Source organism: Castanea sativa, chromosome 5 (assembly GCF_040712315.1).
Source record: "Castanea sativa cultivar Marrone di Chiusa Pesio chromosome 5, ASM4071231v1".
Classification (NCBI taxonomy): Eukaryota; Viridiplantae; Streptophyta; class Magnoliopsida; order Fagales; family Fagaceae; genus Castanea; species Castanea sativa.
In genome coordinates, this window is record NC_134017.1 from 11,016,617 (window position 1) to 11,160,795 (window position 144,179).

Genomic DNA, 144,179 nt, shown 5'->3' on the forward strand with positions numbered 1-144,179 from the left:
TTGAGTACTCTTGTCATCTTTTCATATAGATAATTTAGAACATGATTGTATGTAACATTCATATGAGGTGTTTTTATGAAGTTCTAGAGATCATACTTTCACCAAAATTATCATTTAATATTTATTGTGATTGCTTTCTTCCATCTGTATTGCTTTGGTTCGATATTGGGTGCGCACAAGAGGATAACTAATTGCGAAGGCTATTTGTCAGCAATTTAATAATCAACTAAATAATAAATCAAAATTCATTAATTGAAAATTTTATCTAAATGCCAAAACAAAATCCATTAACTTACTACTAAGACCATTTTCATATGTATTGCTTTGTGTCAAATATTTTAAATAAAGATTTTGACAAATTAGCCTTGAAATTCAAAAATAGATCTAAAGCTTTTAATTGAAGATTTGTTGGATATGAATTAGCGAGAATGATTCCAAATGCAGTGGTTTTGGGGTTAAATAATATCAAAGTCAAAACTCTACTTTTCTTTTACCTTTATAATCAATTATTCATCATCCACAAACACAATAACTGCAACAATCCTAAATCTAAAACCCATCTTTTTTCCATACAAAAAAAATTTGGATGATAACAGTCATCTGTGAGAGAGAAATGGAGGGAGACTGAGGGGAGAGGAGGGAGCTAGGAGAGGGACTGAGAGAGAGAGAGAGAGAGAGAGCCATGGCTCTGTTGCATGATCTGAGTTGGCCCGATGGTGGTGGTGCGAAGGAGACGATGCTATCATCGTTTGTCAAGTCAGCCATCACCCAAACAACCCCAAATCACCTAAACCACCACCCCCATCAAGCCTCGCAACCCACCTCTAACCCAATTGATCCGATTCCACACAGCCCCATACCAAAAACCCATATCAAACCTGATCCACAATCACCTAACAAGCGACAAGCCCAGATCGCCACTGTCATCAAAGCCTCGCATTCGTGAGCAACGACGATCCTCTCTCTCTCTCTCTCTTCTCTGGATGACGATTTTTTTCCTCTTTTTATTTTTTTAATCTTTGTTTTAATTAGTTTCTGCTCTTTCTCTTTTGTTGGGTGAGATGCATGCAACAGTACTCTCTTGTTGTGTGAGCGTAGCTTACCAATGAAAGAAGAGGGCGTTTGCCATTGATTTTCTGAATCTTCTTTTGAGTTTTTTACGCGGTATTTACGTTTTTATATATCTCTGTGATTGTTGAAGGAAATGGATTGTGGATTCTAGTTTTGGCAGATCTGAGACTGATTTTGTGGGAAAATTTTCCCTACGGTTCATTTTTGTTGATACGATTTCAAAATGGAATCGTCCAGTTTGTGCGTTTTTTAAACTGAATTTATTTATTTTTCTATAATTAGAACATCTTGATTGAATTTTTGCTATTGATTTTGTTTTTTGGGATGAGTTTATTAGTATGAAAAAAATTCTTCACATTTGAAAATAATTAATTTAGAAAATTTTAGTTTAAAAAAAAAAAATTCTTATGAGTTTTTTTGGAGTTTTAAATTAAAGTAATGAAAAAAAAAAAAAAAACCCAAAGTTAAAGGACTAATTTGGATGGAGATAGATGGAAATCCTAAGTTGAACAATTTTAGTATTTAGAGGACTGAATTGATCGAAAAAGAAGAAGACAAATTACTTAAATTAATTTTCGTAAAACATAGAAAATGAATTTTGCATTTTAACCTATTTCTTTATATGGTTGCATTAGTTTATTATTTTAGTATTGATTATTTGAATAGTTGCTAGATGTATATGTAGTGTTTTATTGCTCTTACTTGTTTGTTAAGATCAAATAACCAGTTCAAGAATATGAAAAAAATATAATTGAATAATTCTCAATTGTTAAAAAAATTAATAATTTTTTAAATTTGATTAAGTTTATTTTATATAGGATAATTTTTATATTATTAATAATTGTTTTTAAAATTACAGTTTAATTTTTAATTAATTTAATATTGTCCCGCTTAACCTAAAATTACGACCATCACTACAATTGCTACTTTATTCCATCTTTAGAACATCTCCAACAAGCTCTTTAATTATAAGTTAATGAATAATAAGAAGAAAAAAATGGTCTAAACATGTGGTGGACTTTTTTTAATGATAAGTATGGTAAGTTTTGCTTTAAGGAAATTAATTATAAGACAATGAATAATAAGAATAAAAATCACTTAAGATATATTACCATTGAAAAGTATGACTATTGGAAAATTTGAAAATGTTATTATTGGCAATTTAAAAATATAGCCATTAAAAATTTGAAAAATATAACCGTTGGAAATGAATAGAGGAAAGATTAAAAAAAGATAAAAGAAATATTAAAGAAATAATATTTTAATAAAATAGAAAAATGATAATAAGTTTGTTGAAAAATGTATTTGAAAAAGTAGGTAAGTAAAAAGTAAATATAACTGTAACGGTAACTGCTCACTCTCTAGACAATGCAAAAATTTAGATAAACTGCTAGAGATGCTCTTAGCCGCTACTATCGATAATACGTATATCATTGGGTTTTGATGTAGTCATGTACACTAGATCTTCACTTCATATATAAGAAAGGCAAAAACGAGAGCCCACACACCTTATTTGAATGATAAGTGCACATACCTTATATTGCTTTCAAAGTTACATATGGGTTCCAATTGTAAAACTATGGCTTACAATCATATGTTTCTAAAAATGATATATATCAAAGTTACATATGCACTTTTATCATTTTTAGAAACATATTTGATTCTTGATATATATATATTGAGAATGACTTTCCGCATTTTGTTGATAAATTTTAACAATGGATTTTTTTTTTTTTTTTTTTTTTCAGAATCCAATGGTTTTTCAAATATGAGCAAGCTAACACAATTAAATTTAAGAGAAAACAACTTTGACAAGGAAATTTTAAGATCCTTAGGTGCCCTTCCAGTTCTTAAATCTCTGGATCTAAGTTCCAATAATATGTGGCCTCTTTCTCGCAAAGGTACGTGTATATCTGAATTTCCTTCGCAAGAATACCATGAAAATTTTTACACAAACTGATATCTTATAACCAATATTTACCTTTATCAAAATTTACTCTCTTCATGTTAAAAGGCACAAAATGATTCAATGCAATAACTAATCCTTTTGATATATACAAATGATAGTAGTAGTATGCCTTCAATATTCAATGAGCGTTTTAACAGAAATTTTTGTCCATTCCAATATAAAAGTGTTTAGTTCTACTAGATCTTTCTTCTGTACTATTGGTTTCAAGCTTATATATGAAATTTTGAATATCTCTTCACCGGTGATGTAGAACTGGTTTATCTAAGCAACTTGGAGGTCCTTATCTTGCAAAATTGTGGCCTTAATGGAAGCCTACCATTCAAGGGTAAACATTCCAACACCTATTTTTATTGATTTTCCCTCAATTAATCTCCTTAATGGAAGCCATTTTAAATACTTTCTCCTAACATATTGTCATCAATTTTCCTGGTAGATATGGCAAATTTTAGCAATTTGGAGATTTTAGATTTGAGTAGAAATGAATTCACTGGAAGCATTACTCCATATATCGGAGCGTTATCTTCTCTCAAGGCTATATCATTATCTTCTAATAGCCTCAATGGAACTTTAAACACTCCAGGTAAGAATCTACTACGAAATCAGGCATTTACAGTTTTGATTAGGAGTGTGAGAACAATTAAAAGAGAATGGTTAGTAATTTTATATAGATCAATCCTTACTTGCTGCAACTTGGAAGCATAACATTTGACCATCCACTTTTTCTGAATGTAGAAATTATTATACTCCCCTCTTCCCCCCCCCACCCCCCCCCACCCACCAAAAAAAAAAAAAAATCATTTTAATCCCACAAGACCGACTCTACCCTTTGTTAATTCATAATTGAGCCAATTTGCCTAAGGCAGCCGTATAGAATAAGGTCCAATAATTTTGGCCCTATAGTAGTACAATATTATATTTTGTAACAATTTTAAATAAATTATGTCACCTAATTATTATAATTATTATTATTTTGAAAAGTGACAAAGCTTAGCCACTCTTTTTCTATTTCACATCTAAACTTATCTCCTACCTAAAATCAATTATAACAAAAAAATTAGGAGCATTAGACATAATATCAATAATAAATAAATTTTTAACAAAACTTGAATACGATTCTTCTCAAAAGAAAAAATTTGAATACAAAAATTTAATTAGTAATTTTACATCTAAAAAACAATAGTAACCAATTTGAAGTTAAAACTTATAATATAGAAATTTATATAAACAATATTAAATTGATATCGAAATATAAGAGAATATTTGACTTAAAATTGTCTTCTTAAGCTTCAAATCTTATTGAGGCAATAGCGTGATTTCATATATTAATTAGGTTGTGTTGTTGATTCTTTCGGTGGCACAAGTTTAGGATAGACACCACTAATCTTTCATTGCTTTTGATAGAGTTTTGTGCGCTGAAGAAACTTGAAGAGATAGATCTTGCTGGTAATGGCTTTGAAGGGATGCTTCCTCCATGCCTAAAAAATTTGACATCTCTTTCGTTCTTAGATATATCTCACAACCAGTTCAATGGAAACTTGTCTTCGTCTCCAATAGCCAGCCTAACATCCCTTGAGTACATTGATCTGAGTTATAATCTTTTTGAAGGTTTATTCTCATTCAACATATTTGCTAATCACTCCCAGCTTAAGGTGATTCAATTTTTGAGTGATAAAAACAAACTTGATATAGAAACTGAGAATCACAGTTGGGACCCTTTGTTTCAATTAAAGGTCCTAGTACTGTCTAATTTTAATCTCAACAGGCTTACTGGCAACTTTCCTAAGTTTCTCTTGGACCAACATGAATTGGAAGTCGTTGATATCTCTCATAGTAAATTGAATGGAAGCTTCCCCATATGGTTGCTTGAAAACAATACTGGACTACAACTGTTAAATCTTCGAAGTAACTCTTTCACGGGCGAGTTTCATTTGTCAGATCACTACATGAATCTTCGTTGGTTGGATCTCTCAGACAATCACTTTGATGGGAAACTTCAAGAAGATATCGGAAAGAGGATTCCAAAAATAAAACATCTAACTTTATCCCAAAATCAATTTGAAGGTAATCTTCCATCCTCAATAGGTGACATGAGTAATTTGAGGCTTTTGGACTTGTCCTTTAATAATTTTTATGGAGAGGTACCAATGGAATTGGTTGCTAATAGCACCTCCTGTGGAATTTTGAGGTTATCTAATAATAACTTTTGCGGTGAAATTTTCTCGAAGCACTTCAACCTATCCTTGATATCTTTAGAACTGCAAAACAATAATTTCACAGGCACTCTTCCAGCTGTACCCCAAAAGGTAGGGTGGGTCCTAAATATTAGCAACAACCACATGACAGGTACAATTCCTCAATGGATAGTAAATCGTAGTACGTCACCATGGGTTGCTGTTGACTTGAGTAGCAACTCTTTCGAAGGCCAGATTCCATGTGGACTATCTTCATCTGATGTAATAAACCTTTCTCATAACTTGTTTTCAGGATTGTTACCTTCTTGCTTGAATCTACAGGATGTTAGGCACTTACTTTTGCAAGGGAACAAACTCACAGGGTCATTACCAAAAGCTATTCTCAATTCATCATCCCTTGTGACATTGGACATTAGAGATAATCGCTTTATCGGCAGCATCCCTGATGAAATTGATGGACTTCCCAACTTAAAAGTGCTTTCGTTAAGTGGCAATCATTTTAGCGGTGTGATTTCAAAGCAGTTGTGTCGGTTAAAGAGGGTAGACATAATGGATCTTTCCAATAACTCTTTTTCTGGGACAATACCATACTGCTTTCACAACATAACTTTTGGGAAGCTAGCTAGTAGTGATTTTGTCTATACAGGTCCCAGTGGTTTTGGCGTGAGTGGTTTTTCCCTCCCATACAAATCTGTTCTAGATACGACTTTGGAAATTCAAGGGTCATCCTTTGACTTCCTGGGACAAGTTGAGATTGTATTTGTGATGAAATATAGGTCTGACTTGTACAAGGGTCTCATCCTTGATATGGTGTCTGTATTGGATTTGTCATTTAACAAGCTAACGGGTGAAATCCCTCCAACGCTAGGACAACTATCTTCAATTTGTGCAATGAACTTGTCTTACAATCAGTTAACAGGTTCTATTCCAAAATCATTCTCAAATTTGACTCAATTGGAGAGTTTAGATCTTTCTCATAACAATTTGAGTGGAGAAATTCCTTCGGTATTGACCGATCTGACGTTTCTAGAAGCTTTCAACGTGAATCATAACAACTTATCGGGTAAAGTTCCAAACATAAAACAATTTTCAACATTTGAAAAGAGCAGCTATGAAGGAAATCCATTTCTTTGTGGGCCACCACTGGAGAAAAGTTACACCGACATAGATGAATCACCTCCATCACCACAAATACCTTCAAAGGCAAATGATGGAAAATGGTATGAAGTTGATCTTCCAGTCTTCTCTATAATTTTCTCGGTATCATACGTTATTTTCTTTTTGGGTGTGGCTAGTATTCTTTATATTAATCCTCATTGGCGGCAACGATGCTTCAACTTGGTCGAGGATCGTATGTACTGGTGTTATTTTTTTGCTTTAAATACCCTAAAAGGGCTGCCAGGCCGTATGTGTCATTAGATCATTGGACGTACTTAATTTCTATACAATACCTGTGTATGGGTATGTTTGGTTATGAATAATTACTATCATGCTCTATAATGAAACAAGGTGCTCACTTGCAGTGCTTTTTCATTTGTATTGTAATTCTAGTGACTAGCCAATGTCATTTGCGGATCTGTTATAATTTAATTTGAAAATAATTCGTGGAAAGGTATTTACTTTTTATATGGGCCATGTGTAAAATTTATTTTATTATATATAGTATCATTAACAATTAGAAAAATTAGTTACAATTACACTATATTTCATGAGGGGGGCAGACAATGTAAATTGATAAGAATTATATGATTATTTCATTGAATTAATAATTATTTAATTACCAATAGCCTTGTGGCCTAAGGATTGCCTCCTCCAGTGTGGGTTAAATTCCGGGGGTTTGAATCTGTCCACCTTAAGCTTAGCAAAAAATAATTGTTATATAATTATCAGTTATGAATAAAGGTATTCCCAAGTATTTTGTTCCTTGCTAAAGCATTTTGAGACCACAATGGTTTTTTATGTCTAAGGAGAATTCACACCCTTGGAAGCAAACACCACTTGCAGTACTCATCTAAGCAGTTCACCAAATTCTGAATTTTATTCATTTTGGCACTACAAAAAAGCATTTACATCATCAACAAAAAATAATTTCATTACAGCTGGTGCATTGGCAGCAACCTTCACACCTTTTATCGCATTTGAATAGCTTCTCTGTTGATGAGCCTTGCTAGCACCTCACTCCCAATAATGAATAGATATGGTGACAATAGATCTCCCTGCCTCAAACTACTAGATGGATTGAAGCTAACATCGTGGCTTCCATTCAACAATAGAGTTTAACTTACTGTAGATATACATTGAAACACTAGCTGTTGGAAATGCTGGCTAAACCCAAAGGCACCCAAAATAGCTAGAAGGTAGTTCCATTCCATTTTATCGTATGCCTTTTGGAAATCTAGTTTCAACCCCACACATCCTTTTTTTTCTTCTTCTTTGTGCTAAAGCTGTGAACTATTATCGAATTCTCTGTAATACATCTACCAGGAACAAAGGCTACTTGCAGGAAGGGTTTACAAAAAGCTTATTTCTGGTCCCATAGATATCCCAGGACCAAATAAATGATCAAATAAAAGACTCGTTTGTTTATCATTCTAAGTGACAGACCACAATCAATATGCATTATTGTGATGTGGGAAAAGAAACATAAACATAACCATTACAAAATGTGGGAGAAAAAGTCTCACACAGAATGTAATTCTTGCGAAATTTTTTTGCTGACCAGCTAATGCTCTACTACTTGATATGTAAAATCATATACTAGTAATCTATGGCTTTGTCCACGTCTATGATGAGCAATATGTTGAATAGCCTAAACACATTGTAATCCCATTGTAATCCCTAAACAACATTGTAATCCCATTTACAACAATATGTTGAATAGCCTATATGCATTTCTCAGCTTCCAAATGTGGTACACCATAGCACCAAATCTAAGCTTACAAGTTGTAACCTTTAAACTCCTCCCTTTCTGATTGTTTCTGTTGGCATATGCAGCAGAAGTTTTATTGATAAAGTGCAATGGATTACAAGGTTTTTTTGTGATGCAGAGCTGTTGCTCCTGCACAATGCTAGACAGATTTTTTTCTGATCTGCATAAAACAGTACAATAACACTAATTTATACTTAGAAGAGTCTTCTAAACTTCTAGAAACAAATAATTGACCCTTAGTAACACTAACAGTTTATCACCCTGGAATACTAATAGCCACCATCTAGAAATTTCTTTATTAAATTTACAAATTAATTTCTAATACCCCTCTTAATTTGTAATCTTTAAGTGCTTCTTGAACCACTCAATTTTGTCAAATGTAACTGCTTTGGTGAGAACATCTGCTGGCTGATCATTTGTACTGATGAATTCCAGTTGGATTTCTCCTTCACTAACCAAGTCTCGAATAAAATGGTGCCTAAGCTCAATGTGCTTTGTCCTTGCATGGAAAATAGGAGTCTTAGTCATTGTAATGGCTGACATATTGTCACAGCAAATAACAGTAGGTTCTTCAATAATATAGACGCTTCACATGATAACGAGAAGTTTACCATGAAGTCAAGGATTTCAATGAACTGATGGCATAGTTATGGTATTTGATAATAATGATATCCCAAAGGCTAGAGTAGTAAATTATGGTAACTAATGATGGCATAGTTATGATATTTGATTATAATGACATCCCAAATCTAATGGCATAGTTATCAAATTAACTATATAAGACATTTAAGATTTTGTAAAAAGCAAATCTGATAAGACTCTAACAGATTCAATGGAGGGAGGAATGGATTAAGAATTGAAGAAAAGGAAGACAAGAAAGAGAGAAAAGAATAGAGAGGCAAACAATGTGACTTATTATCTGAATGCCCTTTACAATGTCCTCACTTTCCATATAAGCACTACACCCCTAACTAACTAACTAACTGCTTTGACACCCTGGCCTAACCAACTAACAGCCCACAATAGCAGTCCAGCTCAGCTGCACTAATTACCGCCTAACTGAGCAACACACCCACGCACCCTTGTGCAGGCACACACGCACCCACTTGCAAGCACACACGCACAACCTTGCACACACACACGCACACCCCTTGCACAACATACACCCTTACACAATTACATACATTTGTACATTGTACACCCCAAGCCTATCAACAATACAATACCAAGCCTATCAAAATCTTTATAATAAATTATGGTAATCTTCAAGTAAGCTAGAGAATCTTGAAGATTGGAGAAATATATAAGAGCAAGAATACGAAGAGAAAAAAGAAGGAGAAGCAAAAATAGACTGTAGTTAGATTAAATAATTAATCGCGGTTAGAGTAATAGAATCTGAATCCTAACAATGCTAAACAAACTACAACGGTCATTAACGACCATAAGAGACTTTTGAACCCAGCCTGAGAAATTCTCAACCCAAGAAGTTTAAAAGTTAGATCGAAAAAACCCTCAAATCTGATTTAATTTTAGCCATGCACATTTCTACAAATATTTGGTGTGAAAATAGAGCTATAACTTAAAAATAAATATTATTTTAAAAAAGCTACTTTCTCTTAGTGTGAAAAACCCTCTATCAAAAATTTATTAGGGTGTTAAAACACTCAAATCAAATGAGCTACCAAAAACTAAATGGACGCCTATTTTGGTTGGTTGGGGAGTGCAGTGGTACTATGCTAGCGGAAACTAAATGGATTTTGTTTGGTTGGTGAGTAGTAAACAAACATTCAATTTTGTCGGTTGTAATCATTCATGGTACTAACTAATTACAACAAATTGAAGGTTTTCCAACGTTTGGAATAATATGGTTCTCGTCTTTAAAGCTTCAACTGAAGGTTGCTAAGGCTCTTACATGGACCCTTTTACCTATTGGATTGTTTAAGCTTTTTGAATTATATTGTATAGTTCGTTGACATAATGTTATGTTTCATTTATTTTGATAGAAACTACAAATATAGACTTTTACACATAGATTTCTTATAGAAATATCACGATTGGAGTTTAACCTGAGTATTAATTTTGACTTTGAATTTTTGATTCCAACAATCAACACCTTGTACATTAGGTTTGTAACAAATGAAAACATTTGATAGTGTTTTTTGTTAGGCTTTAATTGAAAATACTAATAACAAGTTGGCCCGATTTCTATTTTGTTCTTGTATAATCTAATTTCTTTAAGATCTCAACATATGGGATTTGATGCAGACATTTTACTGATAGGTTTGATTTTCTAGATTGGTTAAATTGCTGGAGGATATCATAGATGGCAGCCGAATACTGATCTTCATGAATACCAAGGAAGGATGTGATCAGGTCACCCAGCAGCTTTGCATGGATGGTTGGCAAGCTCTTTCAATTAATGGAGATAAAAGTCAAGCAGAAAGGGATTGGGTCCTCTCAGAGTTTAAAGTTGGCAGGAGTCCTATTATGACTACAACAGATGTTGCAGCTTGTGGTTTGGGAATGGAGATAAAACTTTAATGCTTGTTCAAAGGCTTGATAGAAGTTCATTTTTAGTACAGGAAATTTTTTTGGTAAACAATAACTAATAGCACTCATCATCATCAATATCAACTCATTTTGGAAAGAAATCATTATCTAGATATTCTTGTTGTCACTATTTTAAGTCTTCTTTTAATTTTATTAGGTTTATAGAGAACTTTTTTAGTATTGATCATGCTTATCATTGATTAAACAGATGCGAGCCTTTCACTCAGCTCTTTGCTGCATATGTTGGAGATCCACCTTTATTTCCTATTTGCACTCATATGTTATATTTTCTATTCTGATGCTGCTACTTGGTCATTTTGAAAAATTCATGTTTTTTAGTTATTGCTTTGCTATATTTAGTGGTTTCTAATCGTCTCTTGAACATCTTTTTTTTTTTTATCTAAGTTGTTGTTATTTGTCATGTGGATTCTGCTTGCATGTCTGTTGAGCCACTTGTTTTTTTTTTTTCTTTTTTTTTCTTTTTTTTTTCTTTTTTTTTTCTTTTTTTGGTGAAAAAGGTAGGATACTTAGATTAGATGTTGATTAATCTGTTACAACAAAATCCAGCCGCATCAGAGGCTAGCAAATTGACCACCACAGGCGGCGGTACAACAAAAATAGCAAAAGAAGAAACTACACTTGAACCCAACCTAGCTAAAGCATCAGCACACTGATTAGCTTCCCGGTACACGTGTTGTATCCGTCTATTAGGAATTTCTCTGTAAAGGCTCCTGCAATCAGACAATAGAGGCTCCATTAACAGATTTGGAGTATCACTATTAATCATTTGTACTACACTTAATGCATCTAGTTCAACAATCAGATTGTTAAGTCTCAGTTCCTTAGCAATGATTAAACCATCTCTAAGCGCCCATAATTCAGCAATAAAACTGTTAGTAGTTCCCAAGGCACGACTGTAGCCTTTAATCCAGTGGCCTGAGTGGTCCCAAATCACCCTTCCTCCACCTGCTCTGCCCGAATTTCCTAATGCAGACCCATCTGAGTTTAATTTAGCCCAACCACTAGGAGGTTTCTGCCAAGAGACAGGAATACAGGTCTTGGAAAGGGGGACTTTGGTCTTTATACCGATGGAGAAAAATTCAGCACTGCTTTGGATGCAATTCCTTTCAAGGTTCTTATTGGCTCTCCCTGTTCTAAACACAAACTCATTCCTGTGGATCCATATCTGCCAAATGCTCATGATGAAAACTATCCTCCACGGAATACCCAAAAACTTTGAACAAATATCAGACTTGCAATTCACTTGCAACCACTCTGCTAGTGGTTTGTTAAAGGAGTCCACAAGGCAGAGGGGAAACTCCAGTTTCTGCCAAAGCTGAGAAGCTGATATGCAACCCCGAAGCAAATGCTCTATGGATTCATTACCAACATTACAAATGGGGCATGCAGGGCTGAGGTTTAAACCCCTTGAACCCAAGACTTCACAGGTGGGAATGCTGTTATTTAGACACAACCAAAGAAAGAATTGGATTTTGGGAGGGCCATCCAATTTCCACACCCACGACACATTGTCAGTCCTCGGGTTCAAAGGATTTGAATCTCTAGCTAGGAGGTAGGCAGACTTAACAGAGAAACTACCATCCTTAGAGAAAGCCCAAGCAAGAGAATCCTTAGTGCTTGGAATATTTGAGAAAGGAGTAGCTTTAATAGTTTCAATGAGGTCACTAGGAAACTCAAAAGATAGATTATGCAGATTCCAACCAAGAGAGTTACTATGACATTGTTGAACTGTCTGCACTTCTTCATCTCTTGCAAGTGGTCCTTGGATGAGACTTCTAAGGGGACCCGTGGGAAGCCAAAAATCTTGCCACATGTTTACATCCTCACCATTACCAATGATCCATTTAAGGCCTCTCACATACACAGGACCACCAACTTTGCAAGCTGCCCAGATTTTTGAGCAAGGCCTAATTCTACCCTTCTCAGTCAGCCTATTGGAGGTTAAATATTTCTTCGATAACATTTGTGCCCAAGGGGAATCAGCTTCATTTGCAACCCTTCAACACAGCTTTGCAAGGAGAGCTTGGTTCCTATACCTCATTTGGAACAAACCCAATCCTCCCCAGTCTTTAGGCATAGTGACAGTGTGCCAATTAACCAAGTGAAGATTCCTTTTTTTCCTCAGTTGACCCCCAAAGGAAGTTCCTAATTAGCTTATCCACTGCGTTGCACACTTTAATAGACAAAGCATGACACTGCATATAATAGTCAGCTATGGGAGAAGCAGCTGACTTAACAAGCACTAGTTTTCCTGCCTTGGACAGCAACTTGGACTGCCAACCAGCCAGCCTATTCTGGATTTTTTCAATCACAAAATTGAAGGCATCACCATTCCTTCCTTGATGTAGGAGAGGGAATCCCAAGTACCTCCCTAAGTTTTGGGTTGCCAACATTCCAAGCTTTCTACAAATAGCATTTTTCTTCCTACCAGCCACATTGGGAGAAAAAAAAATCCATGATTTATTGAGGTTAATTTTTTGACCAGCCATGTTACAAAAATTGTCCAACACCTCCACAGTTGCAGCACAGTTCTTTGAATTTGCCTTTGAAAACAACATTAGATCATCAGCATAGAAAATATGAGAGAAACTTGGACCATTTCTGGATGCCTTGATCTTATCCCATCTTTTTTCCTCACAAAGATCAGAAATATGAGCTCCCAAGAACTCCATACACAACAAAAACAGGTAAGGGGAGATGGGATCCCCTTGCCTAATTCCTCTAGATGGATGGAAGGAGTCCAACTTATTGCCATTAAACAAAATAGCTATTGATGTAGTAGATACACAACTCATTATCAGGTTAACGATATTTGAAGGGAAACCAAAATGCTCCAAAACCATTTTAATGAAACTTCACTCCAATCTGTCATACGCCTTTTCGAGGTCTATTTTTACCACCATGAACCCCTCCCTCCCTCTTCTATTTTTAAGGGAATGTATAAGTTCCTGAGCAATAATGACATTGTCAGAGCCTCTCCTACCAGCTAGGAAGGCAGATTGCAGGGGAGAGATCAGAGAAGGGAGAAGGGGTTTTAATCTGAGGATCAGAATCTTAGTTATAATCTTATAGATGGTGGTACAAAGACTAATGGGTCTATAGTGACTCACCAACTCAGGGCCAATCTGCTTTGGTATAAGGGCTATTAAAGTTTGATTAAGATATTCTGGAATTTTCTGGGTTGTAAAGATTTCCTTCACTTCCCTTCTGACAGAATCTCCCACCAAGAGCCAGAACCTTTGGTAGAAACCAGCATGAAGCCCATCAAAACCAGGTGCTTTAAAAGGTTTCATGGACTTAAGGGCATCCCATATCTCGGCATCAGAAGGGGGTTGGGCTAGAGCAAAGGTTTCATCCTCAGCCAGGGGCACACACCAATCAGCTTCCCAATCTGGGTTTAGAGGGCTAAAAACTTGTTCAGATTGATACAATTTGTGATAAAATTCAACAAAAATCCTCTTCACCTCCCCCACATCATGAACCCACTCCCCATGCACATTTTGAATGCAAGTAATCCTGTTTTTACTCCTTCTCACCATGGTTGAGAGATGAAAGAAAGAAGTGTTACGCTCACCATTAATAATCCAATTTGTCTTGGCCTTCATTGCCCATAGCTCCTCCTCAAGCTGTAGGATATTGTTATACTCATCAGAAAGCTAATTTTGCAAGTTGAGAAGGAAGTTGCAAGATCTGTTGGCCAAAGCTTTCTGAATTCCCCCCAATCTCGCCATAATTCTTTTCTTCTTAGCAAAAACATTTCCAAAGACTTCCCTATTCCAGATTTTTGCTTTATTCACAAAATCAGATGTGGCATCAGCCAGTCTAACCCCTTGTCCCTCCCAAGCATCTCTTACAATGTTCGGAAAATCACTGTGGCTGAGCCATATTGACTGAAATCTGAAAGGCCTATTTTGACGCTCACTCTCAACAGGCTTCAAATTAAGTAACAAGGGGCAATGATTAGAATTTACTCTAGCCAGATGTGTGACATTAGCTTCAACAAAAAAGGCCTTCCAAGCTGGATTGGCCCAACATATGTCCAACCTACATTGAATCAAATCATCTAAACCCCGTTTGTTGGTCCAAGTAAACTTTGGGCTAGAAAACCCAAGGTCTATCATGTGGCAAGTGTCCATACATTCTTGAATTGCTCTGACTCTCCTCTGGCTAATAGAATTTCCACCAGATTTTTCCTCCTCGGTTAAAACTTCATTAAAGTCGCCCATAAGGGCCCAAGGAAGATCATGAATATCAGCCAACATTTTAAGGTTTTCCCAGAGAATGCATCTTTCTTCGAATCTAGGACTAGCATAAATAGCACTAATAAGCCAGCTAAAGTTTTGAGATCTTACCCGGACAATAGCATGAATTTCTTGCTCTGTGGACGCCAGCTCCTCCACTTGCACCAAATCTGAACGCCACAAAAGCCAGATTCCACCAGCAAAGCCAATAGTGTCAGTGACCACCGCACCATCAAAAGGAAGTGTCTCAATAATTTCATCAGCTCTCACTCCACTCAGCCTTGTTTCTGTAATAACCATGACAATGGGATTGTGCCAGTCAACCAAATCCATCACTGTTTTCCTAAAAAGAGGTTTTATAGCACCTCTGCAATTCCAGATTAACACATTCATAATAGGAAATGGGTGTGTAGCGGCATCAAAATGGGACAGAGAGGAGCTATCCTCTGTGTCCCTCCACCTCCATGCTTCCATCAACTCCCTCTTTGCACACACTTGTTTTCATGTCTATGGATATTGCCCTTGAACACTTATTTTCAGCTACAACAACACTTGTGCATGCAGAAATGTATTAAGGACTTAAGGTCATAGGTTCTCTGATCTAAATAAGATTCTGATGTGAGAGGTTATTATCCTACTTCATTTCTTATGACTTGTGATGTGCTTTGGTTTTGGGGCAGATGTGAAGGACGTGAATTATGTGATCAGTTATGACTTCCAGGAGTATATTCACCGCATTGGTTGAACTGGAAGGGTTGGGGCAAAAGGAACTGCATTAACTTTCTTCACAGCTGGAAACACCATATTTGCTAAGGAACTCATCTGCATACTTGAAGAAGCTGGATAGAAGGTTAGTCCTGAATTAGTTGCAGTGGGGCATGGTGCACCTCCTCCCCCTTAGATTAGTTTTGACTAGTTTGAATACTCTTAGGTGGTGTTTATATGCATGAGTGTGTGTACTTGGTTACTGAAATCAATTGTTTCAGTGAATATCAATCAATTAGGTCATGGGGGTTTTTGAGATTGTGGGATTGGTTATGGTGGTGGTCGCACGCTGTATTTTGTGGGAAACATTACATGTATGATTAGAAAATAGGAGTTAAAATGTATTTTCTTCTTTCAACTTTAATTTATGTTGATTTTTTGTTCAATTACGTAGAGGACTAACTATAGTTAGTGGTGGACTATGTAAGATAAAACATTTGTTTATATCATAAAGGTTTTGAGGAAGATGATAAACAATTGTATTTTCATTTTGCTTTGCCCTAAAGTAGTGAAAGTATGTGCAAAATGTTCTTGTCCTCAATTAAATTGGCCAAAATAGAAATTTTTGTGGCTGCTTTTGTCCTTATTTAGTGGGGATAAATACATATTTCTAGTTTTATATGTAGATGACATTTTACTTGCAATTAGTGATTTGAGTTTGCTAAATGAGAGAAAATAGTCTCTCTCAATATTCTAAGATGAAGTTTTTTGGACAACCTTTTTGTGTCATTAGCATTGCCATTTCTAAGATAGATCACAAAGAAAGTTAGGATTGTCTCAAAAGGCCTACATTGAAAGGCTATTATTCATGGGTCTCATTGCACTTTTTGGTACTATTCATGAGCCTCATTGTACTATTTTAGCTAACTAATAGCTTTATTTACAGTACTTTCAGCAAAAACTTTTCAATTTCAACTAATAAGCTATTCCCAAATTGACTCAAATTATAAATATAAAGATGGTTTTATCCGTGGGTGAGATATGAAGGGGTACTCAAATGGCTAATAAGTAGTCTATTCATGAAGAATTAATGGCTCATAAAATACTCACAGAGGGAGTACCATACATTGTAATACATGGAAGTACTTGTTAAGAGTATTATGATTCATGTATTGGATTGTTTATTTGAGTGAGAGCATTTCACAACAAGATGGCATAGGTAATATCTTTATATTAGTATGACTATCACTCATCAAGTTATTTAAATGTCATGTGGGCCAAATGGGAGAATGTAAGATTATCTCTATTAGGAGGCTTATGGTCCGCATAAAATTATCTCTAATTGATTAATTATAATATACATAGATTTATTTTAGAGTGATAGATAAAGACCCATCTTTTTGGAGTGCATTTGTTAACATCACTTAAAATGTCACTTAGTGAATAGATGTTATTTAGTCAATAAACACTTTAAAGTAACTCTCAATTAAACTTTTTGATGGTAACTTTTCGATGGAAGGAATATATATTAAAGAGAACAAACATTAAATTGGAAGAGTCCCTAGTATAGCCTTCAGAAGTCTGTGTTTTCTATCAAAGAGTTTTTAAGGCATTGGCCATAGACTAGAAAAATTCATTCACAAATCATTCTTTTGCAATGTGATTTTCTGTACAAATCATTTGAACAACATGACTAGAGGTATTTTATTTTTCTTCGACTGCTATAGATTTCTTACATCCAATTGATGCTTACAGTCATTGTGTTGGGAGGTGTTGGTCATTCTAATCTTTTTGTTATTTGCTTTAATTGTGGGTAATTATGCAAGATGGGTTTTGATTTTGTGTGATTTTGTAAATTAATTTGAGTGGAATTAATTATGTACCATCTTCCAAGAGAGGATTAGATTTAGCTTCTCATCTCTTCATTTTCAATCTTAATTTTATGTAAAATGTATTAGTAGAATTTTCAACGACTGTCAATCTTTTCAACTAAAAATTCTATACTTTGACTCAGTCATTGAAATGCTTTTTTGAATTCGCCATCATAATGGTTGTGTTCGGCATAGTAGTGAGCTGGGTAATTAGAGTTATGGATTCAAAAATTTATTATTTTGTAATTATAAATTAACTAATTATGTTTTGTTACTTCTATCTTCTTAAAGTAAAAAGAGGAGTAATTTCACTCGATTTTTTTTTTTTGAAAAATTTCAATTAATATTATTAAGTTATAGTTCGGCATAGTGGTCTTTCATAAACAGCACAGTTAAAACTATTTCAAGAGCAGCAACACCCACAGAAACCCAACGAGTTTTCTTCACCATCAGCAATGGAGACTCAGTCTTCAGCTCAGCCACCACCAAAAGAGTCATTTGCTCGGCGTTACAAGTTTCTCTGGCCTATGTTTTTGGCTGTCAACCTTGCTGTTGGAGCCTTGGAGGTCGCATTCTTTTTCTTATTCCTCAGCTTTGTAATTCAGTATTTATCTTAATTTCCTATATGTTTATCTATGCGGGTGTTTATTAGTATACAAAGTGATTAAATTTATAGAATGATGCAATAGGTTTTGAGAGATTTCAGCTTAAAAGAAAGGTTTCGAGTTTACAATTTTCTATTTTATACCGTTTGTAAAATCCAAGACACACCTAAAATTTTTTATTTAATATATATTACTTATAATATATCTTAAATGTCTCTAAATTTACTCATGTATCAATCAAACCAATTAGTCAATACACGGGGTTGCAAATTTATCTTGGTTTTTCTTTTTATTATTCCAATGAATGTTCCATTTCTTTTTGTGGTCACAATATTCTAATTTGATTGGCTAACAAAAATCGATTGCATTATCTTGAAAATTCCAATATGTATTTAAAGAAACACAGAATAAATTTATATAATATTTGATTGCATGATAGATTAGGCCCCAAAATCTAATAGTTTTTTTTTTTTTTCACATGTTAAATTCAATATTTAGGGAAATATTTTTATATTTATAGATGTGAAAGGATTTTAATCTTTGGCGCTTGATCCATTATGATTGTTTTTTATCATCATGCCACACTAATTGGTTTTCAATATAATCGGAAGTCGAATCTTTAGCATCCTCTCTGTTATAATTCTTTTTTATTATCAGGTTAAGATCTTAATTGCTTTTTGGCAAGTTGCCAAAATTTGAATCTTAGATCTCTTTATCCAATACAAAAAGCTTTACATGTTAAGCTAAACGAAGAAACTTTTTTTTTTTTTTTGAGACATTAAAAATACAATCATTATCAAAATTGTTAATTTCTTACCATCATGATTCATGGCTACGATAATTTTCATATAAGTCATCAGACTGATACGAGTAATTCCCCTACAACACGTCAGATAAAATTCGAGCCATTCAGCTAATTTTGTCAGTCAATTCCGCGTGTTTGGAGTAGCAGGACAATAATATAAGTCTTCTATTTCTGTTCTTTTCCTCTTTTTCTTTTTCTTCTTAATTTGTCCCACTATCCACGCACATGATCTTCATTTTTCTCCTCTGTGTTCTATCATCTATGTCAAATGGTTGGTTGGTATGTAAATGTATCATTGTATGATCTTTCAATTTCCTTCTCTCCCTTCACGTCCACATGAATTTTATTTTAAGTGTTAGATACATTGTTGATTAGGGCCACATTAGTTGGCCAATCTATTATTGGCCAAGATTCTCAATATATATATATATATATATATATATATATATATATATATATATATATATATATATATATATATATACACATACACACATTAGAGACAGAGAGTAACTGTTATCGAAATATTTCATTTTTCATTCCGTTAATCGTATTAAAATGAGGTTGGGTATGGAATTCACAATATGGTTAATAAAACACTGTAAATTTTCATAATATTAACACTTAACAATTAATATCACTTATATCTTCCTCTCAAAAAAAAATATCACTTATATCAATAACAAATATATATATATGGATCAAGTCGTGACAGAACCCAAAAGAAATGCCATCCCCATCACCCTGTTCAATATTGGTCAAATTACTTTCGTCATTATCAAGAATAATACCTGCATCATCACTCTTTTCCAAATTTCAATAATAGCTAGTTAAACAAAAGGTGTAACAGGAATTTGACTGAACCTATTAAAACAGAAAAGGATAAGGCTGTGTTTGTTTCCGAAAAAAATATTTTCTAACCACCATAAAATGTTTTCAGGTGATAATAATTTTTGAAAAAAAAAATTATTTTCAAGTATTTAGTTGTGTTCGTGAAAATATTAGGAAAAATAACTTTCTTTACACATACCTTCAATATTTTTCTCTCTACGTTTATTTTTACAAAACGAAATAAAATAAAGGAAAATATATACATAATTCTTTATAGTTTTCCCATAAAACACAAAAACTCTATGAAGTTTTGATTATAATTTATAACGTAACACTTAAACCTATATAGATATATATATTAGTGGCAGAGTTAGGATTTTAACTCAAGGGGCAAGATTAAATGACACCTTGATACTCATTATTATGATCATGTTTCTTTATAAGCTTAATTAACTACATGTATGTGTGTGTGTGTCTATATATATTTCATATAATTCAAATAAAGAAAACAAAAATAATCAAATTATAGTAAATAATAATAATAAAAAATAATCTAAATACATAATGTTGAAATTAAAATAAATTGAGAAAATAAATTAATGTAGGAGTGTTAGGAATATAATAATATACCTATAAAGTTGTACGTATTAATGTTTTAGCGCCTTGAATTCTTTTTAAAAAATTTGTAGAATTAAGCATTCGTTTCTTTATTTGTTTAAGTAGTTAAAATTAAGATTTATAGAAAGAGTATGAAACTGTGAAAAATTAGAAAAAAATATGAGTTGTGTCAAGGACACAATAAAAATTCACAACAATTTCACAACATTCCTCAAATTAGCACATCATCTCATACATGTGGGTCATTAAAAAAATTTAAATCATATATTGTGGTTGACATCCTAAACGAAAAGAACACAAAGTAGATTTTTTAATGCTCTATACACAAAAAGAAGGTGACTTCAATTTTTTCATCATTGACATTTTTTGTCTAAAAAAACGAGTCTGTAGTTTGTAGTTTGTACTATATATATACTATGACCCTGTGAGAAGTAAATAAATTCTATAATAGTGAATTTAACTATTTAAGTAGCCCTCTACGAAAAGACTGAAAACTAGTATGATGATTGTTTTTGTCCTCTTAAAGTAACATGCTTTCTGATATGTGTAGGGAGCAATTTAGTCTTCTAACATCAAACTCTAGTATTATTCTGTGGATGTGTGTTGTGAAAGGATTCTCACGACACTCTCATGAGTTTCCATCTCAGTCGTCCAAGTCAGTCTTTCATTCATATTTGTGAAATGATGCTTTCCCTTAATGCAGGGGAAGTTGGTCACAGCAAGTAGTCCTCTCTAATGCATGACCAAGTCTCCTTCTCCCAAATACACGGCTAGAATAGTCCTTTTTCCTGATGCAGTCAATCCTTCCCTCAAATACACGGCCAGTAAGTCAAGAAAACAATTGAAAGAGAAGCAAACATCATCACCTATTAGTTTTCAAGAGCCTCTTCACTAGTGAATCATACGAGAGAAAATAAAAACAAAAACACAAAAATATCCAACAATCAAGTGTTCGAAAAGCTTTGAACACCTATATTAGCTCAAAAATAAAAAAGTATTCAATAGAAATAGTGCCTTTGCGACTATCACTTGTAAAGTTTTAAATTTGGTTCAAGCGTCTCTTTTTATAAATTGAAATAGAGTATTTTCATACCAAAAATGGTTTGGTTAGCTAAGTAGTAAAGTTTCACAATTGATAGTGTTATATATATATATATATATATATATATATATATATATATATATATATATATATATATATATATATATATATACTGCACCAAAATGGAGGTGAGTGTAACTGGTGTTCATAATGGTCTTTCCAAGCTTGTTGAATCTAATAATATCCCTAAGTTTGAGATGAAGTTTTTTGCTTTCTGGTTCTGTGATAGAGGACATAGTAATCTTATTGAGCCCACAACCTCTCCATGATTGACTTAAACTTTTAGGTCAAGTGGTGTACTTATGATAGTCATCATAATTTTTTTTTTAAATGGATAGTTACAACGGGGAGGAGATTTCAACCATAGATGTCTTGAAAACACCAAAAAGTGCTAACCCATCTTATTTGAACTAATTAGTATTTATCAATACTGAAAATACTCTTGCTAGTAATAATTGACCTACTATGTCAATAAAATATCAAGCTTGTTTGTGTGTGTGTGTGTGTGTGTATAAGAATATGCCAACACTGCACACCTTTGGTGTAATGGTTACTCCATAAGTACAAGTACTTGTGAGATGCTTGTGGGGTGTGGGTGGGGTAAAGGTCGAAGTTCAAGTCTCTAGGAAGAAGCTTTATACACATATTCAAATAATAATAATAATAATAATAATAATAATAATAATAATAATAATAATATGCTGATGTAGTTTATAGGAGCTCTTTTTAGGAAGCAAAATTTTTTTACAACCATTTTAAATTTGTCTACCATCTCACATATGGGTCATTAAAAAAATTTTAATTGCAGATTGTGGTGAACAGGGGTAGGCTAATTTGAAATGTTGTGAAACTGTAGTAATTTTTTATTGGCTCCCTAACTTTATTAACCCCATAATTCTTGAGGTGTTTGAATGAAAATGTTTCCAAAATGTTGCTGATAAAGAGAGAGACTCGTGAAAATGACCACCCCATTCTTTTTAACATATTCCACAAATTTTGCTTTCAATTTCTTTCCATGTTAAACATGGAAAAGTAAGCAATAGTAGGGACAGTTAAGTCAAATCCTATTTCTACTCACTTCAGTTTCGCTGAAAGTGAAATGATTCTTCCCTCTAATGCACGGCCAGTTAGAAAAATGATGATATACATTGGAGTGTCAAGTAATGACTAATTTATAAGGACCGATCAAATATTTCCTCGAACCCATTTGATAAGCAAAGTTCATCCCACACCCAACTATCTGCCAAATGAAATAAGCATTAATCTATCACCACAAAAAGACAGCTATTAAAGAATGAAAGGTAATTGCATGTTCAAGATTTAGCGCTGCTACGTTGTCAATATGATCATCGCTGCCTTTGCCATCCATTTCCTTGTCACTTCATGTTCATGGTCAAAGTTTGAATTGGTCCTCAAAATGCCAATCGAGTATTCATCATGATAGGCTCACCAAGATTGAAATAGCTAAGTAGTTCAAAGTTGGAAGCAACAGCAAAAAGAAAAGAGAAGGGTTGTATCTCTTTGTCCATTCATTCAGTCGGGTTGGTTTATTCGGGCTGATATTTTATCAACAAGAAATCCAATTGGGCCAGCTTTATCAGGTAAATCACTTTTGTGGCCGCAGCTATATTCGTGGAAATGCTTTTAATTACAGGATTTTTTTTAAAATAAAATAAAATAACTTAATTGTAGTCAAGAATCTTGTAATAAAATTTGTGCCACTTTATGATTCAAACGATAACCTTAATTAGAGTTTAAACTAACTTGTAACCCCATGCATATGTATGAGTACACTTAAAAATATACAATAAGATGCATAATATAATTTTTATATATATAATTTAAATAATATTAATAGTCATTTTTATATTTTATTAACTTTTTAAAAAAAAAAATTGTAAGAATATTATCTATATCTATATCTATATATATATAATAGACAAAGCTGAGAGAAAGTTAGTTCCTATATTTAAGGGCGTGTTGACAAATAGGATAACTGCCTATTTAAAATTGAGACACGTATATAGTTTTTAAAAAGTTACAATGCTTGACTTTTAAATTCAGACACTTTAGTAAAAGAATACACTTTAAAAACTGACCCGTATGTGACCTTAAGTTAAAAGACCCGTTCGGTGCAACGTTTCGGGAGAGTCTTATAAAACCCAACCCGCTTATTAAAAAAAAAAAAAGGATAAAAGCCCAAAACAGACATACGCTACAGAAAGAAATAGAGGGAGGCGATGAGTATACGGAGAAAGAAGCAGAGAAAGAGAGAGGCGACGAAATCAAAAAGTTTCAAAAAATGATTTTGTAGGCCCAAAACCTTGGCAAAATGGTAAACAGAGAAGGCACGGAGTGGGGACTGGGGAGAGACAAAATTCTGCCACCATCAGAGAGACAGGACGTGTACCCATAACCGGTAAAGTTATTGTTTTTGTTTTCCTTTTCGTTCTCAAATTTGGGAATTGAATTGAATTTAATTAGGTTTGAATTTCTTGATTAGATTGGTTTAGATTTAGATTTACATATACGATACACAAAACCTATCTTTTTTTTTCATTGTTAAAATTTATGGATTAATTTTTATCTAGATTTGGTTATTTTGGTCGGATTGATGTCAATTTAAGTGTTTGGATTAAATTTGATTTTGATGAAGGAATCTGGGCAAGAACGCTTTAGTTTGGGGTATTCAAGTTAAATTAGGGATTGGGTTTTTATAGTTTTTTCAATAAAAAGAAAACTAACTGCTTGAAAAAACAAACCTACGATACAGAGATAGAGAAGGAGAAAAAAAAAAAAACTTACGACACAGATATAGACCACCGTCCGTTCCCTCACCGGACTTAGACAACCAAAACCACAAGCACATAGAGAAAGAAAATCTGCCACCATCAAATTGTTGGAACCACCACTGGCACATTTTTCTCTTCTTTTTTTTTGTTTTTTGTTTTTTTCAAATTTGGGTACGCAATGTTACTTTTTATTGAGTTTTTTTGTTGTATAAGTTTAGATTTGATTTTGGCTTTCATTTGTTATTGACATTGTTTTGGGTTTTTGAGTTCATGAAATTTTCATTGGGATCAAATAAGTATAGAATTGAATATTACACTGATATTTCTTTTTTCTTTTTCAATCTTATTTTAGGTTTTTTTGTCGGAACCACATACACGCAGAGATATAGTTTGGAAGGTACAAAGAGAGAGGTTGCACACCCATTACTCCCTAATCGGTAAAGTTATTGCTTTTTTCTTTTTTTTTTTTCGTTTTCAAATTTGGGGATTGAATATGATTTAGGTTTGAATTTCTTGATTGGATTGATTTAGATTTGGCTATTCTGCCATGTAGAAAAAATACCCGCTTAAAAAAAACACGTGTAAAACAAATTTGAAACGCCACACTCAAAGAAAATCGATGCATCTATTCGAACCAAAAGAAAAACGATGTATCTGTTGTTGTTTCTGTGATGTATGTCCACAGGCTGTATTTCTACTGCTGCATATTCTGTTTTCTGCAGAACAGGTTCAGGATTTTCTGCATAATCTGTGCTTACAGGGGAGTTGAGTGTAATTTCTGTTGCTATTTCTATGATGTATGTCCATGGGTTGTATTTTTGCTGCTGCATACTCTGCATACTCTGTTTTCTGCAGAACAAGTTCAGGATTTTCTGCATAATTTGTGCTTACAGGGGGGTTGAGAGTAATATCCATTGTTGTTTCTTTGATGTATGTCCATGGGCTGTATTTCTGTTGCTGCATATTTTGTCTTCTACAGAACAGGTTCAGGATTTTCTGCATAATCTGTGCTTACAGGTGGTAATTGTAATATCTGTTGTTGTTTCTGTTTTTGTATTGTATGTCCATGGGCTGTATTTATTTTTTTGCATATTTTGTTTTCTACAGAATAGGTTTTTGTTCCCCTATATTTATGCTTACATGGTTGTTATGTGTTTGTACATGTATTTCCCTTTTATCAAATATTTACTTTAAAGCATATGTATCCAATTACAAAATAATATGGGTATTTTTTGTTCCTTGATTTTGAGCTCCACTAGGGTATTATTTTATTTTATTTTTATGAGTGCCTCTTCTTGCATGTATGGCAGTAGGGAATGATTTTGTAATGAGTCTCCTATCATTTGTCCTCTACATCATACAAACATGTCCGTGTCAATTATCTAAAATCATATTTTACAAGTGATACAAATTCTATTTTCATGTTTTTTAAGGAGGTCATAATTGGATATATTTGTAATTAAAGGAATAAAGTAAACATACTGAAATGATGACCAATTAGAGACGCAGGGAGAAGAGTGGCATTCTAAAATATTGCAAAAATCATTCTCAACTTACATCCTTATTGGTATAGTTTTTTACTCAAATCTATAACCTTGCCTCTAAAAGGCTTCTATTCTTCCTACTAAAATTGATTGATTTTTTTTTTTTAACGATTAATATACATCACAACTAAAAGCAAAATACAACTATTCCGTTATGCTTTGATTGCATCACATGGTAGAAATTCAATAAACAAAACATAAAGCAAAAACTCTAGAAAATACAAGCTGACCTCTCAAATTAGTTGGATTGAACTAAGGGTGTCTATGAAGCAAATCCCTACTCTTTTCACTTGGTAACACAATATGAATATTATATTGTTTGTGGCCAAAATGAGACCTTGATATTTAATATTTTTTGGATACTATAGATGAAATTTTAAGAGTTCATTCTTATTTGTGAATGTTCAGAAAGTAAGACGACTTTAGAATCCAAATGGATCTCCATAGACTTATGGGGGATAAACTTGGTAATAGATGTGTTATCTCATATAAATTGTGTATTCATTTATTTATGTTTTGTATATAGGTGAATATTATGATGAGGAGGTTGCTGGTAGAGCGTATGATCTTGCTAACTTAAATAGACAATCTATATCAGTAGTTAAATGAATAACATATTCAGTTTTATACAAGGTTGAGATTTCTCAATTATATTAAAAAAATTGTAATATTCAGTTTGATTTTTATACATGGTTGAGATTTCTCACAGTTAAACTAGCCTTCATTTGGGTTCTATTCAATATTTTGTTGCTTTAATACAATTGGTAGGCTTCACCCATGGTTTCTTACATTTTTATATTTTTAAATTATAAACATTGTCTGCATTTTCCTTTGGTGTAGTAGGTATTGTCATAAAAAAAAAGGTGAAATTGATAATTTGGTATAAATTAGTGGCACTACATTTTTGGAATCACTCTTATAGTGAGAATGTGATTTTTTTTTTTGGGCTAAGTGAATTCTGTGAGACTATTTACTACTGTAGTTGATGTAATTCATAGGCTATTACTATAGGATTTGAATTTCATGATATTTTAATTATTAATTATTGTTAGTTGAAGACATTGGTACTGCTTCTAGCAACAAGAAAGACAACTATTATCTCTCTTAGACCACCCTGAATTTATTTTGGTCTATTTCAAATTTTGTTGAATGAGCAAGAAAGTTCAAGATTACATTTCATTTTCTCTATCTAAGAGACTAAGACTCCTTGAATTTAGGTTTCTTTCTTGCAATTTTTAAATTTTTTTTTTTTTTTTTTTTTTGTATTATCTAATTATGAAAATTTTAAATTTTCACCTATGGTTTTTCTTTTGTAATAAATAAAAGGATCCCGCACATTATGCGGGTTATAAGCTAGTTAGGTATAAAATGTAAATTGTCTATTTTACCAGATCTATTTTTAAATAAAATAAAATAACTTAATTGTTGTCAAGAATGTTGTAATAAAATTTGTGCCTCTTTATGATTCAAACGGCCTTTTCCATCCATTTCCTTGTCACTTCATGTTCATGGTCACAGTTTGAAATTTAAGTGTTGATTGATTAGGGCCACATTAGTTGGCTAATATATTATTGGCCAACATATTTGGCTGAGACATAGATTTGAATTTATATTCTTAATAAATCAGACGATATATATATATATATATATATATAGTAACTGTTATTAAAATATTTCATTCCATTAATTAAATTGAAATGAGGTCCGATTAGATGAACATTGCGTGTTGTAACTTCTACAAGCCAAACTTTCAAACTAGACTAAAGCAAGATGTATGACATTAACGAAGGATTCTACAAATAATAAATTCTTTTAACCAACCCATTGGAAAAATTGGATATTTTTGTAAAAAAAAAAAAGGATATAAGACAATTACGTGTCAAGAGATTCTCATACCCAGAGACTTAACCAACAGTTTATTATATAAATTATGGATTAAAATATGAAAACCTTAAAACTTTCTCTATTTGAAGGCCCATAGACTTATAACTTTCTCTATATAAAGGCCCATAGACTTATTACTTTTTTGTCTTCAGTACTTACACAGAAGTTGGTTTAGCTAGAAATGAAACTAGGTGTTTCACAATCATATTTGTCAATGGAGTGGCCTTTGGTGAAGTTTTTGCTGTGGGCTTTACTACTTTTTGTTCAAATTCATGAGCACATAGCTTGTATTGAGGATGAGAGAATAGGTCTGCTAGAATTAAAGGCCTTTCTGAAATCCAAAACTAATCATACCGAACTCCTTCTTCCAACATGGGTTAATGACACAAAAAGTGAGTGTTGTAGTTGGGAGCTGGTCAGGTGTAACACCACCACTGGTCATGTGATCAAGCTCACGCTCTCCAGTATAAACCAAGAGCAAAATTTTGAGGATACTTGGTATATAAACATGTCCCTATTTCAGCCTTTCAAGGAGCTAAGAAATCTTGACTTATCAAACAACAAAATTGCTGGTTGGTTAGGAAATGAAGGTATGTGAGCTTTTGCTTCTACCATCACTCACTCACTCACACACACAAACACACACACACACACACACACACACACAAGAACTTTGAGCTATTTATGTCTCGCTTAGGATTATAATAGGGCTAATGGTTACCTATCAGTTTTAGGTTTAATAGGAAAGGCTTGAGATCATGGTAATTAGATTCGATCAAATATCCCAAATAAAAATAAAAATATTGTAGTTGTTCATCTTCTCACAATTTGATTAATTAAATTTATTTTGCAGGAAAGGTCATTTTAATTATTAGATTTAAATTAGATTCAAACTATATTTTTTTAGGATTAATTTGAGGACATCCATCTATTCTAATCTTTATATATGTCAAATATGTATAACCGTAATTAATTTACAAGTATTTTAGAAGGCTCATTATGATGTCTCAGATATTTATGACATGTACAAATTGTTGTTTGCCATATGACAGTATAGGTTTACATTACTTTCATCGGAATTTCTTTTCCAATATGTTGGCAGTTGGCACCCATTATTAGAGAAAGAGATGGTTTCTTTTCCAATGAATTGGCAATGAAACCAATTTTCAAAGTGGTCCATTGGCAAAAAGGTGATATAAAAAAAGGAAAATGCTAACGAATGTCTTAGGGCATTATTTAATAATTTATTTAAAGAAAATTTTTATAGGGAAAGGAAAAAAAGCAATTAATGTTTTGACAGCTTTTTTCATTTCCAAAAAAAATAGTGTTAAAACTTTCTTAAAATAGATTGTTAACCAATGCCCTAAAGGCATTTATTAGCATGACCCAAAAAAAATCAATAAAAATCGTTCACGAGAATTTTTTTATTTCAATCCGCCCACAGAGACAAACCCACGATTTGTGATTATTACAGCATCTACTAAAAAAAAAAAATGCACCAATTACAAAATAAAACTTAAGTATGTTGTGAATTTGAATGTATGATGGGTATTTTTTATTATTATTATTATTATTATTATTATTATTATTATTATTTTAAGAAAACTAGCATTATTCTTTTGATTTAAAGGCAAAGGCAGACCCATTAGTCCTTGATTTCATCAATCAGGCGATCAGCAAAAAATATGTAAAGGCAAAACAAAACAATAACTGCCGGCATGCAATTTTGGTGTTGGCGTGTGAGTGTATTCTCTTATCTCATCCCCTATATATATGTGTATGTGTTTCTAAAAAAAAAAGATATTCAGTGTTGTTGAGTCATCCCACATCGGTAAAGTGTGATATTGAGAAGGGGTTTATCACTTACTCCACGACACTAACTGTCGGCATGTAGTAATTTTAGTGTTGGCGTATGAGTGTATTCCCTTATCTCATCCTTCTTCCCTTATATATATATATATGTGTGTGTTTCTCAACAAAAAAAAAAAAAATCCTTTTTCAGTAAGTCAGAAAAATATTAATCTTTAATTTCATTTTTCTTTAAAAATTGGTACCATAAAAAATATTGTGTTTGTTTGTTCTTTTTTATGGTGACGACAATTATACTCTTTTTGGTTTTACAGTCGCAACATTTTTACTCTCTTTAGCAACTCGACTCTCAATTGTAGCAAATATTCAAGTTATCACTTTATTAAGTTTTGTATAATTTAAATTTCTAAGAGAACACCCTAAAAAAAAAATTACTAAAGCCACCATAAACACTGCAAGTTGTGACTTCTACAAGCCAATCTTTGAAACTAAACTAAAGCAAGACGCGTGACATTAACGAATGATTACACTAATAATAGATTCTTTTCACCAATCCTTTGGAAAAATTGAATCTTTTTGTAGAAAGAAAAATATATAAGCCAATTATAAGTCATCATGACAACTGACATGCAAGTCGGTCTTAAAAATGATATTATTCACTAAATTGAGCGATCAATCCTAAATTCCCTTATACTAATACCACTAAATTGATCCAGTTGGAGAATGTGAAGTAGCTAGAGGAGAAAAACTTGAGATTGAGAGACTTTGAACCTTGTTTATTAAGAAAAATGATATGTCCATAACATTTTTACAACAAATCTTAAGTGGTAGGTTGTTATTGGTTATTATTTTTAGGGCAAAAAAGTAATCTTAGTGTTATGTTTAAATTTGAACCAATAACAACTAACTACCTATGATTTATTATAAAAATATTGTAAAAATGTTGTGGACATAGCATTTCTCATTTATTAATGCATAATGATGTTTATGTTTTTTTTTTCTTTTGAATTTTTTATTTTTGTCGGCACCATTTGGGCCGGGGACGATTTTGAAATTTTGATAAAGATTAATATACATTTTAATAATTAGAGGATCAAAGTGTAAGTTCACTAAAGCTCAAGGAAGTTTTTGTAATTTTTTCTAAACTTTTCTATATAAGACGCTTGACTTGTGGTCAGTTTTCCCGTCTTGGGATCCCACACGACAGAAGATTTTGCTAGAAACAAAAATAGGTGTTTCACAATCATATTTCTCAATGGAGTGGTCTTTAGTGAAGTTATTTCTGTGTGGTTTACTACTTATTGTTCAAATTCATGAGCACATGGCTTGTGTTGAGGAAGAGAGGATGGGTTTGCTAGAATTGAAAGTCTTTTTGAAATCCAATGTTAATCCTACCAACCACCTTTTCTTATCATGGGTTAACAAGACAAGAAGTGAGTGTTGTGGGTGGAGGTGGGTCACATGTAATGCCACCACTAGTCACGTTATCGAGCTCTCGCTCTCCAATTTAATAGAAGAAATTTTTGATATTTTTGTGATATATTTTTTTATATAATTTCATTAGTTTATTATTTAGTATTGATTATTTGAATAATCGCTAGATGTATATGTAGTATTTTATTGCTCTTACTTATTTGTTAAGATCAAACAATACAACTAGTTCAAGAACACAAAACAATATAATTGAATAACTCTCAATTGTTACAAAAAATTAATATTTTTTTATATTATTTGATTAAGTACTGTAATTTATATAAGTTAAATTTTTTTAATAATTGTTTTTAAAATTGCAGTGTAAATTTTTACTTAATTTAATATTGTCTCGCTTATTTTTAAATTAAAAAAAAAAATTGAAAAGCTTTCCCCAGAATTTTCCCCTTAACCAAACACAACATATAAAGAAATAAAACAACTTACAATCAATTAATCATCATCCATAAATACAATAACTACAATAATCCTAAATCTAAACCCATCTTTTTTCCATACACAAAATATTTGGATGATCACAGTCATCTGTGAGAGAGAAATGGAGGGAGAGAGAGAGAGAGAGAGAGCTCCAGGGCTTCGTTGCACGATCTGAGTCGGCCCGATGGTGTTGGTGCGAAGGAGCCGATGCCATCGTCGTTTGTCAAGTCAGCCATCACCCAAACAACCCCAAATCACCTAAACCACCACCCCCATCAAGCCTCGCAACCCACCTCTAACCCAATTGATCCGATTCCACACAGCCCCATACCAAAAACCCATATCAAACCTGATCCACAATCACCTAACAAGCGACAAGCCCAGATCGCCATTGTCATCAAAGCCTCGCATTCGTGAGCAATGACAATCCTCTCTCTCTGTTCTGGATGACGATTTTTTTCCTCTCTCTCTATATATATATATTTTTTAATCTTTGGTTTAATTAGTTTTTGCTCTCTCTTTTGTTGCGTGAGACGCATGCAACAGTACTCTCTTGTTGTGTGAGCGTAGCTTACTAAAGAAAGAAGAGTGGATTTGACATTGATTTTCTGAATCTTGTTTAGAGATTTTTACGCAGTATTTACTTTTTATATATATATCTCTGTGATTATTGAAGGAAACTATCAGGAATCTTATTTGCCATTTTTGGTATGGATGTGGATTCTAGTCTTGGCAGATCTGAGATTGATTTTGTGGATAAATTATTTTCCCTACAGTTCATTTTTGTTGATACGATGTCAAAATGGAATTGTCCTGTTTGTGCGTTTTGTAAGTGCAAAGAACTGAATTTATATATTTTTCTATAATTAGAACATTTTGATTGAATTTTTGCTATTGATTTTGTCTTTTGGGATGAGTTTATTAGTATGAAAAAAAAAAATCTTTTACATTTGAAAAGAGTTCATTTAGAAAATTTTAGTTTTTTTAAAAATATATTTTTTATTAAATTTTTTGGAGTTTTAAATTAAAAAAAAATAAAAAATAAAAAACCAAAGTTAAAGGAGTGATTTGGATGGAGATAGACAGAGATCCTAAGTTGAACAAGTTTAATATTTAGAGGGCTGAATTGAACGAAAAAAAAAAAAAAAAAAAAATAGTTAAATGACTTAAATTAATTTTAGTAAAACATAGAGAAAGAATTTTACATTTTAACCTATTTTTTTATATGGTTGCATTAGTTGATTATTTGAATAGTTGCTGGCTATATATGCAGTATTTTATTGCTCTTACTTGTTTGTTAAGATCAAACAACTAGTTCAAGAATACGAAAACAATACAATTGAATGTCTCTCAATTGTTACAATAGATCAAGAACAAAAAAAAAAAAAAAAGAAAGAAAGACAAAGTTAATTAGAACAACAAAGCCAAGATCAAAACAAAAACAACAGATCAAGAACATAGAAACTAATCTAACTCAATCTCGGTTGCATGCACTCGGCAGTGGGAGGAAGACGAGCGGCAATGAAGAGGCAGCAATGGACAGCGATTTCTCTTATCTTCTATGTGTGTGTGTGTGTGAGACTATGATGAAACCAAAAAGGAAGGGGGTGCCTGTGGACTTTTTTTTATGATAATAATTATGTTAAATTTTTTTAAAGGAAATTAATTAATTTAATGAATAAAAAGAGAAAAAAAAAAAAAAAAAGGAATAGTCTAACTGTGTGGTATGTGGTGGACTCTTTTTAATGATAAGTATGTAAGTTTTTTTTATAAAGTAATTAATTATAAGTTAATGAATAATAAGAAAAAAAAATGGTCTAAACATGTGGTGGACTTTTTTTAGTGATAAGTTTTGTAAGTTTTGTTTCAAGGAAATTAATTATAAGTTAATGAATAATAAGAATAAAAATCCCTTAAGAAATATTACCATTGAGAAATATGACTATTGGAAAATTTAAAATATTTTCTTTGGCAATTTAAAAATATAGCCGTTAGAAATTTGAAAAATATAGTTGTTGAAAATAAATAGAGAAAAGAAAAAGAAAGATTAAAACAAGAATAAAGAAAGATTGGAGAAAGAATAAGAAATAATGATGAAATACTATTTTAATAAGATAGAAAAATGATAATAAGTCTGTTGGAAAGTGTATTTAAAAAAGTAAATAAGTAAAAAAGTAATGTAACTATAACTGTTCACCCTCCAAACAATATAAAAATTTGGAGAAGCTGCTGGAGATGCTCTTAGTAACTACTACCGATAGTACGTATATCATTGGGTTTTGATGTAGTCATGTACACTTGATCTTCACTTCATAAATAAGATAGGCTGAAACAAGAGCCCACACATTGTATTTAAATGATAAGTGCACATACTTTCTTTTGCTTTCAAAGCTACATATGGTTTCCAATAGTAAAACTTCACATATCAACAATGCAGGATGTAGTAATGATCGTACCAGAAATCACATTCGATTCTTGATAGATCATTTATTTATTTATTTATTTTCATATTATGATTATTGTGATAATGAATAACATGTTATGACACTCCTTTGCCATTGTATTCATGGATTTAACAATTGGTTGAATGTGTTTTTTTACAGAATCCAATTGTTTGTCTAAAATGAGCAAGCTGGCACACTTAAATTTAAGCTGGAATAACTTTGATAAGGAAATTTTAAGAATCTTAGGTGCCCTCCCAGTTCTTAAATCTCTTGACCTAAGTAACAATCAAATGGAAGGGCCTCTTCCTAGCCACGGTACGTGCAAATTTAAATTTTCTTCTTCAAGAATACTATGAAAAAGTCTAGAAAAAAAAAAAAAAAAAAAAAAGACTTTATAACCAATTTTACCTTTATTGAGATTTACTTTCTTCATGTTAAAAATCACAAAATGCTTGATATATGTAAATGATTGTGGTAATGTGGCTTCAATATGAAATGTGTTATTCTACTAGATCTTCCATTTTAATAAGATAGAAAAATGATAGTAAGTCTGTCGGAAAGTGTATTTGAAAAAGTAAGTAAGTAAAAGGTAACTATAACTGTTCACCCTCCCACGATACAAAAATTTAAAGAAGCTGCTAGAGATGCTCTTAGCAGCTACTACCAATAATATGCATATCATTAGGCTTTGATGCAGTCATGTACACTTGATCTTCACTTCATAAATAAGAAAGGCAGAAACAAGAGCCCACACATTGTATTTAAATGATAAGTGCACATGCCTTCTTTTGCTTTCAAAGTTACATATGGTTTCCAATAGTAAAACTTCACATATCAACAATGCAAGATGTAGTAATGATCGTACCAGAAATCACATACAATTCTTGATAGATCATTCATTTGTTTATTTATTCATTTTCGTATTATGATTATTGTGATAATGAATACACTCCTATCCCATTGTATTCATGGATTTAACAATTGGTTGAATATGTTTTTTACAGAATCCAATTGTTTGTCTAAAATGAGCAAGCTGGCACACTTAAATTTAAGTGAGAATTACTTTGACAAGGAAATTATAAGATTCTTAGGTGTCCTTCCAGTTCTTAAATCTCTTGACCTAAGTTACAATTACATGGAAGGGCCTCTTTCTAGCCACGGTACGTGCAATTTTAAATTTTCTTCTTCAAGAATACCATGGAAAAGTCTAGAAAAAAAACTGAGTTTTTATAACCAATTTTACCTTTATTGAGATTTACTTTCTTCATGTTAAAAATCACAAAATGCTTGGTATATGTAAATGATTGTGGTAGTGTGGCTTCAATATGAAATGTGTTATTCTACTAGATCTTCCATTTGTACTGTTAGTTTCAATTTGATAAATACATCTCTTTATTAATGATGTAGAATTGGTTAATCTAAACAACTTGGAGGTCCTCATCCTGAAAGGAAGTGGTCTTAATGGAAGCCTACCATTCAAGGGTAAACATTTCATCATCTATTTTAATTGCAAGAATAATTTTCTTGTGATAAGTAAGTTCTTTTAGTATAAGCCAATGAGCCATTTAAAATTTTTTTTCTATTGACACTATCTATCGACAATTCTCTTTGTAGATATGGCAAACTTCAGTAGTTTGAAGGTTTTAGATTTGAGTGCAAATTCTTTCACTGGAAGTATCACTCCATATATTGGAGCACCTTCACTCAAGGCTCTATCATTATCTTCTAATCGACTTAATGGAACTATAGCCATTCGAGGTAAGAATCTACTATGAAATCTAATTTGACAATTTGTTAATCTTCCAAAATTGGATAGGAGTGTAAAAACAAGGGAAAGTGAAAGGTTGATATAGAATAGATCTAATTGGTTGCAACATGAACGCACAAACAATTGATCATTCACTTTTTCAGGAGTCGAAATTAATTATTTTGATCTCGTATACTAATTCACTTGTTTTACTGATTCTTATTTTAGGAGATTTTTAGGATAGACAGAACTAATTAATCATATTGCTTTTGACAGAAATGTGTGCACTGAAGAAACTTGAAGAGTTAGATCTTAGTTTTAATGACTTTGAAGGAAGCCTTCCTGCATGCTTAACCAATTTGACATCTCTAAGGTTGTTAGATATATCTTACAACCGGTTCAGTGGAAACTTGTCTTTGTCTCCTGTAGCCACCTGGACATCCCTTGAGTACATTGATCTGAGTTATAATCTTTTTGAAGGTTTATTCTCCTTCAGCTTATTTGCTAATCACTCCAAGCTTAAGGTGATTCAACTTTTTAGTGACAACAAGAAGCTTGATATCGAAACTGAAAACCCCAATTGGGACCCATCATTTCAATTAAAGGTGCTATTACTGTCTAACTGTAGTCTAAACAATCCCACCGGTAACATTCCTAAGTTTCTCTTCGACCAACATGAATTGGAAGTCATTGATATATCTCACAATAATTTGAATGGAAGCTTCCCCATTTGGTTGCTTGAAAACAATACTAGACTACAAATGTTGAGTCTTCGAAGTAACTCTTTTGCGGGTCAATTTCATTTGCCATCATATCGCTCCATGGATCTTCGTTGGTTGGATGTCTCTGACAATAACCTTGATGGGCAGCTTCAAGAAAATATTGGGAAGATTATTCCGAAATTAGAATATCTAAATCTATCCCGAAATTATTTTGTAGGTGATCTCCCATCCTCAGTTGGTGACATGAGTAATTTGCACAAATTGGATTTGTCCTTCAATAATTTTTCTGGAGAGGTAACAATGGAATTGGTTGCCAATTGCACCGGCTTAGAGATTTTGAGGTTATCTAATAATAACTTTCACGGTGAAATTTTTTCAAAGCGCTTCAACCAATCCTTATTATCTTTGGAATTAAACAATAATTATTTCAGAGGTACTCTTCCAGTGGTACGCCTAAATGTCTTGTTCCTAGATATTAGCAACAATCACATGACAGGTATAATTCCCGTATGGATAGTAAATAACAATACTATACCATTGTGGAATGTTGAGCTTAGTAACAACTTTTTTGAGGGTAAGATTCCATGTGGACAATTTTCAACATTAGACCTTTCTTATAATTTTCTTTCGGGATCGTTACCTTCTTGCTTGAATCTAGAAAATGCGCGGCACCTACTTTTGCAAGGGAACTATCTCACAGGATCACTACCAAAAGCTGTTTTCAACTCACCAAATCTTGTGACATTCGACATTAGAGATAATAGCTTTTCTGGAAACATCCCTAAAGAAATTGGTGGACTTTCTAACCTAAGAGTACTTTTGTTGAGCGGCAACCAGTTTAGTGGTATGATTCCAAAGCAACTCTGTTGGTTAAAGAAGATAGGCATAATGGATCTTTCAAGGAACTTTTTTTCTGGGACAATACCATATTGCTTTTACAACATAACCTTTGGGAAGCTAGCTGCTAGTGAATTTGTCTACGTAATGTACAGTTTTGGTTGGACCCCTGGTTTTTCCCTCCCATATAAATCTCTTCTAAACAAGGATAGTCAAATTGAAGGGACAAGTTTTGGTTTCCATATATCAATTAAGATTAATTTTTTGACGAAATATAGGTCTAACTTGTACCAGGGTCTCATCCTTGATATGATGTCTACATTGGATTTGTCATTCAACAAGTTAACAGGTGAAATCCCACCAGATCTAGGACAGCTATCTTCAATTTTTGCATTGAACTTGTCTCACAATCAAATAAATGGTCCTATTCCAAAAACATTCTCAAATTTGACTCAATTGGAGAGCTTAGACCTTTCTCACAACAATTTGAGTGGAGAAATTCCTTCAGTATTGACTGATCTGACGTTTCTAGCAGTTTTCACTGTGGCTCACAACAACTTATCAGGCAAAGTTCCAGACATGAAAAAACAATTTTCAACATTTGGAGAGAGCAGCTATGAAGGAAATCCATTTCTTTGCGGTGCACCACTAAAGAAAAGCTGCACCGTTATAGATGAATCACCTCCATCACCACAAAAATCTTAAGAGGCAAGTCACGGCAAATGGTATGAAGTTGATCTTCTAGCCTTCTTTACAAGTTTTTTGGTATCTTGTATTATTTTCTTTTTGGGTGTAGTCAGTGTTCTCTATATTAATTCTCATTGGCGGAAACGATGCTTCAACTTGGTTGAGGATTGTATGTACTTGTGTTATTATTTTGCTTTAAATACCCTAAAAGGGCTGACAAACCATATGCGTCATTAGATGTACTCAATTTCTATTGATAAATACCATGTGTTATGAATAATTGCTATCATGCTTTATTATGAAGCAAGGAGCTCATTTGCAGTACTTTTTCATTTGTATTGTAATTCTTGTGACTAGCCAGTTTCATGTGCGAGTCTATTATAATTTCATTTAAAAATCATTTCTGGAAACGTTTTTATATTGGCCTTTTGTAAAATTTATTTGGTTGTATATAACATAATATCATTAAAAATTAGAAAAATTAGTTACGATTATATTAAATGTCATGAGGGAAAAAAAATAAGCAGACAATGTAAAATGATAAGAATTATATGATTATTCCATTGATATACGAAAAATGTGAAAAATGACTTCAATGAATTAATAATTATTTGATTACCAATAGCCTGTGGCCTAAGGATTACCTCCTCCATTGTTGGTTAAATTTCTATGATTTGAATCCGTCCACTTTAACCGTAGCAAAAAAATAATTATTATTTAATTATCATTTAACTTAAGCAAAAATATATCACAATTGGATAGGAGTAAGATCAGATCATAAATTTTCCAGCAAGTTTAAATTATTCTTATTTAAAAAAATAAATGTTTGACTCTATTGTTTTTGAAAAAATTGAAATAAAAAAGGGTGAATTTTCCATACAAATTCTCCAGGGGTCAAGTTAGGTTTTTTAGACCCATTGATTTTAATTATCAACTTCAAATAATTAATCAGTTATGAATTAAAAAGTGGAAAACAATTTCTGTAGGGATGAAGGGTCCAGGAGTGTATATTGCGCCGTGGGCCTTGTTCGAGGACATTTAACAGTCCGAGGACAAGTGGCCTTTAACGAAAAGGTACCAATCGATGAGTTGTGGAAGGATTCTAGCCATAAAGGTTCAGTAAGGTTGTCCAAGGATAAATGTCTCCTTGGCCAAGCAGAACAGAGGCCAGAAGGTTTTATCTAACAGTAGGGGTTACATTCCGGACGATTCTACTGGTAGGGATAAACATCAGGAGGGAATAGCATAGAGGGAAGCTAAGAAATATCTAAGAAAAGGCTGCTATCACTGCATTAAAAGCTCTGCAGCTAACTCTCTGGCCGCATTAATGTGGAGGTGATACTTGAACAATGATATTCAACCTTACAGCTGTTCCCAAAAACTTGAGGAAAAGGTTGATGAGAAAAGGATAAGAGCCAGCGGCTTGATCTACACGTGGAGGTGAAAAATGAGGAATGGGGGAGAATATAAGGAAGAAAGACCCCATTACCAAGAGGAGAAAAAAATCCAGAGAGAAAAATATTGTAGCAATAAGAATTGGACTTGTAATCAAATTCAAAAGAAATATATACAAGAACTATTCTCCTTGGACTATGCTGAGGACGATTTACTTTGAAGAAAACCAGTTTATCTTTGTTTTCTTGTCATCTAGAATCACTATAATTGTTATCCAACTCATTAGAGCCACTCTTTTAGTGTTCTGCTATCTTCTTGATGTTTTGCATAATATTATGTTTGATTCACTGCAAGAGAAAAGAAAATAAGTTATTTTTTTATTTATTTTTAAAATTTAAAAAAAAAATCCTTTTTTTTTTATAAGTAAGAAAGATGTATATTTGGGTGACTTCTTAAGACTATGAATAGACTTTACTTATCAAAAAGAGAAAGAAAGATGTATATTCAAAAAGCTACCTCATGCAAAAAGGGCATAAGGTAGGCCAAAGATTACAGAAAGGAAAAAGAACAAACAAAGAAAAAGCTAATTACAAAGGAGAGAACTAAGGGAGAGAATCGCTAGAGGTGAGTCCAAAAGCCCTAGACTAGTCAAAAATGGAACCACCAAAAGAAGCAAGCAGGTCATTGGAGCTTTCCATGTTTTGTTTCATAAAAAAAAAAAATCCCTTTTCAAAAGTTTTGTTTGTTGACGGGGAGAGAAGAAATAAATTGTGAGGAACACATCATCATTCTCTTCTAGTGCCTCCCCAAAAACTATGCAAGATATGGATAGACGATTATAGTCTGATGTAGTATAGTCCTTTGGTTTTGAGACGAGTTTAGACTCAATATTTTAGATTCTGAGGTTTATGAAGTTGTGGAATTGAAAAATGACAAGAAAAGAAAGTAGCAGAGGTGCTGTCCAGGGGCTGTAAACATACTAGAATGATAGATTGAATTTTTGGGGTTGTCGATGCTCATTGATGATAAGTTGTGCTGACAGTTTTGGCTTGAAAGTGTCTGATTTTGGTTCAGGAAATCAATGGAGAAATTCAAGAATAATGAGATAATTAGGCAGTCTTACCAATTCTTCTAGACTCACCTAGGCATCTTCGTTGAAAACACCAAAAAGTGCTAATTGAGTCACAAGGCTCTTAGCAACTCACCTAGAAGAATTTTAGTGGAGTCTCGTGGTTAAAGGAAATCATAATATGCTGAATTTTATTAATCAAAGTTCTCTCTCGAATTGTTTACAGGGCTACAAAGTTCACTTATTTTGTAATAAAATCTAAACATAACCTAAAAAACATTAAAACTGCTACTAAGACAAGGAAATGACTAAACAAGACTCAAAAAATAACTAGTAAAAGTCTATTTAACAACAATAAAATGAAACTAGACTAATAAGTCATAACTAAGTAACTTCTAACAAAATTGTAAAATTACTAAATTACCTTATAATTAGAATTTTCTGACATGTTGGATCTGTCAGTGTATCATGCTGGCTTTATAAATATTCAAGATTGCCTTCAGCATCATAGTTGTAAAGAAGAAAGATACCAAACTTCATTCTCTCTCTTTTTTTTTGATAGGTAAAAATATATGCATTCAAGAACACTACCTTATGCAAAAAACATAAGGCAGAGAGATAAGTACAAAGGGAAAAGAAAGAGAAAAAATAGAAGAGAGGAAAATAAACTAAGTACACAGGAAAATAAACTAACTACCTTCATTCTCTCTCTCCCTCTCCCTCCCTCCCTTTTCTGTTTAACCATAGAAATATGTGTTTGTGTGTGTGTGTCTGTGTAAGTGCGTTTCTCCTCTTTTGTTTTGTTTTGCTTTTTTTTTTTTTTTTTTTTAATTGTAGTTTTCCTGATAGTATGTGGAGGAAAAGAAGTGCAATAGATTGAAAAACTTACACTTTGATTTTCAATTATGTCTTCAGTTCTATTTCTTGTGACAATGCTATGTTTCTATTCAGGGGCTGGTCTAATTGGTTCTTTTTTATTGTGCTTACAAAAATGGGATGCAATTTTCAGTTGATATCTCATAATACTCTTGTAGGTTTTCGAGAGGATGCTTCAGTTTTATAACGTAAAAGCTTGACGGAGGAAGAAAATCAAATTGATGTTTTCATCATTTCCATTTGTTGGATTACTAAATGTTGCTGTAAGTTGGTTGTGTTGAATTTTAGTATTAAGCTTTATTACATGTAATAACTGAATAATAGAATCTACTCATGAAATATTTTAACTAATTCCTATTTTTTTGTTATATAAAGTAATCTTATAAGTTCCTTCAGATGGTATAAGTTCTACTTAATGTATCTTGTGTCTGTTCGAGTTGAGTGTCCTCATTTTTTAATTGTTTTCTATGTTTTATATTTGCATATACATAGTGACTCACCTCTGCAATCCTTGTGATGCTTCTATAGGAGATCACACAGTCCGATTAAGTTGCTTTTTATATATTGCAGGTATCATCTATCAAATCTGGAATGTGGGACAGCATTTACGATACCTTCCTAGCAATTAGTCAACAGGAATTAACTAACTCACATATGCAAAATCAATCTGACTATGAGATCATAGATGTTGAACCAAGTGTTAAGGATGCACCAGTCATCACTGAGCATAGTGTTGAGCTTACACACAGTGAGTAGTGTTTACTTCTTAAAATAGGCTTTGCTGATAATAGTTCAATTATGGTTTGCCTATTCCCTTACTTCTCTTATCTTGTGTTATCTGTCTTTTTTTTGTCTCCTTTTTCTTTTTGGGTTGGGGGGGGGGGGGATTTCATAATTTTTTTTAATTTACAACTGGAGTGTAAATTGGTTGAAAATTAAACATCCCTCCTTTCTCAACCTATGACTTGGTTATGCATTTTGACATCATCTTGAATTCTAAATCTTGCTGATTTTTTGTAAAATTTTGCTCACTAGACTCTTGTCATAATGCCACGATTGTAATGTGCATGCCTTGAAATTCTAGGGAGATTATGTGGGACTTTGATATTTGTTTTTGGATAAGCGGATTTTGATATTTGTTAATGGAAAAGGTCTATTTTCATTTGTTTAGCTGGTCATACTTTGGTGTGATTTACTTGATAAGTGAATTAGGGAACCGGAAGGGGTAGCACAATCATTTGGGGACCTCACCTTATGAAGTGGTGATCACTAGTTTGAATCACACGCTTTCCTCCTCTGTTGGAGTCCAAAACTTGTATAAGAAAAAAGTTAATTGGGGAAGGTGTCAATATGTTGTGACACTTTTTTGAGTTTCCCGACTTATTATCCCATCAATCCTAATATTTTTTCCTGTAAATTTCTTTACTCTAATTGTGATGTGTAATTACCAATTTGATCTCACAGGTGTATCTGTTGAAGACATTATCGGGAAAGCTGCAATGTATTTTGAGAATGACAACGGAATCCATAGTCGTGGTAAATCAGTTCTAGAAAAGAGAATTACATCTTAAGGGAGCTCTATAATTGTGAGTTTTGGCTAGCAGAGCAATTTTGCGTCAAGACATTTAAGTCACTTGGTTTTGGGGAGTTTTTAATGTTCCTAGGAAAACATGCCTCCCTCCTACCTGATGAAATACACAAGTTCTTAACAGGTGACATATGTGAAAAGTCCCCTTTGGAGGTTTGCATGCTTCAGCATCAATTGTTTGTTTTAGTATCACAAGCTCTCAATGGCTGCGTAGGGGAGAAAAAAATAGCAACCAAGCAAATGATTTCTTCATTGCTTAGGAGGCAATTCCCATTGATCAGTTTCAAAATTTCGGAAAATGGTTCTGTGTCGGACTTCCTAGATATTTTGGGGAAGCATAAGAATAATGTAATTTCTAAAGGAGTCCTATTTTCTATAACATTATTTGAAATGTGTAATGTTGGAGACTCAACAGCCCATAATGGAAGTGAATCATTGGAAACCACGAAGGTGAGAATCGACATCAGCCAGAAAGGAGCCTTGGAATCTCTTACATCCATGGATGCAGTTGAGGCCTTACTTAGGGCACCGCTGATGTCTGATCTAAACACATGGGCACATTGGGACCTGGTATTTGCTCCCTCACTTGGTCCTCTTGTGCCATGGTTGTTGAATGAAGTCAACACGAAAGAATTATTGTGTTTAGTGACAAAAGATGGCAAGGTCATGCGCATTGATCATTTGGCTACTGTGGACTCATTCTTGGAAGCTGCACTTCAAGGATCTCCTTTTCAAACAGCTGTGCAGCTGTTATCTTTGTTCTCATTAGTTGGGGGAGAAAAATATGTTCCCTTGTCCCTTTTAAAATGTCATGCACGTCGTGCATTTGAAGTCATTTTGAAGAATTCCCTTGAGAGTGGAGAAGTAAACGACAATCGGAACTCTCTCGTGCAAGGAAACACTTCATATATGCAGAAAATAGTTGATGAGGCTGATACTCATGCTGGAAGTTTTAGTAGTGAGTTACACAAAAGTTTATGCAATATGAATAAAGAAGTGCCTGTTGTATCAAGATTTTTCCTTGATTGTCTTGGCTATTTACCCACAGAGTTTTGTGGTTTTGCTGCTGATGTTATGCTTTATGGAATGCGATCTGTCATCAAAGATGCTAATTCAGCCATTTTGTGTGAGTGCAACCAAAGGGAAGAGCGTGTCATGCTTCATGAAGTTGGATTGTCTCTTGGTATAGTGGAGTGGATTGATGATTACCATGCATTTTGTTCTGCTGATGCTACTAATTTTTTCCCATTTGGAGCTTCATGCTTGGAAGCTGCTGGACCTGAGAAAAGCATTGGCCTTAAGAATATGCAAGATTTCTCAAGTAAGTCTTCCACTTCCAAAGTAAAATTGGATGTACCTCTTGTGGCAGATGGGCAGATTGAAGAACATACTGGAGTTTGTCAATCAATCAATGGGGCATTAGTTTTTGATGATAGAATTAGCAGTGGTTGCTTGCAACGTTTAGCTGAACTTAATGAAGATAAGAATGCAGCCCTGGTCATTGAATCTATCAGGCGGGACGAATTTGGCCTTGATCCAAGTCTTTCAAACACTGAAATTAGCATGTTGAAGAAGCAGCATGCTCGCCTAGGGAGAGCACTTCATTGTCTCTCACAAGAATTATATTCTCAGGATTCACATTTTCTTCTTGAGCTGGTAAGATCATCTTCTTTGTTTCTCTCATTGAGAGTAGTAGTGTAGTACTTCACATGTGAGTAACGTGATTGATAAATTACTAGTTGTCCCAAAAGCTTAAGCTTTGGAGAGAATCGGTAATATAACATGGTATCAAAGTAGGAGATTTGAGTTCAATCCTTGTCTTAACTCTACCTCCTATTTAAAATGTTAAAAATCCCATGTGTTAGACCTCACTTATTAACTAGGAGTTTAGGCCCACACGTGAAGGGGAGTGTTAGAAATATGGTTAAATGATTAAATTCATCATTTCTTAACAACTTAAGCTTTTGGGACACATGGTAATTTAATAATGGTGAACCAATATAGATTTGTGAAGTTGGTTTTCAATGCATCCTATATTCTGTAAGGATTTTATGTCATTGAAACTTCATAAAATGATATTTGGAGTACAAAACAAACCATCATCCATATTTAGAGTACCAAAAACTATAACTGACATGCTGATGAACTCTAGCTGAAGTGGCACCTCCTCCCTAATTAAGACCAAGGTGGGGGGGGGGGGGGGGGAGTTTGTGGGTTCATGACCCATCACATGTGGAAGTACCAATACAAAAAATTGGTCTCACAAATCAACCATCTAATATCCATCCCAAATAAACTACATTCAATATTATTTAGTTGTGACAATATCTCCGTCATCGACATCACCATTCATGAAAAGAGCAGTCTCTTTTTTTTTAATTTTTTTTTTTTTTTATATATGAAAAGTGATCTTATTAAAGAAAGTAGTAAAATTCAAATAGGGATTGTCCTGGAGCTACTCTTGAAAGAATTAAAATCTTAAAACCAAAAGATCTAAAATATCAAAGAAAGATGTAGCTTGTACGTAGTCTAAAATGGTCACCCAGTCATAAAAAGATTAAAAAAAGAGTACTTAAGTGTTTCTTAACGCTATCAAATGTCCTACTATTCCTCTCTCCTTATTGTTCACGTTACACATAGAGGAATTCCTATTTTTTATACACTTTTGATTACAAAACCTCCCGTGTTAACATTCAAGCAACTGGATCACCTTCTTTGGCATTTTCCATAAGACACCAATAGTAAGAACACAAACAGTCAATATTTTTACCATTGAATAAGGAGTTAAGACTTAAAAAATGATCAGTTGCTTATTTACTGTTGTTTTGTATAGAATACCAGTCAACAAGTAATAGGTTTCTATTATGAATATTGTCTTAAAATCTTTCCTTCTGAGGCACCTAGTTACATCAAATACTATTCCAAGGAAATTTCACAAAAATTCAACCCTTGTAATGTCACATAAGAATCAGATGGACCACTAATTTTCAGAACCCAGCTACACTTCAATATATTCTATGCTCAACAGCTCAACTACACTAGAAGGGAAGTTAGAAGAAAATAAATTTGTATGCATCCATGACTGGTACGAACTAATGTTTGCTCAAATGACCTTTTGATGTTGGACAAATTGGGGGAATTTGTCTACATGTAGTTGTGGTGGGTTAAGGTTTAGTAGGATTTGTGGAAATAGGACCTAGAGTTGTTAAAGACAGGTTTATGGGGTTGTGTTAGGATTTAAATGTGGTTTGATGAGTTATTTGGTGACTATTTGGTAGAAGAAAGTATGTGGACTCCTAATTAGACTAGTAAACTTAACCTAATAAAATACTAACTTGGACCCAAAGAAAATAAAACCTAATATACTTGGGATCTCCTAGAAGATCTAGACCTAACCAAATTACAAAAATACCCTTAAGTCATAGGATTGTAGAAATTATAGATTTGCCCCTGAACATAAAATGGACAAGGTTTTCCTCCAAACCAATTTGAAATGTGAGCGGTTTCTTTCACTGCCACGTATTGGGTTGGAGGAAGTTTCCTATGGTTTGGAGGTCAACCTTTCCATATAAAATTGCCCATAACTAATAAAATAAACCCCCCCCCCCTAAAAAAAACTTTTTTTACCTGAACAAACTCGTATTCACATGTGGAACTAATAATATTATTCTTCAATAGGGAATGGAATTTTATTGGGACTGCACTTCTATTTTAATGAAATTTTTATTTACCTATCAAAAATAAAATTCTTGAATAGGGAATTTCCAAAATATTAGAAAATCCATCTTCCATGGCCGCATCACCTTTAACCTGATACTAACTTGAACAAAGGAGTAAATATTGAACAAAGCCAAGTCCGCTTAGATTTTGCAATGATTGACTCATCAGCAAATTCCAAATGGTAGATCACCGTAACCTCTCCCTCAACCTAAAAGCCAGTTAAATAGCCAACACCAACATTTTTGTGTAACATTATGCTAAAAAGTTCCATAACCAATATGAAGAGGAGAGAAGATGATATATCCCCTTGTCTCAATGCTCTTTGAACCTCCAAAGAATATGGCCTGCCATTTATTAAAAAAAGAAAAGGAAAAAAAAAAAAAAAAAAAGAATTGTGAATCACAAGGCCAAATCCATTTCCTCCACTTTTCACCAAAACCAAACCTGCGCATCAAGTGCATTAGAAAAAAAAATCCTTTTTAATATGGGCTTATGCCTTTTTTTATTTTTTATTTTAAATTGGTTGCACATGCACCTATTGAGTTTTAAACCCTGTGATGACTTCACCTTTTACCTATTCTTGTGGGAGGAGTTAGTGCCATTTGAGTTCGAGCTCAATATCTAAATTAAATCCTCTAGGAACACCGCTTTGAAACCTGCTATCAAGTCATTTGTTCACAACATGCTGAATTATGACTTGGAAAACATATTGAGGTACTTTAGGAAAATTGACCTCCCTACTGAAGCAGCCATAAAATTGGTAAGAGGCTTTCTTTATGCATCTGTCCACCCATCAAATACAAAGCTCGCTTCTTTTTTGCTTCAAGGCCCCTTTCGTAAAAAAACTCTCAATTTGTTCTATTTGGAAGAGTAATTTTCAAAGCAGTGTAACTCAGAGGAGCAAAACCCACAATCATATTATTAGCTGATTTGGTGTAAGAGTTAATATGATATGGGTTTCTATGAAAGTGGAATGGAAAGTCATCAGAATAGAACTTACATCCTAGCAATTTGAATTTTTCAATGCTCTCAGGAACCAACATTGTGAAGCTTGGACTTGCCCCTGAGCTGAATTGGCTCCCAAGTAGGTGATGTGACTTGTTTAGGCTTCTTTCTCTGTTCAGCCTCTTCTTCCATCCTTTGTATCTTTCAAAGATGCTTTGGTGACACTTTAGGACATGGTTTTATCCCTACTTACTAATTTTTTAGCAAATAACCCTTCAAACGACAATAGAATCTTTAAAGTACATTGACAATAACTGCAACTAAAGTTTGTGTTTCCACCCCCTTCACCCAAATTTTCCAATTTAGAGACATAATTCCAAAGAAGAGAACAATGAGCCACTTGCATAAGATGAACTCACTCTCCAAAGGCATTAACCTATAGCAGTATTATCTTATACTTAAATAATTCAGCTAAAATCAACAAAATAACTAATGGGGGAAATCACACCAACCCCCTTCCCTTGAGTATCAGGAAATGACAATTTCCCTACTTCACATTGTATTATGATAATATGGTTGAACCATTGTGACTTCTGGTTGTATGGCTTTTTATTCTCACTTGCTATTCTTTTTACTGTTTTATGATTTTGTAAAAAGCTAAGAGTAACCCAGATGGTTGGCCGTATCTAGTTTATCATCTGACTTAATGTCATCTGTACCATTCTTACTTTATTGTACATCCTGATACAGACTGCAACCCCAATTGTATGGAATCTTTTTTGGTTTGATTTTGAAGATAAATTTCATTAAAGGTAATAGGCACAAAATAGGTTGCTTAGAAGCCTTTTTTTTAATAAACGAAAATATTTATTGTTCATTTTGCTTCAGGTTCAAAAATGCTGATGATAATATTTATCTGGAAAATGTGGAACCAACTCTGACATTCATTCTTCAAGACTCTGGCATTATTGTCCTAAATAATGAGCAAGGCTTTTCAGCTCAAAACATCAGAGCACTTTGTGATGTTGGAAATTCAACAAAGAAAGGATCTAATGCTGGGTATATAGGGAAGAAGGGCATCGGTTTCAAATCGGTCTTCCGGGTATGTTTGGAGAAAACTATTATCACACACACACATATATTTTTGGGACAAGTATTAAGAAATTTATTGAAAAAAATGATAGAGGGCATTGGCCAAGTACTTGGGTTGTCATCATTCTTTGTTTTTTTATTATTTTAAAATTTTCTATTTTTTTCTTCAATTTTAAATGGTTTTATTTATTTTGTGTTTACTTTAGAATATTTTTTTTAAAGAAAGTCATAGAATCGAGAAGCTCAACTTAACTGAACCTAAGGCTTAATCCTGAAAGTATCATGATATCATATGTTTTAAAGTTACAGAAGCTTTGATTTCTTGGCTATTTGTTGCTAAGTGAACCATCTAGACCTCATAGTATTGTTCAATGTTTTCTCAGATAAATCTCTATTTGATTTGGGTGCTTGTATTCTTTTCTTGAAAGTTGCTGTGCTATTTTACTTATAAGTTTTGTTTAAAGATTTCATGCTTTTGAAGGAGTCTTTTCTGGTCAAGCTCCATCAATTCACTGGATTATTACGTTGCTCTGGATTAGAATCCTCTAGAATACCCTAAAGGACCTTATTTCTCCTTTATTTCCCATTTATTTTGTGCATTTTCTTACTGTATGATTCATTTTGTTATTTTGGGATATATACTTGGTTGATCATGATCAATCAAACTGTCGATATTCAAGTATCACAAGCACCACAAAGCTTTATACTGGTTTTTGGATTCTTTAACCCAGGGTTATTAACATTGTTTTTGATACATATATGGGTAAATGGCAAAGTACAACCTTATAGTTTGGGGTTGTTTGGATTTTACACCTTGAAATTTGAGAAACTTGATTTTACACTCCGAAGTTTAGTTCCGTTAGCAAAATCACACCCTCGGTTAATTTTGCAGTTAAGTGACACCTTGTCATGCTGACATGTTTTTTTTTTTTGTTGCCAAATTAGCTCGGAGCCCTTTTTCCCAAAACTCACAACATAAACCAGATTTTAATGAGACACTGTTTCACAGCTAATCTCAAACTTAAAACCCCACAAACAGGCAAAATTTTTCAAATAACTATAAAAATCAAACTATATCATTAGTTAGCCAAAGTTTGAAACAAATTTGGTATCTAACAATTCGAGTCCTTTGAACTCGATTTTGGAATGCTAAATCGAGGGTAATAAACTCGATTTCAAGGTCGTTTGTAGCTGATGTGGACAGGGAGTCCACGTCGGCATAAAACTCGAGTCCAGAGGACTCGAGTTCTGTCAAATAGAAATCGAGTCCTTAGGACTCGATTTCATTTTGTTTCAGAAATTTACGTTCTATTCAGCAACTGAGCGTTGTTCCAAAAACCAACTTGGTGTTCTTCCAAGCCAAGCCCCAAAAACCGAGTGTTGTTTCAGCAACTCTCCACTTCCAAGCCCCAAAAACTCGTGAACTAATCAAATCCAAAACGAATCAAACCCACTCTCCACTCGGTGTTCTTCGATGTTTTGTTCTCTCGGATTTCTTCTTCGGCGTTTTGATCGGATTTACGGGTTTTGATTTCGGGTTTTGATTTCTTCTTCTTCGGCGCATGGGTTTTGATTTCTTCATCTCTGGTTCTTCAGCGTTTTCTTCTTCGGCGATTTACGGGTTTTGATTTCTTCGGCGCATGGGTTTTGATTTCTGGGTTTTGATTTCTTCTTCTTCTTCGACGCATGGGTTTTGATTTCTTCATCTCTGGTTCTTCAACGTTTTCTTCTTCAGCGATGTCTGGGTTTAGGTGATACGAAATCGAGTCCTACGGACTCGATTTCTATTTGACAGAACTCGAGTTCGTAGAACTCGATTTCTATGCCGACGTGGACCAGGTGTCCACATCAGCTCCGAATGAGGTTGAAATCGAGATCTGTGCACTCGATTTAGCATTCCAAAATCGAGTCTAAGGGACTCGATTTGTTATATACCAAATTTGTTTCAAACTTTGGCTAACTAATGATATAGTTTGATTTTTATAGTTATTTGAAAAATTTTGCCCCACAAACACCTCATTCCCAAATCCATTTTTTAAAAATTTTGGCAGCATAGTAATTTTTTTTCACCAAGCGCCCAGCCGCCCCTTTGATCACAGCTAAGTACTATGTTCTCAACTTTACTTTTCTTTCTTCCAATTTTTGTTTTCATTAAAAATATCATCTTTTTAATCCTAACCCATTCCAACCTCCAGATCTTACTTTTTTTTCCCCCCCTATATTCCTCCTATTCATGCTGTCCTTTTCTTCTTTCTTCTTAGTTCAATTTTTTTCCCCTGAATTCTATTGATTTATCGTTTGTTATTTTAATTTCCTTTGATTTTGGGTTTTTTATTATTATTTTTTGTTTTATTTATAATCCTGGGTATCTGCTGGTTGTGTTGAAGATCATAACTTTTTGGTTGTTGAATGCTCCACACTGGTCTGAGTGAGCCATGCCAACTGTTTGACTAATCTGCCTATCTTTTGTCTTTCTAAGAAATGAATTTGTTACTGTCACTTGATTAACAAAAAAAAAAAAAAAAAAAAAACTAATGGATTTGGGAATGTGGTGTTCATGGGGTTTTTCTTTTCTCTCTTTTTGTTGTACTTTTTAATATGCTTTGTGCTCTACTTTGCATTTAGCTGCTTTTATATACATCCTTCTTACTTATCAAATAAGAAAGAAAAAAAATCTGCAGTTAATTTGTGTTATGAGTTTTGGGCAAAATGACTCCGTTTAAGCTAACGGATTTGGGAATGAGGTGTTCATGGGGTTTTGCTTTTCTCTCTTTTTTTGTACTTTTTAACATGCTTTGTGCTCTACTTTGCATTTAGCAGTTTTTATATACATCTTTCTTACTTATCAAAAAAAAATCTGCAATTAATTTGTGTTATGAGTTTTGGGCAAAATGACTCTGTTTAAGGGCTGATTTGGCACCCAAAAAAAAAAAAATATCAACGTGATGAGGTGTGACTTAACACCCAAAATTAACCGAGGGTATGACTTTGCTAACGGAACCAAACTTTGGGGTATAAAATCAAGTTTTTCAAACTTCAGGTGTAAAATCCAAGCAACACCAAACTTCAGAGGTGGACTTTGCAATTTACCTTGCATATAATTTAAACATTGGCTAAAGGTTATGCTTCTCAAACTCCAGGAGTGAATACTAACAATTGCAATAAGTTCAGAAGCCAATTATTAAATCTGGTATATTATGCTTTAGAAGCAGATGGTATAATCTATTGTTGACATTCATCTCCAATATAATCAATCTTTTGTTGACTTTGTTCATCTGTCACATGCATTCATAAGCTTTATTGTGGTTATTGGGCGTTTTACATTGGTTAAAATGTAATTGACAGAATTTAATCTTTTGCTTAAGAATTAGTTTTTTGCTTAGGGTTATGACTTAATATTCCAGGAGTGGACATGAAAAATTGAATGAAGTTTAGAAGAAGATGATTATTGTGGATGTTTAAAGGCTATGTCCCACAAAGAATATAAACATGATTTGAATAATGTTCAGATGTTTTTCATTTTTAGCAAGTGTGTCAAAGTCTGTGTTTAACTCACTCTACTTTTGTTAGACAATTGTAATTGTAGTGAAAAGTGTTATGGTGTGAATCCTGGCATAGAGTTTGAATGTGGTATCCTCACATAGAAACCTGGGTTACTTTCTGACTGAATTTTTTTTTATCAAACTAATGGTTATAAACTATAAATAATCAACATTCATCAATTTGGATGTTCTTTATGCAGGTTACAGATGCTCCAGAGATTCATTCTAATGGGTTTCATGTCAAATTTGATATAAGTGAGGGTCAGATTGGTTTTGTTTTGCCTACAATAGTACTGCCTTGTGATATTGACTTGTTCAGTAGGCTGGCATCTAGTGACACTGATCATTTAGATGATCAGTGCTGGAACACTTGCATTGTACTTCCTTTCAGATCAAGATTTTTGGACAGTACTGTCGTGAACAGCATTATCACCATGTTTTCAGATCTTCACCCATCTTTATTGCTTTTTCTTCACCGGCTTAAGTGCATTAAGTTTAGAAACTTGCTCAATGATTCACTTATTGTGATGAGAAAAGAAATTGTGGGAAATGGCATCATAAGGGTTTCACATGGAAAAGAGAAAATGACATGGTTTGTAGCGTCGAAGAAGTTGTGGACAGATGTCATTCGTCGTGATGTGCAAATGACAGAGATCTCTATAGCATTAACATTGCAGGAATCAATTGACGGGGATTACACTCCACTTCTAGACCAGTGGCCTGTTTTTGCATTTCTTCCTTTAAGGACTTATGGTCTGAAATTTATTCTTCAAGGTGATTTTGTTCTTCCATCATCTAGAGAGGAAGTGGATGGAGATAGTCCCTGGAATCAGTGGTTATTGTCTGAGTTTCCTAGTTTGTTTGTTGATGCTGAGAGATCCTTTTGCGCTCTTCCGTGTTTTAGAGAGAATCCCGGAAAGGCTGTATCTGCTTTCATGAGCTTTGTTCCGCTTGTTGGGGAAGTTCATGGCTTCTTTTCAAGTCTTCCCCGGTTGATTATTTCAAAATTACGTATGACAAACTGCTTACTTCTGGAAGGAGGAAACGACAGATGGGCTCCTCCTTGCAAGGTTCTAAGAGGTTGGAATGAACAGGCTCGCATTCTTCTTCCTGATAGTATGCTTAGTGAGCACCTTGGCCTTGGATTCTTGGATAGAAATATACAAATTTCTGATTCATTAGCAAGGGCACTGGGTATTGAGGAATATGGTCCTAAAATTCTACTACAATTTATACGCTCTCTGAGTCATGTGGAGAATGGCATCAACTCCATAGGCCCGTATTGGTTGTCTTCTTGGCTAAATGCACTTTATACAATGTCATTCCATTCATCTAGACAAACTTTGTTTAATTCTGATGCAGAAATTGATCTGACAGAGAACCTTAAAAAAATACCATTTATTCCTCTTTCAGATGGTACGTACAGTTCAGTGAATGAAGGTACAATCTGGTTACAATCTGATGCTTTAAGCGCAGGGTTTGATGGCAGGCATGGACTTGAAGCTTTCCCAAATTTATTTGCTAAACTTCGAACTGTGAATCCTGCCCTCCTTTCTGCATCAACTGTTGATACTTCATGCTTGGATGTGAGTCTAGTAGGCAATCTGACCAACTTGCTCCATAGAATTGGTGTCCAGTGGTTGTCTGCTCATGAAATTGTGAAGGTGCACATCTTGCCAGCTGTATCTGATGACAGAATCACAAATAGGGACAAGAATTTGATGACAGAGTATGTTTGCTTTGTAATGATCCACCTACAGTCTAGCTGCCCTGATTGTCATGTTGAAAGGGAGTACATAATCTCCCAATTACGAAATAAAGCTTTCATTTTAACAAATCAGGGCTTTCAACGACTTGTTGAGGTGCCAATTCATTTTAGTAAAGAATATGGAAATCCAGTCAATGTGAATATGTTGATTAATGTTGTAGATATGAAATGGCATGAAGTTGACAGCACTTATTTGAGGCATCCAGTTACTGAATCACTCTCATGTGGACTGGAAAAATGGAGGGAATTTTTCCAGGAATTAGGTGTTGTGGATTTTGTGCAAATTAATCAAGTTGATAAGACTGTTTCTGACATATCTCATATCATTTTTAAGGATCTCATGTGGGAAAGAGATCTGATTTCCCCTGAATCAATTGCCAAAGACTGGGAATCTCATGAATTGGTCCACTTAATATCTGTATTGTCCAAAAATTGCATGCAGCAAAGTTGTATATATCTGTTAGAGATTTTTGATACACTATGGGATAGTTGTTTTAGTGACAAAGTGGTGGGTTACTGCAATATTAACTCTGGCGGAGATAGCAAACCCTTCAAGTCCTCTTTTATGAGCAGCATTAGTGATGTCCAGTGGGTAGTATCTGGCATGGATGATGAGCTTCACTATCCCAAAGATTTGTTTTACGATTGTGAAGCAGTACGCTCAATTCTTGGTGCTTCTGCTCCATATGCTGTTCCGAAGGTTCGTATGATACACACCAGATATAATCTTTTGCACTTCTCATCTTTTTTTTTTACTTTGATGTAATCTTTTATCAATTCTGATTCCTTTGTGATGGGAGCATATCTAGTTGTCATTTATATTCTTTACAATTCTCTTCTTTTTATGCATGAAATATTGTGAAAGGTGCAATGTATTTGTTAGCCTTTTGGTTTGGATGAGTATCGTTTATTATGGAGACAGCCTTTGAATTGGTTTAACTATCATGAGTACTTCCACTATGATGTTAAGAACTAGAATGTGATGCAAACATATTGAAGGTTGCTACAATTATCAGAAAGGTCATTCTGCACAATGAGATTGAGAGCCGTATCGAGCAGACAGCTCTTGCTTTAGGAGCATCTCTCTCTCTCTCTCTCTCTCTCTCTCTCTCTCTCTCTCTCTCACACACACACACACACACACAAACATTTGTTTCTTTACGCTTGCTTTGCCAAAGTATTGTACATCGAGTGAGAAAGGGTGTGAAGCTCAATTTGTTACATCAATCAATACAATTTTTTTTTGGGGGTTAATTCTCAGTTTTATGAAAAATATGGAACAGATTAGAAATTTTGTTACGGAAAAGAAGAAAAAAGATGAAAGATTGTTGGAGATCAAGTTTTGGTTAGAAAATAATGTTATATGAAATAAGCTTTCATCACAAAGTTCGCACTTGTATGCAAGAAGAAAGTGAGTTCATCAGGTTGCTCCTGTTCTTTTGTATGCTTGATATTACATTGCAACATTAGCACACTGTTTTAAATGCTGTAACTTGAAACAATATATATATATATATATATATATATATATATATATATATATGCTCCTCCATATAATTCTTTGAATGGTTGGCAAAGCCAAATCCAACTTAAATGATTACCAACTTATAAATAATGTGCATTAGCACTCCTACAAGAAACGGCCTAGCTAACATGTGTCCTATGTTTTCTTCACCTGCTCTGCAGTTCGAGCTTCATACAGTGTTGTGCCCTTGATGAGAAAAACAGGGGCCACCCACTTTCTCTTTTCTGCACCAATCCTTATTTACTACTATATCTTTTTTGGGTGTATAGGTAGAGCGTAACCAATTTGTTTTCCTCTTTTCTTTTTTTTCGGGGGAGGGGGGGGGGATTTTTCTTTAAGAACCTGCTGCATCTCCCTGTATGGTGGGAGGATTTAGCTCACATGGATTTTTATAGTTCTTTACTGAGCTTTTTTTTTTTTTGGAACAGGTACGAAACGGGAAGCTAGTTAGTGATATTGGGTTTAAGGTTAAAGTTACAATGGATGACATTTTGGAAATTCTGAAAGTGTGGAGAAGTTCTCAGAGACCTTTTAAGGCCAGGTATTGCTGCTTCTTATATGCCATTTTAGATCTTTAAAAATGTCATCTGAAAGTAAGATTATTTAATTTAGTAAATGTTCTTTCTTGCTGGCTATAGGAACTAATCTAATGTTTTTTCTCTAGATTTCATGTTATCCACTTGCCATGAACATGTATGTGTAAGTCAGCTCTTGAGTCAATGCTGGATTGAAATTCCTTGCATGGCTATTCTGCGGTTTATATAATTCAGATGATTTCTTGGAAATATATTTGTTGATAATTTAATAGATGAGTTGATTCAAATTAAGGGAATGAGAAAAAAAGGTTGAAAAGACCTAAAATAACATTAATAGAAGTATTAAAGAAGGATATGTCAATTAAGGAGGTGATGGAGAGTATGACTTTGGATAGGGTAGAATGATAAGAAAAAATACATGTGACGTTGATAATTTAATAGATGAGTTGATTCAAATTAAGGTAATGAGAAAAAAAGGTTGAAAAGACCTAAAATAACATTAATAGAAGTATTAAAAAAGGATATGTCAATTAAGGAGGTGATGGAGAGTATGACTTTGGATAGGGTAGAATGATAAGAAAAAATACATGTGACCGACCCTGATTGGTTTGTTGAGGATCTTTATTTGACTCATATAGATTAGTCCCAAACCCAAAATTTTGGGACTAAGACTTGGTTGTTATTATTGACTTATTGCTGTATAATTTGACAGATTTGCATTGAGATGCTTTTCATCTATATTTGCTTTCCAGAACCAGAGGTTTTTGCATGCTTTTGCTCACACCTTCATCTGTTCCTCTTCTTATTCTTTTTTGGATGACTTTCCTTTTTCCTCTTCCTGTTACAAATTACAATGATATCTTATTTACTTATGGAACACTTGCTTTTAATATACGCTTTATACGTGCACTTTTTTGACCTCTTAGCATGCTTGGGTTATATCTATTTTCCATTTATTATTTGTTTAGTTTATACTTTTGAGTCTTTCACTTATAAAAAATACTTCCAAGTCTTTCAACCAACTAAATGGGTCCAACTTTCTTTGCATGCCAGCATATCACAAATGTCAAACTTGTACACATTCATCTGGAAAGAAATGGCTACTTCAAGGCACAAAATCACTGAGGAATTACATTCTGGATCTTGTGTATTTGTTCCCTATGCGTCTGATTCTAGTCCTGAGGATGTGGTACCTGGAATGTTTTTGTCTCCTGAAGAAATATGTTGGCATGATCCAACTGGTTGTCTAGACCAAATTAAGGAAATAAATCCTCAGTGCAGTTTGACAGAAGTGACTCATTGCCCCTTAAAAAAGACACTGAGCAATATATATCCAGGCCTTCGTGACTTTTTCATTGACGGCTGCGGAGTACATGAGACCCCTCCTCTCAGTAGCTACCTACAAATTTTGCTCCAGCTTTCGACTGTTACTTTGCCTTCACAAGCAGCTAATGCAGTAAGTAACCAAATCTGAAACAAAATCACAGTTGCAATTAATGTTTGTTGTGGTGAGACAATTAATGTTTGTTGTGGTGAAACTTAAAGAGTTTCTTTCGTGTCTCAGGTTTTCCAAGTGTTTCTCAAGTGGAGTGATGGTTTGAAATCTGGACTCCTGAGTCCTGAAGATATCATTTACTTGAAAGAGTATCTTATGAAATTAAACTGTGCTGTACTTCCAACTGAATATGATAAGTGGATTTCCCTACACCCTTCCTTTGGCCTTGTGTGCTGGTCTGATAATTTGAAGTTATGGAAACAATTTAAGCATTTCGATAAGATTGAATTTCTGTACTTTGGCAAACTTAGTGAGGATGAAAAACAGATACTACAAACAAAAGTTTCTGTGCTCATGCAAACCATAGGGATTCCTGCTGTCAGATGTAAGATCTCTCTCTCTCTCTCTCTCTCTTCCCCCTCTGTGCGCTCGTGTGTCTAGGCTGTGGTCTAGGGATGTTGCTCTTGAGTTGGCATTGTTTTAACTCCACATGAACTCATCCAATAGGTCTGGCAGTGTATCTAATTATCAATGTGTTTACCTGAATGAAATGGACAGCTAAATATTCCTACTACAAATGATTGGAATTGTAACTTGAGCTGATCCTAAAGAAGCCTCAAACAATTTTATTTATAGCTATTTTAGCACTCAGAATAAACCATAAAGTACTCTGCCTACTTTTAGATGTATTCATGATTCTAATTTTGTATTGTTGTTTCATAGCACATCATAAGCGAGCTTTTATACATATATAGTATAAGGAACTTTATCTTATGTGGTGCACCATGAGATACATGGGTAATCTTTGAACTGTTTCATTTTTGTTCATTTTACTGTGTAGAGCTTGTACTGATCATTTATTGATCACTTTCAAGGTTGGATCTTTCATGCGATGTTATTTGGTCCTAGAAGTTCGTTTACATGTGTTGTTTTGCAAGTATCATGATAAGTTTGTGTGGAGTATGAAATTATTCCTTTCTCTGTTGCATACACTCAAGTTGCTTCTGAATGTGTTCATAGAAAGTTGGGTTTGATTTTGTGTGTTCTTGTAACACCACTTCCACTTGAGATGTAGTTACTGGCATACCTAGCAAAAGAATGAAAAATTGTGGGAAATGGTGAACTATATATAGTGGGTTTCACTCGGAATCGGACAGCTTTCTCTCTCTCCATAAAAGGGATTTCTATTACATGTGGATATAGTACTTTTTTGCATAACAATTCTTTTGAATTATTGACTTGCATCAGACAATGGAATTTCTTTTAAATGCTAGAATTTCTTTTTTAGCTTGAAATAAGCACGACAATTTGTACAGTTGCCTATGAGTTGTTGAGTGGAAATCATTCGCTGTTAGATTTTGTTGATTTAAGCAAAGATGAGCACCATTTTTGTCACCCTTAAGAGAAAAAACAAAATAAAATAAAATAAAACAGGAAATGAGATATATAATGCGATCTTCATCTTCCTTTCCTCATTGTTGCATTAATGTGCAGGTTGTAACTCGTAAAGCAATATATGATGGTCTGGTAGACTCTAGCTTCAACGCTACTTCTGTAGTGTACACCCTGATAAATATGTAAAACTGAAGCAGTCTGGATTTGATCTTTTGAATCGTTTACAAGTTGTTGTTGTTGAAAAGCTTTACTACAGGAATGTCATAAAAAGTTGTGGTGATTCATGTGCATCTAAGAAGCGAATTGAATGTAGCTGCTTACTTCAGGTATGTGATGAAATCCTTTGTTCCATGTCCTCTCTCTTTCTATGGGGGAATGTGCAGATTAGGCATGTGGATGCATGAATATAGTAAGTTAGGCATAGTTTGAAACTATGTAGGAAAATAGCAACTCGAGTTTTTGAAACTCGAGATTTACATAATAAATCGAGTTTCAAAAACTCGCTTTATGCTCGCTTTGGGCTTGCTGAGGTGGAAAAATGCCACCTGGATCTCGAGTTTTATAAACTCGAGTTTTAAGTCTACCTAAACTCGAGTTTTATAAACTCGAGTTTAATTATATATCTTATTTTAAATTATGTAGTTCATACGCATAGAACTCGAGTCTTAGAGACTCGAGTTTTATGCAGTAACTCGAGTCTTATAGACTCGATTTTCTCTGGGCATATTTATTTAAAACTCAGCCCGTGGCATTTAACTCTCTCACATTCTCCACTCTCACTCCTCAACACACAGAGAAAACCTAAAATCTCAGCCTCACTAACTCTCTCACTCACTCACCCTCACTAACTCACTCACCCATAACTCTCTCACACCACTCACTCTCACAAAACCACATTCTCCACTCTCACTACTCTTCCCTCTCAGCAAATTCATATCTAAGGTAAGGGTTTGCATAATTTGATTGTCATTATAGTTGGGTATGTTGTCTATGGGTGTGGGTTAAAGAGTTTTACCATTTATTTTGTATATAGTTAACATAACTTAGTTAATTTATCAATATTGTGAATTATAGAACTTTGTTTTGTTAGTGTTAATTTTTTGAGTATTTATTTGTATAGTTTTTGTTATCAAAATTTTATTCATCATTTTATTTTGATCATGATCTTACAAATTTCTTTGACTTTATTTATCATTAGTTTGGGTATGAAATGGGTAGTGAATGAATGTAATGAATGGGAATGAGTATGTAATTATCAAAATTTTATTCATCATTTCTAGGTTTTTATTTTTATCATGATTTTACAAATTTCTTTGACTTTATTTATCATTGGTTTGGGTATGAAATGGGTAGTGAATGAATGTAGTGAATGGGTATGTAATCATGCTCCTCTACCCACCTAGTTCTTTCAGAACCCTTTTAGGCATTATAGGTCACCACACAATGGAGTAATAGATAATTCCGTCTCTCCATCCACTAGGATTAGAAGGTTTACGTCTTGGCCTTTAGATATTAATGGGCACTCTATAACCTGGCTTGAATATGTTCATTGGTAAGATTGCATTACTTTTTTCCCTCACTTTACGACTATGTGATTTAACTAACATAGGACTTGACTTGAACAGTTCACAATGCCCGATATTCTTATAATCATATACCATGGTGGTCCGCTAAAGAATCCCAATGCCAACAAGGGATTGCCATTTGAGGGGCCGGTATGAAAACCTATTATGCCGAAGTTGATCGTAGGTTGAAAACCCTTGATGAATTGAAGATACTTGTCATGGAAGAGTTGGGTAAGAATCCCGATGCGTACAACATGCAAATTACTTATCGTATGCCAAATGAAATCATGAAGCACCGGATTAATTACAAGTATATGCCGATAGAAAAAGACAAACATGTGAAGATCATGTTTGACAAGTTGGAGAGTATAGTCGAAGTAAGTAATATTGAGTTGTACATACAAGCTGGAGCCGCGTGCAGGATGGCAAGAGGATATCCAACAAACAACTAGAAGCTTACAAGTTGCGCTTCCGGATGCTCAATATGAGTATTCTACACATGTAGAGGATGATGATGTTCATGCCGATGGAGATGATGATGATGATGACGACGACGACTATGTTGATGAGACTACCGCCGTTAACAATGATGATGACGATGATGATGACGACGACGACTATGTTGATGAGACTACCGTCGTTAACAATGATGATGACGATGATGATGATGATGATGATGATGAGGAAGACGACTATGTTGATGAGAATCTTGCCAGTAACGGTGAAGATTTTGCCGATAAAGATGACTATGAAGACATGATTGAGAGAGGGGACTTTCGGGACTTTGGGGACTTTGAGAGGGACATTGATGACGATTAGACATTGGACGGCGGTGAACCCGATGCGTACAATGTTATTAGTGTCCAAAACATTACAAACACAATCCCCGCCTACGCACCTCCCGCGTTGTCATTCTCTCGCAAATACTTTGGAAAATATGGTTGATCCTTCGCATATTGAGATGCCATTTGTGTCTACTTGGAGAGAGGGGATGAATTTGTGCAAAGGGTTGACTTTTGCGAGTAAAGTGGAGGTGAAGCGCGTATTAACAATTTGTGCCCTCAAGGAAAACAAAAACTTTAAGATCACTAGGTCGACGAGGAAAAATTTTTGTGCGAAATGCGTGCATGAGTCGTGCAAGTGGTATGTCTACGCAGCTATGAAGCCCGAGCTCCAAAATCTATGGATGGTCACCGTGTATGTGGGTCCTCACACGTGTTTACCGACCGGGGTGCGAAATGATGGTAGAATGATGAGTTGTAATTTTATTGCAGCAGAAATCCATAACAAGTTACTTCGAGGATCACACCACTCAAATTAAGCATCTCGCATCTCCGATAGAGGCGAAATATAATGGCCATAAGCCTTCTTACTACAAGGTATGGGATGCGAAACAAAAGGCGATTGCGCTTATGTTTGGAGATTGGGAAGAATCTTACCAAAGGCTGCAAAAGTTGCTAATGGCGTATATTGATCGTGACCCGACTACCCAGCTTTGCTATCGTGTCACACCCACCGATGAAGATCACACCGTATTGTTGCATTATGTGTTTTGGTCTTTCGGTCCATGCATATCAGGATTCAAATACCGCAAGCCGGTTATCGCATTGATGGGACCCATCCGTATGGTAAATATCGTGGGAAAGTTGTTGGTCGCAATGGCAACCGATGCTAACAACAAGGTATTCCCTCTCGCCTTTGCCGTTGTGGATTGTGAGTCGTGGTCCAAGTTGGAGGTGGTTTTTACGATGCCTCGTAGAAACGATTGGCCACCTGATACCCGACGACGGCATTTGCATAATTTCCGACCGACATCTCGGTATCAAAAACGCCATTGCAACCGGCCTAGAAGGGATGATGGAAAAGCAAAGGTATTTCATAGATATTGTCTTCGACATGTTGCTAGCAACTTCAACACCCATTTTCGTAACTCGACTCTAAAGTCACGGCGTTGAAAGCGGGATATGCTAGTCGTAGTTAAATTTGCTACCATAATGGACTCCATTAAGCAGGTGGAAATCGAGGCCATTAGGAAGAAGAAGAAGGTGACGGGAGGGATGGTAAGGAAAAGAATCAAGATTATCTTCCATACACATACCTAATGAGAGAGGAGGTGGACATGTGGACCCAGTCATACGATGGTGGGAGACGTTTTGGAGCAATGACAACCAATATATCAGAGTGTTTCAATGGTGTGCTGAAAGGTGCACGGGGCCTTCCTATTGCCGCGTTGGTTGAGTTCACTTGGAGCAAACTTGTTCAATATTTCCACGACCGGCGCAAAGAATACCATTATGAGTTGTCAGAGGGTAAGAAATGGAGTGAATATGCCTTATCCACGTGGGATGGAAATAAGCGTAAATCTGAGAAACACTATCTCAAGCCATTTAGCAATGAAGAGCTGATATTTCAAGTAGTTACCCAACTCAACGTGTCTAGCGCAGGAGGGGGAAACCACAGTTACGAAGTTCGGTTAGGGGAAAAAACATGCAGTTGTGGGAAATGGCAAAATATAGGGATCCCGTGTTCACATGCAATTAGAGTATGTGACTATTTACATATTGATTCGACCACGTATATTCACCCATGTTATGGTTTGAACCATGCCCTTAGCACTTATGAGCATGGATTTGTGGTTCCTAAGTCACAGTCATTATGGAGGGATCCCATGGGGCCAAAGTGGTTGCCTAATCCGGCATTGTTGCGGGCCAAAGGTCGACCGGTGAAGTCACGAATAAGAAATGAGATGGATGGAGTGAGGAATAAGGATCAAGAACCGGGATGGCGGAGGGAGGACGCAGATTTGATAGAGAGTCAACCGAAGCAGACATGTGGACTGTGTCATGCTTCCGGGCATAACCGCAGAAAATGTCCGCAGTCCCGCGGTGCTTCCACAAGCGGCCATGTTCCACACTAGGTAGGTTGGCAAAAATTTATGCATCGGTTAAATAATTGTTGTTCATTCGATGTTTAAAATCAATTGTCTCCTAACGTAAATACTCTACGTTTTTCAGGCATCCTTCCATGGACGACGTTGTATTGGCTCTATGTGAACTTTTTGATTGTTGTTGAATGTACTTGTAATTCTCTATCCAATGTACCTCTATGAAGATTGTGATTTGAGTAGTATGGTTAGAATTGCAAATTAAGCGTGGTTGGACATGTTTAGAATGGTGATATATTGAGAATGACTTTTGTTGTGATTTGAGTGCATTTACATTGTAAAACAATGCCTGAAACAGAGCATTTTCTGCTGGGAAAAAAAAAATTTGCCCAGTAAAAATCGAGTTTTAGACACTCGAGTTCCTTGGGAAAAATATTTGCCCAGTGAAAATCGAGTTTTAGAAACTCGAGTTCCACTGGGCAAAATTTTGTGAAACAGGCATGGCTCTCTCGCCTCTCCCCGAAACAGCATGCCGTTGGGGAAAAAAATTTGCCCAGTGGAACTCGAGTTTCTAAAACTCGATTTTTACGGGGCAAATTTTTTTCCCCAACAAAGATGCTCGTTTCAGTGCAGAGTGCAGAGGCATGCCCTGTTTTAAAAAATTTGCCCAGTGGAACTCGAGTCTCTAAAACTCGAGTTCCTTTGGTTACGACCTCCATTATTACTGGAGTAATAATGGAAAATAAAATCGGTCCATTTGGTCTAATTTGGTCTGATTTGGTCTAATTTGGTCTGATTAATCTATTTTGGTCTAATTTGGTCTTACTTGGTCTGATTTGGTCTTATTTGGTCTTATTTGGTCTAATTTGGTCTTACTTGGTCTGATTTGGTCTGATTTGGTCTTATTTGGTCTGATTTGGTCTGATTCAGTCAATCAAGACATCCTCTACTTTAGCCAAGAGAGAGAAAGAGTCTCTATGATTGAATTCAGGAAAATAATTTCAATACAAGAGATCTGTAATGCAAAGAAGCTTGCGTGTAAATTGCACACTTCCCTCAGTCCCTGTAGCAACCAGGCTACCCCCACAGAAATAAGAAAAAAACAATGTCCATATTTGCATTGTCATTAAGTTTAGATTAGACCATTGAAAGGATTTACAATCTTCACTATTTTAATCGATTAATGATCAGGACATGTGACTTCTTGAGGTAAACAAAATATCACTTAATGGACCATTCTAAGCATTATCATGTGTTTCATGATGACTTACCTCTATAGCTAGGAGCTATTGGGATGCTTCTATGTTTTGGTTTCATTTTTCTCGTTACATACTGGTTTATGATCATATTGGTTTATTATTATTTTTTAAATGTCTAAAATTGAACAGTGGTTCGTGCCTTGATCTTGTCACCAACAAGAGAATTGGCATCTCAGCAGAGAAGGTGATATTGGCAATGGGTAATTTCATAAGTATTAAAGTACATGCATGCATTGGACGCAAGAGTGTGGGTGATGATATCGAAAGCTAGAATTAGGCCATCGTGTGGTGTCCGGAACTCCAGCAGAGTTTGTGACATGATCAAAAGGAGAACACCGAAAACTACACACATCAAATTGTTAATTGTTGTAAGTTTATGTTTTGTGATCCCTAACCTTACTCTTTTAACTCTCCTCTCTCTCTCGGATGTGCAAAATGCCTATGAATGTTGCCGATCTAATATAAGTTTTGCCGGCCGTCTTGTGTGTTGATGCATCACGGTTGTGCGGTTTAGACCATAATTTTCACCAAGCACTTATAATTCTTGCAAACACTAATACAAGTACACCTTTCCATAACATACCAACAACGAACAACAGGGAAAAAATGAGCAAGTAGACATCAACAACAACAACAACAACAACACTAATACAAGTAGGTTCACAAAACGTGTAGACATCAACAACAACGTTGAATGTTCGTAGGTAGAAATTTTTGGAAGTCATCATTGCTTGAATCCGAGAAGTCCGAAATGTCACTTTCATCATCTAACGCAAGAATTTCATTAATAGACTTCATGGCTCGCTCTTGCGCCTTCCCCTTTAGATGCTTCCTAGCTTTTTGGACCGCATGAAAACGGTCTAGCCGCCTTTGCATTTGATTGTTCTCTTGTTCAAGGCGAGCAAGTATGTTGGCAGTTCATCTCTAGGTAACTCGGCTGAGCGTGCCTTAGGAACTCGTAACCCGTGCCATCGACAATACACCTCCAACTCACACCACTTCTCGTATAGTGTTTACCATGTAGGATCTGCTACGCTCAACTCAATTGCCCTGGTATCAGTACTTAGTTTAGAAGGTATGCCGACAATCATGTGCCCAACTCTTCAAAGACTCTCGTACGTGTATATTGGCATATTAACGAAATCTCTCTTCTTTCCAACCCATTTCCCTCCATAGTGGTCCGTGTATGTTTGTAGTTGTTGATCTGCCGGAACTTGTGATGATTCTTTTGTTGAAGTAGATTGAATCTTGTTTCTACGTGTTCGAGTTTATGTTGTGGAGTTGGGACTATTAGCTTACTAATCTTAAAAAGTTAGTTGTGTTGGAATTAGAAATGTATTGTGGTACATTTTTAACCTCATTCCAATCGTGTATTCAATAATAAAATTTAATATATTCGTGCTTGTCATGTCAATACAGCCGGAAAACCACTACACGAATTTTTTGTTCAAATGTTCCCAATGTCACAAGGAGATTCTCTTATTCGGGCGTAGTTGCAGCAGTACCGCCATGACTATTCAAATGAACAAGTATTCATGTGAAGAGTATTTAGCATGCTTGTGTTTCATCTGACATTAACTTGACAAGACAATACCGAGTTGTGTTAAATGCATCATAAACTTTTCAGGGGTCTTCTGCATCCTTGAAAACAGTGCATTGCAAAATGATGCAGATCTGTGTATTGACGTGAGTGTGAATGATATGACTAGATAGGGTTCAACAGTGCCGAGCTATTGAGCAGCACATGTAGCACTATGAATATCAGTGTAGCAATGGTGGACAGCTGACCCCCAAATAATTAGACCAAAATATCCAAATCAGACCAAATCAGACCAAATAAGACCAAATCAGACCAAGTAAGACCAAATCAGACCAAATTAGACCAAATAAGACCAAATCAGACCAAATTAGACCAAATCAGACGAAATCAGACCAAGTAAGACCAAATTAGACCAAAATAGATTAATGAGACCAAATTAGACCAAATTATACCAAATGGACCGATTTTATTTTCCATTATAACTCCAGTATAAAGGGAGGTTGTAACCAAAGGAACTCGAGTTTTAGAGACTCGAGTTCCACTGGGCAAACTTTTTGAAACAGGGCATGCCTCTCTGCCTCTCTGCCTGAAACAGAGCATGCTGTTGGGGAAAAAAATTTGCCCAGTAAAAATCGAGTTTTAGAAACTCGAGTTCCACTGGGCAAATTTTTTTCCAAAACAGAATGCTCTGTTTCAGGCAGAGAGGCAGAGAGGCATGCCCTGTTTCAAAAAAATTTCCCCAGTGGAACTCGAGTTTCTAAAACTCGATTTTCACTGGGAATTTTTTTTTTCATCATTTTGCAGTCGCATTATAGGCAACAGATGGAATGGGACACTCTGGTCATGTAGGTAATCAATTGTGCAAATGGATCTTAACAAAACTTTTAAAAACCACCACTTTAGAGTTGTAGTTGCATCGATAATTTTCGAGTTCCAAGAACTTGAAATTGTATATGTCAAATTTCTCTTGTCGTTTGGCAGCGAATATATGAGATAACTTGCAATTACGAACAAATCCTAATATTAGGCAATGTGATTTCTTAATAAAAAAGAGGAAGAGAACAAAAAAATCAATTTGGTTTGGGTTGTTATTTCTGTCAAGTTTGCTAATCAAACATGATGGTTAAAATTTGCTTTTGAATTTTATTGCCTTGTCAATAGACCTTAAATTGTCAAAAATTTATTATTATTCAGACAAGTGATTAACTTCAAAAATTTTAACATCAATATACAACCATGGTCTCCCTTCAAAAAGTTATATGATTTCACCACTGAGCACAAGCTTTAGAAGAAAGAGCATCTTGTTATTAATTTATTGGACAGTTCACAATAAGTTCTGGAATAGAAACTCTTAAGTATTAACATAAATTATTACACTTTAGAAGTTGGCATTGCCAGATTAGCTCCAAGTGCCGCTTGGCAAATCCTTCCATTGCCGAGTGACTCGTTTTGATTTGGGTGAAAAAATTAACACCACTTTGCTCGAAAATTAAATAATAAAAAAATCAATTAAATACAAGTAACCACTACAGTGAAAGAAAAAAAAAATGTAGTTACAGATCAAAGGAAGGAAGATATTTTACCATAGAAATTGAGATCGCCTGCAAAAGATGCCTTACAGCCAGTAAATGAGAAGAACGGCAAAGGAACTGGGATAGGAACATTGATGCCAAATCTGAATTTTCAGCCATTATGTCAAATTCAAATTCGAACTTGAATCCTATTAGATCCAAAACAGCTCCAACCTATTGACAGCCCTAATGTCAACTTATGAGCTTTTACTGAATAAACTTAAACCAATCCACTTAAGCACCTAGCCGAGAGGCTTGAGGCAACAAAAAGGTGCTACCCGATTAAAGCGAAGCGTAAAATTTTATATATATATATATATATATATATATATACACGTAATTATTATACATATAGAACTTAAATCATATATTCCTAATATATTATAATCAAGTGTCTTTTAATTGATTTAGGGCTATTAATTGAAGGTCAGGAAACCAATATGCTCCAAAACTGACAGAAATGCCCCTTAGATGGGGTTTCCCCCTCCTGGGAATCCCCCATTTGTTTCAATTTCTGTTATGGGGTTTAATCTATTTCTGTTTTGGAATCCACATGCAGTTTCAGGTATGCAAATGATGATGGTATAAGTGCTAGTGTGTGCATGATATACATATTGGCCCACTCCACATGTCCAATTGGATCTTCAAAAAGGCAATAAAAGATCAATTTTAGCTCTGCCTACTAAGGAGTCCTATTAAAACCAAGAAATATAGACCTAAACTCATCCAGAATTAAGTGATTTCAACGTTTAAATTGCATTAAATGTCCATTTGCTTTTCCTCAAAACTTTGGGCATTCCATAAAAGACCCAGATATTTTTCCTTCATGGTAAATATGTTGATGGTTCCATCTAAGATTACAGAATTGTGTATTTAAAACAAAAAGTCCATTACTATGGACCGAGTTTAGTCTCCACCAGATGTCAAATGCCCCCAACAACTTCTTCTTCAACAAGTTTATATCTAAGAATGAGGTAGATCATATCAGTTTAGAGGAAAACCTTAAGATAATTTCCATCAAGAGCAATAGCCAGGCTACAATCTGCAATAGCATCAGTAATCTGGCTCGAGGCTTTGTATGCAGCAGCACGATTGCAAAAACAAACAGCTGCAAAAGGACGTGGCGCCACATTGCATGACAAAGCAGGAGTATAATGTTCAACTGCTTCTGCATGCCGTCCTGCCTGAAACGCTTCATTCCCTGCAGCCTGTGATGAGAACAATAGATGAATCAATACAAATATAACTCATTACAAGTTTTTGAATCAATACAAATATAACTCATTACACTGCAAGGATGAATTATCTACGAGGGCTTAAAAATTCTAATTTCTATGCATCTTACTAATTACTACTTGCAAATAAGTCCCCAATTTAACCAAAATTCAAGACACTAAACTTACCTGAGCACAGACCATGGTGAGAGCTTCACACTGAGTAGGATTGACCTTTCCCTGAAACAAAATAGGTTCAGTTAAGTAATGAAATTTGGGTTTTTAGTTAAAAAGGAAATAAATTAAAAGAATTGTGGAATAAGATGGGAGCTTTACAGGCACAACGTGGACCACTGTACAAGAGAAACACAGTGAAAACCTTAAAGAGAACCGTAAATAAAAAATGCAAGTCACACTACGCATACAAACCTTCCTAATAAACGTATGTCATTTGCAATCTTCATCAGAGAAGCAGCAATTGTGTTAAGGGCTCCACTGGTTTCAACAAAAGCATCATGTGCAGCCTGCCAAAAATGAAACATATGAGCATACAGCCCCACTCGGTCTCAAGTAAGACAAGATGAAAAGCAATGAATTGCTCATACAGTAAAACATCCCCACAACAGAAAAGGGATAGAAAATGAACAGACAAAAGCGGAGTTACAGGATTAGAACCTAACCAAAGCTTCAAACTTGTTTTCTGCAGTAACAAATGGTAAGTTTGTTTCCTCAGCTACTGCTGCAGCTATCTTGACATCAAACCTAAATTATAGAAGAAAACTATTGTCATAGTAAACATGAACAGAACAACAGAAGTGGAAAAGCGTTCTTTCTGAATAATATTTAGAGGAAAGAATATAGAATTCATGTTCATTATTGCCAAATCCATGACATGATTTACAGTTTTATCAGAATCATTTTCTGAAACAATAAGGAAAAAGGTGTTACAATGGCAGATAGGAGGAGGGAAAATCATCTACAGAAAGGGCAGAGAAAATTGATAAAACAAAGACAATCAAGCCAGGGGAATGAGAACAAGTAAAGATACTTGTATTTATAGCAATACACGTCACAAAATACCAAAATAAGTAAATTGCTTCAACCTCAAAGCAATAACATACCCTTTCTTTGTGTTCAATCCAGTGCCTACAGCAGTACCACCCTGTGCAAGCTGTTCAATTCCATATTTTACCGGCAATCCTAACTTTCTTTCTTTTTTTTTTTCATTTTTTTAAAATAACATAGGGTACCTTACTAAAGAAGAGCCCTTTGGACTCACCTCTAGCCAGTAAAACCTACCGGCAACTAACCCCACCTGCCAGAACTTGTTATTGGGCAAGCCGGGAGCATTCACCCCTAACAGGCTAAGCAGTTTACGCTCATTCCCAGGAGCATAAGCTGACCCTAACTTCCAGAACCTGTATTCAGCCCATTTCACTTTTCACTTTTCACTATAAGTGGCATTGAAAGGTTAAGCCCATTTCACTTTTCTAATATCATAAATTATAGCCCCAGCCAAATTTGAATCCCCTGATCAAACAAAGCCAATCCGTTAGCTGGATTGGAACCAGAATATGCTCAACCTGCCCATGTGTTCCCAATAGCTCAACACTTATGTAACAGGCCCTTAGTTCCCTTATCATGCAATGCTACAAACTCAAAAATATTTCAGATTAAAGCTCACATTATTTATATATTTCCAGAACCATTTTCACTTCGGTCACATAGAAGTACTAATTTATAATTCTTATAAGAAGTGATTAGTAAAAAGAAAGAGAGAAAAAAAGGTTCAGAACCTCAAACAAAGGGAGAGAATTTCCAAAACTGATTTATTTGTTATGCCAAGAGGGCCCTAGACTGCGAAAGGGACTGATAACAAATACAGTTTTCAAAAGAAAAAATTATACAAGGATTGAAACAACATAAGACCATAGGCGACACATGATCCTAGAAGCTTAAACCTCGCAGAATATGCATTAAAGTGAATTGCAGAACAAATTTCCCAGCTAATCTGAAAAGAGAGTGTTCAAATAAGCACAATGTCCATGGCGATAATGCTGATTTAATGTTTAATATAGTAAGTTCCCATGTAGCATTTCAGAAGTATCATATTAAAATAATAAAGAAGAAAAAAAGGAGTATGGCAAAGGAGATAAGCACATCTTTAGATAGCACTTACAACCTTATTTTCCCTCATTTCACTATTCAAACAATATTACAATTTGTAATGGGAAACTTTGTCTCAACTCTGCATGAAAACTCAAAAATGTAGTACCTAAATTGACACATGCAATTGTTACACATGCAATTGTCATCAGTCAAGTGAAGATGATGGCCACAATATATGGAGCATACAAGATAAGCAGTAGGAATCTGCAAGGAGGAAATGGGGTGTACCTGCACTTTGCACTGAACCAGAGATTCTCTTCCACTGTCAAGTTTCCATGTACAATATCATGTTGTGGCACAAAACCAATGATTTTCTTATATGAGTGGATTGAATCGTTCACCTCTGATTTTCTTTGCAGCATCTTTTGCTGATCTCCACCTCTGACGTGCTTTTGTTGTCTCCCTTGCACTTCTGGCCGTCGCTTCTCCGGATTTGGCTAGTCTCCTTTCCCTAGCGGTTAGAACTTGGTCGAACAGCTTGTAAAGGATGAGTAGCAGAGTACTTAAAGCAGCCTGCAAAAGCAATTGAATTACATCAGTCACTACTAACAAATTTTCTTTTATTTTTGGCCTGATGTTAACCATGGGTTAATGGGGGGAGGCAGGAGCACACTTCTTATTATGTAACACAGAATCAAAATCTGCCGATTCTATAGAAAGTCAATAAAATGCAAATTGAAACCGAGAATTTTCTCGAGTTTCGGGATATTAGCATTAAGACTTGCATAGTTTGCTTCAAGAATAATTGAAGATGCTGAGAGATGGAGCCAGGCAAGATCATTTATCAAGTTTATGGTTCAGAAGTAAAGGGAGCAACTTACTAACAACATTATTCCATATGCTTGAATATTTTGGTTTGCAGTGTTTGGATTACAAGAAATCAACTTAGAGCAGCCTGCAAGGTGGTTGGTAAATAGTTAAATGCACTTCATACCCAGAAGAACAGTGAAATTGAACTCCAAAAATATACAGGCATAGGAACATTGAAACTAGCAAACATATAAATTTTGAAAATTAATTGTATACAAAACAATATATTACACAAAGGCATGTAGACATTGCTACATATTATGTGAAACTTTTTCAGAAATTTAGTTGAAAGGGGGAGGGGGTGGGGGAAAGGAAAAAAACTTACTTCTCTCAGATGTAGAACCCATCCCGCAAAGAATGTCTACAGTTCCACGGAAAAAATGACAGCATTAGGAAATAATCACAGAGGCAAGAAAGACAATTATAGAAAGATAGAAGTTCTATTTGCTTCAGCTCACATTCCCCCAAAAGTAGATCATGCTCTAATAGCTCCAAATAAAATAAATACATGCATTAAGATACGAAGGCTTCTATGTCCACAACAATGAAAGCACTCTTTCACTCTTACATATCAAGTTAAAACACTATTCAAATAAAGTACAAGGTTGCGACAAGCAAAACATTAGAGAAGGTTGCTAAGTGACCAATAATGAGAAAATTTTTTATACCCACTAGTGCAAGTCCGTTCCGCTGGTGGTACTTGGACAATATGATCCAAATTGAACAGAATAACTCACCGCTACTACCAACAACAGCCCAAATATTTGCTCCTCCACAAGTATGGTTTGGATTCCCTAGAGGTAATTGGTATAGATATCTCAGAAACATATAACATCTTCATATTTTCTGTATGCACATAAACCATGCCATAAATGAAGTGATGTTTAGGACTGGAAGTGGAACTTACGGTTGACATACACCAGTAGTTTTGTTGAGAGTTGCAAGGGGACAATAGGAACCTAATGGGCAAGCTTCAAGACCATGATATCAAATGCCAACAATCAGAACAAACATCAGAGGCATCTTTTAATTTAGGAAAAAAAAGTATACATATATGAGTACTACTTGATTCCTAGGAGAGATCAAGAACATTTTACACTTCAAGGAGGGAAATGGTTGACCTTATTAACTTGGTATCCCAACTGTTACATTAATATGTGGCCTCCTAGTTTAATAACTTGGTATCACAAATTTATTATGGCAATTGATGTCTACAAGCCAATTGACAATTTAAGTGTTCTCAATTAGAAGTTCGTCCAGGTTTTTATAGAAAGAAAGCAGATACAGGATTCTCAAATACTTACGTATCATGCAGGTAATACCATGAGGGCAGAAGAAACCCTCACAACAAGCCTGACAGTTGAGTGTTCTTGCGGGGATGACCTTTGAATCATTTAAGTTAACCTTCTGATTTGAGCCAACACTACAAGCCCATCCCGGCTCATGCCTTCTACCCATGAGGTTAAATTACAGTTCTTATTAGGTTTCAAGTAATTGGTACTCCCGCATCTTTCAAAGAAACTATTGAAGTAAAACTTCAATTCTGCTGCCGAACACAAGCGACGTGTAATGTCACCTCGTAGGAGATTGAAAACCACCATGAATAGATGAAGCTATAGAGATTTTAACCTAAAAAAAATTTCAAGTAGATTGAGAAAAGTCGCAAGGACAAAAAATTCATTGTTGGTCAGATTTATGGAGAAAAAATTTCTAAGACCCTCCTTCTTACAACTTGCCGAAGCAATGCAATATCGGGAGGACGATTGGCGGTACCAGTAGCGGCTTACTAATTGGTAGCTAGAAGAAATTGATGGTGTGTAAATTGACTCGCATTCTTAACATACAGAAATGAATTAGTGTGAACCATGGCAATCTTTTCCTAATAAATAAGTATTCGTTGAAGTGAGAGTGATCCTTGTCAGTAACAAAATGATAGTTATGTTGAACTCAATGTGCCATACAATTACTGTATTTTCACAAGAAAAGAAAATAAAATATACATCTATCTAGCCACCCAATAATCAGGCATGAATGACCACTAAATCATTACTCTTTCACAGTTTTTACATTGGTTCACTAACAACATGCAGCTCCTGGCTGATTGTTGAACATCTCAATTGGTTGCCGAAAATACTGAGGTAAAAAAAAAGGATACAAACATCAACAGCACATGATTAATTCACTTGATGAAGCTATCCAAGCATTTGCGGTAGGAAAAGTCTTCTTTACGACCATTAATTCACTTATTCATTACAGGAAAAAAGATCAGATTAGACAATACCTCTGTAACAAACCTCTTTTTCAAGGTTCACCAATTTTGCGTTTTTTAACCCTCGTGTAATGTTTGGGCGGGGGAGGAGGCTGCGGGGCATCATCCTTAGGCTCATCATCGTGCTGCAAAGACATTAGATTCATACAATCAATATTTGGTGTAATGATAAGATAAAATGAATTGCAAAATAGGCCTATACATCATAATTACTGGTATCGTACCATAGAGCTGCCTTTGTGTCCTATTTTGTGTCCACCTGTCCCACAAGTGGGAGCTCTTCTAGCACGTTGTGGTCTACCTCGTGAGGGTGAAGGCTGATGAGGGGGATGCTCGTCCGGTACATCAGTATCTGGCTGTAGAGTGTCAACTGGAGGTCCTAGAGGGTCAGATGAGGATGAGGTAGGTGGGTAATGATGCTCTATGTATAGGCCAGGAGTGGGGCTCATTGTCATGGGTTCAGTACGGGGTGGGTCAATGGGGAAAGTGGGTGCACTGGAGCTGGTGGATGGGTTTGAGGGTGTCTCGGGGTGCATAGGAGGGGTCAACTGAGAATGAATACCGAGATCGAAACTGGGCTGCGAAGGTGGGGTGGGTGAAGGGACCTCGGGCTGAGGAGCTGCATCTACCATGGGTGGAGGGACCTCGGGCTGGAGAGATGCGTGCGGGATGGGTGCAGGTATTTCAGGACTACTTACAATCCGAGCGGTTGTTGCACACCGACCACGGCCCCTAGCTGCACTTGTGCTTCGGCTTGCTGTAGCAGGCCGACCACGGCCCCTAGCTGTAGTTGTGCTTGGGCTTGCTGTAGCAGGCCCACCACGGCCCCTAGATGCAGTAGCACGGGTCGGTGTACTTACGGGTGCTGCGCTTGTGCTTGGGGTTGCAGTAGCTGCTGATTCAGTCTCATGCCTGTTGTTTGCCTCCCCATTCGCTGCAGGACCACCACCAAGCCCAGCCAGATCATTTAGGACGCGTCGGACATGGTTGTGTGCTCGGCTGCCTACAGGAAGCATCTCCAACAGCGCAAAATGACTTTCAATCTGAAACCGAGAAAGAACCAGTACAATCAGATGAGGCATTTACGTATCAATTGTAGAATGGATAATATAGTACTTAGTAATCTACCCAAATACTCAAGTAAGATATATCTAATTAGAACACATTACCGATATATCTAATTTTGCGCTGTTGCGGTCGACATACTTTCGAGTGACCGGACGGTACCAGCGGTAATAGTCATGATTGCGAGGCATCTCACCAGTCTGAGGAGGTGCATGGCAAAGTCGTTGTTGTCTCATATCCCATGTAAGGATATACGGTCCATGCTCCTCCCTCCAATTCTTTTCCACCTTCCCCCGCAAGTCTATTCTATGCAGTCTTTCATCATACACAACATGGTCGGGCCGCTCTTGCGCCAACCCAAATTGACGAAGGACACGATTTGGGTGGTGCATCTCTACTATGCAAAAACATACAAGTGGCATCCTTGTCGTCCACGTATCCCTCCCTGCAACGCAAAAGTCAGGAAGGTGGCCGAAGTCTGCCTCGTATGGCTGCCACACAATCTACAATAGAAACAAAAAACAATTATCATAACATCAAGGAATGTGAAACAAGGGAGAATACATCGATAAAGGGAAAAACAAAAATTAAAACAAAAGATGTGTTAAAGGATGAAGCAATCATATTCTTAAGGAAAATTAACATAACCAAACAGAATTTTTGTTTCCCATACTTGGTCCGGCTGCATTCTAACTAATTGCTCGCGATAGTGAATGAAGGCCATGCCGGATGGCCTACTCTTCGAGCTTGGCACCCGCACCCACCTATAGTTACGAGCGAATAACATAAGATAAGATAATACCCATGTTATAGTTACTAAGAAGAGTACATTGCAGAACACACACAATATCAGAAAAATACTTACTTAAATGCAAGTGGAGCATTGGGCCATGGGCCATAATCACATCCAGGTGGGGGCTCTATCCTCGGGCACAAGAATGGCAACCTTGCCCATGCCCAATACTGGACCAATGTGCACGCCCCACCAATCTGCGATGCCCCTTTCTCGCTTGCCCGACACAACTCTCTGTGCAACCAGGCCAAGCAACCACTACCCCAACTATACTGTGGTGGATCACGAAGGTCACGCATGAACGCCAAGAACATCAAATGCACCCTATCTCCCGACTTGTCGATGAAAAGCTTATCCCCTAGCAGCGCTAAAATATAACACCGGGCATACTGGTGTATCTGCATCTCCGTTGCGTCATGAGGCAGTGGCGCTGCAATGGCATCAACAAGGCGGCTGATGAGAATTCTTTGCCCCGCCAAAGTTTTGTTGTCATTCGCCGGAATAAAACCAAGCAACTCCATGCACAGATCTCGCCAATCCCCATCCACCACAGCAGTCGGCCCAACCAAGACTTCACCGTCTATAGGAAGTCCGAAAATGACCTCCACATCTTGTAGGGTGATTGACATCTCACCATGTGGAAGATGGAATGTATGCGTCTCTGGCCGCCATCGCTTAACTAGGGCCGATATTAGGCAATGATCTATCTCTCTAGAAGGGGCCCTAAACAATCCTTCCAGCCTTAGCAACTTGATAATGTCAATCACTCGATTATCTCCCATCTGAATGCTTGCCATCTCCTTAGTGCGACCACGACATGTAAGTGGGCCCGGGTCCTGCAAAATCCATAAAAATTATAGCGGTTGTTACAACTACAAATACAACTTTGAAAGAACTTGCTAACTAAAAAACAAAGACAACGTAAAAATTAAAGCGGTTGCTAGAACTAGATATTTCACCTCGCCATTCCAAATGTCCTCTGATCGATGATATCGTTGTCGTGTCAACAATGACTCATCAAGCGGACCAGGGTGCAAGATCTGTGGCTCGTCATCAATCCGAGGCTCCATACTGCAAACATTCAAATACTCAACTGTGAGATCATTAATAGTGTGGGGGCAAAAGAATGTTATTCTACATGCAAGGAAAATCTATTCTGAAGAGCAGCTTATTGGCATTATTTAAAAAAGGATGCTAAAAGAATGGAAAGCAAGAAGAAGTACAGCCTTGATCTTTGATGTTCCTATGTTTACCTATTCATTTCAGTTAAGCTGAGTGGTATTGAGTTTGTACACTAAAGATTCATTGTTGAACACTAATGCAACAGGTGTTCATTGGCAGTTTGACCTTTGAATTTGTAGGAATTTCTAACTCTCGAGGAGATTTATATATTCTATGGGGATGTGGATGAATTAATCAATTTTTGGAGCGCGATGTCTGTTGACTATTAGGTTTAGGGCAAAGAATTTTTTTTTTTTTTTTTTAAATTGACTATAGAGTTATTATTAGATTAATAATTTCTAAGTTTATGCAATATGACAATCTAAGTGGCATAAAATTAAAATTTTATTATAGTCATTAGCTACTTCAATATTTTTCATCAATTATATAACAAATATGACTACTTTAACATAAGACAAAAAGTTAGAAACTGAACTTTTACATTTGAAATATTAGGGAGAAAAAAACATAGTAATTTACCCAATGTACGGCTACTTTAGCATCAATTTCAATAATTATGTAAGGAGTGTCAAATTTATCAACACTTTAGCATCCATTTCAATTATTAGGTCATGAGTGCCTAATTGCAAGGCTTAGTGTAGGAAAGCTAAGCAAGGGCCGAAATTTGTTTCTAGTCAAGGGCCAACTTGTACTTATACGTATAGCAAGGAATAGAAAAAAGCTTCTAAAAATCTTAACTTCGAGTTCTCTGTATTGTGGCTATATTATCTCAGCAAGTTAAACTAATATTGGGTATTTTTCAAGGATGTAGGATGGGCTCAAAGGCCTCTTTCAACATCATCCTAAATCCAAAACCATGATCCCATCCCATTTTAGGCCCACATGATCCAACAACACTAAAGTTGGATTTATAATTTCCCCATTGGTATTACAAAACTAACAACAACTCACGATGACAAAAAGATGATTCTTTGGTATGACTCAATAACCAATTTATCCCCAACCGTTGAATCCAGCGTAGACTATATTGACTTTGTCAAATCTAACAGTTGAATTATGTGTTTCACTAGAGCCATACTTTGTCAAATCTAACAGTTGAATTGTGTACAGATTTTGACAAATAATTTTCATCATAGATCTCATGTATTGAGACAAATATTACTCAATATGCTATGAATTTTAGTTTATAATTCAATTTCTTCAAACACCAGAAAAACTTCTGAAGTATTGCCATATTATTTATTCTGCCTCAATTGAGCAAGTCTGAATTTCAGACCTATAAGTAAAGCTATTAATTTGATATGACAAGCCAAATGCAAGTAGTTGAATAAAAATAGAATGCTATTTTTCCTCTCTCTATATTTCTGTTGTACCTCAGCTAAAAATCCTTAAAAATCAGAAAAACAACACTGAAACTCGAACTCAACTAAAAATCAACACTGAAACAACACAGAAAAACAACACTGAAACAACACTGAACTAAAAATCCTTTCTTTCCTAATTTGTACTGGGTCTCCACTCTCCAACTCAATCAAAATTTGAAAAAGCAAAAAACAAACTAAAACAAAAGCAAAGCAAACGCTTGGGGACCGGTGTGAGAATAGAATGAGGGAAAATTTCTTAGCATTCAAGAGGGAAAATTTGAAAAGGATTTACCTTGGTACAAATACTGTGGAATAAACCGAATCGGAGAAAGACTGAATCTTGAAGGGACTGGTGTGACAGTTCACAATGAGGAGAGTATCCGTTAGAGTGAGAATCAAAGAGAGAGAGTCGAGTGAGAGAAACTGAGTGGGAGTGAGAGTAACTGAGATTTTAGGTTTTAAGTGGGGAAAAACGTGTTTCTGAAGAGTGGTTTAAAAACGATGATTAGATATCGAGTTTTAGAAACTCGAATTTGTCTACATTATCGAGTACTAAAAACTCGATTTTTAGGCGAACACGAGTTTTAGAAACTCGATTTTTCAAGTATACACATGGAAAAATTTGTCCACGTCAGTAAATGAAAAACCCCATAATCGAGTACTAAAAACTCGAGTTTGGTTTTAATCTCGAGTTTTACAAACTCGAGTTGTTAGTTTCCCAATTTCTTCCAAAACCAGCCAACTAACGAAATCTTTAGCACACTAATGTTATTTGGAAAGAGTGTTCCTCTTTCTATCCTCTCCCCCCCCCTCCTAAATGCCCACAACACACACATGAATATGGGTTCGAGGGGGGGTTCTCCAGGGGTTCCATCACTTCTTGTGATGTCTAGGCATTGGGGTTCAAACCCTACCAGTTCCCCCCCCCCCCCCCCTCTACCCTATTTACCTAGAAAGAAATGAAAAATGAAGATAGCATATTAAAAACAAACTTCCAGCAAAACTGATACAAAACCCAGACAGACTATGTTTGCTCTAAGCCTTTAATAATTTTTTCTTTTTAATAGGTAAATTAATATTTTTGAAAAGAGACTACATCGTGAAAAGAAACACAAAGTAGCCTAAAGACTTAAAATGGGTTAATATCTACATATGAGTTGACTCTATGAAGGAGTGAATAGAAATACTATCAGCAAGACATGATACAAAATACCACTCATAAAGAGAACTAATGAAGGATTCTTGTATTTAAAATTGCAGCCACTTTTGGACATTGAGAACTTTGGAACTACTTAAAGCATTAAAAAGGATGAAACCTTGTTAAGGATTATCAGTAATATTTGTGTGATTTGATTTTTTTCACAATAGTTGTTTTTTAATAATTTAAACTGTTCTTGCTTCATATCAATTGACTAAGATGGAATTCTAGATATGAGTTCAATCATATTTTTCTCATGATTTAGGATTTGTCTTAATTAATTGAATGCTTAGTTTATTATTTCTTGATTTTAAAATTTGATATCTCTTGTGATTTGTTTGGCTACGGGTACAATTGATAATTTGATTTTATACCTGAGAAGTGAAGAAGAGCATACTTTAGATATTTAAATAGAATTTTTAAAGATAATATTTTCCATGGTAGCAAGATTGACTTCTAGATTATCATGTAGTGGTTGGAAAAAATTAATGATATGAATTAGCAAGACAGATTCCAAAACCCTAATTCTTTTCTCTAAATTGTTTACATCTCTTTACTGCTTTATATTATATATTTGCTTAGTTTAATTATTTTCTTAGCATATTTAATTTCAAAACATCCAATTTGTATTAAGCTTGATTAGGATTAATTTGGTTAAGATTTAATTAATTTTCCTACGCTCATTCAAGTCCCTGTGGGTTCAACCTTGGTCTTGCTAAACTATATTTCGGTACGGTTCGTGCACTTGCGACTACTTTAAAATTTCACAACACCTTTTATGGTCATGGTATTTAGTTTACTGTGTTAACAATTGTGCAATTGGAGTTAGGGGTGGCAATTCGTGTTCGCGTGTCGGGTTCATGTCTTATCAAGTCATGAGTATTCGACTACATAGGTCAACACTAACCCGACATGTTTATTAAACGGGTCAAGATTCCTCAACCCTAACATGACCCATTTATTAAACGGGTCAATCGTATCGACCTGTTTATCACATTTTATCAAAATGAAAAATAAAAATTAATGAAAAAATAAACAAATAAATATTTTTAATATAAAATTCAGAACTAACGAGTAACTGCATCACAAATAATCATTCAAAATTAAAGCATATCCTAATATTACAAATAATCAATCACAATATGTCAAAGAAAATAAATCACAACAACTAATAAGTTTATATACCTAGAGTTTGAAGGGTATATTAGTAAAATATCATTTAATTAAACGGGCCAGACGAGTCAAACGGGTTCTATGTGTTCAACACTAACCCAACCCATTTATTAAATAGGTTAGTCGTGTCAACCCGAATATGAAACGAACCCATTAAGCTTCAACTTATAACCTTCTAATTTCGTGTCGTGTCGTGTCGGGTTCGCGGGTCGTGTCAAATTTTGCCACCCCTAATTGGAGTCTAATACACTTGGGGGAGTAAACATGAGATTGTAGGGTCAGGTTCTTATTTACTTTTTTCTATTCTTTTTTTTTTTTCTCTCTCTCTCTCTATTTAGATTATATTTTCGATTTTTCAGTTAATTTGTTTTGGATGTACACATTCCTCTTCTACATTGGGGGTTCTAAAGTCAAATATAAAAGAGGAATCATTACCACCAAATGCAATTATGTTTATTTATTTATTTTTATTAAAGATTGTGTTTGTATTTAAGTGCATATTAATTTGATTTGGTGCATTTCATTTATTTCCTTTTCCAGATCTTGGCATCAATACCCCATTTACAATTTGGGTGGAAGAGTGTCCTTTTTTGGCAATCAATGGAAAATGCGGATTTTGCGTTGGGTTAATATATCTTTTAGATTCTCAAAAAACTCAAAGATGTTGTCTTAGGGTTTTGACTTGGGTATCATTTGGTGGGTAGCAAGTATTTGATGAAAGTTGTGAATGGTTGGGTCAGCAATAGGTGGTTTGTAAACATTGCAAATGTATCACAAGTTTGGATGAAGTGGTACTTTATTTAAGCCCAGTGGTGGTACCTTAGCTCATGGTATTTTTTATTAGTTCTTGAGTGTATGAAATGCTTTGTACCCACCTATGTAATGACCTTTTACAAATGATGCAATTGTTTAAGTTTTGCTCAATGAATAAAAAGTCATTTACAGAGCCAAAGCGGTTTGGCAAATATGTTTATGTATTCCACAAAGATTATTGCTTTTTCTTTTCTTTTATATATATATATATATATATATATATATATATATATATATATATATATCAAAGATTATTGCTTTGGATGTGTACATTCCTAATAAGCGATCAAGCATAATATTAATTAACTCACACATGAACATAAGGTTAACTAATTGTTGGTCCCATTCCCATATTGAAATGTTTGGCGGTAATGCAACAATTACATCATATGTTTATGTTATAAACACAAAATTAACATTTTCGAACGGTTGATATAGCAAAAGTGTCATGAGGTTAGCCACAAAAAATGAACACAAAAAAACATTGAAATCATATGTTTGTGTGTGAATGTATTCATTTTTTTGGTGCTAGCCTAGTGACACTCCTAGATGTATCAACCGTTCATAAATGCCTATTATTAGTGGGCATAAACTTCAAATGAAGATGAATAGAAAATTATGACTTAAAAAAAAAAAGAAAAAAAAAAGGTGATTGCTGCCTACCATATTGACTTTTTTTGTGACGGTTTTAAAGGGAGATTTAAATCCTTTATACTTTTGGTGAAAATATGAAGAGATGTCAGTTAAGTTGTATTAGACACATGAACGTTTTAGGCTTTATTGCCATTAAGTTTCAAAAAAAAAAAAAAAAAAACCTTAAAATTGTTCAAGATTGTTCGAGCTCCAAGTTCAAGCTTTATTATGACCTATGATTTATTTATTTTTAGTTCAATTTTTGCTCATTCCCAAATCCTAACTAAGTGTTCTCGCTCTTAACAAATATGCCTTTACACACATTAATATGTTTGAGGATAGATATGTTTTGGGATTAATTGTTAAACTAATACTAGCCTCATCATACGCGTTTCGCGCATGTAATGAGGTTTTTATTTTATTTTATTTAGTGTTATAATTTTTCACTCATTCTAATTTGCGATTTATACTTTTTCCCACAAAAATTGCGCATTTAAAACTAATATAGCTAGAAGTGTCATAAGGTTAACTACAAAAAATGAACAAATTCACACATGAACATATGCATTCCACTATTCAATCCAAGCATGTTTTTCATGTTTTAATAATTGAAATCAATTGTTCTCTTTTTATAATTGTTTTATTAGATTGATGTTTAATTTCTAACTCTTTCATAAGTCTATTCTTGAATCTTCTTATTGTTAGAATAGAATTTTATAATCGCTCTAGTAAAATATAATCTTGTTAGATATTAGTTTTGCCATAGTATTGTCTCTAGGTTATGCGATGTTCTTGAGTTTTTCTAGCAAAGTTATTATTTTCTAAACTAAATCGTTGGAACAATTGATGAATATAATCAACCAAAGAGCATTTTATTAACAAAGCTTATTTCTAAATCTTCCAATTGGATAGTTTATGTGTTTAATTACTTACCCGATTGGGTACTAAATTGGATTGGTAGTAGATGCTTAACAATATTGGTGGACAAACCTTAACGCCCTAGTGATTTTAATTATTGAATTTACCAGAATTTATTTTTCCTAAGTTTCAATCATATTTTTCTACATATTACTAGTGCTTTTGACGTGTTCTTGTTTTCCTTTTCTCAATGGAATGACAACCTTAGCTACACTATAATTTCCGCTACAAAATTCGACGACATCAGAGGATTAATCTGGTTTTTGTTGTATGCAAATCATTTCCTATATTTGATTTCATTTTATGCAAGAGATATAGAATCTTATTGATTTCTTTATCAAACTCTCTCACTATCCTTCTTTGACTTTGCATTCTTCTTTTCTCAAAATTGACCATTAGGTTGATTATTGTCTATTTTTATCCCTTTTTTAGGTGATAAATTTTTTCTTTCATTTTTTTTTTGATGGTTTGTGGTATTTAATTTCATAGAGTTGCCTGGTCGGTTGGAAATTAAGATTTTTTTTTATTGGGTAAAATACTATTTTGGTTCTTAAACTCACCAAAAGTTTGTTTTTCATCCCTAAACTTTAAGAAGTTTATTTTTCGTCTCTAAATTATTGAAAAATTCATATTTCGTCCCTGAACTATTGAAAATGTTTTATTTATGTCCTTAAACTTTACTAAAAGCTTGTTTTTTATCCCTTAACTATTGAAAAAGTTCTTTTTTTATTCTTATTTTTGCTTCTATACTATTCAAAAAACTCTTTACAAAGTTTAGGAATGAAAAAATAACATTTTAAAGTTTAAGAACGAAAAACAAACTTTTAGTAAAGTTTAAGGACCAAAATAATATTTTACTATTTAAAAAAAAAATTTATTTAAGAGCAATAATGATGAATTCTAATAACATATTTGGAAAACTGCTTTTAGTCACTGGACAAGAATAACTGAATAAGAAGACTTTAAAAGCAAGTAAAGAGGACCATATTCATACGGCAACGTTGAATTTTGTTCAACACATTTAATATTTTCTATGTTGGTCATGTTCATTCCTATGAACACTTAAGTGCACGCTTAGGCCTGTTCAATCGAATCTTTTTAAATTACACAAACCACAATCTCTCTTTACTACTTAGTATTGCTTTTTCACTTTCCATGTCTTTTCCGTGGTGACCAATAACATCAGCTGATGATTCTTCTACTAAAGGTCGGTCCACCACGCAATATTTTATTCAATCATGTTCGAAATCATCTATAATTTATTTCTCTGAGTGACCAGATCCATAAGATATGAGTGCTATCAATTATTTTGCTTGACTATTAAACTTGTCTCATAGAATCTTTTTAAATTACACAAACCACAGTCTCTCCTTTCTACTTAGTATTGCTTTATCACTTTCCATGACTTTTCCTTGGTGACCAATAACATCAACTGATGATTCTTCTACTAAAGGTCGGTCCACCATGCAATATTTTATTCAATCACGTTCGAAATCATCTATAATTTATTTCTCTGAGTGACCAGATCCGTAGGATATGAGTGCTATCAATTATTTTGCTTGACTATTAAACTTGTCTCATATTCGGGTGGGAACTAAGGAAGTATTAACTGATGGTCAAGGATACAAGTTAAAATCAAAAGGCGTTGGCTAACTAAAACTTTTGATGGTCATGACTCATGAAACAAAACATGATAGTCATGGCACATTGCTAGTAACACAGCCACTTGCTAGAGAAGAAAATTATCCAACTTGTACAAAAATAAAATTGAATTTGTAAATGGATCCATTCCTATTCCAAATTGTCTTCTCCATAGTTCAATTATTGGACCACAGTTCAATTCGTGATATACATTCTCCACATATTAAAAAAAATATTTAACAAAAAGAAAATGTGCCATTGTCATCAAAATTAATGGATTTGTATCGTATCGATTGGTAAGGTCAAATGATTTCATATCAGTCACCAAACAAGTATGATTATGTCCTTACACCATTTCAAATATTCGCCCTAATTTGTCTTGTATCGTTCATCTCCACGCAGTTTAACAATTCTAGATGGTAAACACAATTTAGGGACCGTTTGGTACGTGATTTTAAGCAACACTTTTCAGTTTTTAAACAACATTATACGTATTTCTACACACTTTTTCACCTACACGTATTTTCAAAAAATACAAATAATGCTATTAGAACAACGTTATCAAACGGCCCCTTAGATTCGTAGAAATTTCATCTCTTGTACTTCTTTTCTTCTTTCTCTCTTTCTTATCAATCAGGTCTCCTTTTATATTTTCTTGATCCCACCGTCCACCCACGTGAACTTTCCTTCTTTTTTTTTTTTTATGTTCTTTGTCAAATGATCCATTGGTGTGCTATATCATTGTATGATCTTTTCAATTTCCTTCATTCTCTCATTATATAAGATATGTAAATTGATGCCAAGAGGTTTATATCTCAACTGACTCCTTTTATTATTTCTAATGGAGATATCTAAGTTTCAAAATCCCTTTCTCCCACTATCGAATTTTTTTTTTAAACAACGGAAATAAATAAATGTATAACTTGTTTTTTTTTTTTTTTTTTTTAGAAACAATGTATGATTGATTAAGGCTGTGGGGACCCAAGGACCAAAGATTGGAAGCACTGCTGTAGCTTTCAGTTGTTCCTCATGAAGAAGCATCCATAGTCCGAGGAGTGAGGTTGCCCGAGGAGAGAATGGGAAGTGACAGAGCGTCCTTGGGGGATATAAGAGGTGAATGTGGGCACCTTAGGGGATAAACAAGATATTTGTGGGAGGTTTCTTGTAAAGTTTCGCCTACTCCTCCACATTAAATGGCTGGCAAAAACTTAATCAGCTACATTAATGAAGAGGTGACTTGAACAGTAGATTCATAACTTAGCAGCTCCTTCCACCACCTTCACAAGAAGTTTAATAGGACAAGCGTCCTAAGGAGATTTAGGAGGATTGAAGATGGAGGGTTAGGATGCAAGAAGCCAAGGAGTATATAAAGGAAAGGAACTCTCAGATAAAGGAGATCTGAAAATAATCAAGGAAATGGATTAGAGCCAGAACAGTAACTGAGAGAAAAAGAATGAACAGTGTATGTAACAACCCAAGAACATTGTCCTTAGGCAAGCTTGTAAAGATCCATCTACACATTTAAATCTAAGACTTTTACCTCCTTCTTCTCTATCTTTGTCCTTGGGCGAAGCCCAACTTGTTTATTCCACTCTCTTTACAAATATTTATTGACTTGGGCCAGGTTTAGGAGCATCAATCTCACTATTCTAAATGGGTTTGAACTACTAAGATTTCGTGCCCTTACAAAGGCTACATGTAATTGGCGAATACATTATCAGCTAACATATTAGGCTATAAATTAGTTTACATTTATTATGGCTCTTAAAGAAATAATTCTGAAATAATATATATGTATCAGTCGTTATTAAAATATTTAATTTTCTTAAATTGAAACAACTTTTGCTATGCTATTCACAATTTTTCTCATTAACATATTAGTCCGTCACAAACATGCTAGATTTGACTGGGTTTGACTAGATCTTGTGCATAAATGGTCCATTTACCCACCCAACCGGTCTAAGTGTCAAGTCATCGGATTTTTATTCTGATCAACCGAGTCGGTCCACGTTTAATAATCTTCTGCTATGGTATTTATAGTTGCAAAATACCTTCATCATTTATTCTTTTGCAAATTCTTTCACTTTGTGCAGAAGTGCATAATGTGTTCTATTGAATCTTTTAAATTACATAAATCACAATCTCTCGTTTCTTCTAGGTGTTGCTTATAACTTTCCCTGTCTTGTCGTGTCTTTTCTTTAGCAATTAAGCCATTATATCTAGATGATGTCTTTGCACAGTCATAACGACGAGTTGATGTGCAAAGTGTTTCCTTCGAGTCTCGGGCCAACTACTTTGAGATGGTTCAATGGGTTGAGGAAGGGCTTGATTCACAATTTTGCTAAGCTGATTTAGGAGTTCGGGGTTCATTTTATGACCTGCAGCCGCTTATCGCAGCCTGTGGATGCACTGTTATCAATAAAGATGGGCACTGGGGAGACTCGTTGCAATTATACTAGCTGGAACTGGAAACTGTACAACGAGATTGGAGGGGGCAATGAAAAAATCATAGCGAGCACATTATGATTGGGGTTGCCCGAGGATTCCGAATTATGAGATTCGTTGACAAGAAGATCTCCCGAGGATATGAGGCAGTTAATGAGGCGTATAGAAGAATATAAAAGATTAGAAGATGATCAGCAGTAGAACAAAGGCAAGGCCTCGATCATAATCCAGCCTCGGTAAGGGGGCTTTCAGTCAAGACCCCGAAAGGATTTGAGGATCTAGGAGCCGGGTGTGAGAGCAGGGGAAGTAAATGTGACGTTTAGGGAGCCGGCACATAGAATTGTTGATCGAATTAAGAACGAGCCCTACTTCTGGCGGCCAATCAAGATCGGGGCTGACCCATCAAGGAGAAATTAGAACTTGTACTATACTTATCATAAGGACAAGGGGCATATCACTGAGCAATGCAGGGTATTAAAAGATCACTTGGAGCAGTTAGTGAGAGCGGGGTACTTAAAAGATTCTTTTGTCGACTCGAGAAATCAGGAGATCGGTCAGGGCACTCGGCCTTGGGGGAATCCCCTCCCACCTCCTTTAGGAGTAATAGAGGTCATCCATGCAGCTTCTAAGGGTACTCTTGTGACTAGAAGGAGAGGGCTACTAACAGTGGTTCCGATAGAAAGTTGTCTAGATGACCAACCCTCCGAGAAGAAGTTGAAGTTTACTTAGGAGCCCATTGCCTTCAATGACGATGACCTAGAAGGAATGATCCACTATTAGTATAGTGAAGAGGGTATTGGTGAACCAGGGAAGTGGTGTCGAAGTGATGTATCTTGGCCTGTACAAAGGGTTGGGATTGAAGAAAGAGGACCTATCTAAATATGACACCCCCTGGTACGGTTTGATGGCCAGATGGTGATCCTGGAGGGGCAGATTTCACTCCCTGTGAACATGGAAGGCAAGAAGGCGATGGTAACCTTCATAGTGGTCAATTCGTTTTCTCTGTATACGGCGACTCTTGGAAGGCCGTGGATTCATGCGATGGGGGCAGTTCCGTCTACCCTACACGTTAAGATCAAATTCCACACTAAGCATGGTATTGCTATAGTAAGGGAAAATCAACAAGTGGCCAGGCAATGCTTGGTGGCCGCTGTTAACCAGGAGATTAAACAAAAGGAACCAGCCGAAGAGGTTCCCTTATAGCAATTACAGGGACCCTAGGGGGAATGTGGGCTAGTTGTACCGAGGACTTAATAAGAGTAAGGATATTGCAGGACGAGGATAGGAGTTTCCAAGTTGAATCCAGTATAAAGGATGAAGATAGGGTGGAGATGCTATTACTGCTTGTACAAAACGTGGATGTATTTTCCTGGAGCCCATAAGAAGTGCCCGGGGTAGATCCTGAGTTTATAGTTTACAAGCTTAACGTAGATCCATTATTCCCTTCCAAGAAGCAGAAACCGAGGAGGTTAGCCAAGGAACACGTAAAGGCAGTTAAGCAAGAGGCTAATAAGTTGAAAGAGGCAGGGGCAATAAAGGAGGTTTTCTTTCTAGATTGGCTCGTGACTACCGTGGTGGTGAGAAAGAAGAGTGGAAAATGGAGGGTTTGTGTAGATTTCATTGATCTGAACCGGGCATACCCCGAAGATCCTTTCCGAATGCTGAAAATCGATCAGTTGGTGGATGCTACGTATAGGCACCAAAGGATGAGTTTCCTAGATGCTTTCCAGGGTTATTATCAAATTTCCCTAGCTACCGAGGATTAGGAAAAGACAGCGTTCATCACACCTGAGGCCAATTACCATTATACCGTGATGCCGTTTGGGCTAAAGAATGCTGGAGCCACATATTAATGGATGATGACGAGGATGTTCAGGGACAAGATTAGGCATACAACAGAGGTATATATTGACGATATGGTGGTTAAAAGAAAACAGGAGAAGGGGCATATTGATGATCTTAAGGAAGTGTTCGAAGTGCTCCGACGGCAAAAGCTGCGCCTCAATGCAGACAAATGTTCTTTTGGAGTAGGGGCTCGCAAATTCCTAAGGTATATGATCACGTGTCGAGGAATAGAGGTCAACCCTAACCAGATTGAAGCTGTAGAGTGCCTCAGGTCGCCAAGTAACCCAAAGGGAGTACAGGTGTTGACCAGCATGTTAGCTGCCCTACATTGGTTCATTTCCAGATTTGTAGACTGGTGCCATCCATTTTGTCAGCAATTGAAAAAGTGGAGGGGTTTCCAGTGGGATGAGCAATGTGAAAGGGCTTTTCGGGATTAAAAGGAATTTTTGGTATGGGTACCTATGTTGTCAGCCCTAGAGCCTAATGAGGATTTGTTCGTATATGTTTCGGTGTCCAAGCATGCCGGGAGTGCCATTTTGCTAAGGGATCAAGGTGTGTAGCAGCCAATATACTATCAGTAAAACATTGGTCAACGCCCAGACGAGATATCTGCCTCTGGAAAAGTTGGTGCTAGCGCTGGTACATGCTACCATCTATGTATTAACCGAGCGTCCCTTGTAGTCGTTGTTGAAGAGATCTGATTTCATAGGCCGAATAGCCAAGTGGGGAACTCAGTTGGGCTCTTTTGACATTAGGTACAGACCAAGGATTTCGGTGAAGGGTCAAGTTCTCACTGATTTCGTTGCTGAGTTTTCCCTAAGAAAGGGGATGGAGATAGTTTTCCATGTGGAGGTGCGACCGTGGAAGGTATTAGTTGACGGTGCATCCAGCACACTGGGGGCTGGGGCTGGAATTGTCATCATCACCCCGAAAGGGATAAAGTTTAAGTATTCTTTTAGATTGGGTATTAGGGCTTCTAATAACGAAGCTAAGTATGAAACCTTACTTGATGGATTGAGAGCTGCCCTGGACATGGGCGCCTGGGATTCTCGACTGGTGGTCAATCAAGTGCAAGGCTGCTTTGAGGCCAAAGATGCACGGATGATGGAGTACTTGCAATTGGTAGAACAGACAATAAACCAGTTTTAGAAGGTGAAGGAGGTTTAGATAACCAGGGGTCAGAATTGACACCTCGACTCTCTTGCAAAGTTGGCATCTTCTTTGACCAATGAGGTACCCTGGCTAATCAAGGTAGAGGTGGTGAAGGAACTGAGCATTAATGCAAGGACAAATGTTTTGACAGTAATGAATCTCAAGCCATGTTGGATGAGTCCAATCATAGACTTCTTCGCTGAAGATCGGCTACTAGCGAATGGGAAGGAGGCAGACAAAGTGCGCCGCATTGTTGCACTGTATTAGTTGTCTGTAGATCACGAGCTATACCGAAGGTCTTTTAGGGGACCTTATTTGTGGTGCCTACCCCCAAGCAAAGTTGGAGAACTCCTGACCGAGCTCCATGAGGGGGTGTGCGGTAGCCACATGGGAGGGTGTATGTTAGCTCACCTGGCAATGACCCAGGGATTTTGATTGCCACAAATGTACAAGGATGTCGTCGAGTATGTTCAGAAATGTGAGCAATGTTAGAAACACGCCTTTTTGATCCATCAGTTGGGAAGGAGTTTGAATCTTATCAGTAGCGCAGTGGGGGTTAAACATCGTGGGTCCGTTCCCTCGAGTTATAAGGAACCGAAGATTTGTTCTTGAAGCCGTGGACTACTTCACTAAGTGGGCAGAGGTCGAGGCTTTAGCTAATATTCTGGAAGTAGATGTTAAGAAGTTTGTGTGGAGAAACATAGTAACAAGATTTGGAGTACTAGAGTCCTTGGTATCTAACAATGGGTTGCAATTTGATAGCAAGGCTTTCTATAAGTTTTGCAGCGATCTCGGTAAACAGGTATTCCACCTCGGCATATCTGTAGAGTAACGGTCATACTGAAGCCATTAATAAGGCGATTGTGAACGGGTTGCAGAAGATACTAGACGACGCTAAGGGCAAGTGGGTGGAGGAATTGCATAACGTTCTGTAGGCATACAATATAACTCCCAGAAGGTCCACGGAAGAGACAACCCTTTTCTATGATGTACGGAGCTGAAGCAATTATACTGGTTGAGGTTAATTTGTGCAGCACACGGGTTTCAGGATTCACCCTTACCAAGAATGATGAGTTCATGGCGAGGCAGCTAGATTTATTAGAAGAATATCGAGAATCAACAACAATTTGGCTAGTAGAATATCAACAGAAACTTGCTCGGTGATACAACAGGGATGTGAAGAAGAGAGAATTTATCGTCAGAGACTTGGTACTACGCAGGGTAGTGGGAAACACACGTGATGTCAATGCGGGAAAGTTGGCCCCCACTTGGGAAGCGCCATATAGAATTACTGCCATTGCTGGGGCAAGAGCATACTACCTGGAAGAATTGGATGAGAAATCACTTCCTCGGCCATGGAATGTTCACAACTTGAAAAAGTTCTACCACTAATAGTTGGTATGCAATCTGTAATCATTGTTTATGCCGTGCGTGTATGATGTTATGCGAAATATGGTCGATGTTTATGTTAGTGAATCCATTCATACTCTTATATGCATCGTAAAAAATTTGGTGGCTATCTAAGAACAGAAGTCTATTCCCGGTTCGATCCTAATCACTGAGTAGGTGGAAACCTTATTCTAAAATTCTCTAAGGATAGAAGCCTGTTTTCGGTTCGATCCTAATCACTGAGCAGGTGGAAACCTTATTCTAAAAATCTCTAAGGACAGAAGCCTATTCCCAGTTCGATCCTAATCATTGAGATGGTAGAAACCTTATTTTAAAAATCTCTAAGGACAGAAGCCTATTCCTAGTTCGATCCTAATCTCCAAATAGGTGGAAACCTTATTCTAAAAATCTCTAAGGACAAAAGCCTGTTCTTGGTTCGATCCTAATCACCGAGCAGGTGTAAACCTTATTATAAAAATCTCTAAGGACAGAAGCCTGCTCCCGATTCGATCCTAATCACCGAGCAGGTAGAAACCTTATTCTAAAAATCTTTAAGGACAGAAGCTTGTTCCCAGTTCGATTCTAATCACCGAGTAGGTGGAAATCTTTTGTTCAATTTCCACTGACAAAAGCCTGTTCCCAGCTTAAACTCTACTCACCAGACAAGTGAAAACCTTTCACCGACCTTTTATAATGATGGAAGCATATAGGTTGAATTCCATCAATTTTATCTAAGATAGATAATCGTTTCCGGTTCTGTCCCGTATGTTAGTCCACTAGCCAAAGCACATGATAGACTATGTTCTACTTCCCGAGTGGGGAAAACAATGTTCATTCTAATTTAACATCATAATTATTGTGAACAGATGAATAACGTATAAGACAGTATAACTCAATCGTAACGCAAAAATTATTTATAAAAGCAATCAAGATAGATGTCCTGGTACCATGTCATAGTAGCTAAGTAAATCAAAATTAAGTTTTAGGCCAATGTTTTGTCGCCATAACTTGGCGACAATGGGCAAAATTTGAATATTATAGAACTAAGATTAAAAATAAAACTAAGCTAAAAACTTTTCATGATTGGGCAGTAGGGTCGGTTTTCGAGCTAGCTTGGTTTGGTTCAACTTCAATAGGTTGAGCGGTACAATGGGTCAAGACTTATGTTTCCCCGACATGCTAAGCACTGGACTCTGGGGGAGGAAGTGGGTCAGTTCGCAGCACAACATCAAAGTCACTGGTCACTTCAAGATCAATTGGCTTTGCATGAGAGTCTATTCTTGCGCCAGCCTCTTCATGCTCGGAGTCTCCTCATCATCTTCGACACTAGATAAATTCTGAGTGGGGGGAGGAGGTTTCGAGAAGGGTATTTGCTTAGGGTTCCTTAGTGAAGAGCCAGCTGGCGCTCCCATAGCCGGAAGGGTAGCCATCCACCCCTCCTCAAACTAGTGCTTCTGAGCTTAATAGACAATTGGCTCCACAGACCCTTCAGCATCCGCAAAACCTACATGGTACCCCTTGTCCTCACAGGCTTTAAGGGCTGCCTTCAGGTTCGCAATCTCATTGACTTGGGCCAAGTTCAAGCTTTCTGTTGCTGCCAGTATAAGTTCAGTCCCGCCCAGTTTTACGTCCATTTCAGTTAGTTTCTACTCCGCTAGTGCCCGAGCCTTCTCAGTTGTCTGAGCTCGTTTCTCGGCATTCATAGCAGCTTTGCCTTTGTCTTTGTAGTGGAAACCGCAACATCCTTTAATGCCTTCTCCCACTCGGCATCCTCAATGGCCTCTTTCAATCGTTCATTAGTAACGTAGGCTAGTTGTGCGGCTTGACCATACCTTGATAGTGAGCATGAAAAGAAAGTACGAATGCATTCATACAAAATAAGAAAACAAAGTAAGATGAAATAGAATAGAATACTGTGTTACTGCAATGGTATGCCACTCCAACCGATTGGCTAATGACTTGTCCCTGCCCGAGAAAAAGTGCACGTCCTCCGGCAGACGAAAACCCTGTGCCAGACTTTAGGCAATTCACCCACCTTTGCCTTTCACCCAGGTTTTGACGCTAGCTGTCACTAGAAAGGGCTTATTATTGAGCCTGAAGGTGGTCTATCACCCTTAGCTGGGAGGGGGATGCCACATTAGACCCGACCTGGGTAGTTGGCCAAGCATCTCTAATAGGCTCCCAGATTGTGATCCCCTTAGATGCCCGGCAAGGCGGGGTCCTCGAAAGGGCATCAGCTGATACCCTGGGTGGTTGTTAGGTGCTGCACTACCTTTTTCGAGAATGGCCAAGAGGAGGGGGAGTTGGGTTTCTCCGTTGGGGTTGTTGTTGTTGCGTTGCTGGAAAAGTACCGGGCAGAAAACAGTTAATCGTCATTGTTCGTCTAACCGACATTTTGTCCTCACCGTGGGCAAGGTCTGCTACTATAGGATCTGCTGACTCGGCCACTGCTTGCTCGGTTGAATGAACTTGGGTTTGAGCTTGAGACTCGTTAATGGGTCTATTGATGTTGCGGTTTTGGGAAACTAACTTGACTGAAGCGTCTCTGAGGGGTACTAATGACTCTGATCTAACAAGATGAGGGCTAAGGTCCCGAGCTTCACCGACTGTTAGACAAGGAGGGAAGAGATTGGTATGTTGTACATCAATGTACGATAGGAGGGGGCTATCCACCAATAAAGTCCTAGGCCAAACCCAGTTAGGGAAGTTTAGATACGCACAATTGGCGCCGTTTGTGGGAATCTCCTACATAGTTGTGGTTTTGTCAAGACTCATATATAAGGAGAATGTCCGGGAGGCAGTCAAGAAGTTATGCTGAGAGTGGCTTCGAAGGATCTTCTTTGGGATTTGGTTGGCGGGAGAGGAGGCAGAAAAGGCACGAAGACAGGGAATGTGAATAAGGGGAAGAGTAGTCTGGTCTTGGAGAGGGGTCGTTTCAAACACATCGGACATTGTTCGATGCCTCGGGGCGAGCTTTTTGATGGAAGGGGTGAAGAACTCGAATGCTTGCGTAGGTTGGTAAGGGATTTGGAGTTAAAAGCAAGAGGTAGGCATCAGAGGAGAGACCGTGAAGAGCGTACAGAGGGGTCGGTTAGTGTAGGAGGTGGCTGTGACTGGGCGTCCTATCAATCCAACTCCCACCGATACCGGGATAGGTCTTGGGAGTATGCGGATTGGGACTCCACCTCCCTAGAGGGGTAATGACCCCGCAACGCCGCCATGGATGCCATGAGCTGAGCACTGCGTAAAACTGCTCGATCACCATTCTTGAGAGATATCGAATGGGCATTGATGCCTAGCAGGTTTGCTAGACCACCATTTAACTCTTAAGAATGCCTACTAAAAGTCCTCTATGCAATATTTTATTGAGTCAAGTTAGAAATATTCTATAAGATTATTCCGCTGCACAATTACCCGTATAATTTATTTAACTGATGCAAATGCTTTTCCGTTGGATATGTTTTAGGCTATAATGTTACTAAATTTCGTAAACTTGTCTAATTTTTTGGTAGGTTGATTATGTCTAAAGGTAAAAACAGAAGGAGAAGGCTAACTTAAACTTTTGATGGTCATGAAACAACAGATGATGAGTTATCAGGTAATTAGGATGTAAATGAAAACATAATTCAAACAGCAAATATTGCTTAATTCGGAGAGTTTGAGACAGCCTATATTTAGGACGTGTTCTTCTTTTTAGTCATAGTGGGTCTCAACTCTCAATCGCCTAATTATTAATGCTCAGGGTGTTTATAGATATGTTAAAGGAAAGCAGAGATTTGAGTATTAAACGGCATCGTTTGATGATGAAAACATGTTATTAAAGCAAACGGTGTCGTCAAATGCTTCAAATTTATAGGCGTGCACATGTACATTAAGAACAGTGTTGCGTGGCTTAAGTGACTCACGAGAAGATCAGATGAGGCTTATAGAAGTTTTGTTAGTATAATTGGTCAAATGTAAAATTAGTGGAGTCTGTAACAAAGCCGTTAGCTCTGGTTTAGGGAGTTAGTGATATTTTTCCTTTTCTTTTAGTCTTGGATTAGTGTATAAATAGAAGAGCTTAATCAATAATCATAATGTAATTTTTTCTCTTTTTCAATAATATAGATCTCAAACTCTATTTAGAGCGAGTGACTCTTCACATGATATAGCTCTGATTTTGCTCATCAATGAATTCCAACATTAATACTATTGCACTTTTGACAAGCAAGCTCTCATCAATGGCAGAGGATGCTTCTAATCCTTCCTTCATAGTGGTGATAGTCCTAGCACATTGCTAGTAACACAACCAATTATTGAAGGGGAATATTATCCAACTTGGACAAAGATATATGATCATGGTATTGCTAGCCAAAAATAAAATAAAATTTGTAACAAGATCCACTCCTATCCAAATTTGTCTTCTCCATGGTTCAAATTCTTGGACCACCACAGTTCAATTCATATAATATACATTCTCCACATACTAAAATCAATATTTATCCAAAAAAAAAAAAAAACTAAATGAAACATGCCATAATCATCAAAATTAATGGATTTGTACCATACCGGTATGTAAGGTCCAATGATTTCATATAAGTCACCAAACTAGTATGATAATGTCCCTTGCAACATTTCAAATATCCACCCTAATTTATCTTGTGGCAGTCATTTTCACGTGTTTTGACAATTCTAGATGGTAAACACAATTTGAATTCATAGAAATTTCGCTTCTTTTACTTCTTTTCTACTTGCTTATCAATCACGTTTCCCTTTATATTTTCTTTGTCCCACCGTCCACTCATATGAACTTTACTTTTTTGTTTATTAATTTATGTTCTTTGTAAGATGATTCATTGGTGTGCACATGTATCGTTGTATGATCGTTTCAATTTCCTTCATTCTCCCATCATTTAAGATATGTAAAATGATGCCAAGAGTTTTATATCTACATAGACACATTTTATTATTTTTAGTAAAGATACCTAACTTTCAAATATCCCTTCTCTTAATTATCAAATTATTTCTAATAACTTTTGCTCATTATTAATAAAAGAAAAAAAATGCTAGAGACAAACTATTTAATTACTCTAAATAAAATGACTATAAAATTTAATCATGTTAACATGAAAAAAATTATTACTTATTATCAATAAGGAACTAAGGATTACAAAGCTCAAAAGAAGTGCCAATCACCCACAATGTCAAGCCGCTTTCATCATTATGCTCAAGAAGAATACCTTAATTATCATTTTCCAAATAAATAAAGCTAATAAAACAATAAGTATAACATAAATTTTTCTGAGTGCGAGCCCATTCAAAACAGAAAATAATAAAATAGAAAGTGCAATTAGTGCTTTATGACTAAACAAAAAGTAGAGCCCACATGTCAAGTTGAAAGATACCAATAAGATTCGGTAGAACCCAATTACACCACGTAGCACATGAGATTCTTTTGCCCAAAGACTTAACCAGAAGTTTACCATATTATATGGATTTAAATAAGAAAGCCTTCTCCTTCTCAAAAAAAAAAAAAAAAAAAAAAAAAAAAAAAAGAAGAAGAAGAAAGAAAGCCTGCTAACTTTCTCTATATAAAGGCTCGTGGACTTGCAACTTTCTTGTCTTAGGTACTAACACAGAAGTTGGTTTACCTAGAAAATTAAAGTAGGAGTTTCACAAAATTTCTCAATGGGGTGGCCTTTAGTTAAATCTTTGCTGTGGTCTTTACTACTCTTTGTTCAAATTCATGAGCACAGAGCTTGTATTGAGGAAGAGAGGATGGGTCTCCTAGAATTGAAAGCCTTTCTAAAATCCCACACAAATTATACCAAGCCCCTTCTTCCGACATGGGTTTATGAGACAAAGGATGGGTGTTGTAGTTGGGAGTGGGTCAACTGTAGCACCAACACTGGTCACGTGATCAATCTCACGCTCTCCAGTATAAACAATTGGCAAGGGACTTGGTTCTTCAACTTGTCCTTGTTGCAGCCTTTCAAGGAGCTAAGAATTCTTGATTTATCTAGCAACGGAATTGCTGGTTGGTTAGGAAATGAAGGTACATGAGCTCTTGCACCTACTATCATACACCCACTCCTAAAACACACACACCACAAAAGAACTCTATGCTTAATAGGAAAGGCTTGGGAACATGGTAAGATTCGATTAAATATCCCTAATCAAATTAAAAATATAATAGTTCGTCATATGCTCTCAATTTGATTAATTAAATTTATTTTAGAGGAATAGTCATTTTAATCATTAGATTAGATATAAGTTCTCTATTCTAAACATTTTTTTTTTTTTTTTGTGGAGTCTCATTTACTCTAAACTTTAAATACAAATATTTAGACTATAAACTTTACATATGTCAAATATGTATAAAGGTAATTTATTTAGAAGTATTTAAGGAGCCTCATTATGATGCGTCAAATTTTTATGACGTATACAAATTGTTGTTTTCCATATAAAAACATAGGTATATATCACTCTAAAAGATAACACATGTTATTGCCGTATGCATCGACTAAGGGACACATAAATGGTTCCGTCTGGCTTCTTAATTTGTTAAAACCAAATAAAAATGTGCAACAGTCCTCGCAAATTCTCTTATTATTTATATTTGATTTCATCCCTTCCTCTCTCGACCCTTTCTATCTCCATCAAACCCAGTTTGCGGTAAGCATTGTTTAGAAATGAAGCATCTTAAATAAACAGCGTTGTAGCGCCAAAAATGTGGGAGTGCTCTGTTTAGATGAGCACTAATTTCATGTATCCAGGACCAGCGGCTGCGAAATACGTGACTCACATATACCCGCTATCGTAATAGATTACAGAATTCCATGTGCATAACTTAACTTGGGGATGTTTGGTCAATTTAAAAACTCAGTGTATTATTTATGTTCTTTTGGTATTGCTTTCCAATGATGCCATGCGTTGACTGAAATTTGTACTAAACTTGATATGAGTTCTCCTCATTCATAGATACAATGATTATGAACCAAAATTTTAAACTAAGGAAATCATTTTTCCTGTCAAAAAATTATTTTGGCTAATTTTGTTAGAGCATGGGAATGGCTATTGTTATATTCGTTAGTTAGGAGATAAAGTTATAAATTTTTGAAGGTTATGACAGATTATTCTTAACTGATAAATTGGTCCTTTAGGAAGTCTCACCATGTTTGAAACAAGCAAAGCCAAGTAATGTATCCGGTGTGAATGCTAAATCTTCATTTGTTCGACAATATGATTAAGCCTAAACTCAAAATGGTCGATAAACACATGCACAGAGGGTAGAGGGATCAGGGAAGCAGATTTTTTAAAAAGTCAGAAGGGCCTAACTCTTTTTTTCTTAATTCTTTTTTATTGAAAACGGTCTAACTTTTTTTTTCCTTTTTTTTGGAGTCAAAACATGTGCGTAAATATTTTAGTTTGTCTTTCGTTATTGAATAATTGCTTTAGTATTTTATTGCTTTTACTTGTGTGTTATGATCAACAAACCAATTCAAGAACACGAAATGACGACAATAAATGCCAATCATTAATAAATTGTATTTTATATGGTTCATTACTTGTTTTTTCTTACAGATAAATGTTCGTAAAATTAGATTGTAAATTGTTACTTATTTTAATACTGTCCTTTTCTTATGCTTTCTCACTAATTGCTACCATTACGGTATTTGCATCAATCAATGCAAAATAGAAAAATGTATCAATTTCAAAAATTTAACTCTCAAAATCATCCTCATTAGTCATGATAAAAATTTGTAAATTTACAAAATCACTACAATAATTGTGTAAATTTACACAAATACTATTCACTTTACATATACTTTATTTATTTATTTATTTTTTTCGTATCTTGAGACCAATAGAAGATAATAGGTGGTAGTTATAGTATGTGAAAAAAATTTTTAAAAAAAATTGATATTTTAATGTAATAAAGTGTAAAATAAATAATGCAATATGAAATTTTTTGAAAAGTAAGTATAAAATAAAAAAATTAGGTCTTTATACTAAAATAGATGAAATTTTTTGTACATAAATATTTTTACCGATACTTTATCTTTTCTTTAACATCTACTACCGAACACCTATAATAACGGTGGACTTTGACGTAGACTTGGTCTTGCTCTTGGCTTCATAAATAAGAAAGGCAAATAGAACTGCCAACAGTTCATATCTATATGATAAAAGTGCATACCTATGGCTTACAATCATAAAACTTCACACCTATCCAAAAACATATATCTATCAATTTTAGAAACATATTTGATTCTTAATATATATATATATATATATATATATATATATATATATATATATATATATATTGAGAATGACTTTCCGCATTTTGTTGATAAATTTTAACAATGTTTTTTTTTTTTTTTTTCAGAATCCAATGGTTTTTCAAATATGAGCAAGCTAACACAATTAAATTTAAGATATAACAACTTTGACAAGGAAATTTTAAGATCCTTAGGTGCCCTTCCTGTTCTTAAATCTTTGGATCTAAGTTTCAATAATATGTGGCCTCTTTTTAGCAAAGGTACGTGTATATCTGAATTTCCATCGCAAGAATACCATGAAAATTTTTACACAAACTGATATCTTATAACCAATATTTACCTTTATCAAAATTTACTCTCTTCATGTTAAAAGGCACAAAATGCTTCAGTGCAATAACTAATCCTTTTGATATATACAAATGATAGTAGTAGTATGCCTTCAATATTCAATGAGCATTTTATCAGAAATTTTTGTCCATTCCAATATAAAAGTGTTTAGTTCTACTAGATCTTTCTTCTGTACTATTGGTTTCAAGCTTATATATGAAATTTTGAATATCTCTTCACCGGTGATGTAGAACTGGTTTATCTAAGCAACTTGGAGGTCCTTATCTTGCAGTATTGTAGCCTTAATGGAAGCCTACCATTCAAGGGTAAACATTCCAACACCTATTTTTATTGATTTTTCCTCAATTAATCTCCTTAATGGAAGCCATTTTAAATACTTGCTCCTAACATATCGTCATCAATTTTCCTGGTAGATATGGCAAATTTTAGCAATTTGGAGATTTTAGATTTGAGTGGAAATGATTTCACTGGAAGCAATACTCCATATATCGGAGCGTTATCTTCTCTCAAGGCTATATCATTATCTTATAATAGACTCAATGGAACTTTAAACACTCCAGGTAAGAATCTACTACGAAATCAGGCATTTACAGTTTTGATTAGGAGTGTGAGAACAATTAAAAGAGATTGGTTAGCAATTTTATATAGATCAATCCTTACTTGCTGCAACTTGGAAGCATAACATTTGACCATCCACTTTTTCTGAATGTAGAAATTATTATACTCCCCTCTTCCCCCCACCCCCCCCCCCCCCACCAAAAAAATAAAAATATCATTTTAATCCCACAAGACCGACTCTACCCTTTGTTAATTCATAATTGAGCCAATTTGCCTAAGGCAACCGTATAGAATAAGGTCCAATAATTTTGGCCCTATAGTAGTACAATATTATATTTTGTATCAATTTTAAATAAATTATGTCACCTAATTATTATTATTTTGAAAAGTGACAAAGCTTAGCCACTCTTTTTCTATTTCACATCTAAACTTATCTCGTACCTAAAATCAATTATAACAAAAAAATTAGGAGCATTAGACATAATATCAATAATAAATAAATTTTTAACAAAACTTGAATACAATTCTTCTCAAAAAAAAAAAAAAAAATTTGAATACAAAAATTTAATTAGTAATTTTACATCTAAAAAATAATAGTAACGAATTTGAAGTCAAAACTTATAATATAGAAATTTATATAAATAATATTAAATTGATATTGAAATATAAGAGAATATTTGACTTAAAATTGTCTTCTTAAGCTTCAAATCTTATTGAGGCAATAGCGTGATTTCATATATTAATTAGGTTGTGTTGTTGATTCTTTCGGTGGCACAAGTTTAGGATAGACACCACTAATCTTTTATTGCTTTTGATAGAGTTTTGTGCGCTGAAGAAACTTGAAGAGATAGATCTTGCTGGTAATGACTTTGAAGGGATGCTTCCTCCATGCCTAAAAAATTTGACATCTCTTTCGTACTTAGATATATCTCACAACCAGTTCAATGGAAACTTGTCTTCGTCTCCAATAGCCAGCCTAACATCCCTTGAGTACATTGATCTGAGTTATAATCTTTTTGAAGGTTTATTCTCATTCAACATATTTGCTAATCACTCCCAGCTTAAGGTGATTCAATTTTTGAGTGATAACAACAAACTTGATATAGAAACTGAGAATCACAGTTGGGACCCTTTGTTTCAATTAAAGGTCCTAGTACTGTCTAATTGTAATCTCAACAGGCTTACTGGAAACTTTCCTAAGTTTCTCTTGGACCAATATGAATTGGAAGTCGTTGATATCTCTCATAGTAAATTGAATGGAAGCTTCCCCATATGGTTGCTTGAAAACAATACTGGACTACAACTGTTAAATCTTCAAAGTAACTCTTTCACAGGCGAGTTTCATTTGTCAGATCACTACATGAATCTTCGTTGGTTGGATCTCTCAGACAATCACTTTGATGGGAAACTTCAAAAAAATATCGGAAAGTGGATTCCAAAATTAGAAACTCTAAATTTATCCCGAAATCAATTTGAAGGTAATCTTCCATCCTCAATAGGTGACATGAGTAATTTGAGGGTTTTGGACTTGTCCTTTAATAATTTTTATGGAGAGGTACCAATGGAATTGGTTGCTAATATCACCTCCTGTAGAATTTTGAGGTTATCTAATAATAACTTTTGCGGTGAAATTTTCTCGAAGCACTTCAACCTATCCTTGTTATCTTTAGAACTGCAAAACAATAATTTCACAGGCACTCTTCCAGCTGTACCCCTAAATGTCTTGCTGGTCCTAAATATTAGCAACAACCACATGACAGGTACAATTCCTCTATGGATAGTAAATCGTAGTACGTCACCACGGGTTGCTGTTGACTTGAGCAGCAACTCTTTCGAAGGCCAGATTCCATGTGGACTATCTTCATCTGATATAATAAACCTTTCTCATAACTTGTTTTCAGGATTGTTACCTTCTTGCTTGAATCTACAGGATGTTAGGCACTTACTTTTGCAAGGGAACAAACTCAGGGGGTCATTACCAAAAGCTATTCTCAATTCATCATCCCTTGTGACATTGGACATTAGAGATAATCGCTTTATCGGCAGCATCCCTGATGAAATTGATGGACTTCCCAACTTAAAAGTGCTTTCGTTAAGTGGCAATCATTTTAGTGGTGTGATTTCAAAGCAGTTGTGTCGGTTAAAGAGGATAGGCATAATGGATCTTTCCAATAACTCTTTTTCTGGGACAATACCATACTGCTTTCACAACATAGCTTTTGGGAAGCTAGCTAGTAGTGATTTTGTCTATACAAAAGCCCCTGATTTTGCGACCTTTGGTTTTTCCCTCCCATTCAAATCTGTTCTAGATACGACTTTGGAAATTCAAGAGTCAGACATTCGCTTCCTGGGACAAGTTGAGATTGTATTTGTGATGAAATATAGGTCTGACTTGTACAAGGGTCTCATCCTTGATATGGTGTCTGCATTGGATTTGTCATTCAACAAGCTAACAGGTGAAATCCCTCTAACGCTAGGACAACTATCTTCAATTCATGCAATGAACTTGTCTTACAATCAGTTAACAGGTCCTATTCCAAAATCATTCTCAAGTTTGACTCAATTGGAGAGTTTAGATCTTTCTCATAACAATTTGAGTGGAGAAATTCCTTCGGTATTGGCCGATCTGTCGTTTCTAGGAGCTTTCAACGTGAATCATAACAACTTATCGGGTAAAATTCCATACATAGGACATCTTACAACATTTGAAAACAGCAGCTATGAAGGAAATCCATTTCTTTATGGTCCACCACTGGAGAAAAGTTGCACCGACATAGATGAATCACCTCCATCACCACAAATACCTTCAAAGGCAAATGATGGAAAATGGTATGAAGTTGATCTTCCAGTCTTCTCTATAATTTTCTCGGTATCATACGTTATTTTCTTTTTGGGTGTGGCTAGTATTCTTTATATTAATCCTCATTGGCGGCAACGATGCTTCAACTTGGTCGAGGATCGTATGTACTGGTGTTATTTTTTTGCTTTAAATACCCTAAAAGGGCTGCCAGGCCGTATGTGTCATTAGATCATTGGATGTACTCAATTTCTATACAATACCTGTGTATGGGTATGTTTGGTTATGAATAATTACTATCATGCTCTATAATGAAACAAGGTGCTCACTTGCAGTACTTTTTCATTTGTATTGTAATTCTTGTGACTAGCCAATGTCATTTGCGGATCTGTTATAATTTAATTTGAAAATAATTCGTGGAGAGGTTTTTACTTTTTATATGGGCCATGTGTAAAATTTATTTTATTATATATAGTATCATTAACAATTAGAAAAACTAGTAAGTTGCCCGTGCGATGCACGGATAATATTGTAATGTTTTATGTAAGATAAGTTTGGAGAATGTTGTACATATATTATACCATAATTGTCATAGAACTTTGTTAGTAATGAGTTCATTATAAAAAGTAACAAAAACTAAACAAAATAATAAAATAAAGATGAAAAAAACCTTAATACACTAAAATGCTAAAACCCTCAATTCATACATTATTGAAATTCATAGAAAAGAAAGCACACACCACATATAGATCATTATACAATCATCATTAAACCAAAACTCAAAAAAAAAAAAAAAAAACATTAACCCAAAACTCAATTTATTGTAGGAAAATAGTCAATATGTATTTTTTTTTTTTAATGAAATATCAAGAGACTTACTCGAGAAAGAAGCTTTGGAGTCTAAAGAATGCGGATTGAATAGTCGTGTTGTTTTTCCTCTGCAAATTCAATTGCCATTGACTAAATCCCCTCCACCCTACCACTGCACACCCTTGGTGTGATGGTCACTCCACAAGTATAAGTGCTTGTGGGGGTATGGGAGGTAAGGACTGGGGTTCAAGTCTCTAAGAGAGAGCTTCACACACATATACACTTAGACTTAGCTAAAGTAAAATTTCTATTTTGTATAAAAATAAAAATAAAAAACCCTCCACCCTAGATGATAACTGCTTGATCCCTATAATCCAATTTGTGATTTACAACATGTTTATCTTTTGTTTATTTTGAAAAGACCAATCTACTAAAGTCATATGCAAAGATTAAACAATCTTGAAAGGACAATGATAATGAGACTTTTACACTAAATAAACAATTATTGATTTCTCAGTTCTAGACTTCAAGCATATTTTGGAAATCGATATACACAATAACACAACCTATAAAAGAAAATAGGAAAACAAAGAATCTCACGATCTTAACCCTACCGATTGTAAGTGAAGAAATGAAATTTTGAAAGTAACAAAAGATAGCTTGAATTCATACATGTCAAGGCCACTTAATGTGCGATGGATAGCCATTGACTACAACAAAAGATCACAAGAGCAATAGGTTTCTTTCATTGGCTTGGTGTTTTAAAAAATTGTGAGTATGGAGGCAAAATTTGAGAGTAGCAATAGTTTAGGAAATTTAACTATTAAAGGTTTTTTTTTAAGAGAAAGAAAGTTTTTTTAAGAGAGAAAGAAAGAGAATGGAGGCATATGGTCAAAGTTGAGAGGGGAAGGCAAAGCGTGAGAGAGTGGTTGGGGAGTCAAAGATTTAGAAAATCCTACATTAATCATTATAACAGAGTATTGATAATGTACATAATGTGAAAACAAAAAGGCAAAAACCAAAACGTCATTTTGAAGGCAAGCTGTGATTAATGCATCTACACAATCATAAAGGCAGAAACTTTTTAAATAACTAACGTAAAAACTTGCCATACCAAAAAAAAAAAAAAAAGACTAACAGGGGAGGGAGACTTTGTTTATGAGATGTTTGTATGTAAATTCATAACCATAAAATAATAAGGATTCTCATAGAATAAAATAAAATAATAATGATTATAATAAATAAAAGATATGGATTTGTGTAATTTAGGCAACAAAAATGCTAGAATATTATCTATCTCGATCTCATTAATTATTAGTATCCCTTTTTATTAAAAAAAAAAAAAAACTGAAACATTTGGTATACTAAAAGACATGAAGAAGAGAGAGAGTTGTGATGTAAACTCAGTCAATTAATGGGAGAGTTGGATGATTGTAGAGAAACTTCATAGGAGGTGCCACTTGGCAAAAGCTTAGACCCTCACACAATGAGGTCTCTGCTTTTATATATATATTAATTAGTTACAATTACATTATATTTCATAAGGGGGGCAGACAATGTAAATTGATAAGAATTATATGATTATTTCATTGAATTAATAATTATTTAATTACCAATAGCCTTGTGGCCTAAGGATTGCCTCCTCCAATGTGGGTTAAATTCTGGGGGTTTGAATCTGTCCACCTTAAGCTTAGCAAAAAATAATTGTTATATAATTATCAGTTATGAATAAAGGTATTCCCAAGTATTTTGTTCCTTGCTAAAGCATTTTGAGACCACAATGGTTTTTTATGTCTAAGGAGTATTCACACCCTTGGAAGCAAACACCACTTGCAGTACTCATCTAAGCATTTCACCAAATTCTGAATTTTATTCATTCTAGCACTACAAAAAAGCATTTACATCATCAACAAAAAATAATTTCATTACAGCTGGTGCATTGGCAGTAACCTTCACACCTTTTATCGCATTTGAATATGCTTCTCTGTTGATGAGCCTTGCTAGCACTTCACTCCCAATAATGAATAGATATGGTGACAATAGATCTCCCTACCTCAAACTACTAGATGGATTGAAGCTAACATCGTGGCTTCCATTCAACAATAGAGTTTAACTTACTGTAGATATACATTGAAACACTAGCTGCTGGAAATGCTGGCTAAACCCAAAGGCACCCAAAATAGCTAGAAGGTAGTTCCATTCCATTTTATCGTATGCCTTTTGGAAATCTAGTTTCAACCCCACACATCCTTTTTTTTCTTTTTCTTTGTGCTAAAGCTGTGAACTATTATCGAATTCTCTGTAATACATCTACCAGGAACAAAGGCTACTTGCAGGAAGGGTTTACAAAAAGCTTATTTCTGGTCCCATAGATATTCCTGGACCAAATGATCAAATAAAAGACTCGTTTGTTTATCATTCTAAGTGACAGACCACAATCAATATGCATTATTGTGATGTGGGAAAAAAAACATAAACATAACCATTACAAAATGTGGGAGAAAAAGTCTCACACAGAATGTAATTCTTGCGAAATTCTTTTACTGACCAGCTAATGCTCTACTACTTGATATGTAAAATCATATACTAGTAATCTATGGCTTTGTCCACGTCTATGATGAGCAATATGTTGAATAGCCTAAACACATTGTAATCCCATTGTAATCCCTAAACAACATTGTAATCCCATTTACAACAATATGTTGAATAGCCTATATGCATTTCTCAGCTTCCAGATGTGGTACACCGTAGCACCAAATCTAAGCTTACAAGTTGTAACCTTTAAACTCCTCCCTTTCTTATTGTTTCTGTTGGCATATGCAGAAGTTTTATTGATAAAGTGCAGTGGATTACAAGGTTTTTTTGTGATGCAGAGCTGTTGCTCCTGCACAATGCTAGACAGATTTTTTCTGATCTGCATAAAACAGTACAATAACACTAATTTATACTTAGAAGAGTCTTCTAAACTTCTAGAAACAAATAATTGACCCTTAGTAACACTAACAGTTTATCACCCTGGAATACTAATAGCCATCATCTAGAAATTTCTTTATTAAAATTACAAATTAATTTCTAATGCCCCTCTTAATTTGTAATCTTTAAGTGCTTCTTGAACCACTCAATTTTGTCTAATGTAAATCGCTTTGGTGAGAACATCCGCCGTCGATCATTGGTACTGATGAATTCCAGTTGGATTTCTCCTTCACTAACCAAGTCTCTAATAAAATGGTGCCTAAGCTCAATGTGCTTTGTCCTTGCATGGAAAATAGTAGTCTTAGTCATTGTAATGGCTGACATATTGTCACAGCAAATAACAGTAGGTTCTTCAATAATATAGACGCTTCACATGATAACGAGAAGTTTACCATGAAGTCAAGGATTTCAATGAACTGATGGCATAGTTATGGTATTTGATAATAATGATATCCCAAAGGCTAGAGTAGTAAATTATGGTAACTAATGATGGCATAGTTATGATATTTGATTATAATGACATCCCAAATCTGATGGCATAGTTATCAAATTAACTATATAAGACATTTAAGATTTTGAAAAAAGCAAATCTGATAAGACTCTAACAGATTCAATGGAGGGAGGAATGGATTAAGAATTGAAGAAAGGAAGAAAAGAAAGAGAGAAAAGAATAGAGAGGCAAACAATGTGACTTCTTATCTGAATGCCCTTTACAATGTCCTCACTTTCCATATAAGCACTACACCCCTAACTAACTAACTAACTGCCTGACACCCTGGCCTAACCAACTAACAGCCCATAATAGCAGCCCAGCTCAGCTGCACTAATTACAGCCTAACTGAGGACACACCCACACACCCTCGTGCAGGCACACCCGCACCCACTTGCAGGCACACACGCACAACCTTGCACACACACACGCACACCCCCTGCACAACACACACCCTTACACAATTACATACATTTGTACATTGTACACCCCAAGCCTATCAACAATACAATACCAAGCCTATCAAAATCTTTATAATAAATTATGGTAATCTTCAAGTAAGCTAGAGAATCTTGAAGATTGGAGAAATATATAAGAGCAAGAATACGAAGAGAAAAAAGAAGGAGAAGCAAAAATAGACTGTAGTTAGATTAAATAATTAATCGCGGTTAGAGTAATAGAATCTGAATCCTAACAATGCTAAACAAACTACAACAGTCATTAACGACCATAAGAGACTTTTGAACCCAGCCTGAGAAATTCTCAACCTAAGAAGTTTAAGTTAGGTCGAAAAAACCCTCAAATCTGATTTAATTTTAGCCATGCACATTTCTACAAATATTTGGTGTGAAAATAGAGCTATAACTTAAAAATATATATTATTTTAAAAAAGCTACTTTCTCTTACTGTGAAAAACCCTCTATCAAAAATTTATTAGGGTGTTAAAACACTCAATTCAAATGAGCTACCAAAAACTAAATGGACGCCTATTTTGGTTGGTTGGGGAGTGCAGTGGTACTATGCTAGTGAAAACTAAATGGATTTTGTTTGGTTGGTGAGTAGTAAACAAACATTCAATTTTGTCGGTTGTAATCATTCATGGTACTAACTAATTACAACAAACTGAAGGGACTAAATCACAATATTGCATGAGAAAAGGGAATAAGGGAGGGGTAAATAGCAAAAATGTGATTGAAAGGAAAAGCCAGAAACTTCGTAGAAATCACCTCCCAAGACTCCCAAAAAGCAAAAGTCAAGAGTAAAAAACAAAAAGAAGGTGACATAGGAATTAAAAAAAGTGGCCTTGCAGGTAGGGGCAAGTTGAGGAACACGACACATGAAAATTGTTCGAAAGATTAGTACTTATCTCATAGAGTGACAGTACACGTGTCATAATACTATTCGATGAGAGTCAATGGGCCCAATGTAGAAAAAGACACACCTATTTTATCTTATTCTTTTCTCCGTCAACCACGTTTCACTTTTAGGGCTGTAATTGAACCAAACCGTTCGTAAATAACTCGAGCTTGACTTGATAAAAAGCTCATTCATGTTTGTTTGTTTATAAGCCAAGCTTGAGCCTTAATTTTGGGCTTGTTTAGTAAACAAGCCGAGCCCAAGCAAAACTATTTGTTCATGAACAAGCTCGTAAGTTATAAGGATCGATACAAAACAAGTCAAGTATAAACTCATTTATAGGCTTGATATATGCTTTCTAAATAAACTCATTATACATATTTTAATAATAAAATGTCTCATATTGGGCCACTACCCTTTACCTTAATTTTCACTTCCCTCTAAAGTGATCAAGCACCACTTTAGAATTTAGTTACCTTTTTAAAAAAATTTATAAGTGGGCGACATATGGTCCTCCCTTATCCATTATCTAATGTAAAGTTATAAAACATGTTAATCCTTTCTCATTCACAATAGTTACAAACAAGTCTTTTTCTAGTTCTTTATCATCTAATGTGGAAGTAAAAATTATATTTTAAACAATTGATGAAGTTATAGACAATAAAGGATAAATGGATGAATTTAATTTTGTAAAGTTGCAATATGAACAATGGCTAATCATAGGTCAGACTAGAAGCATGATAAAATGAGTATGCTATTTTCTTATTTTGTTTACTTGATTTTGGGAGATTGAAGCATTTGATAAGATAATTTTGTTGGATCCCAAGCTCAAAATCTTGATCTGAGCTTGAGTTTGAGCTTGATATTAAGCTCGAGTTTGGCTTGACTAATGAATCAAGTCAAGCCAAGCCAAGCTCAAGTTTTTTGGCTTTCCCACAAGCTTAAGCTCAAGCTCAAACAATATTTTAGACTTGTCTCAAACTTAAGCCAAGCTTGAGCTTTTTAATTTTACCAACGAGCCAAGTTTGAACATGCACTACTCAGCAAAGCTCGGCTCATTTACAGCCCTATTCCCCTTGCTCCTCAGCAGTCAGCATATGAACTTCACTTTTTCTCCTCTGTGTTCAATTTCTTTCTCCCTCCTTTCACGTCCACGTCAATTTTCTTTTAAGTGTTGATTGATTAGGGCCACATTATTTGGCTAATATATTATTGGCCAACATATTTGGTTGGGACATAGATTTGAATTTATATTCTTAATAAATCAGAAGATATATATATATATATATATATATATATATATATATATAGAGAGAGAGAGAGAGAGAGAGAAAGAGAGAGAGAGAGAGAGAGAGAGAGAGAGAGAGAGTAACTGGGGCTGGTTGGTGTTGGTGGTTTAATTTGAGATCATAATGGGAGGTGGATTAAAGGTTTCACCCGGTCAATAGGCCAAGCCTCTAGTGTAGATGATGAGCTCTGGGCCTTGAGAGATGGACTTATGCTATGTGTTAATTTAAATTTATTGGCTGTTGAAATTGAATTTGAAGCTGTCATTATGCTTGGTTGCGTAGTTGGTTGTGATAGAAGTAATTTAAATCATGCCTCCCTTATTATGGATTGCAGGACCCTCATCAACCAAATTCCTTAAGTGAGGATGAAGCATTGCTATCATGAAGCCAACAAATGTGCAGACGCTCTAGCAAGGATGGGGGCCAATTCAAACCAAGATCTTTTGCTATCAGATAGTCTGTCTGTGGACATTTCTATGCTTTTGTTTTATGACACTGCTAGCATGTATTATGAGAGACTCCAGTATCTGTATGTTGACTCTTTCTAGTTTTCTTTAATGATCATCATTTTCTACCCAAAAAAAAAAAATAGAGTAATTGTTATTAAAATATTTCATTCCGTTAAGTAAATTGAAATGAGGTTCAATTAGATGAACATTGCAAATGGACAAGGCCAAGGCTTACGCCGTGGCAGAGTTCCATGTCTCTTAGCCATTTTTTGACGTGTGTCACGTCTTTTATGGCGACGGATTTGAAGATTGCCTGAAACAAGTTGGAGCCGTCTACCCTAATCTGGACTTGTCCAAGATCATCATAGATGACACCGTTCCACCGACTCCGAGGGGAGATGACACTGTCAGTGATGAGACTGACCAGTCTGCCCATACTGTTAAGCAGGAAGTGAGGGACATCGATGCTGAGGTTGTTGTCCAACTTGCCTTGAAGGCTCGGTGGCTCCTGTGGTCCCGTCTGTTGTTAATGGCACATCTACTGAGGATGGTCCGTCTACTATGGATCCGACCACTTTTGTTATTCCTCTGTCTTGACCTCTGCCCTTCTCCTTTTGTATTTAAATCTCCTTTTTACAAGTTTTATGTGTAAGACAATGATGGATACCCTTTTTTTGGCCTTTATGTAAAAACATTTACCTTTAGAGTTTATATCTATTACTTTGTATCCGTCGCTTACACTTGTTTTGTTTGTTTTTTTTTTTCTCATAATTATATACATGCCCCCGTCATATTTGTGCCATTGACATTCCACTTCATTCGTTTGTAGCAATTTTTATGTGTTATACTTGCGTGTAGGGCTAAACATAATCTGAAACCAGGTACCCATCGATATCCATGATCATCCGTCCAGACCGTAGGTAAGACTTTAACATGATTTGAGACCAAGTACCTATTGTTACACTTGGTCATCCGTCCACCCTGCAGGTAAGACTTAACATGATTTGAGACCCGGTACCTGTCGGTATCCTAGGTCGTCTGTCCACCCCGTAGGTAAGACTTTAACATGATTTGAGACCAGGTACCCGTCAATACACTTGGTCGTCCATCCACCCTATACGTAAAACTTAACATGATTTGAGACCTGGTACCTATCGGTATCCTAGGTCGTCCATTCAACTCGTAAGTAGGACTTAACATAATTTGAGACCAGGTACCCGTCGGTATCCTTAGTGCCCCGTAGTAGGACTTAACATAATTTGAGAGGCAATTCAATGAATGGTATATAGCAGGGCAACGTTTTTGATAATCCGTCCAAGTCTTATTAATAATAAAAGAGCTTAAAAGAAACATAATATCCTTAAAATTTCAACATCTTTGACATAAAAAATAAAGGAAAGCAATAAAATAAACCGCATCCAACTACTATTAGTAGTATTTTCTTAGGTGCTCAGTATTCCATGGGTGATGGGGCTTTTGTCCATCGAGCATTTCTAGGTGGTAGGTCCCCTTTCTATGGTAGTTGATGATCATGTAAGGTCCTTCCCAGCTGGGGCCTAACTTGTCCTACGCGGGGTCTTTGGTAGCCGTTGTTACCTTCCTTAGGACCAAGTCCCCGACCTGAAAATGATAAGGCCTAACCTTGGTGTTATGGTACTTTGCCATCAGATCCTAGTAACGAGTCGTCCTCTGTTCTGCCGCTATTCTAACTTCGTCAAGAAGGTCTAATTGTAAGCGCATCCCCTCTTCATTCTTTTCTTCATTATAGTTTGACATTCAATAGTTGGTCAGTCCAACTTCTGCTGGGATGACGACTTCATTCCCGAACGCAAGGCGGAAAGGTGTCTCCCCTCTAGGTGTCTAAGCCATCATCCTATATGCCCATAGGACTCTGGGTAGCTCGTCCGACCATATACCCTTTACCCCCTCAAGCCGAGTCTTAATCATCTTGAGTAGGGATTAGTTTGTAACCTCAACTTGTCCGTTGGCCTGGGGTTGAGCGGGAGAAGAGTAGTAGTTCTTGATCCCTAGCTGTTGGTAGAAGTCCTACGTCATTATCGAATTGCTTTCCATTGTTTGAGACAAAGACACAAGGGATTCCAAAACGGCAAATGATACTTTTCCAGATGAAGTTTCAGATATTTTTCTCTGTGATAGTGGCCAATGGTTCTACCTTGACCCATTTGGTGAAGTAGTCGATCCCTACAACAAGGAACTTGAGCTGTCGTACTGCCACGAGGAAGGGTCCGACTATGTCCAACCCCTATTGGGCGAATGGCTAACAGGCGCTCATTGGTGTAAGCTCCTCCGATGGTTGTCGTATGATGTTACTGAAGCATTGGCATTTGTTGCATGCCTTCATGTAGGACTGGGTGTCCTTTTGCATAGTAGGCCAATAGTATCTGGCTCGTATTAGTTTATGAACCAGTGATCATGCCCTCGAGTGGTTCCCGCACACTCCTTCACATACTTCTCTCATGACATAGTCTGTTTCGGTAGGGGCTAGGCACCTCAGATATGGTCAAGAGAAACCCCTTTTGTAAAGGACATCCCTAATTATCACAAAACGTGACGACTGTGCCTTCAATCTACGGGAAGCGTTGCGGTCTTCTGGTAGTGTCCCATTCCTAAGGTAGGATACGAAATGGCATCGTCTAGTCGGTTCCCAAGAGGATCACATATACTTCTACTTTGTCAATGGCAAAGGAATATTGGACAAAAGATAATACCTGACTAGTGACGTCCTCACACTTTGCGGATGCAGCTTTGGCTAAACAGTTTGCCTGCTCATTCTCTTCCCCTAGGATCTGCACAAACTTGGCTGAGAATCCCTCACTCATCTTTCTTTTGACCATGTTCAAATATTCCTTCATCTGCTCCCTTTTGCCTCGTAGTCGTTGTTGATGTGCCCGACAACAACCTGCGAATCATAATGTATGACCCTTGACACAGCCCCTGCGGCTTTAGCTAAGTCGAGGCTCGAGAGGACCGCTTCGAATTCTGCCTCATTGTTGGTCGTCGAGAATTGGAGGTGAATTGCATATTCTACTGTATCTCCTTCTGGCAACTGCAGCAGGACCCCAGCTCCTCCGGCCCATTGATTAAACGAACCATTTGTCCATATCATCCATGCCATCGGTTCCACCTCTTCGTCTACTTTTGTTGTGAACTCGGCAATGAAATTAGCTAAAGCATGTGCCTTAATTGCAGTTTTGGGCCGATATTGGACGTCGAACTCACTAAATTCTATCGCCCATAGAACTAGTCACCCTACTGCCTCTAGGTTGTTCATCACCTTCCACAGTGGTTTGTTTGTTTGGACCACTATGGTATGCGTTTGGAAGTATGACCTAAGTTTTTGGGCAGCTGTGATTAGTGCAGCCCCCCGAAGTGCTCGACTGGTGTAGTAGATGGGTAACTGCACTTGGTCTTCCTCTCGTATGAAAGCAAAGCTGACGGCAGTTAGGGACACACCTAAGTAGAGGGAGAGCTCTTCACCAGTTTGGATGGACTGAGCAAAGGTGGGGATGCAAGGTATGTCTTTAGTTCTTCAAAAGCCTTCATTAGCACCTTGAAGAATGGCAGACACTTATCCATCACCTTGGAGATGAACCTGTTAAGATCTACAACCTTACCATTCAGGCTTTGCACCTCCTTGACATTTTTTGGAGGAGCCACCTCTATTATTGCTCGAACCTTGTCAATATTAGCATCCACACCACGCTATGATACCATAAAACCCAAGAATTCTCATGATGCCACACCGAGCACACACTTACTAGGGTTGAGCTTTATATCGTAGAGGTGAAGGGTATCAAATGTTTCACGAAGGTTGTCTAAGTGGTTAACTTCCCGTGCGCTTTTTACGAGCATGTCTTCTATGTACACTTCCCGTCCAAGCAAAGACGTCCCAATTATCTTTTAGGAAAAGGGCAACTCTCTACGAACTTAAGGGATAGCCTGCATGCAGATAGGAGTGACTCAGCCTAGGACGTCATCATCCAAGGAGACCTCCTCTAAGTCTTCCGTCGGCTCTACTGCAACCCCCTTCTTTCTTTGATGTTAAAAGCTTGTAGGTGATCATCCATTTCCAGCATGGCAACATAAAATTTGTGGGCAGCCATTTGGTCCCCTCGCGCTTCTCCTATCCCGTATTCCATTGGGAACTTTACTAGCAAATGGTACATGGACATAGCTGCCTTTCATGAATTAAGCATAGGTCGACCAATGATGGTGTTGTAGGCAGAGGAGCAATCAACCACTAGGAAACTGACTTCCTTAGTGAGCTGCTGAGGGTACATCCTAATAGTTACCGGTAAGGTGATGGTCCCTACAAGGAAGACCTTTGTGCTGCCGAAACCTACTAGCAGTGCGTCTGAGGGTAGGAGACGCTCTCTATCAATCCTCATCTGTTGGGTAGTAAAGGATATTTATCGAGCTCTCATTATCTACTAAAACTTGTATGGTATTGAAGTCGACAATTGACAAGCTAATAACCAAGGCATCGTCATAAGGGTGGTGCAGTATTCTAGCATCTTCTTTTGTGAAGCTGATGGTAGGGTTGTTAACCCTGGTTGCTTTAGGAGGCCGTCCAGAAATTTAGACGTTTCCCACCATGCATAAATATATCTTCCTTGCATTTTTAGATGGTCTTGCCATGGTGTTTCCTCCTATGATTACCCTAATCTCTCCAAGTGGGGCTCTGGGTCTTTCCTCGGCTCTTCTGTTAGGTTCGGGGTCCCTTGGTGGGTTTTCTCCACCCCAGACGAACCACTGTAACTTCTCTTGCTTGATGAGGGCTTCGATTTGCTGCTTAAGGTTGTAGCATTTAGAAGTAGCGTGCCCATGGTCTCGGTGGAAACGACAGTATTTGTTCCGGGGTCTTTTATTTGGATCACCCTTCAACTTATCTGGCTAGGTCAATGCCGCGTCGTCTCTTATATGCATGAGTTGTTAATCCAATGGAATATTCAAAGGAGTGAAGTTCGTCACTCACCCTTGCTAAGGCCTTGACCTTTTGTCGTCCCTTCAATAGATCGTTTGGGTTGACTTCCAGCCTTTGTCTAGGTGAAAGTCATCTTGTCTTTCTCTCTTTCTCAGAACGTCCCCCCAGGCTATCATTGCATCTTCGACATTCATGTATTTCGTGGCTTTGTACAGCGTTTCGACCATTGTCTTTGGGTCATTTTTGTAGAGGGAGAAGAGAAACTCACCTGGCCACAACCCACGGGTGAAGGCAGTGATGAGAACTTTGTCGTCAGCTTCGTCAATCAAGAGGGCCTCTTTGTTAAAATGGGTTACGTATGACCTCAAGCTTTCATCTTCCCACTTCATAATGCTCAGTATGGGCGCTAAGGATCTTCTGTGTCTTTGTCCCTAGATGAAGTATGTGACAAAGTGTCCACTCAACTCTTTGAAGGTGGAGACAATGTTCGGGATAAGTTTGCTGAACAATACCCTTGTCGGCCCCCTTAATGTGGTAAGGAACTCCTTGCAGGTGCATGAGGGTTTTGAATGACTCTAGGTGGTCGAGTGGGCCCCTTAATCCATCGTACGCCTCTACCTGTGGCATCTGAAACTTTGTTGGAAGGGGGAAAGAAGTCACCTAGGCGGTGAATGGAGAGTCCGTCCAGTGGACCAACTTGTCCAAATTGGTGGACACCCGTCCCCTCGTGGCATTCATCATCATATCCATCTTCTCCTTCATCATCTGCATATCTTGGGCCATGCGCATCGCACTTGCTTCAATCTCAGAGGGGCAGCTAGTATCCTCCAGACCGTCCCTTCTACTAGGGATGTTGCTTTCTTCCTGGTCTTCCCTCTTTTTTCTGTCCCCCGTTGGTAGGTGACTACCATTCTGCTCGTCAACATCCCGCTTGTTGCGTTGGCCTTGCTCATTCCTTTGGTTTAGCTATTGCTCTAACTCCTAGTTATGTTGGGTGAGTCGCTCTACCACTATAGCTAGGCTTTACACCTGTCTCTCTAGGGCGTTGGAGGGATTCCCTGTTTCCTGGTTGATGGTAGCCATTGAATGCATCTAGATCATGCAACTCTTTTGTCTTAAAAGTGGTGATACGGTTAATCACAATTGTTGTCTCCACAAACGGTGCCAACTGATGAATGGACCAAACAGAAGGCACTAATGTGGTACCAACCAAAAACCCTCTGAACGAACCCTAAGGGGGAACAACATGGTTCCCCTGCTGCCCCTGAAAACAAAAATATTCACAAGCAGCTTCGTTTAGAAAACCTTGCTGGCTTTGCAGGGATCTCAAAGAGAAAACAAACTTGCTCTACTTGTACACCACACCCAAAAAAAAAATGGTTTGTACATCTTCTCTTTCGATGTTGTCATTTTTTGTTGGTTTTTTTTTAATAAAATTTATTTCAAGGATATGAAATTGGCTAATGAATATTGTGGGTTTTGTTCACTGTCCAAATGGGTTTTAAGGGGTTCTATTCGTTTTGGATTTGGTTATTTCAAATGGGTTCTTTTGGGTGTTGAAGATATGTTAGAATCCGGATTTGGGTGTTCAAATATGTAGATTTTGTGTATCATTTTTTTGATCTCTTTGCAAAGCCACCAAGGTTTTCTGATCAAAGCTGCCGATGAATATATTTTATTTTCAAGGGCAGTAGGGGAACGACGTCATTCCCCTTAGCTGCTTTTTTTTTTTTTAATAACAGTTTTGCTTTTTTTAATTACAAAATTGAAACTTAGAAACTGAAATGACAAAACTAAAACTTAGAGGAATGGAGACTCAGTCTTCAGCTCTGCAACCTTAGCCACCACCAAAAGAGTCATTTGCTCGGCGTTACAAGTTTCTCTGGCCTATGCTTTTGGCTGTCAACCTTGCTGTTGGAGGTTCCATTCTTTTTCATATTCATCAGCTTTGTAATTCACTATTTATCTTAATTTCCTATACATTTATGTATGTGGGTGTTTATTAGTATAAAGATTTATTAAATTTATAAAATGATGTAATCGGTTTTGAGAGATTTTAGCTTAAAAGAATGGTTTTTTAAGACTATTGATTGCTTTTCTTGATATTGTTTGTTGATGGGTATTCTGTTGTTAGGATAGGGATTATGGTTTTAGCATCATTTTATGAGGATTTCTTGATACAATCAATCATAGGGGGTAGTTTCTGATTAATGGTTTTGGAGAGAAGTGAATGTGATTAATGGAATTTTGTGTTCCAAGGTTGAGCTTGTGTGGGATTTATGATTCTTTCTAGTTGAGAAATTGTGTGAGAATACTCACACAATTTTCAGTATGAGTATTACTCTAGCCTCTATGGATTAAGATCTTAATTGTTTATGTGACATCTAATTACTAAAGCTCTTGCTCTTTGCTCCTCCTGTGTGCTAAAGAATCTAGAAACGCAATATAGGGCTAATACACTGTTCTATTTTTTTAACAAGTAAATTATATATTTATATATACTATTTGGAAATAAACATTTAATGTCTTGCGTGGGATTTATGATTCTCCTTTTCTTCTCCCCAAGCACAAAGGGGGTTTATAAAAAGCTTATTTCTAGTCCCCAAAACCCTCCCCTCCCAATTGGTTGAAGTAGAGGCAAGATCACTACTTGAATATCACGTGGTTACTTAAACTTTTAGTTTGCTACAGGTTTCGATCCATGCATGTTTATAAAAGGATGCAGATTCCTTCATTTTGCAAATCCTGGAGTTTTTTGTCTATGAAATTTCTTCTTGTTTTGTTAAAATGGTAGTAACTGCAATAGCTCAAGGCATTCTTCATTGTATTAGTAAAGCCTTATGGTTGCCTAATCAGAGTAATGTGTTTGGATATTTATCATTAATCTTATAGCCAATGACCAAGTAAAAGACTTATTTGTCTATCTTTCTAAGTCACAAACCATAATCGCAATCCTTTTCCCTCTAGCATAATCGGTATTGATTATTGTGATGTGGAAAAATACATAAACATAGTCATTACAAAAGGTGGGAGAAAAAGATACACACAAAATGCAATTCTTGCATAATTTTTAACTGGCCAGCTAAAGCTCTACTACTTGATATGATTGAAATCATATACCAGTAATCTTTGGCTTTATCCATGTCTATGATAAGGCAATGAGCAATATGTTGAATAGGCAAAGTATCAATTTCTTTGGGTGTACATGGTATCTTGCATACTGTAACAATAAGTATGTAAGAGTCATTCAAATGGCTCATTAGGAGCTTATAATAATATAGGTGAGTGGCAACATATTCTCTTTGCTCAAACTCACTCACCTGCTTAACTAATCCCTGAACAAATATTGATGGCTTTATAATTAGGCGTAAGGAGGCCCACCACTCATCTCTCTCAGACCCTACAAAAGTGGTATCTTTGTGCACTATGTACAATCTTTTTAATATATAGGACCTACATCTGATGATCATTTTTAATATCTTGTTTGTGTCTTAGTCAGGTTTGAGAAAGAAAAATTGGAGTATACAAGAAGACTTCAGGGGTAGTAAATCTGGTTTCGTTAAATTTACATGGAAGTTGATTGAGTGGTCTGATGAAGGAAATATATTATTTGCATGATATGGTCTTATATAGTTTGAGAGGTATTAATTACTAGCTTTGTGGTCAAACTTTCTCTTTTATCCACTCTCTGTTTTTGTGTAGCTTTTCTATATAAGTTGATAGTTTTTAATATACATATAAGATAGACAACTGTATTTTCATTTTGCTTTGCCCTAAAGTAGTGAAAGAATGCACACAATGTTCTTGTTCTTGTTTAACTTGGTCAAAAAAGAAATTGTTGTTACTGCATTTGTTGATGGAGGCAGTAGTGGTCTTCGTTTAAGGATATAGCAGGCGTGCTATAATGTGGAGCTATTGTCATTCAAGCTTCAGCAAGATGCTAGGACTCTCACATGAAACCTTTTACCTATTGGATCATTTAAGCCTTTTTAATTCTATCTTACATCTTGTTAACATAATATTATGTTTCTTCTATCTTGGCGGAAAATTTTTATTTAATTTTTGATGTTTGGTATGGTGGAAAAGGCAGGCTAGGTCTTTTACATGGGAACTCCCACCAACTGGATCATTTAAGTTTTCTGAATTTTATCTTACAGCCGACATTATATTAAGTACCTTTTTTATGGGTGGAAAACGTTTTCTACATTTTCCAACGTTTGGAATAATATGGTTCTCGTCTTTAAAGCTTCAACTGAAGGTTGCTAAGGCTCTTACATGGACCCTTTTACCTATTAGATTGTTTAAGCTTTTTGAATTATATTGTATAGTTCGTTGACATAATGTTATGTTTCATTTATTTTGATAGAAACTACAAATATAGACTTTTACACATAGATTTCTTATAGAAATATCACAATTGGAGTTTAACCTAAGTATTAATTTTGTCTTTGAATTTTTGATTTCAACAATCAACACCTTGTACATTAGGTTTGTAAGAAATGAAAACATTTGATAGTGTTTTTTTTTAGGCTTTAATTGAAAATACTAATAACAAGTAGGCCCAATTTCTATTTTGTTCTTGTATAGTCTAATTTCTTTAAGATCTCAACATATGGGATTTGATGCAGACATTTTACTGATAGGTTTGATTTTCCAGATTGGTTAAATTGCTGGAGGATATCATTGTCACGTCCCAGTTAGTCCAAAAGAAAGAAAAAAAAAAGAAGTCAGAATTTTTAAGTGTCCCACATGCTCCCACCTACCCACAATTCTCCACCACTCATTTCACACTATCCCTTTTCTCTCTTTTGGCCGGTCAACAAGGGTCCTCTACTCTTTGTTTTCTTTTTCATCTTCTCACAAAGACAAACACTCATCTCACTCTCCCTTACACTCTCCCACCGATACCTCCATGCCACCATCTCCACCATCATTTTTCCGGCAATGTCACCGGAAAATCCTTAGGAATCTCTAAGCACCTTCATCATTTTATTTGAGGTAAAAATTTCTAATCTTTTGGTGGGTTTTACACTTTTTCTTGAGGATAATTTTTATCTAAGCTTTGATAATGATACCCATGTGATTTATGAGCATTGAAAGTGATATTTATGTGTTTTTATGTATGGGTTTTGTATTGGTGGAATTTTTGATGAGTGGGGATATATATTTTGTGCTAAAATGGCTATTCAAGGTTTATGTATGGTGGAAAAATTTAGGAGTTTTAAGATATAATGTATGATGGTTGGTAAATTTAATTTTGCCATTATCATTGGGTTTATTTGGAGTTAGTGAAATTCTAAATTTCTTGTCTTGGAAGATATGTTGATTTTTGCTTTCATGGATCTTTTAATGATGTAGTGTAAATCTTATGAAAACTAGTCATAATGTTGGAGATATTATGAAATGGGTTAACTTTATAAATTGGAGTTGATACCTTGTGAATAAATTTGTTGAGAAACTTTGGGAATGATATATATTATTATTGATGAGGTTAAATAGTAGGCTTGCCTAATTAAGTGTTTATTTTGCAAATCCTAAATTTTGGTTAGATAGAATTTCAAGTTTTAGACTTATTGTGATAGGTTTACATGATATTGTTTAGGTTCTAGCTAATCTCCTTGTAGCTTGGAGAGTTAGGCTTTTGTGGTTGCGAGGTAAGTAGCTTCTTAATGGGATATTTTTGGGAAATTACCATATTTCACAAATGATGTTTTTGGGTCAAACACATTTTGGAAAATTATATATGGATATATGTTTTCTTAAAATTGTCCTATTGTGACCCTATTACATATTATTATATATAAAAATGCATCATATTTGGTATTGCATTTGGGGAAATGCATGAATTGTTGATATGGAAAAATGAGCATCTTTTATTTAATATTTGATAAGTAAATTATGGATTCTATGGTATAATAGAAAATTTAAAGATGCTTATCTTGTCTTAGTACTTGAGAAATTGATAGAAAATCTTTTTGGCAAGAATGATGTTGAAAACCTTACAAACTTTGTGGAAGTAGATTATTTAAGGTTTTTCTGAAACTACTTGGATATAAACTGTGTTTCAAAGTAATGTAACTTGTGAGCATTATGTAGTTTTAACACCATGCCATGTGTGATTTTCCGGTGATCACCCTATTTGGTTTTCGTAGTCTTTATGACAACAGAATCAAATCTAGGTCAGTGCTCTTTCATTTTGGATGACGCGTTCTTCCCTGCTGTCCATGGAGGGGAGAGGTTCCTTAATTGTGTGTGGGTGAGGCTGCTATCCATGGGGCCAAGAGACCACATGCAAGAGAGGGCCTATTTGACGCGCTCTCTCTACTGCTCATGGGGGGAGAGAAAAACCTTGAGGGTATGGGTGAGGCCGCTGTCCATGGGCCTAAGAGTCTGCATACCAGAGAGGACAATATCATGCCAGTTGTGAATGGGTGGATCTCCTGACCGGTATATATGGTAGTGTGGTATATTATTGTGATAATTTATCTTATGTTAGACATTATGGCTTTGGAATTTATATTGTTAGTGCTCACAGATTATAGTATATTGCTTCAAGGTAGTTACTTAGAGAAATTTGGTATTTTACTATTTAACCATTCTTGTCATATTATTATTATTGATGATAAAACTTGCATTTCCCTCACCCCATTAATTATGCTACTTACTGGGCCCTGTCTCATTCCATTATTTTTTATAAACTTTTCATAGTAGGCAACAATATTTTGAGACATCTTTTGGTAGCTAATAGTAGTTAGACTAACTACTGATGGAGGCTGAACTTTTGTAATGGAGCTATTTGATGATGTACATTTAGAATAGGCTTGACTCATTCTTTTGTATATTATAGTGGTTGTGACTATATTCCCTTTGATGGGACAAGCTGTTGATATGTAATTATTATTCAGACCTCTATTCTTTTGTGGCCAATGATTTTTGTAATTAATTCTTAGAGCTCTGACTTACTTTGAGAGTATATTCAATGGAATTATTAAGATAATTCTTAATGTCGATACTTGATAGGATTTATGTGGATTGAATTGTCAAAAAGTAAAAATTTATAGGTACTTGAGATGTCTTTCTCACGCTTTGAACCCTTTGGGGTTTGGGGCGTGACAATCATAGATGGCAGCCGAATACTGATCTTCATGAATACCAAGGAAGGATGTGATCAGGTCACCCAGCAACTTTGCATGGATGGTTGGCAAGCTCTTTCAATTAATGGAGATAAAAGTCAAGCAGAAAGGGATTGGGTCCTCTCAGAGTTTAAAGCTGGCAGGAGTCCTATTATGACTGCAACAGATGTTGCAGCTTGTGGTTTGGGAATGGAGATAAAACTTTAATGCTTGTTCAAAGGCTTGATAGAAGTTCATTTTTAGTACAGGAAATTGTGTTGGTAAACAATAACTAATAGCACTCATCATCATCAATATCAACTCATTTTGGAAAGAAATAATTATCTAGATATTCTCGTTGTCACTATTTTAAGTCTTCTTTTAATTTTATCAATTTTATAGAGAACTTTTTTAGTATTGATCATGCTTTTCATTGATTAAATAGATGCGAGCCATTTCACTCAGCTCTTTGCTGCATATGTTGGAGATCTACCTTTATTTCCTATTTGCACTCATATATTATATTTTCTATTCTGATGCTGCTACTTGGTCATTTTGAAAAATTCATGTTTTTAGTTATTGCTTTGCTATATTTAGTGGTCTCTAATTGTCTCTTGAACATCTTTTTTTTTATCTAAGTTGTTATTTGTCACGTGGATTTTGCTTGCATGTCTATTGAGCCACTTGTTTTCATGTCTATGAATATTGCCCTTGAACACTTATTTTCAGCTACAGCAACACTTGTGCATGCAGAAATGTATTAAGGACTTAAGGTCATAGGTTCTCTGATCTAAATAAGATTCTGATGTGAGAGGTTGTTATCCTACTGCATTTCTTATGACTTGTGATGTGCTTTGGTTTTGGGGCAGATGTGAAGGACGTGAATTATGTGATCAATTATGACTTCTAGGAGTATATTCACTGCATTGGTTGAACTAGAAGGGCTAGGGCAAAAGGAACTGCATTAACTTTCTTCACAGCTGGAAACACCATATTTGCTAAGGAACTCATCTGCATACTTGAAGAAGCTGGATAGAAGGTCAGTCCTGAATTAGCTACAGTGGGGCATGGTGCACCTCCTCCCCCTTAGATTAGTTTTGACTAGTTTGAATACTCTTAGGTGGTGTTTATATGCATGAGTGTGTGTACTTGGTTACTGAAATAAATTGTTTCAGTGAATATCAATCAATTAGGTCATGGGGGTTTTTGAGATTGTGGGATTGGTTATGGTGGTGGTCGCACGTTGTATTTTGCGGGAACATTAGCATGTATGATTAGAAAATAGGAGTTAAAATGTCTTTTCTTCTTTCAACTTTAATTTATGTTGATTTTTTGTTCAATTACGTAGAGGACTAACTATAGTTAGTGGTGGACTATGTAAGATAAAACATCTGTTTATATCATAAAGGTTTTGAGGAAGATGATAAACAATTGTATTTTCATTTTGCTTTGCCCTAAAGTAGTGAAAGTATGTGCAAAATGTTCTTGTCCTCAATTAACTTGGCCAAAATAGAAATTTTTGTGGCTGCTTTTGTCCTTATTTAGTGGGGATAAATACATATTTCTAGTTTTATATGTAGATGAAATTTTACTTGCAATTAGTGATTTTAGTTTGCTAAATGAGAGAAAATAGTCTCTCTCAATATTCTGAGATGAAGGATTTTGGACAACCTTTTTGTGTCATTAGCATTGCCATTTCTGAGATAGATCACAAAGAAAGTTAGGATTGTCTCAAAAGGCCTACATTGAAAGACTACTATTCATGGGTCTCATTGCACTTTTTGGTACAATTCATAAGCCTCATTGTACTATTTTAGCTAACTAATAGCTTTATTTACAGTACTTTCTGCAAAAACTTTTCAATTTCAACTAATAAGTTGTTCCCAAATGGACTCAAATTATAAATATAAAGATGGTTTTATTCGTGGGTGAGATATGAAGGGGTACTCAAATGGCTAATAAGTAGTCTATTCATGAAGAATTAATGGCTCATAAAATACTCACAGAGGGAGTACCATACATTGTAATACATGGAAGTACTTGTTAAGAGTATTACTACCATGATTTATGTATTGGATTGTTTATTTGAGTGAGAGCATTTCACAACAAGATGGCATAGGTAATATCTTTATATTAGTATGACTATCACTCATCAAGTTATTTAAATGTCATGTGGGCCAAATGGGAGAATGTAAGATTATCTCTATTAGGAGGCTTATGGTCCGCATAAAATTAACTCTAATTGATTAATTATAATATACATAGATTTATTTTAGAGTGATAGATAAAGACCCATCTTTTTGGAGTGTATTTGTTAACATCACTTAAAATGTCACTTAGTGAATAGATGTTATTTAGTCAATAAACACTTTAAAGTAACTCTTAATTAAACTTTTTGATGGTAACTTTTCGAAGGAAGGAATATATATTAAAGAGAACAAACATTAAATTGGAAGAGTCCCTATAATAGCCTTCAGAAGTCTGTGTTTTCTATCAAAGAGTTTTTAAGGCATTGGCCACAGACTAGAAAAATTCATTCACAAATCATTCTTTTGCAATGTGATTTTCTGTACAAATCATTTGAACAACATGACTAGAGGTATTTTATTTTTCTTCAACTGTTTTAGATTTCTTACATCCAATTGATGCTTACAGTCATTGTGTTGGGAGGTGTTGGTCATTCTAATCTTTTTGTTATTTGCTTTAATTGTGGGTAAATATGCAAGATGGGTTTTGATTTTGTGTGATTTTGTAAATTAATTTGAGTGGAATTAATTATGTACCATCTTCCAAGAGAGGATTAGATTTAGCTTCTCATCTCTTCATTTTCAATCTTAATTTTATGTAAAATGTATTAGTAGAATTCTCAACGACTGTCAATCTTTTCAACTAAAAATTCTATACTTTGACTCAGTCATTGAAATGCTTTTTTGAATTCGCCATCATAATGGTTGTGTTAGGCATAGTAGTGAGCTAGGTAATTAGAGTTATGGATTCAAAAATTTATTATTTTGTAATTATAAATTAACTAATTATGTTTTGTTACTTCTATCTTCTTAATGTAAAAAGAGGAGAAATTTCACTCGATTTTTTTTTTTTGAAAAATTTCAATTAATATTATTAAGTTATAGTTCGGCATTGTGGTCTTTCATAAACAGCCCAGTTAAAACAATTTCAAGAGCAGTAGCACCCATAGAAACCCAACGAGTTTTCTTCACCATCAGCAATGGAGATTCAGTCTTCAGCTCAGCCACCACAAAAAGAGTCATTTTCTTGGCGTTACAAGTTTCTCTGGCCTATGTTTTTGGCTGTCAAACTTGCTGTTGGAGCCTTGGTGGTCGCATTCTTTTTTTTTATTCCTCAGCTTTGTAATTCAGTATTTATCTTAATTTCCTATATGTTTATGTATGTGGGTGTTTATTAGTATACAAAGTGATCAAATTTATAAAATGATGCAATAGGTTTTGAGAGATTTCAGCTTAAAAGAAAGGTTTTTTAAGATTATTGATTGCTTTTCTTGACATTGTCTGTTGATGGGTATTCTGTTGTTAGGATAGGGGTTATGATTTTAGCATCATTTTCTGAGGATTCCTTGATACAATCATAGGGGGTCGTTTCTGATTAATGGTTTTGGAGAGATGTGAATGCGATAAATGGAATTTGGTGTTTCAAGGTTGAGCTTGTGTGGATTTATGATTCTCCTTAGCAAAGAAATTGTGTGAGAATACGTTGACTATAGCCTCTATGGATTTAGATCTTAATTGGTTATGTGACATCTAATTACTAAAGTTCTTGCTCTTTGCTCCTCCTGTGCACTAAAAAATCTAGAAACGCAATATAGGGTTAATACACTATTCTATTTTTTTGATAAGTAAATTATATATTTATATATACTGTTCGGAAATAAACATTTTGTCTTGTATGGGATTTATGATTCTCCTTTTCTTCTACCCAAGCACAAAGTGGGTTTATAAAAAGCTTATTTCTGGTCCCCAAAACCCTTGGTTCCCTCCCAGTTAGTTGAAGTAGAGGCAAGATCACTATACTTGAATACCATGTGGTTACTTAAACTTTTAATTCAGTACAGCTTTTGATCCATGAAATGTTTATAAAAGGATGCATATTCTTTCATTTTGGAAATCTGGGAATTTGTTGTTGATGAAATTTCTTCTTGTTTTATTAAAATGGTAGTAACTGCAATAGCTCAAGGCATTGTTCACTGTATTAGTATAGCCTTCGGGTCAGAGTGATGTTTTTGGCTATTTATCATGAAATACGGCCAACGATCAAGTAAAATACTTGTTTGTATATCATTCTAAGTGACAAACAATAGTTACGAATGATGATCCTTTTTACTCTAGCATAATCGGTATGGATTATTGTTATGTGAGAAAATACATCAGTATAATCATTACAAAAGGTGGGAGAAAGAGACACAAAATGCAATTCTTGCATAATTTTTAACTGGTTGGCTAAAGCTATACTACTTGATGTGAAGTTGCGGGAATCAATTCCAGAGGATCAGCAGCGCAAACTTTTCAAGTGGATATTGGAAGAGAAAAGGAACATCAAACCAAAAGATCCTGAAGAAAAGAAGCACATTGATGAAGGGAAAGCCGCTATGAAATAGTTTATTCGAGCGAAACCTATCCCTAGTATCTAATTATTTAACACTTGTTCTCAAATTTAGAGATTACTATAAATGAATATTTTCTTTCATTTTACATGGAAGTTAAGTTTATCCTTATGTCAAATCTCTTCAAAGTTCTTTAAAACATTGTTGTTCAATGCAAACGATAATGTTAAAAATAGTCAGCAAAATATACCACCAAGTGGCAACTGGATACACTTGCTTTGCTAATTGAAGAGCAGATGACTCCTTTCTCTTTTGCATGTAACAAATATTGCATCATAAGATATTCTGTTTTAGGTGAGGACTCAAGGGGATCATATTCATAGAGGGTAGGGTCATAACTTAGCCCAAATCACTAAAATTGATGGCTAAGCCATCAGCCCTCAACTAAAAGATAACAACTGAAAATGATAATAACAAATAGCTATCTTCTTCATTGTTTTCAATGACCATAGGATACAATTGCTGACCATTACCTTTATCAAATAGCCCAGCCAAGCCCACAATAGTTACTACTATTATGTTTATGTTGGTGGGCTGGACTGGGATTAGTTTACTATCCTCTTTCAAACCAGCCCTTGTGATGTACCACTCACATCGACGAGATCTAAAAGCCTTTGGAATCCTAGCTTAAAGTAAAATACTAAAATGATGTACTATTTGTAAGTGCACAATTACACCTGGCCCCAAGAACAGTTACGGGCTCAGGCCCAATGAGCCTTAAACAATATGAATTTGTAAAATGTGGGCTTGAAACCCAGGTTAGAAGTGTGTGAGGATTAAATGACAAGCCAAAGATTGCAAATACTCAAAAACAACGGGGAATATTGTAAATCAACCTCCTCGGACGAAGCCAAGGGTTGTTCTTATATTATCTCTTTTTCTTTATTCTTTTCCTTTTTGATTACAAAGTCCTTTCCTCCCCTTTGTTTCAGTTCTAGGTCCCTCCTTAAATACTCTTTTTTTGATACTTTATACATGTGTTGCCCCAACTCCCCCTTAGCCTAGATATTTCTTTTCTCAGTGCCTTTGAATAGTAACCAGAAGTTTCCCTTCCACTGTTCAGGTATCACTTCCCCATTAATGCGGCTAGGGTGGTAGGTGCAGAGTCTTTAATGTGGAGGTGGCAGCCTTTATCTTTGGTATTTCTCTAATATCGGGGCTTCCAGGACATTCAAGGGTTCGCCCCTTTTAACCAATAGTCTTGACTGTGTCATTCCCTAACCTTTACCATGAAGCCCGGGTTCTCCGGTATCCGTCCGAGGAGAAGTTCACCCTCGGCTGGATCCTCGGATCCTCGGCGTATGGGCCGACCCATAGTACTAACAATTCTAAACCCAGGAGCAGGTCGGCCTTCTTAACACGGCCCAAAAGGCCCACAATCCCATCAGGATCTTTTTACCCCCCTACAATAGCCCCTCAAAACTCTAATTTTCAACGTCCGAGGAGAAAAATAGGGTTTTGATCCGACGAGAACCCACTCCACACATTTTGTGAATGATTGCACGTGTGGAAGTCGTTTCGCGTTCCAGGAGATGCCACCTGGCGGTTTTATTTTCAAAAACGCGCGCATTCATTACTGTAAGTTGCACTTTGTCCCCCACGTTCAATGGTGAGATGAGCATCCAACGGTCCTTATCATTCCACGAAAATTTGGGCGGGACGAACATAATTTCGAGGCCGCTTTTCCGCACATCGTGACGCTTCGGGAAATCGCGCCTTCATTTAATTCCCCAGGGGCTAATCCCATCAAAACATCAGCAATCATACTTTACCTGCAGAAAACCGTGGAAACTTGCACACCTTCAACTTTGTAAGTTCTTACTCTTTCTATTCTTAACCTTTTCTTCTCGGCCCTTGTCCTCGGCTGACCCTAAAAACGTTCTCCCTCTTAGAGTTTAATCTTTCGTTCCTCTGTAATGGGAAGATTCAAGTGTCTAGTTGATACCGTCGCCGGGATGGAAGGCTTTAGGGCCAAATATCACATTCCCGGTGATGTAGGGTTAAAATACTGTCCGGCAGAAGCCGTGGCCGGTTCTAAGAAAGAGGGAGAGGTTATCATCCCAATGATAGCCTTTATAGAGCGTGGGATGACCCTCCCAATGAGACCTGTAACTAGGGAATACCTTCGCAACCATCGGTTGTGTCCCGACCAGTGCCTCCCAAACGTTTTTAGAGTTTTGGGTAGTGTCGATGCTCTGAACGAGCAAATGGGTTTGAACCTCACCTGGCACGATGTCGTTTTTCTATAGGAATCCCACAAACTTTCCAATGTAGGTTACTACATTAAATCTCGCTCCAATGTCGTTAGGCTAATCTCCTGTCTGCCCAAATCCAACAAAGGCATGAAGGACGACTTCCTGATCGTCTCTGGGAACTGGCACGACGGCCTCCACTGTCCAGTGGAGTGGGGGGTCCCAGGTGCGATGCCATAGGATTAATCTCCCCACAACACAACTTCCTCTAACACACACAAAAATGCGTATTCGTATTTACTTAAGCTTATTACATATCTGTGTGAATCTAACCAGGCTTGTTTGTTTTGACATCTCCTTTGCAGATAAACAACACGTGCGCCCTCGTTTGAGTCATTGTAACGTCGCAGACCTAAACTGAGTACTGCGCTCTGAGGTGTTCATTAGTGAAGACCTACAACTTAGGGCCGCCCATCTGATCCTAGGGTACAAGCCTATCTCCTCGGACTTCCAGGAGATAGAAAACGCCATAATCGCAGGTGACCGAAGACGGAGGAGAATAAACGTAGCCCGGCCCAACTTTTTAGACGACCGCGATCTCCCCGACGCCCCTCACACCGTGTTGCACAACCAGCCCATAGCGGCAGTTCCCCTCGCCATACATTCTCAGGGCATTGCCATCCCAGAGGAGCGAGTGTCCTCTTCCAACACTTTGGACGAGGAGATAGAACAATTTCAGTTCGAGGGCTCTCCACGTCCCCGCGGAAACCCATTTGTTATCCTCTCCGACGAGGAGGAAGAAGAAGAAGCCCAGGCCTCAGGGATTGAAGGTCTAGTGATAGCGCGTCCAGACGATAGTTCAATCGAAGAAGAAATGGACACGCTTAAGGATCTCATGTCCGACAGAGGTGCCCGGGTGGCAAAGAAGAGCACAAGGGGGTCCCAAGCTCATCCTGCCTTGCCACCACCTCCTCCTCCTCCTCCAGCCGACACTAAACCTCCCACCGACGATCCTAAGAAGAAGAGAAAGGTGGATGCCGAGGTGGCTGGTGGGGAGAAGGCAAAGAAAATAAAGCAGCAACCACCGCTGGCCCAGCAGCAGAAGCCAGACAAAGGCAAAGGGCGCGCCCGCTCGGTTGAGAGTGGGGAGATCAGAGAAGTGGCTGAGGTGCGACAAGCGCCAACCGTCTGGTCTCCTGACTTGAGACTGGACGGCGCCCCTATTCCCTGCCACTCCAGCATCAGAGCAGTGCAACAAGGGCATGCCCACCACGTAGCCGAGGTGCTGGAGCGGTCTCTTCTGCTGCCCAAGGACATGGAGTCTTTGGAGAAGATGGGTCATCCGCAGCTATTCCTCTCGTTAAAAAGGGGTTTAGCTCTGGTAAGCTCCAATTGTACACTTTTACTTTCTACATTTATTTATAAGCATTTCATTGCATGTAACCTTCTTAACCCTTTTTCAGTCCATCCAAGAAGTTTTTGCGGCCAAGAAGTTCGTGGAGGACTCTCGAAAGCGTGCTGGGATGGAGCAGGAGTTGAGGCAAGAAGCAGAGAAGTCTCTGGGCCAGGCCCTGGCAGAGAAAGGAAGGCTCACTTCACAGCTGGCCGATCTGAAGAGAGAGAGAGACGGCGACAAGGCCAGCTTGAAGACAATGGAGAGTCAGGTGGAGGCACAGCGTAAGCTCCTCTGTCAAAAGGAGGACGAGGTTGCCTAAATCCAACAGGCACGCTCCGATCTTGAAAAGGAGCTTGCGCTGGCTAAAGAGGAAGCTCACGCCCACAAGCGCGCCATGGATGCCGCGAAGAAGGCCAGTTACCAAGAGGGGGTCATCAAAACCCAAGAGGAGCTGACAGAAGCTTTCGCGGCCTTGTGCCGTGAATACTGTCAGCAAGTCTGGAGGGAAGCCATGAATATGGCAGGGGTTCCTTAAGTTTCTGAATTGAGGAAGCCCAAAAATATTTGGCTTCCCCTAGACATTCAAGAAATTGAAGACCCTCCTGCCCCTGCCTCTCCCACTCTTCCTCCGGTGGTTCAAGAGCTTGCTCCTACTCCTACAGAACTTGAAGGTTCCCATAAAGAGGAAGACAAGCGTGATGATGCCGAGAAGGAGGAGACCCCAAGCCTGGAGCCCCTCATGCCTTCAACAAACAAAGGGAAACCAGCCTTATCAACCTTTGAAATGGATTTGAAGAATACTGAGGATGGCAGCAGCTCCCATCAAGCTCCCCTTCCCTAGCTTAGGGTCCAGTCTATGAATTTTTATATCTCTCTTCTTTGTATATGCTTAATGAAAAAACGCCTTCATTATTACTGCCTTTGCTTTACGTTATTTTCTTTATGTTTGCCATGAAAGTTCATAATAACAAGTAGTTACAGGGAATATCACTCCACCATGCAAACCATTATGACTTCAAAAATTATCATATAACTTTAGATATTAAAGAGTGTCACCGTGTAAATAACTCACATAAAGATCAAACTTTTATAACCTGAACAGATTCGACACTTCAAAAATAAAGAACCGAAGATCCAATTTTAACAAATGAAGAAATAATAATTTCCTTAACATGTGTGACAAGGGCAAGGACACCAACAAGATTTTGTGATCCGAGGACTGTACTTGGACAAGTTCTTGTTTGGTTATTGATGGTCATAACTTCAAACGTTAAATTTCCCAAAGTAAGAGGTCCGAGGACCCGACATAACTGAGGTTCTGTATAACAAATGATAAAATATCAATTTCCACAAGGTTCATGGTCCGAGGACGACACTTAACCAAGTTTCTGTTTGATTCTCAAAGATAGTAACTTCAAATGTTAATTTTCCCAAAGTAGGAGGTCCGAGGACCCGGCATAACCAAGGTTCTGTTTAACAAATGATAAGATATCAATTTCCACAAGGTTTTTGATCCGAGGACTACACTTAACCAAGTTTCTGTTTGATTCTTAAAGATAGTAACTTCAAATGTTAATTTTCCCAAAGTAGGAGGTCCGAGGACCCGACATAACTAAGGTTCTGTTTAACAAATGATAAGATATCAATTTCCACAAGGTTTGTGGTCCGAGGACTGCACTTAACCAAGTTTCTGTTTGATTCTTAAAGATAGTAACTTCAAATGTTAATTTTCCCAAAGTAGGAGGTCCGAGGACCCGGCATAACTAAGGTTCTGTTTAACAAATTATAAGATATCAATTTCCACAAGGTTTGTGGTCCGAGGACTGCACTTAACCAAGTTTCTGTTTGATTCTTAAAGATAGTAACTTCAAATGTTAATTTTCCCAAAGTAGGAGGTCCGAGGACCCGGCATAACTAAGGTTCTGTTTAACAAATGATAAGATATCAATTTCCACAAGGTTTGTGGTCCGAGGATTGCACTTAACCAAGTTTCTGTTTGATTCTTAAAGATAGTAACTTCAAATGTTAATTTTCCCAAAGTAGGAGGTCCGAGGACCCAGCATAACTAAGGTTCTGTTTAACAAATGATAAGATATCAATTTCCATAAGGTTTATGGTCCGAAGACTGCACTTAACCAAGTTTCTGTTTGATTCTTAAATATAGTAACTTCAAATGTTAATTTTCCCAAAGTAGGAGGTCCGAGGACCCGGCATAACTAAGGTTCTGTTTAACAAATGATAAGATATCAATTTCCACAAGGTTTGTGGTCCGAGGACTGCACTTAACCAAGTTTCTGTTTGATTCTTAAAGATAGTAACTTCAAATATTAATTTTCCCAAAGTAGGAGGTCCGAGGACCCGGCATAACTAAGGTTCTGTTTAACAAATGATAAGATATCAATTTCCACAAGGTTTGTGGTCCGAGGACTGCACTTATACAGGATTCGCTATCATGCTTAAAGATAGTAACTTCAAATGTTAATTTTCCCAAAGTAGGAGGTCCGAGAACCCGGCATAACTAAGGTTCTGTTTAACAAATGATAAGATATCAATTTCCACAAGGTTTGTGGTCCGAGGACTGCACTTAACCAAGTTTCTGTTTGATTCTTAAAGATAGTAACTTCAAATATTAATTTTCCCAAAGTAGGAGGTCCGAGGACCCGGCATAACTAAGGTTCTGTTTAACAAATGATAAGATATCAATTTCCACAAGGTTTGTGGTCCGAGGACTGCACTTAACCAAGTTTCTGCTTGATTCTTAAAGATAGTAACTTCAAATATTAATTTTCCCAAAGTAGGAGGTCCGAGGACCCGGCATAACTAAGGTTCTGTTTAACAAATGATAAGATATCAATTTCCACAAGGTTTGTGGTCCGAGGACTGCACTTAACCAAGTTTCTGCTTGATTCTTAAATATAGTAACTTCAAATGTTAATTTTCCCAAAGTAGGAGGTACGAGGACCCGGCATAACTAAGGTTCTGTTTAACAAATGATAAGATATCAATTTTCACAAGGTTTGTGGTCCGAGGACTGCACTTAACCAAGTTTCTGTTTGATTCTTAAAGATAGTAACTTCAAATGTTAATTTTTCCAAAGTAGGAGGTCCGAGGACCCGGCATAACTAAGGTTATGTTTAACAAATGATAAGATATCATTTTCCACAAGGTTTGTGGTCCGAGGACTGCACTTAACCAAGTTTCTGATTGATTCTTAAAGATAGTAACTTCAAATGTTAATTTTCCCAAAGTAGGAGTTCCGAGGACCCGGCATAACTAAGGTTCTGTTTAACAAATGATAAGATATCAATTTCCACAAGGTTTGTGGTCCGAGGACCGCACTTAACCAAGTTTCGTTTGATTCTTAAAGATAGTAACTTCAAATGTTAATTTTCCCAAAGTAGGAGGTCCGAGGACCCGGCATAACTAAGGTTCTGTTTAACAAATGATAAGATATCAATTTCCACAAGGTTTGTGGGTCGAGGTCTTCTGTTAATCTAGTTTAGGTTTGATTCTTAAAGATAGTAACTTCAAATGTTAATTTTCCCAAAGTAGGAGTTCCGAGGACCCGGCTTAACTAAGGTTCTGTTTAACAAATGATAAGATATCAATTTCCACAAGGTTTGTGGTCTGAGGACTGCACTTAACCAAGTTTCTGTTTGATTCTTAAAGATAGTAACTTCAAATGTTAATTTTCCCAAAGTAGGAGGTCCGAGGACCCGGCATAACTAAGGTTCTGTTTAACAAATGATAAGATATCAATTTTCACAAGGTTTGTGGTCCGAGGACTGCAATTAACCAAGTTTCTGTTTGATTCTTAAAGATAGTAACTTCAAATGTTAATTTTCCCAAAGTAGGAGGTCCGAGGACCCGGCATTACTAAGGTTCTGTTTAACAAATGATAAGATATCAATTTCCACAAGGTTTGTGGTCCGAGGACTGCACTTAACCAAGTTTCTGTTTGATTCTTAAAGATAGTAACTTCAAATGTTAATTTTCCCAAAGTAGGAGGTCCGAGGACCCGGCATTACTAAGGTTCTGTTTAACAAATGATAAGATATCAATTTCCACAAGGTTTGTGGTACGAGGACTGCACTTAACCAAGTTTCTGTTTGATTCTTAAAGATAGTAACTTCAAATGTTAATTTTCCCAAAGTAGGAGGTCCGAGGACCCGGCATAACTAAGGTTCTGTTTAACAAATGATAAGATATCAATTTCCACAAGGTTTGTGGTCCGAGGACTACACTTAACCAAGTTTCTGTTTGATTCTTAAAGATAGTAACTTCAAATGTTAATTTTCCCAAAGTAGGAGCTCCGAGGACTCGGCATAACTAAGGTTCTGTTTAACAAATGATAAGATATAAATTTCCACAAGGTTTGTGGTCCGAGGACTGCACTTAACCAAGTTTCTGTTTGATTCTTAAAGATAGTAACTTCAAATGTTAATTTTCCCAAAGTAGGAGGTCCGAGAACCCGGCATAACTAAGGTTGTTTTTAACAAATGATAAGATATCAATTTCCACAAGGTTTGTGGTCCGAGGACTGCACTTAACCAAGTTTCGTTTGATTCTTAAATATAGTAACTTCAAATTTTAATTTTCCCAAAGTAGGAGGTCCGAGGACTCGGCATAACTAAGGTTCTTTTTAACAAATTATAAGATATAAATTTCCACAAGGTTTGTGGTCCGAGGACTGCACTTAACCAAGTTTCTGTTTGATTCTTAAAGATAGTAACTTCAAATGTTAATTTTCCCAAAGTAGGAGGTCCGAGGACCCGGCATTACTAAGGTTCGTTTAACAAATGATAAGATATCAATTTCCACAAGGTTTGTGGTACGAGGACCGCACTTAACCAAGTTTCGTTTGATTCTTAAAGATAGTAACTTCAAATGTTAATTTTCCCAAAGTAGGAGGTCCGAGGACCCGGCATAACTAAGGTTCGTTTAACAAATGATAAGATATCAATTTTCACAAGGTTTGTGGTCCGAGGACTGCACTTAACCAAGTTTCGTTTGATTCTTAAAGATAGTAACTACAAACGTTAATTTTCCCAAAGTAGGAGGTCCGAGGACTCGGCATAACTAAGGTTCGTTTAACAAATGATAAGATATCAATTTCCACAAGGTTTGTGGTCCGAGGACTGCACTTAACCAAGTTTCGTTTGATTCTTAAAGATAGTAACTTCAAATGTTAATTTTCCCAAAGTAGGAGGTCCAAGGACCCGGCATAACTAAGGTTACTGTTTAACAAATGATAAGATATCAATTTCCACAAGGTTTGTGGTCCGAGGACTGCAAATAACCAGCATTCGTATTGAATCATAAAAAAATGAAATACAAATGTTAATTTTCCCAAAGTAGGAGGTCCGAGGGCCCGGCATAGCTAAGCAGCGGTGTAACAAATCATAAGATATTAATATCCACAAGGTTTGTGGTTCGAGGACTGCACTTAACCAAGTTTCTGTTTGATTCTTAAAGATAGTAACTTCAAATGTTAATTTTCCCAAAGTAGGAGGTCCGAGGACCCGGCATAACTAAGGTACTGTTTAACAAATGATAAGATATCAATTTCCACAAGGTTTGTGGTCCGAGGACTACACTTCACCAAGTTTCTGTTTGATTCTTAAAGATAGTAACTTCAAATGTTAATTTTCCCAAAGTAGGAGGTCCGAGGACCCGGCATAACTAAGGTTCTGTTTAACAAATGATAAGATATAAATTTCCACAAGGTTTGTGGTCCGAGGACTGCACTTAACCAAGTTTCTGTTTGATTCTTAAAGATAGTAACTTCAAATGTTAATTTTCCCAAAGTAGGAGGTCCGAGGACCCGGCATTACTAAGGTTCTGTTTAACAAATGATAAGATATCAATTTCCACAAGGTTTGTGGTACGAGGACTGCACTTAACCAAGTTTCTGTTTGATTCTTAAAGATAGTAACTTCAAATGTTAATTTTCCCAAAGTAGGAGGTCCGAGGACCCGGCATTACTAAGGTTCTGTTTAACAAATGATAAGATATCAATTTCCACAAGGTTTGTGGTACGAGGACTGCACTTAACCAAGTTTCTGTTTGATTCTTAAAGATAGTAACTTCAAAAGTTAATTTTCCCAAAGTAGGAGGTCCGAGGACCCGGCATAACTAAGGTTCTGTTTAACAAATGATAAGATATCAATTTTCACAAGGTTTGTGGTCCGAGGACTGCACTTAACCAAGTTTCTGTTTGATTCTTAAACATAGTAACTTCAAATGTTAATTTTCCCAAAGTAGGAGGTCCGAGGACCCGGCATAACTAAGGTTCTGTTTAACAAATGATAAGATATAAATTTCCACAAGGTTTGTGGTCCGAGGACTGCACTTAACCAAGTTTCTGTTTGATTCTTAAAGATAGTAACTTCAAATGTTAATTTTCCCAAAGTAGGAGGTCCGAGGACCCGGCATTACTAAGGTTCTGTTTAACAAATGATAAGATATCAATTTCCACAAGGTTTGTGGTACGAGGACTGCATTTAACCAAGTTTCTGTTTGATTCTTAAAGATAGTAACTTCAAATGTTAATTTTCCCAAAGTAGGAGGTCCGAGGACCCGGCATAACTAAGGTTCTGTTTAACAAATGATAAGATATCAATTTTCACAAGGTTTGTGGTCCGAGGACTGCACTTAACCAAGTTTCTGTTTGATTCTTAAAGATAGTAACTTCAAATGTTAATTTTCCCAAAGTAGGAGGTTCGAGGACCCGGCATAACTAAGGTTGTTTTAACAAATGATAAGATATCAATTTTCACAAGGTTTGTGGTCCGAGGACCGCACTTAACCAAGTTTCGTTTGATTCTTAAACATAGTAACTTCAAATGTTAATTTTCCCAAAGTAGGAGGTCCGAGGACCCGGCATAAGTAAGGTTCGTTTAACAAATGATAAGATATAAATTTCCACAAGGTTTGTGGTCCGAGGACCGCACTTAACCAAGTTTCGTTTGATTCATAAAGATAGAAACTTCAAATGTTAATTTTCCCAAAGTAGGAGGTCCGAGGACCCGGAATTACTAAGGTACTGTTTAACAAATGATAAGATATAAATTTCCACAAGGTTTGTGGTACGAGGACCGCACTTAACCATGTTTCGTTTGATTCTTAAAGATAGTAACTTCAAATGTTAATTTTCCCAAAGTAGGAGGTCCGAGGACCCTTCATAACTAAGGTTCTGTTTAACAAATGATAAGATATCAATTTTCACAAGGTTTGTGGTCCGAGGACTGCACTTAACCAAGTTTCTGTTTGATTCTTAAAGATAGTAACTTCAAATGTTAATTTTCCCAAAGTAGGAGGTTCGAGGACCCGGCATAACTAAGGTTCTGTTTAACAAATGATAAGATATCAATTTTCACAAGGTTTGTGGTCCGAGGACTGCACTTAACCAAGTTTCTGTTTGATTCTTAAACATAGTAACTTCAAATGTTAATTTTCCCAAAGTAGGAGGTCCGAGGACTCGGTATAACTAAGGTACTATTTAACAAATGATAAGATATAAATTTCCACAAGGTTTGTGGTCCGAGGACTGCACTTAACCAAGTTTCTGTTTGATTCTTAAAGATAGTAACTTCAAATGTTAATTTTCCCAAAGTAGGAGGTCCGAGGACCCGGCATAACTAAGGTTCTGTTTAACAAATGATAAGATATCAATTTCCACAAGGTTTGTGGTCCGAGGACTGCACTTAACCAAGTTTCTGTTTGATTCTTAAAGATAGTAACTTCAAATGTTAATTTTCCCAAAGTAGGAGGTCCGAGGACCCGGCATAACTAAGGTTCTGTTTAACAAATGATAAGATATCAATTTCCACAAGGTTTGTGGTCCGAGGACTGCACTTAACCAAGGTTCTGTTTGATTCTTAAAGATAGTAACTTCAAATGTTAATTTTCCCAAAGTAGGAGCTCCGAGGACCCGGCATAACTAAGGTTCTGTTTAACAAATGATAAGATATCAATTTTCACAAGGTTTGTGGTCCGAGGACTGCACTTAACCAAGTTTCTGTTTGATTCTTAAAGAGAGTAACTTCAAATGTTAATTTTCCCAAAGTAGGAGGTCCAAGGACCCGGCATAACTAAGGTTCTGTTTAACAAATGATAAGATATCAATTTCCACAAGGTTTGTGGTCCGAGGACTGCACTTAACCAAGTTTCTGTTTGATTCTTAAAGACAGTAACTTCAAATGTTAATTTTCCAAAAGTAGGAGGTCCGAGAACCCGGCATAACTAAGGTTCTGTTTAACAAATGATAAGATATCAATTTCCACAAGGTTTGTGGTCCGAGGACTGCACTTAACCAAGTTTCTGTTTGATTCTTAAAGATAGTAACTTCAAATGTTAATTTTCCCAAAGTAGGAGGTCCGAGGACCCGGCATTACTAAGGTTCTGTTTAACAAAGATAAGATATCAATTTCCACAAGGTTTGTGGTACGAGGACTGCACTTAACCAAGTTTCTGTTTGATTCTTAAAGATAGTAACTTCAAATGTTAATTTTCCCAAAGTAGGAGGTCCGAGGACCCGGCATAACTAAGGTTCTGTTTAACAAATGATAAGATATCAATTTTCACAAGGTTTGTGGTCCGAGGACTACACTTAACCAAGTTTCTGTTTGATACTTAAAGATAGTAACTTCAAATGTTAATTTTCCCAAAGTAGGAGGTCTGAAGACCCGGCATAACTAAGGTTCTGTTTAACAAATGATAAGATATCAATTTCCACAAGGTTTGTGGTCCGAGTACTGCACTTAACCAAGTTTCTGTTTGATTCTTAAAGATAGTAACTTCAAATGTTAATTTTCCCAAAGTAGGAGGTCCGAGGACCCGGCATAACTAAGGTTCTGTTTAACAAATGATAAGATATCAATTTAGATATGGTTTTTGGTCCGAGGACGGCACTTAACCAAGTTTCTGTTTGATTCTTAAAGATAGTAACTTCAAATGTTAATTTTCCCAAAGTAGGAGGTCCGAGGACCCGGCATAACTAAGGTTCTGTTTAACAAATGATAAGATATCAATTTCCACAAGGTTTGTGGTCCGAGGACAGCACTTAACCAAGTGTCTGTTTGATTCTTAAAGATAGTAACTTCAAATGTTAATTTTCCCAAAGTAGGAGGTCCGAGGACCCGGCATAACTAAGGTTCTGTTTAACAAATGATAAGATATCAATTTCCACTAGGTTTGTGGTCCGAGGACTGCACTTAACCAAGTTTCTGTTTGATTCTTAAAGATAGTAACTTCAAATGTTAATTTTCCCAAAGTAGGAGGTCCGAGGACCCGGCATAACTAAGGTTCTGTTTAACAAATGATAAGATATCAATTTCCACAAGGTTTGTGGTCCGAGGACTACACTTCACCAAGTTTCTGTTTGATTCTTAAAGATAGTAACTTCAAATGTTAATTTTCCCAAAGTAGGAGGTCCGAGGACCCGGCATAACTAAGGTTCTGTTTAACAAATGATAAGATATAAATTTCCACAAGGTTTGTGGTCCGAGGACTGCACTTAACCAAGTTTCTGTTTGATTCTTAAAGATAGTAACTTCAAATGTTAATTTTCCCAAAGTAGGAGGTCCGAGGACCCGGCATTACTAAGGTTCTGTTTAACAAATGATAAGATATCAATTTCCACAAGGTTTGTGGTACGAGGACTGCATTTAACCAAGTTTCTGTTTGATTCTTAAAGATAGTAACTTCAAATGTTAATTTTCCCAAAGTAGGAGGTCCGAGGACCCGGCATAACTAAGGTTCTGTTTAACAAATGATAAGATATCAATTTTCACAAGGTTTGTGGTCCGAGGACTGCACTTAACCAAGTTTCTGTTTAATTCTTAAAGATAGTGACTTCAAATGTTAATTTTCCCAAAGTAGGAGGTCCGAGGACCCGGCATAACTAAGGTTCTGTTTAACAAATGATAAGATATCAATTTTCACAAGGTTTGTGGTCCGAGGACTGCACTTAACCAAGTTTCTGTTTGATTCTTAAACATAGTAACTTCAAATGTTAATTTTCCCAAAGTAGGAGGTCCGAGGACCCGGCATAACTAAGGTTCTGTTTAACAAATGATAAGATATCAATTTCCACTAGGTTTGTGGTCCGAGGACTGCACTTAACCAAGTTTCTGTTTGATTCTTAAAGATAGTAACTTCAAATGTTAATTTTCCCAAAGTAGGAGGTCCGAGGACCCGGCATAACTAAGGTACTGTTTAACAAATGATAAGATATCAATTTCCACAAGGTTTGTGGTCCGAGGACTACACTTCACCAAGTTTCTGTTTGATTCTTAAAGATCGTAACTTCAAATGTTAATTTTCCCAAAGTAGGAGGACCGAGGACCCGGCATAACTAAGGTTCTGTTTAACAAATTATAATATTTATATTTTGACAAGGTTTTTGTTCAGAGGACTTATCTTAACCATGTTTATGTTTGATTTTTTAAGATAGTAACTTCAAATGTTAATTTTTCCAAATTAGGAGGTCCGAGGACCCGCATTACTAAGGTTCTCGTTTAACAAATGATAAGATATCAATTTCCACAAGGTTTGTGGTACGAGGACCGCATTTAACCAAGTTTCGTTTGATTCTTAAAGATAGTAACTTCAAATGTTAATTTTCCCAAAGTAGGAGGTCCGAGGACCCGCATAACTAAGGTTCTGTTTAACAAATGATAAGATATCAATTTTCACAAGGTTTGTGGTCCGAGGACCGCACTTAACCAAGTTTCGTTTGATTCTTAAAGATAGTAACTTCAAATGTTAATTTTCCCAAAGTAGGAGGTCCGAGGACCCGCATAACTAAGGTTCCGTTTAACAAATGATAAGATATCAATTTTCACAAGGTTTGTGGTCCGAGGACCGCACTTAACCAAGTTTCGTTTGATTCTTAAACATAGCAACTTCAAATGTTAATTTTCCCAAAGTAGGAGGTCCGAGGACCCGGCATAACTAACGTACTTTATAACAAATGAAAAGATATCAAATAACAAAAGGTGTGTGGTCTGAGGACTGCACTTAACCAAGTTTCGTTTGATTCTTGAAGATAGTAACTTCAAATGTTAATTTTCCCAAAGTAGGAGGTCCGAGGACCCGGCATAACTAAGGTTCTATTTAACAAATGATAAGATATCAATTTCCACAAGGTTTGTGGTCTGAGGACTGCACTTAACCGAGTTTCTGTTTGATTCTTGAAGATAGTAACTTCAAATGTTAATTTTCCCAAAGTAGGAGGTCCGAGGACCCGGCATAACTAAGGTACTGTTTAGCAAATGATAAGATATCAATTTCCACAAGGTTAGTGGTCCGAGGACTGCACTTCACCAAGTTTCTGTTTGATTCATAAAGATAGTAACTTCAAATGTTAATTTTCCCAAAGTAGGAGGTCCGAGGACCCGGCATAACTAAGGTACTGTTTAACAAATGATAAGATATCAATTTCCACAAGGTTTGTGGTCCGAGGACTGCACTTAACCAAGGTTCTGTTTGATTCTTAAAGATAGTAACTTCAAATGTTAATTTTCCCAAAGTAGGAGGTCCGAGGACCCGGCATAACTAAGGTTCTGTTTAACAAATGATAAGATATCAATTTCCACAAGGTTTGTGGTCCGAGGACTGCACTTAACCAAGTTTCTGTTTGATTCTTAAAGATAGTAACTTCAAATGATAATTTTCCCAAACTAGGAGTTCCGAGGACCCGGCATAACTAAGGTTCTGTTTAACAAATGATAAGATATCAGTTTCCACAAGGTTTGTGGTCCGAGGACTGCACTTAACCAAGTTTCTGTTTGATTCTTAAAGATAGTAACTTCAAATGTTAATTTTCCCAAAGTAGGAGGTCCGAGGACCCGGCATTACTAAGGTACTGTTTAACAAATGATAGGATATCAATTTCCACAAGGTTTGTGGTACGAGGACTGCACTTAACCAAGTTTCTGTTTGATTCTTAAAGATAGTAACTTCAAATGTTAATTTTCCCAAAGTAGGAGGTCCGAGGACCCGGCATAACTAAGGTTCTGTTTAACAAATGATAAGATATCAATTTCCACAAGGTTTGTGGTCCGAGGACTGAACTTAACCAAGTTTCTGTTTGATTCTTAAAGATAGTAACTTCAAATGTTAATTTTCCCAAAGTAGGAGGTCCGAGGACCCGCATAACTAAGGTTCGTTTAACAAATGATAAGATATCAATTTCCACAAGGTTTGTGGTCCGAGGACGGCACTTAACCAAGTTTCTGTTTGATTCTTAAAGATAGTAACTTCAAATGTTAATTTTCCCAAAGTAGGAGGTCCGAGGACCCGGCATAACTAAGGTTCTGTTTAACAAATGATAAGATATCAATTTCCACCAGGTTTGTGGTCCGAGGACGACACTTAACCAAGTTTCTGTTTGATTCTTAAAGATAGTAACTTCAAATGTTAATTTTCCCAAAGTAGGAGGTCCGAGGACCCGGCATAACTAAGGTTCTGTTTAACAAATGATAAGATATCAATTTCCACCAGGTTTGTGGTCCGAGGACCGCACTTAACCAAGTTTCGTTTGATTCTTAAAGATAGTAACTTCAAATGTTAATTTTCCCAAAGTAGGAGGTCCGAGAACCCGGCATAACTAAGGTTCGTTTAACAAATGATAAGATATAAATTTCCACAAGGTTTGTGGTCCGAGGACCGCACTTAACCAAGTTTCGTTTGATTCTTAAAGATAGTAACTTCAAATGTTAATTTTCCCAAAGTAGGAGGTCCGAGGACCCGGCATAACTAAGGTTCTGTTTAACAAATGATAAGATATCAATTTCCACAAGGTTTGTGGTCCGAGGACCGCACTTAACCAAGTTTCG

The 144,179-nt window shown here is 36.0% G+C and overlaps 5 protein-coding genes, 3 long non-coding RNA genes and 2 pseudogenes across 12 annotated transcripts in view; 7 read left to right on the plus strand and 3 right to left on the minus strand.

Moving 5' to 3' along the window:
- Positions 1-6,856, plus strand: part of LOC142636270 (receptor-like protein 56) — a 10,515-nt gene extending 3,659 nt beyond the window's left edge. Inside the window, exons 2-5 of the mRNA XM_075810419.1 lie at positions 2,820-2,972; positions 3,291-3,365; positions 3,474-3,620; positions 4,442-6,856. Of these exons, the coding sequence (XP_075666534.1) occupies positions 2,820-2,972; positions 3,291-3,365; positions 3,474-3,620; positions 4,442-6,651 (2,585 nt within the window). The 3' untranslated portion in view covers positions 6,652-6,856. The remainder of the gene's footprint in view (positions 1-2,819; positions 2,973-3,290; positions 3,366-3,473; positions 3,621-4,441) is intronic.
- A 7,532-nt stretch (positions 6,857-14,388) lies between these two features.
- Positions 14,389-15,777, minus strand: LOC142634717 (uncharacterized). Its single transcript, XM_075808988.1, has 2 exons — positions 15,707-15,777; positions 14,389-15,340 (listed from the first exon to the last, which is right to left on the minus strand). The coding sequence occupies exons 1-2, from the start codon at positions 15,775-15,777 to the stop codon at positions 14,389-14,391; spliced, it is 1,023 nt and encodes a 340-aa protein (XP_075665103.1).
- A 7,910-nt stretch (positions 15,778-23,687) lies between these two features.
- LOC142634134 (uncharacterized) lies at positions 23,688-26,554 on the plus strand. The gene is made up of 3 exons (XR_012844052.1): positions 23,688-23,929; positions 24,655-24,739; positions 26,373-26,554. It is a non-coding gene; the product is annotated as an uncharacterized LOC142634134 (long non-coding RNA).
- Positions 26,555-27,911: 1,357 nt separating this feature from the next.
- On the plus strand, positions 27,912-38,121 carry LOC142637257 (cuscuta receptor 1-like; annotated as a pseudogene).
- A 902-nt stretch (positions 38,122-39,023) lies between these two features.
- LOC142634718 (protein NO VEIN-like) lies at positions 39,024-60,551 on the plus strand. Its single transcript, XM_075808989.1, is given in 13 exon segments — positions 39,024-39,101; positions 41,383-41,487; positions 41,795-41,972; positions 42,689-42,784; positions 42,787-44,485; positions 48,366-48,579; positions 52,312-54,579; positions 55,833-55,945; positions 56,994-57,396; positions 57,505-57,813; positions 58,930-58,975; positions 58,978-59,156; positions 60,456-60,551. Coding segments are annotated over 13 exon segments (5,784 nt in total).
- Positions 60,552-63,178: 2,627 nt separating this feature from the next.
- LOC142634059 (uncharacterized) lies at positions 63,179-63,566 on the plus strand. The gene is made up of 2 exons (XR_012844030.1): positions 63,179-63,312; positions 63,410-63,566. It is a non-coding gene; the product is annotated as an uncharacterized LOC142634059 (long non-coding RNA).
- A 4,057-nt stretch (positions 63,567-67,623) lies between these two features.
- Positions 67,624-71,942, minus strand: LOC142634418 (uncharacterized). 3 transcript variants are annotated; one of them, XM_075808707.1, is made up of 8 exons: positions 71,854-71,941; positions 71,374-71,545; positions 71,261-71,294; positions 69,544-69,625; positions 69,293-69,387; positions 69,053-69,103; positions 68,651-68,857; positions 67,624-67,753 (listed from the first exon to the last, which is right to left on the minus strand). In XM_075808707.1, exons 1-8 carry the CDS (start codon positions 71,860-71,862, stop codon positions 67,639-67,641), a joined length of 765 nt encoding a protein of 254 aa, XP_075664822.1. In that variant the 5' UTR covers positions 71,863-71,941; the 3' UTR covers positions 67,624-67,638. The 3 variants fall into 3 exon arrangements, with proteins under 3 accessions (XP_075664822.1, XP_075664823.1, XP_075664824.1); XM_075808708.1 differs by having other exon boundaries at positions 67,670-67,835; positions 71,854-71,942; XM_075808709.1 differs by having other exon boundaries at positions 67,670-67,823; positions 71,854-71,940.
- A 646-nt stretch (positions 71,943-72,588) lies between these two features.
- On the minus strand, positions 72,589-73,271 carry LOC142634000 (uncharacterized). The gene is made up of 3 exons (XR_012844021.1): positions 73,147-73,271; positions 72,750-72,813; positions 72,589-72,659 (listed from the first exon to the last, which is right to left on the minus strand). It is a non-coding gene; the product is annotated as an uncharacterized LOC142634000 (long non-coding RNA).
- A 24,049-nt stretch (positions 73,272-97,320) lies between these two features.
- Positions 97,321-104,046, plus strand: LOC142634826 (receptor-like protein 15). 3 transcript variants are annotated; one of them, XM_075809080.1, is made up of 5 exons: positions 97,321-97,756; positions 100,094-100,246; positions 100,565-100,639; positions 100,748-100,894; positions 101,711-104,046. In XM_075809080.1, the coding sequence occupies exons 1-5, from the start codon at positions 97,390-97,392 to the stop codon at positions 103,918-103,920; spliced, it is 2,952 nt and encodes a 983-aa protein (XP_075665195.1). In that variant the 5' UTR covers positions 97,321-97,389; the 3' UTR covers positions 103,921-104,046. The 3 variants fall into 3 exon arrangements, with proteins under 3 accessions (XP_075665195.1, XP_075665193.1, XP_075665194.1); XM_075809078.1 differs by lacking the exon at positions 100,094-100,246; XM_075809079.1 differs by lacking the exons at positions 100,094-100,246; positions 100,565-100,639.
- Positions 104,047-117,809: 13,763 nt separating this feature from the next.
- The window catches only part of LOC142634720 (uncharacterized), a 78,672-nt pseudogene continuing 52,302 nt past the window's right edge, over positions 117,810-144,179 (plus strand).

Coding starts and splice junctions, on each gene's coding strand:
- LOC142634717 (XM_075808988.1), bottom strand. CDS start 15,777: ATGGTGTTTCCAGCTGTGAAGAAAGTTAATGCAGTTCCTTTTGCCCCA. Junction 15,341..15,706: donor CTTCCAGTTCAACCAATGCG/GTGAATATACTC, acceptor CTGGAATTGCAG/AGGTGCTATAAAACCTCTTT.
- LOC142634826 (XM_075809080.1), top strand. CDS start 97,390: ATGGGGTGGCCTTTAGTTAAATCTTTGCTGTGGTCTTTACTACTCTTT. Junction 100,640..100,747: donor TGGAAGCCTACCATTCAAGG/GTAAACATTCCA, acceptor TTTTCCTGGTAG/ATATGGCAAATTTTAGCAAT. Junction 100,895..101,710: donor TGGAACTTTAAACACTCCAG/GTAAGAATCTAC, acceptor TGCTTTTGATAG/AGTTTTGTGCGCTGAAGAAA.
- LOC142634418 (XM_075808707.1), bottom strand. Junction 71,295..71,373: donor TGCTGCAAAGAAAATCAGAG/GTGAACGATTCA, acceptor GAAACTTGACAG/TGGAAGAGAATCTCTGGTTC. Junction 69,104..69,292: donor GACATACGTTTATTAGGAAG/GTTTGTATGCGT, acceptor ATTTTGTTTCAG/GGAAAGGTCAATCCTACTCA.